At 41.1% G+C, this 104,246-nt stretch overlaps 2 protein-coding genes and 1 long non-coding RNA gene across 7 annotated transcripts in view; 1 reads left to right on the top strand and 2 right to left on the bottom strand.

Moving 5' to 3' along the window:
* Window positions 1-3,718: 3,718 nt before the first annotated feature.
* On the bottom strand, window positions 3,719-63,290 carry TNIP3 (TNFAIP3 interacting protein 3). The gene is made up of 14 exons (XM_050710366.1): window positions 63,125-63,290; window positions 54,806-54,891; window positions 45,182-45,314; window positions 34,250-34,336; window positions 32,625-32,714; window positions 31,448-31,513; window positions 29,956-30,087; window positions 26,377-26,505; window positions 22,362-22,478; window positions 19,561-19,686; window positions 18,062-18,115; window positions 16,615-16,773; window positions 13,195-13,255; window positions 3,719-4,583 (listed from the first exon to the last, which is right to left on the bottom strand). Exons 1-14 carry the CDS (start codon window positions 63,125-63,127, stop codon window positions 4,552-4,554), a joined length of 1,275 nt encoding a protein of 424 aa, XP_050566323.1. The 5' UTR covers window positions 63,128-63,290; the 3' UTR covers window positions 3,719-4,551.
* An 8,265-nt stretch (window positions 63,291-71,555) lies between these two features.
* LOC118249683 (uncharacterized) lies at window positions 71,556-75,833 on the top strand. The gene is made up of 5 exons (XR_004779182.1): window positions 71,556-71,961; window positions 72,449-72,577; window positions 74,071-74,142; window positions 75,457-75,582; window positions 75,699-75,833. It is a non-coding gene; the product is annotated as an uncharacterized LOC118249683 (long non-coding RNA).
* Window positions 75,834-97,093: 21,260 nt separating this feature from the next.
* The window catches only part of QRFPR (pyroglutamylated RFamide peptide receptor), a 19,304-nt gene continuing 12,151 nt past the window's right edge, over window positions 97,094-104,246 (bottom strand). Inside the window, exons 4-7 of one of the 5 annotated variants that reach the window (XR_007708192.1) lie at window positions 103,504-103,739; window positions 101,830-101,927; window positions 97,937-99,741; window positions 97,094-97,179 (exon numbers count right to left, since the gene is read on the bottom strand). Coding sequence is in view for 3 of the 5 variants with exons in the window: in XM_035553465.2 (XP_035409358.1) it covers window positions 99,338-99,741; window positions 101,830-101,927; window positions 103,504-103,739 (738 nt within the window). In the remaining 2 variants the exon portion in view is untranslated. Of the gene's footprint in view, window positions 97,180-97,229; window positions 99,742-101,577; window positions 101,650-101,829; window positions 101,928-103,503; window positions 103,740-104,246 lie in introns of those variants that run through there. The other 4 variants (XR_004779801.2, XM_035553465.2, XM_035553477.2 and 1 more) reach the window with 4 other exon arrangements.

Genomic DNA, 104,246 nt, shown 5'->3' with positions numbered 1-104,246 from the left:
CTGTTGGCCTTCTTGGCCACCTGAGCACACTGCTGGCTCATATTCAGCCAACTATCAACCAGTACTCCCAGGTCCTTCTCGGCCAGGCAGCTTTCCAGCCACTCATCTCCCAGCCTGTAGCTCTGCTTGGGGTTGTTGTGGCCCAGGTGCAGGACCCAGCACTTGGCCTTGTTGAACTTCATGCAGTTGACCTCAGCCCACCAGTCCAGCCTATCCAGATCGATAGGATAGGATAGGATAGGATAGGATAGGATAGGATAGGATAGGATAGGAAAGGATAGGAAAGGAAAGGAAAGGAAAGGAAAGGAAAGGAAAGGAAAGGAAAGGAAAGGAAAGGAAAGGAAAGGAAAGGAAAGGAAAGGAAAGGAAAGGAAAGGAAAGGAAAGGAAAGGAAAGGAAAGGAAAGGAAAGGAAAGGAAAGGAAAGGAAATGTGTGTATTTGGGGAACCCTGGCTGCTTTGCCCACAGCATAATCATGAATCCACTTCCTCTTGTATCCAGAACTTCAGAGGCAATTAAAACAATTTCCAACTTTTACTAGCAATTTTTCCTCCCTGAAACAGATGACAGCCTGAGAGTAAGGAGGGGTGCTACTTACTGACATATAAACACAGATAACTTAATAATGAAATCTTCATATTATGGCACAGAGTATTTACGCATAAAAAGAGCATGAAATATCTATAGAAATAGAATGGAATAAGCATTGGCATGACGGTCTCCAATAGCACCTCACCTCTTCAGAAGAAAAAGGCAATTTTCAAACTACATACATTTTGACAAGCACAGCTTTTTAAATACCTGGGAAGTAAAGGAGTGGTAAATCAAAACAAAAAGCTTCACGTCCGCAAAACAGTAGTGTCACATCTGCTAGCTGCACACACACACACACACAAAAAAAAAAAGGTGGAAAGATGGGACAAAAATTCCCCCAAGACCCCAAGCTTTTAAGTACCTCATTTGCATTAATGACTTCATGAGTTCAAACATGTGCTCCTTTTTTAATGTTGGATAATTACTGTTATGGTAATCAAAACATCATTTAGTGAACCCAGCATATCATGTTGAAAATAAAGATAATATTAGAAGCAGATAATTTAACCTGACATATGAAGATTTGCTCTCATTCATAGAAATGAAAATTTCTCCACAGCATGTTTAGTACATAACACTGCAACCATGTGGAAAAAGTTCAGTTTAGAAGAAACATCTATAGGAACCCATGCCAAAACGTACCTAAAGTGTTCTCGCAGATCTATTATTTAGTAAAATTATTGCTACTAGATTTCATATCTTGCTGTTCAGAATTCACACCAACTTGTGTCAACACGCGTGCTCCCACCAGAAGCAACAAGGCTTTCTGAGGACTGATTTCAACCAGCAAGGAGACTCCTGGAAGCCCCCATCACCTTAACACACTGCACAAGCAGCTTCATTACGGGTCGCTTCCTTATCATATACTTCAAAGTTTACATCAATGTCACCTTTTAGACACCTTTAACGTGGCAGTTGAGTCCTGGTAACACAGTAGCCCTGAGATAGGAGTCACGCTCCAGTTACACCAGGCCTGTCCAGCACCAATGTAGAATAAACGTGGGTGGGTCACACCAGCAGCGCTGCCGGACGAACAAAAAGCAGCAGGTGACAAGGCAATCTCCATTCATCAGCTGCCTTGTGGGCTACAGTGGGCCATAAGTCAGAGCCCTACAGTGAAACAGGAATTCTTAGGGCTAGTAAACATCCCTTTGAACTGCTGGCAGGTTTTGACAAAAGATCACTCTGTGCTTGCCTTGTTTCCCCAAGCCACCATGAGAGAGAGGAAATCAGGGGGTACAACCCTGGGGTGTAGCTCATTAAAGATTCAGGTATTCAAATAAGTTTCTGGTCCGTTATTAAAAGAGAGTTACTCTGTGTGAATTGCTCCTTTAGCAATTTGCATAGTAATTCCAGCATTCCCAAACCCTCAGTAGTTCCTACAGAAAAAGGAAGGAAAAAGAAAAGGCTTTTCACAAACATAAGACGTGTGCCTTTACTGTAAAATTGCTCCACTCATCACTGGTAGGTAAAAACAGTGGAGAAAGCTAAACTGAAAGACTAAAATGGAAAATTTGGCAGGTGTTTGGAAAATAAAATATGGAAGAAAGATTGGGGAATGCCAGAAGATCTTTTGAAAGGTGCTGATGCCCGGTTTTGGCAAAGACATCAGCACCTAGATGCAAGCATGAGAGGAAGGAAGAATGCTTGTTATGAGTACTTGGGTTGATTTCTAACTAGAATAACTCACCCCCTCAAATTTGTCTGGGTCACCGAAGAAAGCATATCCTTCGGGGTTGCTTGCGTCTGACATTGCTAATTCAAATAGATGACAGCACCTGCATTTGGGAAACATACATCACTGCAAGAAAATTAAGAGGAAAGAAGTGTACAGGCATTTAACGTGCATTTAAAACCATGTGAAAGTTCTATCAAATAATACAAGGGATACCTCACACTTAGCATGATTAGGATCTGTGTGAGTCAAGGTTTACAGTCTTGTGCCCAAGCCAGCCAGACATCAAAAGCCTGTGACTAGAACAGGGGGAGAAAAGAAAAAAGAAAAAAAAAAAGGTAGCCCTGCTGCAAGCTCTATTTTCTTCCTATGAATAGCTCACGTTGAATCATCTGCTTGGGCCAGATAATGCTTGCACAAGTTGTAAGATAATGAGCTAAGCTCCCCAAATGGAAGGCGCAAACCTTTGCAGTGCTTTGGGAAAACAGTAGAAATGAATGAAATGGGGGTTTGTTGCCTCCCACACCAGCCACACAGAAGCTGGTCTGTTTTGAGAAGGCACGGCGCCTTTGAGCGTGGGGTGCCCTGCCCACAACACTGGTCACCTGCTGGGAGCTGGCATTGAATTGGGTTACATTATAATTGGATTTTCCGAAGGCACTGCATTAGCATTTTCCATGATCTCACCCTTATTAGCCAAATCACTAATCAGGAGTAGCGCAGTTACCCTGTTTGCTAGTTAAGCAATCTGCTGCTGTAGTGTCTGTAAGCCAACTTGAAATTCTCACAGCGATAAAAACTCCTCTCTGTCTCTCTAACAGACTTGGGAGTGTGTTCTGTGGCTAATGTTGCAGTCAAACTCTAATTTTCAATAGTTCAAGAAAAAGCAATGTCTCTCCAGATTAGTTCACTTGGTGCTTTGCTTCCTGATTCCTTATTATAAGATAGGAAAACTTTTCTTTGATCAACACAGGCAAAAGTAGCATTGCTGTAAAAATTAACTGCACAAAAATCCTTTCCCATGGACTCTTCCTCACTGTGTCCAAATTCAAATGCTGAACATGTTTAATCCTGTAAGGTTATTATTACAATGCCTTTGCAAGTTGATGGGAATGGAAATACCTGTTCTAAACACAGAAATGACACGCAATCTAACTGATATCTCTGTCTTTGTATAGCTCAAAAGGCTGTTTGCATGGGAACTTAAAATCAGATGGACTACTTCTGAGTTATCAGGAATGCGCACAGGACACCTCATGGGGCTTACGGCACAAAAGTTTCAGTTCCTTCCTTCAGGTGGGTCCCAGCAGGTTCTGGTACCTGCCTAACCAAAAACCTGAAGGAAAGACACAACCTCACAACTAGGTTATCAGGCAGCATTTGCTGAACAGCCATTCACCATGATTTTCAGAAATGTTCTCATAGTCAATAGACGTTTAGATTTTGTTTAGAGACCCAGGTTTTATTCTTAGATTGGAGGTTACACAACAGTGCTTGAATGCATTACAGTGGGATTCTTCATCGGAATTGTTTGGAAATAAAAAGCTGTTTTTACTGAGAAGTTAAACCCAAGAAATATTTATACTAAAACTATATTGACACAAATAAGTACACTGCAGAAAAAAAAAATGAAAACAAAAACAAACCAAACCAAAACAAAAAACAATGTGATTATGTTTTCCATACAGTTTTTGAGCCAAATCAACAGGAGAGCTGGCCTGGAGTCAGAGTAGAAATAGGTACCTTGTACCTGGCCTAGCATCAGTGGTACCCTGATCACAATTACACAAATGTGCTAAAACAGTGAAACTCATTTCCTTTTTACCTCACAGCCAGGGAAAATACTACATAATTCAGGATGGTACATCAAGAAATCATTCCCAAGAATCAAATAAAAACAACTATAATTCTCAAACAGAAAATATCACAACACTATTGGGCTGGAAACTCTTGAATTCAAACCAGATGCGACTGCCTTCCAAATCCCCAGCAATAGCTGCATCTCTTAACATAAGGCTTTTTAACAGATTCTCATAGCCAGCACAAACAGCATCTTCAGAACAAAGGGCAGTAACGCTTCCCAGCAGAGTTTAACTGGATCCTGAGGATCACTAGCCTGAATGATCTGCTTTCCTATTGTCCACGCAGGCATTTCACCAGGCATAAATAACATACACCAAAGAGATAAGGAGCTAGGGGCAAAAACACAGGACAATACAGAATAATGAAGTTGCATGATGGGCTTGCAGACTTTGGTATATGCTTCTCCAGGTCAGAGGCTGTCAGTGACGGGCTCCTTTCTCTGAGGATGAATCTGCAAAAGTAAATGAATACAAAAGGTTTTGACATTGAGAAATACAACCCATTTATGATTAATTTCCCTGTATTCTCTCTCCCTTCCCCCTCTCTTGAAGTCAATACTGCACATCCTTAAAGCCTGTCATCAGCCCAACAGAAATGACAGTAAGTATGAAGCAGCAAAAGAGTGCAAGGACATCCTACAATGCACTGGTAGTCTCTACCTCTTAACTTCAATCTAGTCCTGAAGATTCTTGATACAGAGCAAACAGTAGGGTCTAATCATAACCTACAGCCCCCATGTAAAACATTTCTAGACCTCCAGAAAGAACAGCTGACATTCAGCAGTGCTCATTAGGTATGCATTAGCAGCAGGTGTACCCAGGAGAGTACGTAAGTATGACAGAGGGAAGAACTAAGCAGTACTACAACTGTTAAGTAGGTGTCTGTGGTTCAGATACGTGTTTGATGATAGTAACTCACTCAAGCTAGGAAAACAAAACATGATTGAAGAAAGGAAATATACTATGGCCAATGTAACACATACTTCCTTCCTGATGTTTCAAAAGATTCCTGAAATGCTGTGACATGTTGCTGGTAGCACACACACCGGCACTCACAGTACTTCGCTTACAAGAGAAACATTAGGCGTGAAATGCTTCCAGCAGGGACCTGGATTTGCCTGGGAGAATTGCTCTGCAGCTACTACGCAGTAACCCCATCCTTCACTTCTGAACACACAGGGCTAACAATACCCAGATGTATAGGAAGGAAAACTTGATCCGAAAGGTCCACATTTGTAACAAGCCACAGTACTATGTGAATTGGTGATTTTTGTTACATTTTTCCTTACAGGTAGTTTCAGAGCTAAAATTCATGTTATCTGTTCACAAAAGCCAGGAAGAGCAACAATTAGCAGACTGGTTGTTTGTGCATCATTAAGGTATACGTGGATAAAAGCTTCACACCAAATGTCAGAATTCATGTAACAATATAATGTTTTGAACAAAAACAAGAGGACTGGGATATTCATACACCGAAGGCAGCAATACAGTGGGGATGTCCTTCAATTATTATTATGATCCAACACTGAGTTCCCATGAGCAAAAAGTCTCTCTCCCCTGAGACAACATTTTGTGGTACCCAGCAGGGTACCACAGAGCCCAGAACGCTTCACACTTAAAACACAGTTCTGTGTGTTTTAAACAAAGTAAGATCTAGATAAATCTTGGTAAGTTGTTTGACAGAAATAAAATGATTAAATCATGCTGCTGCTAAGATTTTATATCCTGTTCCTCCTCACATGAGATGCTTCTGCCTGAAAACTAAAAAGTCTCTGATCTCTATCTCAAGTTGACTTTTTTAAAGCAATACATTTTTTTCTTAAGTTTTTCTTTTTTTTTTTAAAGGAACTTCTCATGTTACTGGGGTTAAAAATTATATGCATACAAAGCGGTATTTCTTTAAATTGCACTAGCAAAAATCAAGTTGTATCCGTAGAAATCCTGGAAATAATCACATATGCATTCCCAGTGGGATGGCAAGCTACTAATTAAATATCTGTCCTGACTAGTTGGGAGCAGATATTTCCTAATGTAATGTGTGCACTGAAGATGGGCTAAATACCAAAAATGTTTAGGGTTTGGGTTTTTTTCTTTCAGGAAAATTAAGATGTCAGTTAATTTTTTTTTCCTGTTTGGTTTTCATTGAAGATCTCCACAAATTATTTTCCAGTTTTACATTTTTCCCTCCCTACAGATGTCATTATTTTCAGTGGAAAACCCCACACTTCCCCCTCTTCTTCCAATTAGCTGTAATTATAACAACATTAGCCGCAAAGTAGGTACCTTGAGGGCAAAAATCTGGAAAGCAGCAGAGCGTGGAAGGGAACAAGAGATGATATTATAATGAAAGTGGACACATCACGCTGCTTCATATGCTCATCTGGGCATCCCCAGGGCTTTACAGGTTGATTTCTGCTTTTCCTAGGCACGCCAAGATGAGGCGGTGACCAGCTGCTCTTGCCTGTCTCACCGCCTCCAGAGCTACCCCTTGAACCGAGAGGCAGGAGAAGCACCCGATTTTGGCTTCTCCCTGTGCCTGGCATAACTGGATCCAAAACTAAAATGTACAGTTCAGGAGAAAGAAATCCAGTAGTTGTATCAAATGTTCGGAAAGGAGTAACTGGGGTTCTTAAACACGTGTACTGAGACTCTTTCTGCCAAGAAAACAAATACGGTAAGATTAATTTTGGAAGTGAAAAAGACAAGACATGCCAGTAGTTGCAGCATGTAAAAGGGTTCTTGCACTGAGTAGGCTTTCTGCAATAAACCTCTTTTCCAGAGAATTTTCATTTAAAAAAAAATGGGTTCAGGGAAAATCTCCAAAATCAATTTTTTTTTCCAACTGTCTTTTCAATTTTGTGCAGTTGGATAAGGAAGTCAACACTGCTTGCCAAATAAAGTGACATTAAGTACACTTGCTGGAATTCTTTCTGCCTTGCTCCTTAAAAAGGAAAAGGGAAAAAAAAAAAAAAAAAGAGGAAACTAGCTCCAGCAATGCTGAGTGACAGAGCACAGAGAGATTTAGGAGCTAATGTCCCTCCAAAGGCAGTGCAGCTGGCAGAACAAGGCTAAGCTGGAAGGATTTGAGCACATTTTAGGAGCAGGCTTTCCACAGAGGAAAATACCTGGGGAAGGACCGGCCCAGAGCAGGCAGGAGGAGTTAACCTCTCGGAAATACACCTCTGGTGCAATGAGATGCCTCCCCTCTTCCTTAACCTCTACCCACCTCCCACTGCTTCCCGTTACACACTGCCCCTCTCTTTGTTGTGGCCTTCAAGCAAACACCTTTGTGGTATTGGAGTCAGGCGATTTCTCCTCACCTGGCCCCACAGACCAGCAGTGGCCCCCCAAGGACTCCCCAGCCTCGCCTGCAGAGCATGGCTGGACACAACGTGGTCCTGCCCATCTCTTCTCCTCACCTACTTCAGCTGGAGTATTTCATGTTTGTGAAGATATGAAGAAACATTTATGCCCACAGACAGACAAGCTGAGCTCTGGTACGAGTTATCAGAGTTTTCCAGTGGTTTAACAAGAGTTGCAACATGAAACTTGCTGATGCAAACAGGAAGAACAAGCTAGTAAAATCAGATCAATAAACTTGAATACAGCCCACGCTCTCCTCTTTGCAACCGCCTGTTGGATATTTCTGGATTCAATCTGAACCCCAGTGGTGGAGAACTGACCTCTTGACAAGACAGCCCCACGGAAGAGCGGGAGCAGAGGAACCAGGTCAAGCCCTCACCTCCCTGTGGCCACACAGAGGGCACACGGCTGCATCCCGTAGCGCAGCCTGGCATGAAAACCACTCCAGCCCATGGGCATACCTTTAGTACCTACTGCGTGGAACACATCCCCTCACTGAACACATAATCAAAACTAAAAACCTTTTCTCAACCTTTTGGAAATTATATATTATGCGGTTAGTAAATCTTCGCTGTCCCATGCAACCTCTGGCAGGTCAAAGCGTCTCCAAGCTCCCATGCTTACCGGTGCACTGTTTAACTTATGAAGCCCATCAAAACTGTTTCTAAGGTCCCAAAGCCACTATGGTCTGAATGGTTCTTTGTTAATATTTAAGTAAACTCCCTACAGCCAGAGATGTGTTTTTATAAAACAAGTTGAGCGGTCAATACAAAGTAACCCAAAGATTATTCAAAAAAAAAAACATTAAATAAATGGTTTACAACAGCACAGATCTCTGTACCTTTGCTACAAGTATTTGTGAGAGAGTCATTTTGTGGCAGCTTTGTGCCACAATACAAGTATTTCTGATCCACTAGACAGGCAGCTTTTAAAGAGACCAAAGCCAAACTCAACCACCTTTTTGTTTGTTTGTTTGTTTTTGTAGAGAACTACAATTATTATCAGTCAGGATAGTTATTAAACTATCCTTACAAGACAGGACCACTTTCTTCTTATCTTACATACATAGTTGATAACCCTCATTGATGCTCAAAAATGCTTTCCTTTTTCTGGAATACTCTCTTGCAAGCCAATTTATCCCAAGAAGCTCTTCCTCCTGTTTCTGGTTTTCCTACAAGAATTCGCATTTCTTTCAGGTCAGCAAAGCAAGAACAGTTCAATTACAGTTTACCTCATTTGGGCTTCCTCCTCCTATCCCATATCAGCATTTCCCCTTAAATTCTGAGGTCTTGAGTCTTCTATTCTACTCTCCCTTTCTCAGCTGGGAGTCCAAATTTTAGTTGTCTCTAAAGATTTCAGTTTCCCCTGATTCATTTCTTCATCCAGGAGATGCACATATGTTGTATCTTGCTACTTTAAGAGCTCTTTAGAGCCACAGTTAGCATAGTTGGAAATGTTCATTGCTTTGTCCTTTGAGACTGACTATAATTTTCTTTGGGGGAGCATTAACTTCTATTAAAGAAGGTATTTCAAAAATAACTGTGGGGAACCATGGACAAATTAAAAAAAGGATTAAGTAATTTAAATTGTGACTACTGAATCAAAAATATAAACAAAGGCCAAATATTATCCACAGTAGCTATTTCTGGACCACAATGTCTACAACCATTAGGGTATTTTATTTATTTATTTTTACTTATTTAGGTGTATAGAGAAGTAAAAAATTTAAGTAAATACAATCATAAACGCATACCAAGATTACTAGTTGTGTTTGGTCACCTCCACACACATGCACACACTCTGACCATCACACTGTCGTGTGCTATGTGAACAAAGACAGGGGTAAGATGCTTGAGCATGTTGTTATATGATGCTCTGAACTGAATTCAAGGGCATGCTAACGCCATTTCAAGGCTGAGGACTGGTCTGCCAAGCCATGGCACCTGCTTCTGGGAATAACCGTCTCTCTCTATAGGGTAACTTCATGGTACTACAAGGGCTATGGACCCTTCTTTTCATCCAGACTAAATCCTTAAATGGCCCATACACACTTAGCTGCAAAATGCAGAGACGTGACTTCAATTGCAGGAAGCAGGTGAAGGTGCTTGGAGCAGCTCCGAGGTGCATTCACCAAAGAAGCAAAGCATGTCACTGAACCTCACTTAGCTCCCACACTTCTGAAAGAGGGAGCTGATGCAGCCCTGCTTAGATAACAAGTAATATTCACTGCTTCAAACTCTGAACAAACAGGTTGTTGTTTTTTTTTGCAAAAAAATGTGTTTCATAGATTAGCAGTGGAACATTAAAATTATAACTAAAAATCATTAAAATACATTCATCAACATTTATCACACAATCTTCACAAACTTCACTTACACCTGTAAAAATTCCCCACACCAATGTTAGCATAACATCATCACACCACCACAGATGGACAACTTACACACGCTCCACCCCTCATCCCTTCACCACATTAAAACAACACAAATTTGCCACAATTATTACACTCTTTGACAACGCTTCGCTTTGGTTCCACTTTGACCATAAAGCTAAACCACAAGGATTTCATTTAGATAATTACAATATCTTACTACAGTGGAACGAACGCCTCTTGTTCATTCTCGTTTCGGAAAGGCTTAGTGGGAAAAGGGTAGAACATTGAGGCGTGCGGTTTTCGGCTGGTTGGTGGTGGTTGTTGTTTTGCCCTTTTCCTCTCATCCTTCCTGTATTTTGATGAAATCATTTCCAGGCTAATTAGAAAGGCTTCATACTGAAAGTGCCAGAACCAAACTACCACACCACTGTGAACGTTCAATGCCGGAGACAACACTGCTTCTCAAGCCTGTCTGTAAGTGATTCTCTGTCAACTAAAAAAACTTAGATGTGTGAGGAAAATAACAGACAGGTGTAGAAATCTTGGAAAACAGAGGATTGGATGGAGAGAAAATAGTAGGAAAGCTCTGTAGCGTTTTTATTATTATTATTATTATTATTTTAAACATATTTCAGTAATTATTCTTTCCCTATATCTATGGAAATAGATGTGATCTTTACAATTAGAAACACAAACTAGGCAGGAGAGATGCAACAGCCCTTTAAGAAAGCCTTCTCTGAACAGTGCAGCAGCTAAGAAAAGTGCTGTCAGTCAGAAGTACAGAAACGGCTACATGAGAACCAGAAGACAGGCCATTACAGCTTCTTCCTTCCCATGGTGGTTACAGAAGAATCTGGAGAACCCAGAGAACCCAAATCAGGTGCCTAAAGCTAATGTATTCCTCCCCACAAGGGAAGGAAGAGAGAAGAAAACACAATCTAGGTACAGCTATACAAAACCAAACACACACAAAAAATACCCTATGAATTCCTCCTTGGTGTCATATGCCTTTGCAGACCCAATGACTTTATAGAAAACTAGATATCGAGTCTTTTGTCATAATGCTGGTTAGAGTCAGTGTAGAGACTCTCAGATTTGAGATTTTTTTTTGACAGCATGTCATAGAAAACAACAGTTTTCTGATTCATTTTGTTTGTGTTCAGCTCTAATGCTACAACCTGTAATCCATATCTTGTACTTATTCCTGTATGAAAAAATACTCAATATCAGAGGGAAATTTCTTCAGGTAGGGAAAGCTAAAGGGTTTGCCCTAGAAACATCAATCTACCGAAACAGCATTTCTAAAGGAAACTGCCTCATACCATAAGTGGCTGCATGGGTGTTCAGAGTTTTTCTATAAAGAAACGCTAGCTCAGAAGAGATAAGATTTATTGGTCAGTTTATCACCTAATGAGGAAATGAAAGCTGAGAAATGAGACTTGGGAATGCTGACACACATACTAACTCATTTAAACTCACCCTTGCAATTTGCATTAGTCCAAAACAGAACAAAGAAATTGGAACAACATTAAGAATACATTCTTCATGTATTCCTGGAGTTTCTGTCTTTAAAACCTTTCTTAAAATAAATGACTTGAAAATAGATTTAATATAGGTGACTACAATACATAAATCCTGGCTAGTGCATTTTAAATGATTGTAGAAGGTGGACTTCTCTGTGATCAATAGCTAATAAAAAAAATCTCTATTTTATTATCAAAGATGAAAAGAGTAAGAGCCTGGAAGACATACAGACATATACTATGCTCTACACAACATGATGATGGTACTTGCTGAGAATTCCTGTTGATGGTCACTAAAAGAGAAAGGGAAGAAAAAAGTCTGAGTTTCCTAAACACTGTTCCACTGTGGAGGAGGTATTTGGATGTTCTGGACAAGGAACAGTAATAGACAAAGTATGGATTTAAAAACTTTTTTTTTTTTTTTCAGGGAGACAGAAGTCAAGTTACTATAATCAAGCAGTGCGAAAGAATTCTCTTTTCTTCATATTCCATAAGTGTACTGCCCTGGACCACAGCTGCAGTTGGTGGCTGGACTTGTTTCATACACTGGTATAAACATCCTCTCAGTATTCTCTGGTGCAATAAATCACTCCGAGTTTAAGTGGGAGGAACTACAAAATTAATCTCCTGGCCTCTCTTGCAGTCACAGCTCTACTTTCCCTACAACCACATCAGAACCCTCCAAGCAGTTGCCATGTATCTATGGGAAGCTCATCCTCCATTTTGGCAAGCTACGTTCCCACCCTACCCTCTCTTTTCTGCAAATGTGGAGGACAACAAACAACGGAAGAGTTCCTCTGTAGCCATCTTCTTCTAGTTACAAAACAGCTTTTGGTGAGGACTCCCTCCCACCCCATGTGGTGTCCACTTGCACCGTGACATGGCACCCAGATGGAACACACGTGCTCCCGCAGCACACACGAGTGAACCTTGCTGGTCCCTTTGCGCTGCACAGGATGATGTATTATCCCTCTGAGATGGTATCACTACAAATGAACCACGAGACATAAGAACAGAGCAAAACACAAAACTTTATGTGCCATCATCCCTGACTACTTTTGAGAAAAAAGGTGTGGCTTTGGGAAATTTCTGAAGATGACATGAAGGGACAGATTCCCACCCAGAATAACATCCCTTATTCTTTGTGCTCTCTGGCATCTGTCTTTTGAGCAGTCTGAACCTAGTACTTTAAACCACCAAGGAATTTTGCATGATTTCAAATCCGGGTACAAATACTAAATGCTTTTTCTGGTTTCCAGCAGATTGCTTGCACCGACACTTCAGCAAGTAATTAATTTTGTCCATTTAAACGGTCTTATTTTCAGACCTGGCACTGTGAACTACCAAGGCAGATCAAGAACAGCAACAGGCATTTTGCCTTTAAAGTGAAATGACATCCTAAAACCTGCACTTTGTTACCAAGGGCTTCTAAAACCTGCTCCACCCCGGCCCCCAGGTTCAGCCCATCATTAAATTTAGTCTTAGAGCAACAGAAGCTCTAAGGACAACTCTAAGGATATCTATTCTTTAGGACTCTTACTAGGCAGTTAATGAGGTAAATGTACGATCCCTTAATGTGCAATAGAGATATTTTACAAATTGCAATGAAGCTGAAAGCTCTAACGCAGATTGTATTACATTAGAAACCTCACCTGTGTTGCACATACACCAGCCTCAGCTCTCTGAGGCAAAGCTGTCACATAAACCCTCAACAGATAAATAGGCGAGTTTACTATATAACCCTCAAAGGCCCTTATTTTAAAAAGTACATTTAAAATATGCTCTGTACAGCTGTTGTCTTACCATTTGCCTTGTGCTGCACATCTGGCGGAAACTGGTCAGGAACATACCACTGATAGTCTGGCTGCACAGAACAATAAAACATTATTACAGCAATATAGACTTCATAGACACTTCAAACAAAGGAACAGTGGCATGTTAAAAACATAATCGTGCTGTGAAGCTTTTTCTTAGTCATACAAAAGTAGTTTACAAAAATTTTATATTTAGCTTTATGTTTCCACTGATCGAGTCTTTCAGCTTGCTTCCTTTTTTGCAACACGGTTTAAATGCTGAACTGATTTAAAATATTGGTGTAAGCCTTTCTAGATCCCCCAAATCAAAACAAACATTAACAAAAACAAATCAGGTTTTAAAAGGACTTTGTAGTACGCTACTGCTAAAATGGACCAGAAAATAATAGCAGAGATCACATTTTTAACTGGTTCTATCTTCTGTACTTAGGAAGCCCAGGGAAACCTGGCACACATGCCGACCTAACAGGTAAAGCTGTTCCAGTTTCGGTATGAGTAAACACAGTTTTTTGCATGATAGGAATATCCTTTGAGTCAAGTTCTCTCCCTTCTCCCTTTCCACAGATTAGCATTTGTGTTGCAATTACATTAGCTGTTATCAAATAACTTATTGAAAATATTGTGGGATGGAAAGGTTCCCCATCTTCCTTCTAAGAGGATGTATTGGGAAGGTTATGTCCATGCAGGCATAGTTTTGTCCAGGGAAATCCTTTACGGCAAACAACAGCAAGGAAGAAAGAAAAACTGCAGCATAGTTTATACCATACACTGTGGTAAATAAGTAGCACATTGCCACTAAAGAAACAATTTTGGGACCAGACATTTCAGTTGAAGCTATATTAAACCAGCAATTTGGTTTGAATACTACATGCAAGCTCATCAAATTCCAGGTAATTACTGCCTCAAATTAGTTAAACTGGTAAAATGATTCTTGTTTTGCAGAAATTGCTCTTGACAAAACCCTGAATAGTCCCAAGGAGACTCTTACACACTTCAACTTGTAGAAAAGAAATTTCATTGACTTCTGAAGAAGTTCTGCCTAAATTAAGGCAGCAGGATGAAGCTGTAGATACAGAAAACAGATTTAACTTTTATGTATGCTGTCATTTGCAGTTACATAGCAGTAATTGCTATCCTACACTGTTAGGAAAAAGGAACTATCCTATCTTCACTTAAATAATAATGTCCACATGAATTACTAACTAATTCTGTGTTTGTGGGCAAACAAAACACACTTTGATACAAAGCAAGACTGTGCTTTGCTTTATGCAGTTTTTCCACTGATGGCTTAAAATACACTTATTTGCATTGCTCTTCTGAGTTTCTACTGAATTTTCTGTTCTCTGATCCACTCTTCTTTTTCATACATACACAATGCAAAGCTGAATGAATTTCAGAGACTAGAAATATATTTCACGTCAGACTAAACAAAAACATTTCTACTGACAATGTAAAAGGAACGAAAAGGTGCAAGATATAAAAAGATTGAAAAAGCAAAAGCACAGACTAAACACACAGGATTACATATGTTAACTCAGGACACTCATTAAATTCTAACACCTTTCTTCATTGCTAACAAATTGCTCAGGGAGTTATCAAAAGCTCAGAGCAGCAACACTGCGCTCTCACAGGCGAAGAATTTCAAAGAAAACTCAGAATGAAACTGGGAGTTACAAAGCAACCAGTCAAACTGACCCCAGTGCTCCAGCAGGAATGGCAAAGTTGTAAACCCAGTGATCCCTTGCTGAATTAGAAACCCAGATGATGAAAGTTCAGGGAGAAGAGCCAAAATAATCTGGGACAGAGTCCAAATTGCAGTGAAAAACATTCTGCGATACTTCCAACTCTGATAAACAAGCAGATAAGCACACTCACGGACTATAGAAATGACTCGTTTGACCACAGCTTTTCAAATGGATTTCTGCAGTCGAAAAGCCTTATACGTGTCTTGCAGAAACTAAACTGTAATTTCACAAATAATGAACATCTTTTGATAGGCAACAGCTTTATAGGCAGAAATGGCATTCACCATGTTTAAATTTATTCTCACTGGTTTTGAACAAGCACAGCCTACTTGTTAGATAACCCACAGCATTTCAAAAATGTCATTCTTTGAAGCAGTATTTTTCTTGAAATAGACAACTCATCCTGACTTAACCTGCCCCAAGGCAAAGGATTCCTCTGCATGCGAAGGAAGACAGGACCTTGTCGTGTGCCAGGAAAAAATTAAAATTTCCCACTGTGTTATCCACGCTCAGATATAACTTCCACTTATGCTCTTTTTTTTTTTTCCTTCTTCCAACACACAGGCTTGCTTGGGAAAATTGCATTCCTAAAGCATTCTGTCTGAGTGCCTCACCCATAGTAAACCTCACTCCTCACATAATCCCATTTCACATAGAGTACCAGAAGGAAGATACTACTCAGCACAAGCAACACAATCTGGGGCTTCGCCCTTAGAGTTGAACAGCAGTGCTGTACACCCTGCCACTAGCTTGTCAGCGTGTGGGAACGTGTACGGGGAACGTGTGATTGTGCAGCCTGCTTACAGGGGTACTGCCTGGCGGGAGGACGGTTGTATTATCTGTGAATACAGAAACCGTAAGTGAAGCACGAAAGTAATTTTCCAGTAATAGAGCCAGAGACAGAAATACTCAGGGTAGGACATGGAAATAAGACATCAGTCAACAAGCTTTCTTCAGCTGAATAGAGGGAAGAGAACAGAATAATGCCAACTGCAACTAAATACCCAATTGTGTCACTGTCATTTACTTTGTATGCCCAGAACTGGGCTCCAGCTAGAAAAGGCTCTGCATTTACATGTATGTAAATTAATCTAAGAAACCAACAAGAATCCAATTGAACAACTTTATTTTTTTAATTATAGAATGACCAGAAGCATCATGGAAAACAAATGTATAATCTCTTTTTCTTCTTGTGGTTTTATAGATGAACAGTGTTTGCCAAAATAAATTTAAAATATATAAGAGTATATACTTAAAGTATAACTTATCAACCATACATTTAAATTGCTGCATTTTTTCCTCTGTGCACAGATTTCAGTGGGTTATGCTTCGATTGAGACATGGCAGCACTCTGTGTGCAGTTCAGTACCAAAGACACAGGAACAGCAAAGAAGAAAAGAACAAGCTTATAAAAGAAAATCAGCATCTGGGGGAAGACAAACGTGGAAGAGAGACTGTACAGAGATCAGAAAGGCTCTTCCAGATCTAGGGATAATTCTAAAACCAGTAAAAAATCTTGACTTGGCACCAAAACAAGGCAAAAAACAACAGATTTAGTTACTGATGAGGACAGCAGTGTGATAGCACCACGTTAATTCTTCTGTGGTCACCACGCTGTGAGAAAATCAGTGCCCCTGTGAAACGGGAGAAGGTGGGAACCTTACTGAGTGCTGCTGCTGTTCTTGTGCCCTGCGAGACATTGGATGTACTCGAGGATCTTGATAGTGAAGAACCAACCCACAGTTCCCATAATTAACGCATGGGGAGAGAAAGAGTGGAGGTGGGTAGCTGGGCCTCTCAGACTGTACCGGGAGGTCTTTTGTCTGTCAAAAATTAAGAAAAGCAAGAACAAAAAAATGCATTACTAGCAGGATATGACAACCAACAGAATATCCACATACAAATTCATTGGTGAAAAGCAACAGGGAAGAAAATTCCCTCTGTCAGCATGGGTTACAATGAAGTTTAGCTTCTTCAGACTGTTCATGATTAAAAAAGTATTTAAGAAATTTGACTTTTGCCATGCCAGAGTCTTGACACCTTTTATGTTAGAAAATATATTTTTTCAATATATGGCAAGCATATTTCTGCGTGCTTTCCATATTCAAGAGATTTTCATTACACATTAGTAACATTCAATACTTCGAAGCAGAACTACACGTGGACAGGCATTTGCATAACAAGAAAAATAAATAATATTGGTAAAGGACCAAAGTCTATGGTCTTGAGATTTGGTTGTGCCTTTTCTTAGGCTTTCTGCGTCCCAGTAGAATTAATGGGAATTTGCCTAAGGACAGAACAAGGAGGAATGAAAGATGAGTCAGAACTAAATAATTTGACTTAAGAAAATAAACTAATAAATATGCTGCATGGCTCCTCTCATATTTAAAGTACTTCATAAGCTTGTTTAATCACATCCCAAAGCAGGAAGAGACAAACAAGACGCTCCCAAGCGTAAGCTCCGAGTGTCCCAACCACTCAGCAGTGGCTGCCTGTGCGTGTACCAGTGCCTCAGAAATTCCCTGTGATAAAGGCTACATGAAAAAGGAGGAATTGCAGAGGAAAATACTGTGGAACATCTGATGCGCTGCAAATTCACACCCTACTGGTCTCTCTCATCCATCCATAGCCACAGATAACTCGTGGAATGGATTTGGGCCAGCAGCTGAAGCTGAACACACAGGATAGCTTAAAGCCTGGTACTGAGCCTCCGTATATAGGTGAGCCTCAGGTACAACTCCACTAGCCTCCATCTCCTGTCTCAACTAGAATACACCAGCACGTCCCAGCATCTGTCCTGCAGATGATAGCCAGTTATGTATGGCATCAATCCTCTGTCAAGGGTTCAAGATCTCTATGTTGCGAGAGTAAGTGCCCTTCTTCCTCCCTCCCAAGAGGGTAGGAGGAGGAAGAACGGACATGCTCGTTCTCCCAACATAAAGAACTTGAACCCTTCAGCCCCTCCTGTCACATCTAATGCCACTGGTTTTGGTGGCTGACAAGCAGAGGCAGAGAGCGGGAGCATAAGAAATGGAGATAGTTCCTCACTGCTCCCGAGGGCCAGCATTTCATTTACATCTAACAACAAGGCACAGGTAAATAGAAACATACCTGCTGCTGTAACTGCTTTTCTAGTTTTTCCTTTCCCTTCACACAGGTCTTAATCTGAAAATAAATGAAATATTCACCCTGATAAATCAAATCCTGAAAAATCGCATCCAAAGCTGTTCCTGTCACTGCAATGCAGGGGCATATCACACAGAGCTTGTACCACCTGTAGGCCGCACAGTATGCATGCACTGCAGATAAATTGTTGCTCCTGGTCCAGGGAGGCTGGGGAGGAGTGGGAGAGGCCTGTTAGCCCCATTTATAGTCCCTCTGCTCACTGTCACTGCTTTGAGAGGTTCTCACAGCATCCACTGACTGACCAGTCAGGGCCATACAAGAAGTTTGGGGTTTTATGCTCTCTAGATGGAGCAAAAATATATAGGAAGATGTCTTTGATAACAAACACATCTACAAATGTGTCCTACACACACACCTTATTGAACCACCCAGGAGTGGGCTACTGGGTAGGGGAAATATAACTAAAAGTTATTTCATGCAAAGTAACAGATTGTCCCAGGTATTTCTGTATGCCTGGGATGGCCTGAATGGCATTCACTCTGGCACCGCTAGGTTTTGGTTGGTTTTTACACCTGCATGAAATGCTTCCAAGCACCTACAAAAGTACAGGTTAGCCTCAGGCCCAACCCCAGCAGTGCCCTAGCATCAGTCAAGATGCCCAACCTGTGCTCCTCTACAACTGAAACTGGTGGCAGTGAGGAACACTGGACAGCACCTTGCCTCTGACGTTATTGCAAGATCTTGCTAGTAATGATGAATGGCTTGGCTGAAAATAAGGCAATACCGCAGTTTCTGTTTCAAAACAAAGTCGGGGAGAACAATAAATCATCACAGAACATTTTGGTAATCAGCCATTCTTTTAAGACATTGCACAACTTTGTCAAGACAGGAAACCTCAAAATTTCATAATTTTTAAAGGGAGTTGAGAAAGCTCAAAATTTTGCATGCCATGACTTTGCTTTGGCTTCCTGAATGTCTGTGAACAGAATACTGACACTACTCTGAAGAGATAAAAAGGATGTTGCAACAAGAAATTATTCCAGAGGCTGCTCAGCTAATTTGGATGGAGACTTTTTTTTCTTCAGTGATATTAATATTGCTCTGTAATTCCATAGCAGAGGTCAGCATTCATTACAGACGCTTTTTATTTCAAAAGCTGGTTTGATGTTACAACTCTCATATCAAGTGCCAGTGAAACAATCAAGAGTCCTCTGGATTTGTTTTTGATTCCCCCCCTCCATTTTAAGATATGTTTGAAGAGATCTTGCAATAAACACTCCCTTCATCTACTTAATTTGGAAGTTGTCTCTAATCATTTCTCATCTTACTACATTACTTCAGAATGATTTCATCCCAGGTGGTGACCTCACATAAAATCCAATGTCAATTAATGGAAGCCAGAAAGCCTTGGATTGTGTGGAGAGTGAGAAAATAAAAATAAAATACACATGTGCTGGCGATAGTGGCTTTCTTTTGACTCATACCTGAGAGTTTAGTTTATTCAGTTGAGACTGTAATCTTTCATTAATCTTCTGCAATGCTTCTTTCTCCTCATTAAGTCTTTCTCTGTCAGATCGCTCCTTTCTGAAGTCCTCTTCATATATTTGTACCTGCAATCATTATGACTATGTGAATTTCAGCAGAGCTACAACAGAAATTTTAATTCACTTTGTTGTATAGTTGCTTTTTAAACAATGGCCAAGCAGTGGGATGCATTCCAAAAGGATCCCTCTTTACAGCCCTGCAACCAAAAGATTTTCCCTCGCCTTTTTTTTTTTTTTTTAAATGAACAATACAAAATGACAATTCCACAGTGGCACATCAATTGAAACAGTCCACAGCTTCACTGTTTGTAGATAGTCATAATTAAAAGGCTTACTGTGGAATATCCATTTTAACAATTATAAATAAGATACAAAATACTGAAGACATGGATCTTTTTAAGGGATAAACGGTAGTAGAGCAGACATTTTATGATTTTTTTTCCAGTTTTCTTTTCAATTACAAACATCTTTTACTCCGTCCGGTATCTCAGATGCAACCAGTTAGCATTCTGGTGGAGACCGGAGGTGCTCACACAGCACAAAAAAAATGGCTTCTATCACACTGTCTGACAGAAGATTATCATTTTATCCAACCTAACGAAGAGCAACTGTGATCAAAGAACATCCTGCCTTTTTCATAGCCCACTGAATACCACATGACAAGCTTAGCCTTGAGCCTACCTTGTTTTATGCCTTTGCAGTTGCCTGCAGATTTACCTTTTCTGCTGCTCTAACTCTCTAACAAGAGTGTGGCCCAAAGGATTAAGCTCTGCAGAGTGATAGTATTTAGAGCTACGGCCATATATTTATGACCATAAGACTTGAACTATTCAGGACAGTCAAGGAGTTTACACCTTGGCTGAAACACTGTGGAAAGAAACCCATAGTTCTTCAGCTAATGGGCAGGCACCCACCTTGTATGAAGCTGAAGGTTGGTGGCACTTTCACTGACAGATAAGGTTGGATTAGATGATCTTAGAGGTCTTTTCCAACCTGAATGGTTCTATTATTCTATAACAACAAAAGCACACTGGAGAGGGAACTATCATCAGAGCTTTCAGGAGTCCTTTCAGTTGGTCACTAAAGCCAGCTGATTTCTACTTTCACAGAATTTGGTTGCTGTGCCTCATGCTCTGCCCCTAGTATAGACCCAGTTTTCTTTTTTGCTGGCAGCAGTATTATGACTATACAGGAGAAGTAAAGAAATGTTAATAACTCAGGGAAAGAAAAAAAAAAAAGTCAACGCAGGGCTCTATAAATTTGCATGACCTGCCTATTGCAGCTAATTTTTGCAAGGGTTTTTTGGATGTGATGGTCCCCCACTAGATATAACCCCCTTCCTGAATAACAGCGTATAAAATGAACAAAGGCTTTCTGTGTGGCAGCGTGGAGTCTCAGCTCACAGCCTGTGCCTGAAGGAGGCACGAGCACTACTGACCCTCCAAAACAGAGGCAAAGCAGTCATTTGCAGACATGTAGCTCTCTTTGACCCCTGTCCATCTACATGCACTTCTTCTTAGTGTTCCCTCATTTCTTCTCTCCTACTTCGCTCGCTGCTGTCTCACTTCCCTTCCGCTCCCCAGCTGTACCATTTGTTGAAGCTGCAAGGGAGCAAACTTTGTCACAGTTTTGTCAGTATATTCTCTTGTCTTGAGAAATAGGGGGACATCTCCCAAGGAATGAATGCCTTTAACTCTTCTGTAGTAGCCAGGGATGGCCTGGTGACAGCCAAGCTCTGGTGAGGCTCTGTCACATTGTGTGTCCCAGGGGTCCCTCCTCCAAACAGAGCCTTCTGCTCCATTTCGTGCAGAAGGAAGTTTGGACTCACTGCACTGATTTATACAACTAGAAAAATACAATCATAAAACGGTTGCCCCATGAGAATTCTGAAGGAAAGAAAAAAAAAAGAAAAAAGGTTTACTCTATTTTATTGTGTAGAATGAAATAACTCATTACTGTACAATCAAGTGCAGGATTTTATTCTCCAGCATGTGGCAAGCATTACATTAGAGAGCAAAATCTGGCTCTGCTGTCAAACGTGACAGAAACAAGTATTTTATTCCCATTGAATAAAATTCCCATTCTGATCACATCCATTTGTGTGTCAATAATGTTAGCCCTAACACTGTCCAGGATGACAGACCAAAATTGTTAGATTATCTGAGAAGTATCATGCTTTTAAACAGATTCTTTCATATGTAGAGTGCACAAAGCACTTGAATTGCTCAAAATGAAGATAAAAAAAATACGACTCTCTGTAGTGATTGGTATGCAGGTTATAGATTCAAATGTCTCGCACCACACTTTGAACAACTACAATACCAACACTAATTTTCCAAGACCAGCATTCTCTAGACAATTCATTAAACTTTCAACTTCTACGATATAAGGAGCAGAAGACACAAGCAACAAATTCATCAGTAACTCATGAAGTTTGGCATTCTCTCTGGAGGAAATTCAGTCCCTAGCAGGGAGCTGGCAGGACGCCTCCAAAAATCACAAGAGCCATTCTGCAGCTTGAAATCCTACACAAGAGCTTGCTCCAGTCTTTCGCAAGGAGTGAATTTCACTTTATGGACACTGCTGTGATGACAGCATCTTAGGAAACACCAATTTGAATGGACTACAACTCTTCCGTTCAAAAGTATTATATAGCAAGTCAGCCAGGCACTGTTCTTGGGAGAGAAGGCAAAATCGTGTGGCATGAAATTCAAGGCAGGCTTGCTTCCACCCATTCTCACCTGCTGCTGGAGAACTTCAAGTTGGGTTCTCATGTCCTCAAGGCTGTTCTTGTCAACCCCCTCTGAAGGAGTCCCAGGAACAGATTGGTGCTTCTTTTGCAATACATCTTTAAGGGCCTGCAACGTAAAACATCATAGTTACTGTTCCGAGACCCACCACATCAGAAGGATTTACTTCACATCATTATGAAGTGTTCTCTTTAAGTAGAGTCACAGACTTTTTTCATTCATTTGCAGTTGCTTCAATTATATACAGTGAATATTATGAATAACATGTATGTATGCCTAAGTCCAAATTTCCAAAGTGCCCACACTAGATCCATGAATTTGAGATGGCGTAGTTTAGAAGACTGTGCTTTTACTTAAACTATAACCGACAACTAGCTGTGGAAATCACAGCTGCAAATCTCATTCAGAAATGCCATTTTCCCTGTGCAAATCAGAATTTGAGAACACCGAGACCGGTGTCGAAAGACCAAACAACCCAAGAATGTTAAAGTAGCATTCGACTATGCCTATAAATGTTCCTATAGTAAAGTTGGACTGAAACACTTTTTGCACCAGGAGTACAAGTTTCTTCAGCTGGAACCAAAGTGAATACTCACATCGAGACGAAGTTATGTAGTCTCTATAACTTGTCACTAGAGGGAGTTATGTATACACACTACACTGAGAATGCTCTTATACTATTTTTCAGTCAAATTCTGCTACACTTCTTTGCAGATTTTATTTATTTAATAGTGTTCCACAGCTGTCCCTTGGACTGGAATAGTTCTTAAATCATTCTTACCACTTTCTGTCTATAACCACACTTACACATTTCTTATTTACTCTACCACAAACACTCACATTTCAATTTCAGTGCTTTTCTGCATCTCTCACAGAACATATGGACTCAGCTAATTTCCTCCACTTTAGAAGGTTCCCTTCTTGCTAGTGGTCCCCAGCTCCCCCTGACTGGCCACGCACCACTTGTGTTGTAAGAGAAGGGAGGAAATAACTTGGAGAGGGAAAAGGGAGAAGGGGAAGAAGACAAGCAGGAAAAAAGAGCACCTAAGAAACCCAAGGATTAGTATTATGGACCTCATCTTCCATGAAGTATCAAAAAGGGGAGAAAAATAGCACTTCCAACAAGGAACGCAGAAGAGAAAAGCGAGGCCTTTTATCTGGTGAGCTACTGTCCCTAAGAACAGTGCAGAAGAGAAAGAGGTATACTATTGACAAAGTTCGTATTCCATGTCATACATGAATAAGGCCATACCTAAATATGGGAGAATGTAGATACAAATAGCTCTCTGACTCATCTTCCTTTTGTCCCTTCCAGCCACTGCTGATCTCTTTTACAATATGACACTTCAGTGCTCTACACAAATAGCAAAACAAATAATAAAAACAAGTTTCACATCAGCTTTCAGATTGGGAGTGGAAGGTCAGCAGCCACAAGTGTCAGTGAAGTTTTTGTATCATAATTCTAGGTAGTGAGCTGCAAGGTATCATGAGCTGTATGTTACAAAAAAGTTGTAAGAGCTTCTTTCATTATAAAAATGGGCACAAGCAGAAAGGTAATACACAGTGATGCTGTGAGCAAGACTAAAAACTGTATTACCCAGGAAGGAGGATAATATAGCTCTGTGGCAATGGCAGGATGGCTACCAGCAAGGAACAAGTGAAAATGAGAAGGACCTCGCAGTTCACTGAGTTAAACTCAGCTTAACTTCACACAGTGTTAAATAATGTTCATTTAGAAATACTGAAAACTGAAACCTGAAATTGCAAGACAAGTAACACAGAGTTTTTCTTACAGATATATATATATTTATGTATTTTTTTAATTGAAAAGGAAACTATATAAACTATATTACTGAAAGACAACTGACTTGGTTTTCAAAGTTATGAGCAGGATGTGGTCCATGCAACTAGCGATCCCTTAATCTAACCACATGAGTGTGCCAGGTTTGGGAAGAAATTTTGAAGAGAAAAGCCTTACAGACATGAGAAATTGGATGAAGTAAAGCAGAGTTTAACCTGATAATCTTTCATTAAAAAAAAATAAATTTTAAACAGATTTTCTTAATGGGGAAATTACAGCCTATCGGTCCATGTTTGAATGACACAACTGAGATGGTGCTGAAGCAAAGTTATCAATTAAGTCAGAGAGAAATTTGTCTAGTACTTGAACTATAAGGGAAACAAGGAAACAGCAACAGGAAAGCCAACAGTCTTGGGATATGGCATTCCAAACTATTGCAACAACACTTTCATATGGCAAACATCAAAGTAGGATCAGAACAAGATCTACATTTTGGGTACTCTGGATGACCAGATCAATGCTGGATGAAGCTGGAAGTAAACAAGTTAATGTACTTAAAAACAAGTAGTAATATCTTCCATAATCTGGGAATTAAGCATCTTAAAATGACTGATATGCAAAACCATGCATATTAGCAAGCAGTTATATATTTAAGGGAACAAAAAACTTGGGTCAGTTTAGCTACTGTCCTGTAGTGAAAATATGCTTGCTCCACATTGATATAGGTAAAGAGCAAGGGTAACAGCAGGAGTGAAGCAGATTTGTTTGATACTACTATCAAAAAAAAAAGTATATCATCTGGCCAAAATAAATTAAATAAATAATTGAATAAAATTAAATTGATTAGATGAAATAAATAAAACAAATTAAATATTAAATAAATTAAATAAAAAAATTAAGCCCAACTGAAATGGATGAAAGTGTCTAATAACAGAAGGGTTACAGCTCCAGAACAGCCTTCCAACAGAAGTAACGCAGAAGGAGTTTAAAGTATTTTTGAGGTTAAAGTATTTTTAAGGTAGAAGTTTGATTTAGGAAAATTTGTAAGAACTTGAAGTCACTGAAACTGCAATAGCAGGGCTACTAGACTTAAAAGGGCACAGTCTTACATGCATTCATGAGATCTGAAGGATGCGATTACACAGGAAATCAGTAAAGCAACACTCATGTGAGAAGCTATGTTGCATAAAACTGATGTTTCATTTAAAAGTATGGTTTATTCACCTACATCTTAGTCCCAACAACACTGTAAGACAACACTGTAAGATTCTAAAAATAAAATAAAATACAAACAAGATCTGTAATGAAAGTTACAGAAGTTTTTGAGCAAGTCTTGCCAATGCATTTCAGAATGAGCTAGAGATCATAAATTGCCAGATATTTTAATATGGCAACATTACATTTTTGCCCTGACTTTCACACATTCTGGTCCTCCAATTTATGCTTCACTTAAAGATACACAGCAATGGTTACTGCAGTGCATTTCCTCAGGAAGCGTTTGTGGTTCACCATGAAATACAGAATTGTTAGAAAACACCCACTGCTTTATGTGATCTTTTGATTAAACAAAGTTACATTTATTACTTTCCCTCAGTTAAAAAAAAAAAAAATCCCGAGCTATTTTATGGCAATTTCCTCAATGAGATATACACACACACACACGCATACCTACAAATATATATACACACTCATGTATGTATGCATGCATGCATATAAGAAGACTGAAGCATATGTGTTGTGAAGAGAAGCCATTCTCAGACAGAACATATGTAAAACAACAGTTTTTAAACTGTCCGAATTTTTTTTATCACAGTGTTCCACTGGATGTGCATGAAAACAGTTTTGTGCCATTTCCCCTTTCCCTTTTGTTTTAAGGAGGGGAAACCTAGAAAGAACATAATTATGATAGAGAGAAGTTTCACAGAAGAAGCCAAAGATTTTCTTAACTTTCTTCTTTACAGTGCAAATCCTACAACCTGCCAAGAGCAGCATGAACAGGTATTAGCTAAATTCAGTTCTTGCTTCTTCCCCCAGCTCTCTGAATCTATGATCTATAGATTAACAGTGATCATTAGTTTGCTACCATGGACAGATTGCTCACCCAAGGAGTGAAAATAAAGTCATCAGGTAGTGTTAGTGCTTAACATCAGAGACCCTAGAATTAAAGGGAGAAGTCCTAGTCACTGGCTCAACTCTTGCTCATACCTTATTAAGACGACTTATTTCACACTCATAGTGTTCTTGTTTTCTTATCATTGAGGCATTCTTCTGCTTCAGGAGCTTGTTCTCTTCCTTCATGTCATGCAGGACTTCACTGAGAACCTTTGTTTCCTTCTGGGATGCAAAATACAGAGAAATGCAGATGGAACCATTTTTCAAAAACAATTTTCAAATAATCTGCTGCCTGGCAGATGTGCTGAATTTTTGGTGTCCCAAACACAGCTGGGAAGGAAAGCAACAGGAAGACGGATGGTTAGGAAAACCCAGATATGATAAAGTCTGTTGAAATTGTTTTGACCATTCACCATATGATGAGAGAGAGGCAACAAACCAGAATAAATTCCTGCTCTCTTTAATCTGCAGTTGCATAAAGGCATGAAAAAGCTGGCAGGCCAAGGCAAATGGAAGTGTACAAATGACCATCCCAACCCTGCATTAGTCTCATCTACTCAATGCAATGCCAGGGCTAGAAGCAGCTGGAGTCCCAGCCACCCCCAATATCATACAACATTGGAGACAAAACCACATCTCTGAATCATACAGTGTGAGGGCTTTTCCCACTACTCAAGAGACTGAGGCAGGCCTCAGCCTGCTCAAGAATTACCAAGCTACCAACTGAGGCTTGAAACCCAGTTTTTTTTATTTTAAACCCATCACATTTGTTGTCTTGAGCTCAACCCTTCTTAGTGTGTGCCTACACTGCTTCCATCCCAGCAACCACCACGAAGATGTCCCTATTTGCAACAGGACTTATACTAGTCTTTCAAGATGTTATTATACAAATTAGTAGGACAGATTTGCCAAATTAAGTTTGATTGACTTCTATTGCTTTCAGCACAGCTATTTTCAATTTACAATGAGGGGAGCTAAGATTCAGATCAGAGCCTGAAGTAACTGGCATTGTGTAAGCTTCCCTCCTTTCTCTCCAGGGTAATGCATTCCTGACTAGCTTGCTTTTGTCGAATTGTCTTAGAGAAAGCTGTTTAGACATTTGAAACAGAGTGACTGTTCTACAACAACAACAACAAAAAACTTCAAATATTCCTCTGCAGCTGCTTTATGTGATAAAGAAATGAGATCCAACAATCACACACACATGACACCGTACGCACGCTTTCTTTCTGTGCAACAGCCCTATCTCTGTGCAGTCAGCTACTAGGTATTTTCTCTCTGGGCTCACAAGAAGTGAATCACTGTGCACACATCAAGCCACTGAAAAACACCCCTGAGAAACTGTCCCATATGCAGGAGGTAGCCTTATTTTCCTTTGTTCTAGACTACTTGGAACATTTCTGTAAGGAACTCACTCAGGAGTTAACTCAAGTTGGCATGTCTCTGTATGCCTCAAGATATTAAAAAACAAACACACACTAAAATCCTTGTAGGTTTTTAGCTATATTCTACTCTTTGCCATCCCCTTTTCCGCTCTCCTAGCACACGTTCTCCTTCTCCGAAGCGGACAGCTTGGGGAATACAGACATTTATAATGAACCCAAACACAGTCTGTTTGGGTTTTTGAACCATCTGAATTCTTAGTGTTATTGCTTCTTATTCAACACTTAATCTTAGGTTTTATGGCTCCTTTACCATAAGTCTTTGATTACCGTCTACGGGCACACAGTTGAGCCCAGAGAGAACAAAATAATTTAAATATCCAAAACAGCCAGTTTTCATCTGTGGGCCATGGAGGACAAGCGAACAGATAACTTTTAATTCACAGCATTGTCAGTGTGACAGTCATACCTTCAGATGCACCAAAAAAGAAAAATAGCCCCATCAGACAGAGATTGTTTGCTGTTGCTGGTTTTCCCATATGGCTCAGGGAAGCTACTCTGAATAAATAAATTTAAAAGGTCCTGTCAGGCTGCTGGATTAGATAAGCAATTAGAAAACAAACACCTTATTACTCTGCTCTGGCAATAATCTTCTGCAGCCTATGCCAGCTCCATGGCTATAGGGAGTGAAGAAGAACATTTAAAAAAAAAACAAAACTGTTGCTATCTTCTAAGAAAATAAAATATATAGAGAGATACATATATAATACTATATATATTTATATATATATATATAAAATATGAAATAAATGCAAGTATGAAGAAAGTTAGATGCTGTAGAAAAAAATACAAAGCCCTACAAAATTAATCGTGATAGATCTGTCAGCCTAGGTCCCTTCGGCATGCTGAACTTTAAAGCAACGCACTTACTTGTGTGTTTTCAAGCTGAACAATTTTAAGCATTTCTCTGATTTGTCCCTTGGAACTGCTTTTTCTTCACCTAGCCCCGTGGGCAGCACAGCATAACTTGACGTGGATATCACAATTTATGATACTCATTCAAAATTCTCTACTTTTAGCAGCTACATCTGCAAAGGTGTAGATCTGCATCCCTGCAGGGCATCCAACAAGTAAAGAAGTTCAAAAGAAATAGAAGCACTTAGTGGCTGCCATATCATTTGTAGAGAAAGTGCTGTTCTAAAGCTGGTATGCCAGGCAGGTTGACCTGTCCCCGTAAGAGATTTTTAGAGTATATAGTTACCTTGTTCATTATTCTCGTATGTAGAAAAACAATTTGAGAGTGTACTGCTCATCGTTACCTTTCCAAAGAGTTACCTATTTTTCACAGCTATCATTTATTAAAAAGTTGACAGTAAACATCTTAGTAATATGAACAGGAAGATGGATTGTCTAGTATTGACTGTATATTGAGGGCAAATACAGGCAGTGATTAAACAAGTTCATGACATGGTTTGCTTTGAAGCATGTAAATAGGCCTATTGGTTGGAAACCAAGCACATGTTTACCCATGTTGTAATAGTTAAGCAAGTAAGACAAATGTTCTGCCTATGAAAATAAAAGTTAAGGGCTTTACACTTTTTTTTTCCTACAGCAGCTATCGTATATTTTATCTGAGAATGGAAGTGATGTGATTGCCACTTGTCTTCAGGTTTGTTTCACATTATCAAGTTTCCCATGAGAAAGGAGAACCTTGCCTTCAGCTGTCAGAGCAGCAGTCAGAAGCTCTTACAAGAGGTTATGAAGTGTGTGTTACCATGAAACAGAACGAGAATAGTTACTGTTCACTCTCTGGTGCTTGCCAGATGGGGCAAAGACAACCTTTTCTGTATATTTGGTATAACTTTGCTGATCACTTTGGTTGGTGGGTTTACTTTGGTGGGAATTTAGCTTCAGGGATCTGACTTCTTATTGTCGAGCATTTTATACGATATCTGCAGCTTTTCCGTTTAAAATTGCGGTAGCATTTTCTTTCTCTGACAGAAAGAAATTCACCCTAAAAAGAATATTCAGGAAGAAAATATCTGAACTATGCACATCAATCTGCTCTTTATTCCTTCTCACACACACTACTGCTGTGTGGTCTGACAATTTCTACAGAAATGACTGCCTCACAATGCATAGTTCTCTGATCAAAGAGAAGATCAGCCACTGCCTTGGGCACAATATTGATGAGAACCCAGCACCACCATCTACTGGGTCTGCAACAGCCCTTGCTGTGCACTTAGTAGAAGAGAGAGGAAAGACACTGGGTGACAGTGCACCCTCCTACCATTTCCTGTGACGGCTTGTCTCTGCCCAGGACTTGCAGCCTCTCCTTTTCTGCAGGATGCTGATGTCTCTCTTCCTCCAGCTCACTGACTCTCCTCTCTGACATGTCCAGTTTTGTCTTCATTTCTGCCAGCTGAAAAGCAAATAATGTACCATGGTGGGCTGACTGTGCATCCTGAAAGGCACAGCACCCCAAAGGTGCTTCCAAATCCTTTCAACTCTCAGCAAATTAGTGTAATGGCATGGATCTGGTTGGGTGTAAAGTGCCCAACCACTTACTCCTCCCCCCAAACCCTGCTGCTCTGTTTGGAGGGGAGACTCTTAATGATTTAGGGCAATTTCTCTCATGGTGTTAACTCAGTTGGCTCTAGCACTGATTTTGGTGCCAAAGCACAGCTACCATGGGGCTGTTCCTGCATATGAATTCTCCATTTTTAATGTTCTTTTTCTTTCCCTTTGCAACATGGACTGCCTCGGCACTAGTACGCTTCCAAAGCAATCTGGCCAGAGGCATAAGACTGTCCCATATTAAATGAGGAAGAGACATTTGAATTCTCTTTGCAAAAAAAAAGTCAAGGAAGAAATGATCCAGATCTCAGTAAAACTTACTGGAAAATATTAGAGAGAAAATTTTCCTGATAAGCACATGAGGTCACTTGGCAAACTTCCTTTTCACAGAAGGAAATAAGAGAAGTGTCGGTTTATGAACCAACTTAGTTTTTAGAATACCAAGAAATATTTTAAGCAGCTAGCTTTGCTAGGCAGTTGATCATAATGTCTGCAGCTAATATGCCACAGAGCTGCAAACAATGAATGAAAGCTATGACAATGGCATCTTGTCAAAAAAAAAAAAAAGGTAAATAAGTATTTATTTACCATTTACTTTTTATATTATGAGTATTTTAATATATAATTAATATTTTTGTACAGAGCAGTTTCTCAAAGGCAAAAAGTGTCTCTTCTTATAGAAGGTGGCATTCATGGAAGACTTACCTGAGAGCTCCCCCATTACAGAGAGCCCTGGTGACTTTCTAGGCTTCCTAAGCCAGAATGAAAATTACCACAACAGATGGGACAAGAACTAACAGACGCGTGACAAAGTGTATCAGTGGCTGGACACACCAGACACTGCAGGCTAATTTTCAGGTCATTCTGCTCTGAAGTCTGACCTTGTGGAAGGCATGAATACCTCTGCTGTCATGTCCACCCATGGTTCCCTACTAATTTAGACACAGCTTGCTTGTCTATTCTCTGCTTATTTGTCCCACTGAAGACTGCAAATACATAAAATTCACTTTTATGTAATGTGATTTTATTTTATTTAGGTATTTTACCTCTGTAAACGAAAGACAAAAGACAAAGTAAATATGATGATTGTGCCCACATGCCCACTCAAAGATACTACTACTACAGCTATGGCTGGTTGGTTTTTAAGCACAGACTTAATCATCAGATAGCATTCATATTCCAATAGAAGCAGTTAACATTGTTACCTGTTCTTCATAAAGCTGTTTCATAGTTCTAAATTGATGATCCCATTGTTTGTTCACCTCCAGAAGCTGTAATTATCAGGAAGAAACAGTAAATAACCCTCATTTCAACACTGTCAATATATAAGAGACTGATTCTCTAGCTATGAGTGTTCACAACCTCTTTGTTATCTGAACAGTCCATTTCAAGAAAAAGTAAACATAAAATCCGGTGAGCTTTATGGCTCATGTGCCATTTCTATGTTATTTCAGCTAAGGCAGATGAATGTTCAGGAAGTAACATTCAAGAAAGATGCAAATATAAAATAAACTATAGGTGAATCATTTGCAACACTGTACAAATCCCAAACTGCAATTCCTAAATGGCTAAGGACGTTTTTGTTAGTTTGCTTTAAGTTACATAAGCATATTTGCAATTAGAAGGTCACCAGCTTCAAAACAGTGAATTGAAGACACGTATCAACTGCAATTACAGGTGGGTGCAAACCCTGCCTGCCTTTTTCAGTACCACTAAACTGAACAAACATATGCATGGAAAACAGGGAAGACTGGCAAACACCATGCATAAAATTGGTATGAGTGAAGTCAATGTGTGTGCATTTTTATTGGAGAAGGCCAAATAGGTTTCCCAGAAGTGTTTTGATTTGTAGGATGCATGGTGACTCTTTAGGATGCTCAGAAATAGAACAGCTTCCAGTTTGCTGATACCTGTGGTAAAACTCCAGTTGCTACTACTCACAGTTATTCCTTGGCCTTTACCACAGTGATCATTATGAAAGTTTGCCCTTTGTGACGTATAAATCTCCACTCTTATGGATTTATAAGTGTGTTACAATATTTCGTCAACATTTGTTTTTAGGAACAGTTCTCCAAATGTAACTGCCTAGATATAGGAACTATAGGAACTAATTTAAACACAAGTTTAAGTGCTTGCATGCTTCAGGCTGTGAAGAAATGAGAAGTGGAAATTCTCCAGATAGAAATTTCCTCAAAAGAATGGGGGATAAGATTTCCAGAGAAGAAACAGAGCTCTTGCTGCACTGCCTGATGAAACCAACTGCTGCTTAAATACAGCGTAAGTAACACTCAATGATTTCCTGCCATGGAAATGTTACTGAACTTGTTATGTCTATCTTAGGTTACAGCTGTAAAGGTTAAGGGTAGGTAAACTTAAGATTACCTCTCGTCTCTGTCTTTCCAGTGAGAGAATCTGTTGTTCCAGAGAATTGGCTAATAGAGTCTTCTTTTTGGTCAGTAGTATGTGCTTCGACTAGACGAAAAAAAAAGTTCAAAAATGAATACTTCTAGCATCCCCTCTTCAAGTCATGATTATCATATAAAACTCCCATCCACCCTGACACCTGCAATGTAAAGAAAGTGACACAGCAACATTTTCTTACAGTGTATTTGCTATCAGTATCTTAACACCTGCCGACAGCAGATTCTGAAGCTTACATCTGCTTTAACCCTGCTTAGCCTGTGTTTCAGAGCCATTATGCAAACGGGTGGTGAAATAGACAAAATTAGGTCTCATTGCACCATCTGAGGTATAGAACACAAAATAGGCTTTTAATTATCTTACAGATGGTAATACAACTAAATAGTAAAAGCACAAAAGTTGAGCATAAGTTAAAGTGGGTATAAGTAATTCCCTTCGTTTACAAGAACTAGAATAATTAGTAGTTTTACGCCCAGTAAGTGTTTGCAGGCCTGCAGCAATAATCTTTAGCACAATGGGTTCAAAACATGCAATACAGAAAACGAATAGGCTATTTGGAGCAATTAGGAAAATCGGTCCAATCTGCAATTGTTTGATTTAACTTGGAGTTTTGTCCATGAAGGACAACAGCAGCTAAGCAGCTAAGCCCTCATTTTTGTAATGGCAATGACAAATATCATAATTTCCAAGAAGTTTCCATGAATTCTCATGAAGACAAACATGTGATATACATATATATATAAAAAGAGAACCGGCTTGGATAAAAAGCACACATTCATAAAAATACATTTGGTCAGATACGTGGTCAGGGATATTTTTTTTCTCCCTAGTCTGAATTCTAACAAATACATGGGAAAATGGGGAATAAAAGTGTGAGCACTTCTAACGTCTTATGTCTCCTGAAATTAATTTATTTTCTTCAACTAGAGAATTTAATTACAACAATAATGAAGAAGATCACAGAATATTTCTACTGTGTCTTTTCATATGCATAAATCCTGGCCACGTATTCACCCCCAACCAGTCCTGCAAAGCTCTAATGTTGGAGCACTCAATTTCCATGTCAGAAAATAGTCCCTCTTCCTGTAGAAGTTCATCAACACGTTTAAATTAAAGTATCTGAAAAAATTACATGGTAGTCGGTGGAATTACTCATGTGTTCAGGATCTGGGCCTTAGGCATATATTTAGGTGCACAGTCTATTAAAATCAATATGACAACTCACAAATCTAAAAGTTACAAATACATTCAGCAAATTGGTTTGAATGCTGCTCAGAGTTGCTGGGTCACTAAAATGAACCACTTTCTACCTTTTGTGTAATAACAAATCAAAGTGACCAGATTACTTCTGGGTGGTAGGAAAAATGGGGGGGGTGGAGAAAGGAAGACTTCCTAAGAATTGCGTATCTAAAAATATGTAATATTTCCTTCTACTTTAAAGCAGCATAAATCATTCAGATGATTCTACTGGAACACACAAATGAGCCTATAACTGTCCATCTATAAAGTGACATGTACCTGCACCAGGTGAAGCCATGCCTGCTACACAAACAGCACATCAGAGGAGAGCCAAAACATTCACTTACTTCAAGCAGGTCTGCTGGAGCTTCCATTTCACTCACATCTGCCCACGTGCATCCAAGACGGCCTTGAGCGTTTGTTTCACTGCGGGTCTTTGAAAGAGAGAGCAATGAAACAGGTATTTTACATCCCTTAAAGGAGTGGAGGGAAATGCACAAAGACGCAGAAGATACACAAGCGCTGCCCGTGGAAGCAGCAGAGACTAAAACCTAGGTGGTGGAATTCTGATTTTAACCTTTTCCTCATCCCTCGCTGGGGCTTCCCAGAATGGTTCAAGCACACTGCCTATGACTAATACACCAGGCAAGGCAGCACTCTGTGTACTCTAGATGCAAATTGCAGTCGACTGGCCAGTTTGCCCCCGAGAGAGGAAGTTGCATGTGTAAGGGAAGGAAGGGTACATTTTTCAGTAAATAAGACAACAGGGTTTTCTATCCCTGCTTCCAGTTGTAGCAAAGCACTTATGTAAGTATGACAAGTATTAACTGACAGTAAGACAGCATGAACTGCCATGACAGAAAAAGTTAGTGTAGTGAGTCATGCTTCGAAAAGAGCAATAGATAAGCTATGATGAAGAGGACACCCCTACAAAAGCCAGGATGTCTAGGGGAACACTGTAACTGGAAAACCGATTTACTTTCCTTGAAGAAGAGCTGCACAAAAATGCAGAATGCCAGATTTTGTTCTTCTCTTAAGGACCTAGTACTTGCCATTCTAGTCACTTACCCTACCTGAGCATGGACCTAGCTTTAAGGTGCTCAAGTCTTAATGCTTCAAACTCATGTCTTCGTTCCCCATTTGGAAAAAGAGGCTAAAGTTGCCAAGTTAAACTCACGGGAAAGATTAACAATTAAAAGGCGTCCACAGACTTTTCACATCCAAAGTGAAGAGAAAAAAAGAAAAGCATGAAGTATTTCTGTCTTCAGCCGTGAAATTCTGAATAGCGATGGGTTTGAGAAGGAAACTTGAAAGAAAAATAATTTTCCTTATTGTGGAAAGATCCCTGGGTCTGAGGTCTTTTTTCAGTGAGGGCAGAAGTTGTTTACTTGCTCTTCAAGAAACAGAATTAAAGCTAGCTTGTGAAGTTTGACATACATAAATCTTCAGAAAATAACATAACCCTTCAGGAGATCTTTAGACAAACTAAAGTAATCCTGTGAAATGGTGGCATTTAATAGCCACATTCCAGATTTCTGGTTCACAATGTGTGACTAAGCAAATCCTGTTTTGCAAAAATAAAAAGCCCAGTTTGGAAGAAACCTACTGTTTTAAAATAATTGCACATGAAATATATCCTCCCCACTCTGTTGTTCTTCTTAATTGTTCTCTTTTATGGAGAGGCTGCAAAACTTGTGGGTTATAAAGAAAGAAGTTTAAAGACAGATTTTATTTTAGTAGAGGCATTTTAGATTCTACATGGGAGGCATTCTACCCATCAAAAAATAAAACGATTTCATCTGTACCTATACCAAAACCAGCCTTTGAATACATATCCCTTCCAGATGCAGCATTGGTTTAAAGAAGGGAAAAAAAACCTATCTAGGTATGGCAGATAATGCAGCAGCAATTCTGCATTTCTCTACATTTCTCCTGTGATTAATGTATGGTGAGAAACACATTCAGTTAAGTGTCATGCTGCCAAACAAACCTCTCCATCACCTAGGCAAAATTAAGTGAAACAGGGAAGACATCTTCTGGAAAACAGGCAGGCGATAAGGCCAACTTCTAACGAATAAATACATCACACTACGTCACAGAAAGTAGTGATATTTAAACTGTACAATCCCTATAGTGGGGAAGAAAGAGGAAACAATGCATTTTAAAAATGAGACTGAGTATTGTAATGGAGTTATCTAAAGTTTATGTCAAATCAAAGCTTATCCCTAAGGATTTTGAAGCCATGGGCAAAAGTAGGTAACAGCCCTATCATACATATGAGAAAACGGACCAACCGAGTGCTAAAGGTCATCCAGATGTTAGTGTCAGATCACAGAACAAATGACGTCTCACCCACAACCTGTGGCTGTCACATCCTTTTCTGCAGCATCCATCAGCAGGGTGTCTGCATAATTTGGTGTTCTCACACACTAGAGAGTGGAAAACTACTTTCAGGACTGAAGTTACTGCATATGAAGAGTCAAGAGTCAGCTGCTGAAGGAGAAGCACTAGACACGAGTGACACGAACACTACCTTTCACCTTCTCACAATATCCCACTGCCTCCTGCTATGCCTGCCACAGCCCTGTAGATGATAAACTCATGGAAATAGAGTCTGACTTGGTCTGCATAGCACTAACACTGAGCAACTAACTGATTCATTAAAACACAACCAGGAAACATCTGCATTTCATGTCTGCTCTCACGGGCAATGATCCTTAAGCCCGGACAACTTCCCTTACTACAGTTCCTATGGTGAGCACAGTCCCATCCCCATTCCAGCAGCAGCCTAGCTTTTGGGAGAAACAAAGTCCGAACTGCTGCATTTACGGTCTGGCCTGTATGGTAAAACCAGCCCTGGTTACTGAGTTCTTTGACACACCACACTGTGGGGTGCTATGTGAGGTGCAGTCCCCCACAGTGGGGACAGAAGAGCAAACTGAAGACACAGCCCTGCTCATGAGTCACGACTCCCACCTGAGAGATGTTGGTGCTCAAATCACTCTGCAGAGAGGTTGAGGATAAGTCCCTGAGATCACACAGTTGTTATCACTGATTAGTTCAAAACCTGGAAAGCTGGGTGGGCACTAGGACCCTAAGTCCTTAATTGTTAATACCTTAATGACCCTATTAACAACTACTGAGAGTAAAGGATTATCTCTTGGACTGGAGGATTTGAAGCTTTCAGAGGCTATCATGGGATATAGTACAGGGCTGTGACCTCAGAGGCTGCAGTAAATCTCAACTAATTCTCATTCTTTTCAAGTCCTCTTCAGCCACAATTAATGAAAATATGGCAAATGTTAATATTTTAATATTATTTTGTGAAAGGTATGGATTTCAGCTGAAGAAGCATCTTGATGAGTGCTGAAATCTGTACGGATTTTTGACTAGTTACACCCTGCATATCCACATTAAAAACAGTGACAAATTTTCTTGTACCATCTTGCTCTTAGCTATTGCTTTCCACTACAGGGATTTTATTCAATATGACAAAATAGAACTGACATCAATTACTCTTCAGTATGTAGCTAGGCAAACAGCGTTCATATGAATAATGCTAGTGCTCCTTCAGACAGTGCGTAAAGTCAACTGCCTTTTAAGAGATTTATAGGAAATCCATCCAGCTCAAGGGCTAGAACGTGCTGCTAAAGAGCAATGGCACTATTCAGTTGTGTGAGCAGCTTGGTGGGAGATAGGTATCTTGTTCCCTCCCTTGCAAGTGTTTTTCTGTTTCAATTAGCACATAAGAACAGTACTATGCCATGGAAAGAGAAGAGTGTATCTGGAACCTGTAAGAACAGAAGAAAAGCCAATGAGTAGGGAACAAAAGTTCAAGCTCTTCAGAAGTGCTGGTCTTCTTCCAATGAAACTTGGGAGAGGTTGAAGTAAAGATGTTGTCTCTCTCTAGAGGGAGGTGATTCTCACCCTCTACTCTGCATTCATGAGACCCCACCTGAAGTACTGTGTTCAGCTTTGGGGTCCCCAGCACAAAAAGGACATGGACCTGTCAGAGAGAGACCAGAAGATGGTCACAAGGATGACTGAAGGGCTGGAGCACCTCTCCTTGTGAAGACAGGTTGAGAAAGCTGGCGTTGTTCAGCTTGGAGAAGAGAAGGCTCCTGGAATACCTTATAGCAGCCTTCCAGCACCTAAACAGGGCCTACAAGAAATATGCAAAGGGATTCTCTCAGGGACTGTAGTGATAGGACAAGGGGGAATGGCTTTAAACTAAAAGATGGTGTATTTAGATTAGATCTAAGGAGGAAATTCCTCACTCAGAGGGCGGTGAGGCCCTGGCACAGGCTGCCCAGAGAAGCTGTGGATGCCCCATCCCTGGAGGTGTTCAAGACCAGGCTGGATGGGGCTTTGAGCAACTTGTTCTGGTGGGAGGTGTCCCTGCCCATGGCAGCAGGGCTGGAATTAGATGATCTTTAAAGTTCCTTCCAACCCAAACCATTCTATGATTCTATGGCACTCATTTACTTTTGCTGAACGAAAGCCACTAAATTTGTTTAACAGTCTACTGCTACACTATTAAGAACTTATTTACATGATAACACTGCAGAAATCTGACACATGTATAACACCAGTCCTTGAAAGAAGGACTCTTCTGACAGCTATCAGACTTTGGAAGTAGAAAAAAGAATATTTTTAATGCATTTATAACAGGTTTGAAGTTGTTGAATCAAATATGCAATTGTAAATCGTTTGGAAAAGTCTAGTTCAAGACCAGACCGTACATGCAGTCACAAAACTAAACATAAGGAGACTGTTTACAAATCCAAGCAATCTTTTAGAACGCTCTTAAAATTTGCCAGCCTGTAAAATATAACCAGACCATTTAAAGACTTAGCAGTAAAATCTGACCTAGTGCTACACAGCCACAGGAAGCTCAGAGATGGCAAAAAGACAGCTGAAGAGGGTGTCTGCAAAGTGTAGACAGGTCTGCGCAAAACACCGTGAAAGTAAATTTTGGAGGAAAACACAGTCTTAGTACCATCGTCCAAAAGCTTCCTAGGAGCTCTGCTGTTTGGTTAACACTGACACAAAAGCAGAGAAGATGCCCAGGGAGGATGGAAGCTGCCTGCTGTGCACAGAGGGAACGATGCTGGTGGGAGGATGTCCATCGGTGTGGATGAGGGAGCATGCTCCCCTGGAGAGACCTGGGCAGCTCCCGCAGCGGTGGACTCAAATGGGACTTCAGAGGTGGGCAGGACACCCGACCACATACGTGCTGGGCACTGGCATGCAAACAAGCACTCTAACACTGCAGTAAAGGGTTTACAGGGGGAAATCTAGTCACTTGAAGTCCATGCAACTAAAAAACAGATTTTACTGTGGTGAAATCATTCCTACTTCAGCTATATGCAAAATCAAAATTCACTAAGTGTGATGTTACAGCAGTGACAAACAGATCAGCAAATGTTATAAATCCCAATCTAATGCTTACATGAATCTTAATTTCCCAGATTATTTCATCTCTTCCTCTGAAGTAAGTCTGTCATGCCATTTACTGGCCACACTCAAAAATCACCAGCAAACAGGCTGCAGGGAAGAGTCTCTGAGTGGAGAAATATAAACTTTGTAAACTCTTACAATATTTCTGCCTCCAACTTCTCCACAAATACATGTAAAACCAAATCAGCACCAGCAGTGGATGGCGTCAAGTAACTTTTTACAATCTCCCTAAGATACAATTGTACAGACCTTTATCTAGCCAGGGTTCTTCATACATTTTAGAGCACGTTTATAGGTAACTTGCACTCTTGTCATCTGTTTCTCACCCTTTACTTCTACTTCCACTCTCTCCCCAGAAAGTCACCTCGTTTGCACATTTCTTTTATCTATCCCAAACAAGAAAACAAAATGTTACGGCTCCTGCTGCTGGGCTGTGACACATAGCTGTAGCATCAGTCACCACTGAATACAAATCAACTTTTCCTCACCTTTGAGCACAGTTCAAGAAAACAAAGAAAACAACAGAGAGAACGAGCAGGTTTTGCTTTCCAGAAGAGCAAGTGGAGTGCTGTAGCTTGAGAATTGATACAAGAATGATCATTTTCTTTCTTTGGACAGCTGATCAGGTCTGGCTCCTCCTAGAATGACTGACAGTTTCTCTTCTGCCTATGTGTACTGTAAAAATCCTTTCTTAATGTCCACACAAGCCATTCTTGTCCCTGGCTCACCCTGCTCTATCTGCATTATGATGACAGATCAGAACATTATGAAATATACTAAGAAAACACTATATCGAGCAAACCTCCACCTGCAGGGAGCTTGAGTAAGCCTGAAACCTTCTGTAATGTCAGTGAATCATGATTTAAAACCTTTACATTCTCTGAAATAGCACGAGTTCTTAGGAGGACCTTTACCCTTCTTTTTCCCACCCCTCACACTCCAACACTCAATTTTCTCTTCCATCCTTCACAACCCTTTTTCTTTTCCTCCCTGTCCATACCCACATGCGAGCACATGAAGCTCATTATCCTAGGCATTTATGATTTTTGTCCATGCCACAGACAATGGTGACAAAAGTAAACTACTCTTTCAAAATCATCGGGCAGCTATCATCTTTGCGACAGACAGTGCTCATCTTATCTTCCACTTCTGTTCACAGCTGTCTTATTTTACAGACTGCAGTGAAGGGGAAAACACTTTTATGGCAAGCAGTTGGAGCACACTCAGGGAAGAAAGCTTCAGAAACTTCAGAGCATGGCTGCCAGGGATGGCTGGCAGCAAGCTGGGAGCCAGGAGCTCCTGCAGACTGCTGTGAGTAGCAGGAGTAAGCCCACCAGATATCCGGCACAGAAAAAAAGTCTTCCCAGGAAGCAAAAGGGACCAGGCAGGATTTGCTGCCCCTTGAACTCACCTTGGTGACTCTCACAAGCGGCAGCACACAACCCCACCTACAAAGGCGGAGTGAGCTGAACTGCCGAGAAGTCCTTTATTAATTTCTACTTGGTTTCTATGAAATTATGTCATTTCTACTAGCAGTGGCTTTGAAGTTCCGTCCCCCTCTTCCTCCTCTCCCTGTTTAAAAATAAGAATTATTTGTATTCTAAGAAGATCTGACATTTCTGAGTGTAAAAGGCTTGTAGTCATTTTGGGGATGCTTGCAATGAGATTGAAATCAGAGCCTTGGAACTCTGGCCAACACTGAATCCTCTCAAAAGCATCAGCACCACCAGAAGTTAGAAGTTCTCATTTTTCAGAGAGTGCTGGATCTTTATTCTGGGAAAGGCTTTTGCTACAGTATTACAAAATAGGCACACATAAGATAACCAAAGCCACTTGTCACTTCTGAAAACTGGCTGTTCGGACACTGCAGTGAAACCAAGAACCACTAAGTTGCTTGCGCTAAGTAAAAGCAAATTTTTCCCTGATGATGAGAAAATTGTAAAATCTCTTTTTTTTCTTCCTACCCTCTCAGGTATCTGCCTGAAGATTTTTCAAATTATGCTGTTCAGTTTCAGATTTGCAGAAGTCAGATTTACTCTGAGATGAACCTCAGTAAAAATTTGGTGGCTTTTGGAAAATCTGTTTGCTTACATTTTGGTCAAGCTTTCCTTCCGGCTTTGAAACATTTTCAGAAGTGCTCTGAAATCTGTTACTCTGCATTAAGCAAAATCGTATAAAATAAATGTTTTATTCCAGAAGCTGTTATTATACCAGCAGTGCTTCCTATATTATCCATTGCTAACCCTTTTCCCATTGTGGTTCACATGGTCAAATGGTAAAAATTGAGAAATCTTAGTCAAAGAATAACATCAGCTTCTAAACCAGAAGAAGAAACTAGAACTCTTCCTGTCTCTTGCCAGTCCACGTGCTTCACCCAGACAAATGTGTTAAAAAGGGATTTTCCCTTGAATAAGCACGTCAGCCTCAACATTTTGCCTTGTTCAGTTAGGTACAAACTCTAACAGGAAAACACGTGCAAATTTGAATGTGTTCCTTAATATGTGGGAACCAGATAAAATTAGAGCAAGATGTGGCTTCAGAGTAAGTACAACATCACACAGCTTTCTGTTTCCGGATTTCCTTTATCCATTGTTTTCCATCATCACTAATGAGACTAACCACAAGGACATGGCTACTTAAGCATTTGCAAACTCAGGCCTGAAGATGAAAATCCAATTTCACGATACTATAATTGGATAACAATTTATACCAGTAGCAAACAGGCTATTTTGAGTTTTACAACATAGTTGGTGCAAGAACAGATAGTCCTTAATTTTTTTTTCCTTTCTCTCTTTGCACCCAAAACAGTTCAAATACTTGGAAGTCTGGTATTCTTGAGCTACCAACTGATCACATAAAATATATAACCTCTGCCAATAATCCTTATTTTTCTTTATGTTGACACACTGCTGAATTTAATTGCTGTTCTTCCTTTCCCATCTGATATTTTTTATCATCCCTCACTTCCCCCAGAAAACATCCTTCTTGTGTATAAAATCTTGATTAAGTCGTACATATACTGAAAACACTATGCATGAGTACTTTTTAGTAACATCTGTATTTTGATGCATAATGTTCAGTATAACTTATTTCAGTTGAATATAATCAGCTTTATATTTAAATTTGAAAATGAGATGCTGTTTTTATGTCATGAAACACATTTCTTTGATTTCTAATATTAAAACAGCAGGTTGCTTGATCCCTTTGGCCTTGAATTTCCCACTCTAAAAGGGAGAATAAGGAACCCTTTCCCTCCTGAGTCAGATAGGCAGTTTCACAGACTAAGCTTTGCAATCCTAGTTCACGTACACTCCTGCTATACATTGCAGCAGTAAGTGAATGATGTTGTAGAAGAAAAGGGGAATAAGCAAGTAGATATGAATTAGAAATTGGTAATTGGTTTCGTCAGTAAAGATTTCATCATGTTTCTTTTTTTCTTTTTTGTCGGTAACTCTAACAAAAGCAAATACATTTCGTTATAGTGAGGAGAGCTTAAATTAGTGTAAAATACTGACACCATGCTAATGCCTCACCTCTTTTTTCAGCTTAAAGAGAAAACAGTTTCTTCACCTAAGGAAAGTACATACAAGGACACAGGCACTCAGTCCCTTATATGAGAGCAACAGACCTTATGTGGGTGTCAGGGACCCCAGTACACCAAAAGGCTCTTGCAGCCTGCATGGACTTCATTGTCTCCTCACGCTTTTTCCTCTCCAGGAGCAGGAAAACACAGCATCATGATAAGCCAGAATTAAACTACTACAGATGAAGGAACCATACAGGGAAGGAAGTGCTGAGAATTAATTCTGTCCATTCTGCAGAGCCAGGTTTTCTCTCTCTGAGATATTTGCCTTTAAAACCACAATAAATATTTTTATGGAAAAAAAAATATTGGGGGAAAAAAAAAAAAGGAAAGAAAGTCAAAGGAATTTGTTTACAGACACTTCCAGATAACACTTTCAAAACTGCTGTGAGCTCAGAAGGAAATGTCATTCTGCAGCATGCAATTCATACTCTTTACTCCAGGATAAATTACAGAATGAAAATAAAAATGGCTTGCTTGCTCTGCCAAATAACTTTCTGATAGAATTCCCAACACTATAGTGAGGGATACACTCTCGTTTCATTATCATCTTTTTCCCAATTCCTACATAAAGAGTTTAGCACCCATTTTAAGTCTAGATCACCATCTCATTTCACAAACTGACATCTTCTTTTTCCTTTTTTAATACTATTTTAGAGTGTTCATAATTGAAAGGATAATAAATTTGTGTTTTGGAAAATAACATATTTAAAAAAAAAACGATCTGGCACGTGTACGCCTAATTTCTTATACTGAAGTTGCTGGAGCTTATCACAGTTGTCAAGCTGTAACTTGAAGTCCAAGTCAATAAGCACACAAGTGAAAACCTCTTTGACTTAGAAATACAGATAATAAATAGCCAACATATTCCTAGGGTGGAAATATCTTAAACTTTCTTCTTTAATCTATGTAAGCAACACACACACACATCTTCCAATGGGAAGTGCTTTAAATGCAAAAAGTACTAAATAAATAATACGGATGGAATACCACCATGATATTCTGAGGGAAACACTGAAACACCCTACAGAAGTGGCTGGGACAAGTACGTCCTTTCTTTTTCTCCCTCACACCCCCAAATCCGTTCCTGCATCTCCTGTCAGAGAGGCTAACATGGGAACTGTGTGTTTCCACAGACCATTTGTAGCTTGCTCTTCTGGCCAATGATTTCATAGCTTAATGCTAGCCGATTCTGCTGTCAGATCTGTCTTCTGCTTCACCTTCTTATTCCATCGCTGGGGCTGGGAATCCCCATTCCTCCTCCTGGCTTCTCTTTCCCTGTCTCTAAACCCACTAGCCTGACCCTGTGGCATCTCCTTAGCTCCTAGCCCTGTGGCTTAGCTCCGTTTCTTGCCCTGAGGTCATGAGTCATTTTGGAAATGGCGGTTTGCATGTGAAAAGAGCTATGTGTAATTCTGTATTTCATAGAAGAGAGTCATCTCTCCTTTACCGCCTCATCAATTTCCTGTATCACACGGAGGAGCACTGCCTTCAGAGATTTCCTTTTCCTCCTGGTGCAGTAACACAGGCAGGTAAGCGTGTTGTCCCTTCTCACAGGGTGCTGCCATTCACAGCCTCATCACTTCTCTCTTCCCACACCTCTATCTCCTTCCTTTCCCAGATCGCAGAAAAGAGGAATTTCCTTTTCACCTCCTATTGCATGATAAAAAGTAGCTTGCTGTTTCAGGGTAGAGGACCGAAACCTAGAACAAGTTTCTGTCATGCTTATTAAGTGCTGCTACACTGCAAGCAACAAAGACCACCTTGGCAGGTGGCTTACAATTCTCCATTTATAATGCCACAGAAACACAGGTTTAAGCTTACATTTTTCTCCTTCAGTGCTTCCGTCTTATTTATCTAAATGCCTTTCTGGCCCTCCCAAAGATCTATCTTCCTCACATCTCTTCACGTCCTCCATTAAATCAGAGCAATCAAACAGAGCAACCATAAGAAACATTAGTGCTCTTGGTGTGCAGTTTTGCACAGCTGGCTACACAGGATGGTACTTTGGATAATCAGCGGTTTTAGTTGACCTTTTAAAACACTATAAAAAGCATCTTCTCACTGTGTCTTCTTCATAGCAGAAAGTACTAGTATCAGAAAAATACATTGCAAATTCAGTTTATCATTTCAGAAATTAAAAGAAAAAAATCCTGCATAACCAAGTCACACAGGGAATGTTGCCTGGATGTTCTCCCCTCACAAATAAACAATTGCAAAAGGAGTCTGTGTTTACCTTAAGGGAACATGAAGCTCTCTGATGGTTCGGACTTTCTTGGGCAATAGGTTCAGGGTCCTCATGTGATGTGAAAGTGCTACTCTTCTCTATCAGGTTTCTTATTTCAGCATCAAGCTCTTTACTTTCACACCTGGTTAGAAAGAAATAGCAATGTGATGCTTTGCAGAGGAATTTGAAGCACAGAGAAAGTAAATTTGTCAGCTGTCATCTTAATGTGACAACAGACACGGCAGAGCTAGTCCTACACTGAGCTCCTGCTACCTTCCTTCCTGGTGCATAGCGAGCACTCGAGCAGTCTCACACATGCAATCTGTAAGAGCTTGGTGGCAGAAATCCATTTAAAATATTTAAGCAAGCAGACCTTATCAATTTTACTACCTTGTGTGTAGAAATCCTAGTCAACCCTTCCAGGGACTTTCTGAAGACTTCAATGCACCCTCATCCCCAACCACCCCCAGTTTCTACAATGTTAAAATTCATTGATATCAAAAATGCTATCAAAATAGTTAGCTTGGTTTTAAACTCCAAAACTAGATGCTCAGTTAATGATTTATTTTTCATTGTATGCTTCATTTTCTATAATATTTCATAATAGACACCTGACATGCATTTTCATTTTTTTTCCCCTGAAAGTTCCTGTTAAAAACATTCATACCTTATAAAAATAGGTCTGTCCTGGATACTAAGGTGATACTTGTTGTGTGGGAATACTGTTATCTTTCAGTCTCTGTTAAGGACACTCAGGACTTAAGTCCACTTAATGGCATGCTCCAAATTTGCAGAAGTAGCTAGCAATTAGGGCTGACTCATTCAACACACCGTAGTGGTGGAATGTGACTTTCAGGGCATAATCAAAACCAAACCGCCAAAACCCTAGACCGAACCTAAGTTTTCAAGAAACACTCATCTCTTTTGGTAATTTAGACTTTTATTTCCAAATCAGCTTAAAACAACTCTAAATGCATATAGTCCATGACCAGAAAGCCAACAGCAAGGCTCAGAAGTATTAGCAATCAGGATGTAGCAATATTATATCTCAATTTAGGCAGAAAACACTAAGTTCTTCATTTGAACTACCAGCAAATTGAAAGCAGTTAGAATTTACTGGTTAAATTTATCACAGTTCAGACAGACAATCCACAGGGATCGCACTGCAGGTTCTGAGGAAACTGCTGAGAGGCTAATAATAACATTACCCAATAAACAAACTCATCTATCCTAATCATAAGACTAAATAAGTGAAGTGAATTTTGTGCTGAGAGGATAAAACGACACATTTTATTACACTCGCTATTTACTCACAGAGCCTTTAACAGAAATGTATTGCATTAAGCATGGATGCAAAGTCATCTGCAGAGGAACTACAGCAACATTCCAGCAACAGGAAACAAGGACAAGGAAAACTCAAAAGGCTGGATTTGATTTGCTGCCCAGGAGCTGGACAAGCTGGAATTGCATTTGCAGAGTTGCCATGAACCCTGCCTGCACCATCAAGCACAGAAACTGAGACAGGATTATGCCGGGCGAGCCGGCAGCAAGTCGCTCTCAGTTTTAGTGCCCGTCAAGCATCCTGCCTCTTCAAACTACCTTGTCTATGTGGAGCCACAGCATGGAAGGAAGAAAAGTTTTCATGGCAGGATATTTGGGTGTGTTTTGAGGGCTAGACTTACAGGACAGGAAATAGGACTTTTAGCCCTGTGAAAGGCCCTCGTTCACCAGAGCACATCACGTGAGTTTTCTTCTAGAGAGAAAGATGCTTCCTCGTCCTAAGCTTTTTGTTGTTGTTTGTATTAAACCAACACGTTTGCCAGAGTGAGTTCAAAGAAACAAAGCACCCAATTAAAAAGAGTACTGTATTTTGTCAGACCCCTTTGAAAGGGAATTACGGCCAGCTACAGGCACGCTGAGCAAGAGAAAGACTTCCTTGGTGCACGTTTTCATAAGCCTCATGGGCGTGCAGCAGGCTGCAGCTGCTCTGAAAGCCTGCGGTGGTTTCAAAGCCTCCGTGCTGTGGGGGCGGCGGACGAGCCCGGGTGGCACAGGCTCTGCGTGGCAGCTTGTGGGGCTGGGCATGCAAGCAAGGTCTGAGGCTGCTCAGCTTCCCTTTCACTTCTGGTTTGAGGGGATACGCAGGGCTTCAGGCACTCGCAGGACCAAGGAGCCACAAGTCTTGTCAACACAAATACTCATGAAACAAGAAGAAAACTACGGAAGGAAAACAATGAAGCTTGAGAAAGAAATCCAGCCACCTTCTGTCTTGCTGAAAAACTGCAAAATCCTGGATAGTTCCACTTGCACTGGTCTTTTTTAACCAAATGTGTGCTGACCTTCTTGGACAGTAAGTTCTCAGGCATTGGCAAGACCAACAGCTTGGCTTTGAGGCTTCACTTTTAAGGAGCTGCATAATGCCAACTCAGCAACATCAGTAACAGTCACCCTTTTCTCTCAGGCCTACTTCCCTGAAAAACAGCAGCTTCAGCTCATTCGGACTCCTGTGGCTGACCTAGTGTGAGACCTGCTTTGCCCAACAGATTTGGATATACTCTACACAGAGAACTGGGGGCTTCAAAGGCTTGGAAAGTTTCAGCACAGAAGCAGGCACCTGCGGTGCAGTTTTAGGAAAAGTGTATTAAATTATATTTGCATAGTAAGGGAGAAATTGCTGCAACTGCCCCCTTAGAAGCCCTAAAAATGTGGCAAGAGTAGGGTTGAGGTTAAGTAAAACAAGGTTACTGTGCAGCATTGAGGGATTTAGGACATAGCTGTTAAAACCACAGGCTGATATTTTCAGAGTGAGCTGTCAGAACTTGAGTTTTTTATCTGCTTGGACAGCCAACCATCGGTGAGAGATAGCTGCTCTTCTCTTCTCTTGCTCCACACACCTCCTTTGTGAGATCAACAGAGGAGCCAACTTACTTAGCTGAGAGAAAAAACTCTCACCTACGAGTGGCTTCTCATAAAGAATATTTTTTGCACATTGCCCAAGGTTGCAGTCACATGTCCTGCTCCAAAGAGCTTAAATGTACAACACCATCCACTTTCCACCTTTCACTACCTCACCACTGCAAATCACCATCCTTAACTGCTGGCACAACCCACACACCTGGCTGGGTCAAAGTAGTCAGCTTAAATCCTTTAAAGTGAAATAAAGCAGTTAGAATAAAACAACTGCTCAAGAGAAAGGAGCAGTTCCTAGGTGCAGCTCTGAAGAAAGTAAAAAACGAGCAGCAATCTCTGGCAGGAGTGCAGGACTGAGCACCAAGGCAGGCTGCACTCATCTCTGCTGCTGGTTCAGCCACATCGAGAGGAGATGTCTGACCACAGCCTCCTGAGATCAGAGCATGAATCAAGCTGGGAAATCCCCCGTAAAGTTGGTGGGATGGCTTTAAATATTTCTTTGCAGCCAGGAAGTGCTCATTGCTCTGCTCCCTGCAGTTGGTCTTACTTCAGGCTGTACCTGGTATTCACCTCGGGCTCTTCCCTTTCTGTCTCTGTGTTCTTCCCATGCTTAGCAGCATCTGGGCAAGAGAAGGAGCAAGAACCAGTAGTGCCAGTAAAAAAAAAAAAGAAAGGGAACCACAAAAGACTCCAACCCCTACAAATGGATTGCTGCTCTGTAATATCCACGTGCTTCAACGTTGTCATGAACATTGGAAAATTATTTTGTTGGCTAGGTTCCTCAGGGCTTTGGTTTTGACCCCTCAGCTTTTAGACTGAGGTGTTTTGATCATATTTTAAAAGAATATTAGCCACTTTGATATTTAGAAGGGTACATTTATTGTGAGGTATGTAAAATGTTAATCATATCTGTAGTACAGTTCCATTTTACAGACCATACGTTCAGAGCACACAGATGATCTGAGTACTTGAATACCTCTTTGTGATAACAGTGATTAGGAGCTACCACAGAAGACAATTCTTGATGATTACCTGAGCTTCTCTTGGTGAGCTCTAGAGGGCACACAGCATTTAACTTCCACAGAAAGCAACTCTTCCAGAACTACTTTTGGTTTTGTGAAGTTCACAGACATGTTTCTGCACCATTACCATCCTTATTATGTTACATCATTGCCAACATTTTCTAAAATTGGGTATTTTGATTTTCACTAATTATGCTTTTTTAAGGAAAGAAAAAAATAACCTTTTGGAAAAGTCATTAAAATGAAACCCAGTCAAATTTTAGAGATGCATGCTTTGTAAAATCAATCATTAGAGAATATTAAAAATTTCATGCACTGATATGGGGCAAAGTATATCCCTTCTATGTGTAAAAACTTTACTTAAGTATAAAAATAGGAAGAAATAAAAAATACACAATATCCTATTTACACATTGTACTACAATTAAAGCAGAAGCCAATTAAAAATTTAGAATATTAACTCTTTGCAAATTTTGACTGACTTCCTCAGTTTCCTCTGCTGGGATAATTAAAACATTTGACGTGGAAGCAGCACCTACAGATGTAACAAAGGCAGCTGGTTGCTCAATGTAAATTTTAGCAGCTTGCAGGAAAAGGAGAGAGCACATCCGTGCTCATAATTTCCATATAATATATGAAAAGTAGTAGTCAACATCATTCTAGCTGTGTCCTCCAAGAATAAGAAAATCCTTAGGCCTGTTCTCTTCCTTTTGAAAATTGCCATACCCATTCAGAATTTCACTCGTTGAGATTAGCTGTGCATCAGATTAAAGATATTTTCATTTCCCTTTTGTATTCACCTTGCTGTCTTTAAAACTGCCTTTACTCTTTTTGCTCTGATACATCTCTGTGCTATTTTAATTCCTAGGCTTTTGCTCTATGATACATCTTTATGCTATTTTAATTCCTAGGCTTTAACAGCTTTTTGTGGTTAATTATTTATAAATGGTTGCATACTTTTTATAGCAACTCAGTGTCTCAGCTGGGAGCCAGAATAAAAGTGTGACCAGCATATGCTTTGTACATGACTGGAACTAAAATTCCCATGTAGATCAATGTCACGCAGTTAAAAAAATAAACATGCTATTCTGTCCTCAAAGGGTTATGCTATGAAGCCGTGGTTATACGTGCACAGCGAGTTTTATTAAATTATGCGTTTAACAGCCAAAGCAAAAACCTATCTTTGGCCCAAAACTATCACTAAAGCCAGAGCACGTTATGGAACCAGAGAAGAAATGTGAGATGTGGAAACCAACAGCTCCCAGCAGAGCCAAGGGCACTTTGCAGTTAGGCTTCTCCAGGTCAAGAGAAGAAGCACAAGGCAGAACAACTCCACATTAACACACATTTCCATTACAGAGCAGCAGCCATTTCCAGCTCCTGAAGGCCTGCTCCACGGTCTTTTGATCAGCCACACACTTTGGGCTTGCCGCAGCATAGATTCATGGCCAAGAAATAGCTGCCTATCCAACAGCTGGGTAGGAGCCCTGTGCAGAGTCCCAGCGCTGCTGTCGATACCATTTGTGAGCTCTTGGCTCTCCCTGCATTTCTTTGGGAACCAGCAACAGCGGGCACACCTACAGCATGTCTCAGTGCATTTACTGCCAAATGCTAATTTAGTACTGAATGCATATAACTACTTCAAATAATAATTTCAAGGCTGGTTGCTGGAGTCATTCACCTGTGATTGGTGAAAGCACAAATATACACCATAAACAATCGTGGAAAAAGGTTTTAAGCCAGGATTTACAGCCAGATGCCAACACCACGGAGTCATATTTTGACGGGAAATGAATTCCAGAGTCTAGGGGTTAAACACATGCTTCATCCCCTTGGGTGGGCATTTTGGACCTCAGATTCTTGCTTCGCTAAGCCTAAAGAGCAGATCCATAGAAAGAAGTCAGTTTCTGACTTTGAATTAAGGAGGACAAACTGGTTCAGATAAATTTAAAAATCATTCCCTCCAGCAAAGGAAAGCCATTTCAGCTAATATTTCCCCAATTTATGATAAAGCACTTAATTCGTTTCAGAAAAAGGCCTTTACAATTTGAGAAAGAAGAGACCTGAGTTACAGAATTTGTAATCTAACCCATGCTAGGAATATATTTGAAATGGGAATAGAAATCAGGCATATAATTTTTAAAGACTGTTTACTGCAGAACTAGGTTATTCTGTTATGTTGCATATGATTTTAAAGGGTTTTTGCTCTCTTAATTTGGTTTTGTATAATTCTTAGTTTTTTTCCCTCTAAATACCTTAGGATTTTTATATTAAAATCTTACCCACCTAAGACTAACTGACAAAGAATTTCTGGTCTAACAAGCAATGGGATGAACAAAGTTTTGCCATGAAAACAACAAGTCTTTTGTTACAGATTTTTTTTTCAGCCTCTTGAACTCTTGCAGCTTTTGTAAGCCGTTAACAAACCACCAGTTCCTGAGCTGACAAACAACACTTACAATCGTGCAGCTCCCTAAGAATCGGTGGTGCCTTTCCACTACTCAACACCCCGCGAGCCGATCTCCCGAGCCTAAACTCTGAGTGGAATTTGAGCCAGATCTCTTAAAACTGAACTGCATTAATTCTGCGTTCTGCCTCACACCCCCCATGGTAAGAGGTGGTTTATTAGTCACAAAGCATACTGCGCCAGTGCAAACACAAAAAGAACACCTGCCTTTGTCAACTGCGAGGATATAATTTAAAAATAAAGAGGGAAAAAACCAACAAAAATAGCTTCTAGCAATAGTTTTTTTCAAACTATTTCCAACTTCCTTTTTTTAACTCAAATTTTACCCCCCAAAAATCACCCAGTATTTCAAAAGCATAGCTGGAAACCCAGCCACCAGCAGCAGCTGAGACCCACCTAGCAGAACTGCACTGTCTCTAGAATGAGAGGTCCCAGATGCCGTGGAAAAAAAGTGCTGGCACTGTTACTCAGGAATTAAGTTTGAGATTAGAGATAATCTTGCCCCAGTCCCAAGAAGAGAGCTCCATAAGGCAAGGTGTATGATAGGGGGTTAAAACATGTACGTACTGAGACTACAGCAGAGAAATGCTTAAACTTTCGCTCAAATCTGATGCAGCCAAAACATCTGCCTGTCACCCCATAAACGTCCCTACACTTCTGTTCCCTTTACGACAAAGGAATGGAGCTTTTAAGGAACATTTAATAGCCAGCAGCTGTTTGGCTGTCAAATGCCACATCTGGAGAAGCTGTGCTGTTATTGTGAACAGAAACAATTATTCTTTAATAGTTTTGCTTAATTTTAAGAATTACACAAATCACAACAACAAAAGAGGTGCAGTGGAAACACATCTGGTTTCTCAGAAAAGAAGCCAAAAAAGGGTGCAGTGATTAATTGAAGCTGCATCTCTAGTTTGTTCTGTCTCACTGAAGGAAGAAGTAAGGCTACTGATATCCAGGTACTTAGTGCTTTTCCAGCCTTTGGCTATTCCCCTCAACAAATATGGGACGTGCAAAAAGATGTCAACTAGCTGGTTCACATTAAATGCCATTAGATGTCAGTTATCACACAGCTCTGTGCCCCTCTGTGTGTGAAGGTTCCTGCTCTTTGGGACTGCCTCCTCACTTCTGTACACCATAGCCTGCACATCAAGAAAAGAACATCATTCCCCTTTCACTTGGATCTTCTGCTTAATTACACTACCAAAACCATAACGAAATTTCTTCCTGATGGACAGAATCTGGGATGAGTTCAAACCCCTGGAAAGTCAATGAAATGATTTTCACTAATTTTGCTGGGCTTTAAACGAGCTGTGAGTGAGTTACTGCTTCTCCAAAGAGACAGTCATCTGTAACTGGAGCACCCAGACTCATCACCCAGGGGTTTTGCCATGAAAATCAACAAAATGGAAAGCTCAGCCAAGCAGAGCCACCGACTAGCACGTGCTTCCTGGAGCAGATGAATTCCTCCACTGACATGCACGCATGCAGAAAGATGGTGGGAGATGGCAGGAAAGCACTGAAAGAACCAAAAACTAAGAGCTGACAACAAGAAGGAAGACAAATCTAAAGCAGAGCAAAAATAAAGAATGTTTTCAAGTGCCTGCAGTTTTCTTATGAAGACCAATAGCCAGAAAAGCTTGAACTCCTTTTAGGACACTCTCCTAGCCCCAGCAGGCACCTTTTTGAAACAGTCATCCTCCCACAGCTCTTTCTAAACTGGCTGCGCACTCCAGCGTGAGCACCTGGTGCCTATTCAGACCCTGCATGCACTCATTTCTGTGGAAAGCTGCAATCCTGATGCAGTTGTATGTTTGAGGTTTTTTACTGGTGCTTTACACCACTGATCTTTCTCTTCCTGAATCAGGCATCACCACAAACCAAACAAGACCTATGCACTGCCCCTTTTGCCTCTGAGCTCACCCTTGGGCAGGATGTGGATGCGTCACCAAGCCTCACAGATCTGGGTTCACAGCTGGGCTGCACCCTTGGAGGAAAACAAGTTCGTGATTCATTTGGGTCAGTTTCACCCCTGCGGACCTTCGCTATTGTCAGTTACCTACTAAGAGCGCAAGCAGAACAAACAGGAGAACACCATTAGGAAATTCAGCCAGGAAATTTAACTTACAGTAGCTGATGGAGGACAACCAGCCCTGTTAAGTCAAGCCAACTTCTTGCCTGTGGTAGCTGTTAGGCAGCCAAAATGAAACAGAGGAAGCTTGCTGCACAGCTGTCTGCGTCGCAGATCCAGGGCTTGAACTGCCAGCAACTGGCACCTGGTCTCACCAGGGATGCCAGCACCAGGAGGGAGTCTTGACACCTCCCTCCCCTCGCAGAGACATGCTAGAGTCAAACTACACTAGCACCACAATGTCTTGAGTAAATGGGAAGTCCCAAGGGATTTCAATATCCAGTTATTTCTCAATAAACTAACTGGAACAAAAAATGCTTCTTTCAGGAAGAAAGAAGGGTAGAGTACTATTCTGTAAACTTCACAAAACAATCTACACTTTCCTTAATTTTTTTTTTCCTCTCTCACATACACACATTATGCTTAATTCTAAAGCTATCTTTCAACCATTCTCAGCTACCTGGACTTTTTATGTATTTATTTATTATTTGGTCAGAGTTTGTCTTACTGAATACAGCTGTTCATCGAAACATTCAGCATCATTTGTTGTCTTAAATCTCCTCATGACTCACTGACAGTCTTAGAAACGGGTCGTCACAGTCACAGACTCATTGAAAGCTGTTAGCAATATTGTGACCTCTCTATCTGTATAAAGTATCTCTCCTTCCTACAGTACAACCTCTTTTCCTGCCATTATCAGTAGAACTAGTATTACTCCACAAAGAAGCAACCAGCCCAAGGAGGCTGTGAAATCTCCATACTCAGAAATATTAAAAACTTGCCTAAGCAGGCTGAGCAACCTGACCTCAGCCCTGCTGGTCCAGGCGACCTCCATGTCCCTTCCAACCTACACTATTCTGTGATCCTGCTCTTCTCAGTACAAAAAAATGCCTATGTTTCACTTGTTTTACCAGAACTGATACAGACCTCCACAGGACAGATTAAAGTAGGGGAAAAAATGTATTAGTCTGGGTCTCTGAAAGAGAAATTGACTGACAAATGCAGAAAATACTTGATTGTATAGTTCCAAAGCATAATGTAAATTAATTTAAAAATAAATAAATAAAGGGAGAGGCTTCTCCACATAGAGTTAAGATATTTTAATACCTTTCCATCTCACCACACTGATGGAGACACAATTCAAGGAGATCCTCTGCCTCTTTATTCTTCCTTTTGAGCTGCTCAGAGTGAATCTGTTAGAAACAAAGAGGGGAAAAAAAGTAGACTTAGAGGGAAACAAAAAGGTTAATAATCTAGGAAGAACAATTTAATTGCATGATCACAACAAGAAGAGATCATAAGATCTTGCCTGCATTCCTGTTTTATTCTTTACATACAATAAATGGCTTACATGTAGGCCAGGAATCTACTTTCTCCTTCCCACCATCATCTCCTCGTAAATCCACCACTCTAGCAGGAACAGTTTTGCAGGGGCAGAAGGACTATCACTCTCCAGCTGTGGTAGCAGGAATCTCCCCAAGGAGCAAAGTTGTCAGTAGCCACAAAAATACTGGAAGTGTTGTGAAAGGCTTTTATTATTATTATTATTCATCCTAAAAGAACCAACTATTTTAAATACTCTAGAGTTCACATATGTCCTCAGATTGACCTGAAAATTCATATGCTTCGTGGAAGTGTACAGTAAGACTATTACTCCAAATTTAAGAGAATGAGTAGTGAGCCTGATACAGATCACTTGAAGAGAAAAGAAAAGGAAGCTCGTGTAAGTTATTGTGCACAAGCGCATTGTTCAAGAACTATACAAGCTCCTAACAAGCTTCCCTCTCTTCAGGGCTAGTTACTGTCTAGCACTGCATTTCCAAAGAGAAGAAGGGAAAAAAAAAAAAAACATCCTTCCCAGAGAAAAGGACACACATTGGGGTAACACTAAGTAGTTCATGTATAAATAATTCCTTCAGATGAGAACGTGAAATAAGCAAACTGTGTATGTTGTGAAGTACCATAACCTCTACATCACAAGCTGAAGAACAGATCGTACAGGGACTGAGCCAATGGCACAGGCACTGAGCCACTGCCACCTCACCCCCAGGAGCCATTCTGCTGCCTGTGCTGCAGGCCAGGGACAGCACTGGGTGAGTTTCTTCAGGATACATGGGACACCCCATCAGGAAAGGAGTCCAGAAGTGTTATTACACACTTTAGATCAAAGTGTCAAAGCAATTGCATTATCATAGTTGTTGGAGTTAGAAAACTGGGAGATTAGAGCTTCATCTTGACCTAAGAGATTTCATAACGCCTGGTGGAAGGATAACAACGTGACCACTGGAATAAAGCGGGAAGCGATCAAGAGTGGAACCTGCCATTTATAACCAAATAAGTTTTCAATTACAAGCCATTCTCTTTATTGGTAACATCAACTTAATGTGAAACCACAGCTGAACATTTTATAGAAACCATGCTGCTTCATCTACATGCAGAGCAGAAATGTAAAATAAAAGTTTGCCAGAAGATCTGAGGTGTTTGGCATTCTACCCCTGCTTAATTCTCCTTTCCAGCAGACATTTCACACATTTTAAATGCATCTGGTAATCACTAATTACAAGGATCCTGTTAAGAAAAAATGTAAATTCAGTTTCATATGCAACTTGATTGTCTGAGTTTTATGAGTGTCTGTTTAATCATAACAAAAACATGTTGAAGTATGGAAAGCTGTATTCATTTGATTTTAATGGGAGCTGCAGACATTTGGTACTAATAAGAATTAAGCCTTATTTCAGGATGCCTACACTTGGCGTTTAGGTGTCTAGCAAAATACCAATTTTGAAAAATGTTGACCTAGAATGAACACTCCCAACCTCCATCTAAACAAAAAATAACATGAACACACTAAACCAAATCTGGTCTGAAAAGGAAAAAATGAAAAATAAAATAAATAAAAACACACAGAAAAACCCACCACCACCACCAGAATTCAGACCACTATTTCATCCCTATTGCATCCCACTGGGCTTAGACACTTCAGCATCCTCAGACCCATATGCCAAGTTACGCACAATATGACATCCCCCATGCTGAAAAAATAAGCCGTGTTAAAGTGATGCAGGTTAGAACTGACAATAAAGAGGATTCCTATGCTGGTAACGTTTATGCAACAACAAGTAAAGAAAGCTTTGGGGAGGAAAAAAGTGGAGGACATGGAAAGATTCCTTGTGTGACTTGCTAGTTCTGCAGCAACAGATCGGTTCAGGGGGATGTGCTCTGGGCTCTGTGCTGTCTGCTCTGGGTTCTCCGTGGCCCTGCCCTGCAAAATAGCTGCTACAGCTGACAATTCCCAAATCAGTGCTTGGCCCAGCTGAAGACCCAGCTGTCACAGAGCAGCAATTCTCCAGAAGTCCTGCTGCCACCACCTGCTGGGGGTGGGGGGATCCCTCCTGCATGGCTTTGCAAAGTCCGTGGTACGCATCTCCTGACTCTTAGTCATATGCAGATTTTGCTGCATGCCCCACAGCGCCAGGCACCCTGATTTAATGCATGTTTTCACAAGCTGGTCCAGCTACCAGAAGTCACTTCATTGCCATAGCACAGGAGTCCATCCTCCCTCTTCTGAACAGTCCAAGCTGTGGGGAAAAGCAGAGCTCACTGCAGTGAGAGCTGGCGCGATGCACACAGCAGAGCATGGCCAACCAAGCAGCACTGCAGCACGGCCACCTGCTTTGATTTGCCTTTGCTATTCTCCAAACGAGTTTTGGAGACTGTGTTGATGCCACGTAATGGCCTTGCCTTTCATTTCTTACGGCTTTGTGCTGAAGTGTGTCAGTTCTGAAAGGCCTTTAATTCTTTTTTTCTTTTTTTTTTTTTCTTCAAATCATTTTTGATTCTTCACAACAAAAAAAAAATCACAGCAATGAATCCAACCTGTGTTGGCAGTGCAAACTGTGCTACATCTAAATCTACAGTTACAAACCGAACAAGAGGCATCCAGGTTATTGTACAAAACATGCACGTTTTTATAAAAACAAGTAGAAGCTTTTACAACTACAGTATGCAATTTAATGCTGTAGGGTTTTTATTAGATCAGACAAATTGAAGCCAAACTGGATAAAAATTCAGCTACTTCAAAGAATTAAGGCTACGTAGAAAATAGGGGGGGTTATAATGGTCATGTAAAGGATTGCTCGGAATTACATAAATTTTCTGCTTTCTGTCAAGGCTTTTAAGAACAGGAATGCTCTGAAGTTAAACAGGATTTGTTTTGCTCACAGATTTATGTGTTTTAGCAACAATTGAAGATGTATAGTAAAAAGCATACAAAATTCTTTGGTGCTCTCCTACCAGACTTATCAGTGCTCCAGTGATAATCCAAGCCTTAAGTGCTTCCTAAATATATGTGAACAGGACAAAAAAAACTCTTTTTGGTTGGAGTACTAATTTGTATTAAAAACAAGGAAGTTTTCCACATGCAGAAAACATACTTGGAAAGAAAAAAAAACCTCCCCACAGAGCAACAAGAACATTAATTCTTATAAAATACTAATTATATTAAAATAAAAAAAAAAGCCACGTAGGCACTCAAACTGAAGCTTCAAAATGTTATCCAAAGCCCATTTCAAAAACATCTGTACTGTGAATTTTAAACCTGCACTGCTCTCACTTTGCCTCCTGCCACATTCTTTTTCTTTCTCCAAATCCAGTGCTAGCTTAAGAGCATCCTATCTTCCTCAACCTTCACTCAGTTTTCCCCAAACGCGTTTTGTAATTCACTTGTTCCTCTGTTGTGCCAAAGCAATATTTTGTGGGGATGCAGTATAAGATGAATCTCAGAACTGAGCCAGCCTAAACAAGGCAAAAAAGGGAAAGAAGATTTTGTCAGGTTTCCCCACACACACACCCTATCCAATGATTCAATTTAACTAAACACCACCACAAACTGACATACTGTCACAATGGAGGGAGCAGAAAACAGCTAGTATGCCAGAAAAAAATGAAGTAAATACTAGCAAACTAGGCATAAGGAACAAACCCAAGAATAAGTTACCTTTCCACTGAAACCCATTTTTTGTAAAGCAAAAGATCCAAGACTAACCGTCACAGACAGGCCAAGTAAAATTACCTCATTTAAGTAATACCCAGATTGCAAAATAGCTCCAAAACAAAGTGGAACATATATAATCATAAATGCTGTTGATAAACAAGCCAGCAGGTTACACACTGTGTGTGGCTGTTGCGTAGGAGGAGTGGGGGGAAGAAATGGATTATTACTGTAAATGTGATCAAAATGGAAGAGCAACCGAAGAAACAAATAAGCATTTGATGAAAAAGATCCTAAGCAACATATACTGAAACTAAATCGATACAGGAATAGAGCCTTCAGGATTTTTCTCCTGACCCATAACTCTGAAAAAGTCAAAAATACAACATAATATTTCTGTGACGTCTTCCTCTCTAGATAGTCCCAGGTTTAATACTCGTAAATAGCACTAGTGTTCAGTGCAGCCAGCCTTCAACCAGCTATTACATGTCTTCCTGCTTTTGCATCCACGCTCTTTGCTGAAAATGCAGCTTCAGTCATGTAAATGCAGCACAAGAAAACCCACAAAGACAGCAAGATCTGCCAGTCCTCTCCTCCCACCGTTATTTCCTGATAGTGCTGAAACTTCAATATTAGACAGTTTCTAATCAAATATTTAAAATCTGACATTTTAGTTGTGCGAAAAATAGAAAGTTGTTAGGTTCTTTAGCTGTCTTGCCCAATTAGATTCAGATAAAATGAAACCAGTACCTGCACTGTGTGATGCAGGGAGATTTAACACTGAATACTTAAAACTGATCTCCCCATTAAGTACAGTTTTCCTTGGTTATGGTAGCAGTACAGTCAGAAGAGCAAACATCCCCAAAAACCTAATTCACAGATGCCACAAATCTGTGATATCCAGAACTTGACAAACACTCTATTTAATTTCTTGAAGTAATCTCAAACTGTGCAACAACCGAAATAAATTAAGACCCAAAACAACCGAAGGCTGTTGCAGTGGACCAGACTGAGGAATGAGGCAATTAAAGGCTGAACGCACTATTTCTACCCAGAACTAAAAGCCTGGTTTTCAGCACGACGTAGATGGGACTCTGGAGAGGCTCTGCACTGCAAGCTGTTTGGCTGCAGTCCAGGAAAGGCAAACGCACAGCGCAATCTCTGCATTCGCTGTCTCGTACGGGAGGTAGCAGGCTGGCTTTGCACAGATAGGCAGTATCTGCCGTGCAGCTCTTTGGTGTTACAAGTGCTGGTCCTCCACAACAGGGTGTCTGAAAACGTTTCTATTGACACACACAAACTAGTTGAAGTGGTGGGTATAAATCCTGTTTTTAAGTACATGACCTGGTTAGAAAAATCAATACATCACTTTTTTTCTTACATTAAACCAGAAAGGAAAACATTTTACAGACAAGTTATTTCTTTGGAAATTTGTCCATTTAACAATTTCTAAACATCTTCAGATTTAAATGTAGTTCACAAGATCTTCAAAGTGAGAAAAATATTCCCAGGCGAGTATAAACCCCTTCAAGTAGAAATCAATGGTACAAATATTACCGAAAGCAGCCAGGGTCATGCCCAGAGCACTTTAGCAAAGCTCAACGTCAGTCATTCCACATAGACATCTGCACAGATGAATCTACAGCACAGAAGACAATTTGAAAGGCTTCAAAACATACATTCCTTGCCAAAAATATTATGACTACAATTATAATGTGCAACAGTCACATAAGAAGTGACCAAGAGAAGTCAAATATCATCAAGTTGTCAAAGCCATGCACGATATACCTGAATGTTCTCAGTGCTTTCCTGGATTCCTACAAAGTCACCTTCTTCCCTCCCCTTCCATCACTGGAAACCATAGAAAGAAGAAAATACTGCTAACCTCTAATTATTACAAGGTTATGAGTTGGGGTGTGTGTGTGAGTGTGTTAAGCTTTTCTGTTTTGGAGTGATTTACAACATACTGAGAAGTTGCTAGCAGATATATGATGACGTCTGCAACGAAAAACATTGCCTAAAAATCAAAATCTCAGCATTTTTCTTCCTTTATTTGAAAACGAATTTTAACTTTCTGTTATTTGAGCCTCTCTGATATTTATATGCAGCCTATCACCGATTTTCAGATACTGCACATATTTCTCCTGAAAGTAAGAAAAATTAGGAGCCTCATTTCTTTACTGGAAAATGTTAGGTTTGACCAACTCCCATCATTGCACAAAGACCTGGGGGCAAAGGCAATGATACTTTGAATGTATTTATTGCCCAAAGTCTACGATGGGGAATCATTGTTAATAGAATATGAATTATTTTATTAAAGATGTACAAAATGCACTGAAGAAATAAAATAAAGCCTTCAGCAATAAATGTATTTGATTTGTTTAAAGGTAATTTACCAAGAAATCACAGATCTGTCAAACAGGGAACTCTGCCAAATATGAAGTTCTTCAGAAGAACACGTATAAACCAGGCATATTTCATGCAAGAGCACTGCAGGAAGCCTTCCCAATGGCACTTTACTCCTGTTCTGTATCTAGCTTCAATTAGCATGACAAATTATTTGAGGGTGGGCAAGATGGGAAGGAAATACTTAGCTGTTTGTTAAATGTCAGCTCTAAATTATGCAGTGAAAGAAATCTTTTTTGTTATTATTCACTGTCAAAGTATGGACAGAAATAATTCCAAGAGATAATATGCAGAAGTAGAAAGGAAAAATGCTGCAAGATAAAAGCAAACATTAATAAATATTATATCCATCGATAGTGCCAGAGATGATTTTCTGAATAATTTTCAATGGATGTCTCCCAACAGTACAACTGTGATGTGAAGGGAAAGAGAAACAATGGAACTTCCTTGTGCAATCCAAGCCAAGAGAGAAAAGATTTAGGATCTATTAAGTCCAGTGACTTTGGAAACAGATCTGTGGAGTACAAATAGGTAACTTGCCACGTTAATAGAAAGATCGCTCCAAGGACAGGGTCCACGTGGCTGGGAAGGAAACGAGTTTCTGAGAAAAGTATTGAAGATACAGGCAGACCTACCACAGAAAGTTGTACAGCTGCAAGAGCAAAAGCTTAACACTGAGAAGGTAAGAATCTGATTCAGATGAGGAGCTCAGCTCAGATTTATATAAATTTCACACTCTCCACCTAAGCTTCAAAATCTCAGAACAAAATAAGAAAGAAGAAATGAGCCTATAGAAAACTAGGAACGATCTGACAAGCCCATTCCATTGCAAAAAAGCTTCTTTGTATACACTCTAGTGTGCCCACACTTCTGAAAACGTGGTACTCTCACTGCTGGAAATTAGGACTCTGCCAGCAGTATGTCTTGGTGCACTAAGGATCCAGCAGCATGTGAAGGGATGATGACCCTTTATGAAACTCTTTCCCTGGTCTTCTGAGTGGGTTGCTGTGAGCATTTTTTAGTTCCCATAGGTGTACTGACAACTTTTACTTTGGTTTGAGAGAGGGGAACTGGAGCAGAGAGTCCTACAGCTATCCTAGTGTAATGGTTGTGCAGGCCCTCTGGCAGCAAACACTGGCTCTGAAGACAGAAGGGTTAATTCTCACTGCAACGGCTACAAGTACTGCAGCTTTATATTTTATCAGACAAGGAATTAAAACACAGAGAGAAAAAGCACGCACGTAAGTTTGCTTTCTATTCCTTCTACACAAGCCTCAATAGTCCTCACGGCTCACTCTGTTTATGCCTATTAACCGAAAATGTACCACTTGAAACTTCTAATGCTGTGACTCCAAGTATTCCTTATTCGGGGTTGAAATGCTTCAAAACTTTTTCTGGGATAGAGCATTAATGGCAATTTACAGCAACATAGCAAGCAAAAACCACCCAGCCCAGAGCCCTGGACCACCCTCAAATGCTACATGGACTACAGAAAACAATTTGTAGCAGCTGTGGATAAAGGGCCCTTCTGTTTCCTAATCACAGACCCAGCCAAGGGAATCCTGTGGCCCCTCATCAGGGTCGGTACCACAGGGCACATCCCAAACTCTATAGAACAGGTAAAATTTCCTAAAGTTTCAGCAGAAATGTTACCCAAGGAAGAAGTGTGGGTCAAACCCAATAGATATGCACCAAATCTTTTTTTAACATTAGATTTACCCTAAAGTAATGGTTTGGCACAGCCCAAATGCTCTACATGGCAATAATGCTTTACTGTTTCTGTACCATTCACCGTCCAGCCTTGTACGAGAAAAGAGAGTACAAGAACTCTGCTATAGCAGAGTATAAATGTGCATAAAATCACATGATTTATACACAATTATGAAGAAAATAAAAAGTAAAAAAACCTCATAGAATACCAGGTTTGGGATTTGAAATCTTTTTTGGTAGATGAAAAAGAGGCACATGATTTCATCCTGAGGCTAGGCAGGGACACAGCGGTGCCAGCTCCGAATGCAGCAATTACTCACCATTGTCAGGCAAGGTGCTCATCTCCGTGTCTGCTAGCTTAGAAGGCACTAGTCTCAATAAAGGCTCTCTGAATCAAATGACAACTAAGCGGTTTGGAGGCAAATATATATCTATCTCAAGGTTTAACCTACACCCCAGGCTTAGGGAAACCCCTTTCTTAAAGTCATTCTAACGGTGGGGACGCATTCATATCTCACAAATAAACACAGCCCACGCAGCTCTACTTGAAAGCAGTGCTTGCAAGAGACCACAGAGGATTCCCTCTCGCTCTTCAGATTACCATGGAACAGTGACACAATGGTACGCCCACTCGCCAGCGAGAGGCATGCAGTGGGAAAAGCGGCAGTCTAGCACGGTGGAAAAGTTGTATCAGCTCAAAAGGTATATAGCACCAGTATTAATCTAGAAGTAGAATAATTTACTGTAAGGAGGAGATAGGTCAGGGACCCATTTCTAGGAATGCATTTTAATTAGAATTTATTCTAAAGGTTTCCCTGCAGAAATAGCGCTCGGTGCAGCCAGCCGCAGGCTCCTCATCAGCAGTGACATTCAGCTCTCTAGCCAGCCAACAAGCACCACGTTCATTATCGTATCTGATTTTCTTGCTGAGGAAGAGGGCGTAGAGAGGTGGAGACTGCACAAACGTCTTCCCCTCCGCCCAGACAAGAAGTGATGTAGCATTTTCAGGAGCATACTATTCATTTCAGGCTGTAGCCCACTGCACCTAGGAGCTCATTAATCAAGTTTCGCAGATGATAAAAATTAACACTGTCATTCTGTTACCTAGAAATGAAAGATTCATTATAAGTATGTTCAGAAAAGGTTCATCTTTCAGCATGACTTGTATTGGTTTCAGTTTTTATGACAACAAAACCTGCGCAGCCATGCACCAAGGAGGGGATACCTTTCCAGCATTTTTAGGAGGCTGCTGTTGTCTTCTGCACTGGAGATACCAGTGATTTAACTGCCCTGGAAGCATTTTCGTCCTCCTAGCAGAAATATCACAGTTGCTCAGCAGAGTAGGGTATATCTTTCTCTGTCAAACCATTTACCCTCTGCCTCTCACATGCACACACACAATAATCATTTGCAAATTCGTGTCCAATTCCCTGTTGAAACAAAACTATTTGCAGCAGGCATTTGCAACTATAGCAGAGGAGAACAACAGGCTAGGGTCAGGATGTGGGAGACCAAGGCTCAACTCTTTCTCCTGCCTGAAGGGAGTTTAACTGTGTTTGCACCTCCTGGACAAGTGTTTTAACTGCTGGAGTTAGAGCAATTTCTCTATTCTTTTGCAGTAACAGTCTTCACTGTGTGTGAAGTATTTGCTGTTGGTTTGTTGGGGAAAATGTTAATGACTTTAGCTTGATGGTTCAGACTTTCAGACTTTTGCCAGAGTTCAGATTTACCGTCTATCTGGTCAAAAAAAAAATTTTTTTTAAAACTCAAATATCTTCCTCCTCTCAGAACAGCAGCCTACTCACTCAGCTTTACATCAGCCCACTTTTTCTTGCTCTGATCACTAGTTTAGTTATATATAAGTGCTTATAAAAAGCAGAACAGCCTCCTCAGGGGAGGTTGAAAGCAACCCACCAGCAGAAGCTCAGTAGCAAGCCGTTAGAGCACTATCTTTGAGACAAATGACATGTACCCAGATCCTTCCAAGCAGCAAAAGAAATTGAAGCCAGGAGATACGCATCTGAGGGGAAATGCTTCTTCCACCAGCTAATGAAGTAACAAGGGAATAACATCTCTTCTTCCTCAGTAATGCCTTCACAAAAAATACAGCAAATCTAGCCTCCTATGTTTTTTGGCTTTCTCTGCACTAAAACACAGCTTTTGACTTTGGACTGACCAACATGCTTAATTGCCATGGGACTGGACACAGTTCAGCGTGTTGTTGTCGTCATTTTGTTGACATCTGTCAGCTAAGCAACAATGATAGAGCTAAATTAAATCTTTCCATGTGTACTGTTCCTGCATTTAATATCCATCACCTGTTCAACTGCACTGCTGTGGTTTCTTCCAGAGAGACCAGGAGTAATCAGATCTCTTCTAGTCCAAGACCAGGTAAAGCTGGGACAGTTAAGCCTTAAAGATCAGGTGCCTTCTTATCTGGAAGGCTGAAAAAAAAAATAGAAGTAGCCAAATATGCCATTCCTCAAAGAAAATGTAAAATGTTTACAAACATTTCTAAGTCATTCCAAAGAATCCAAGATGAAAATGTGGGCTCTTCCTGTCCTGTTAATGCCAGTTTAGCAGCCACCTTGGCTCAAACAGTCTGTTTCATTCTGAACTCTGAATAAACACTAGTGGCATGAACATAATGCTATTTTCACCACCACAAGGTAGGCACAACAAAATGTTTTGTGGAGGCAGAGAAAAGTAGTCAATGGAAAAATTGAAGGGGGAACCCTTTCTCTTAACCTCCAGTGGAAAATCATGGGGGTAAAGCAGAAATCACACATGCATCTTTTTACCTGACCTCCCCACTCCCCCATTCAGAAGAGGAAAGCCCCTTTGGCTACACCATAATGTGCCTGAATAATAAAAAATTCATTGCTTCTCATGCATACCCAAGCCACTTATCTATAGAAAGCCCAGATTGGATGGCTGCCATTCAAATTATTTTATCATCCACTAAAGAACTGTTCGTGTAAGGGCTTTCCATATGGGAAAAATAAGGAAATGAGTTAGAGAAAATTTAATATAATGTAAAGACGGCAGCTTAAAGTACCGGATCCTAGGTGACTTGTAAAGGGCTTAATTGCCATGTAAGTATTATTGAGAAGAGAAGAGATCGCTACAAGGAAGAACAGAGATTGGAAAAAGAAAAAAAAATCAAAATGCTCAAAACAGTTTAGAACTCTGCTATTCTGGAAAAGAAGCTGAAGACAGATCTGCCGTACAGGAAGTTTCTGAGACTTAGTTTTTAAGTTTATACTTTGATACCACACTTAGGGCATTAAGAACTCATCCTGCTGAACAAAGGCAGCCTGCTGTTGTCGACATCAATGTTACTCACTGGCTGTCTACAGCTGTCCTCCTCTTTTTGGTGCATGAATGAGAACCACTCCCACGCACTTACATTTTTGTCAAGCTAAAACACTCTTCTGCTTCACTCACAGAAATAGATTGGTTGTTATCATCATTTTTATTTGTATATTTTTTAAACAGACTCAGATGCCCCAAATCAAGAAGCAGCAACACAAGGCAGTCAGTCCTAGCTGTCATGTTTTTGATGAAAACTCAGTTAATGGTGTGGGTGCATCTTGTCCACACTTGATACAGAGTTGAAATACATTTTTGTGCTCACAGAAGTGACCTTTCTGGAGAGGAATATACTGCTACCCAGTTCTAACCTAAATGTTAATGAACAGCTTTGATTTAGGTTTGGACTCCGTCGGGTTTTGCCTGAGATGTACAAGAAGTCAGAGCACTTCCCACCCACTCTATTCCTGCTCCCTGTGTGGCTTACTGCTTAGCCACAAAAGAAAGACCACCCACAACAAATTCTCCCTTCCTTATGGAAAAACTGGAAAGGCCACAGCTACTTTATGAGGTCTTGGATGGTGATTCAATCAATTCTTTATTATTACTCAAATATATTTTTATGGATTTTCACTATTTCACTGGATTTTCATGAAGAAGTTCAGGAAGTTGATACGTTAGCAAGGTAAGGAGAGACGACAGCAATGGTCTCACTTCCATCCAACCACACAGCTCTTTATTTGTAAGTCAATTGCCACCTCAGATTTTGATCAAGAGGGATGCCAGTGCTCCTCATCCCCAAGTTCAACATCTTCCCTGTAAACTTCTACTGCAAGTGTACAGCCTGGTCCTTTTTGAAATCAGTTGGTATGCTTCCATGTTTTTCCAATGGACCTGGTCTTTCACCTCCACCTCTACAACACTGAGAACAGTAGCCAGAAATTGAAAACAGGCTTTAAAGCAGGCCAGGAGAGCATTACTTCCCTGACATTCGTCAGTTCCATGACCTTTAAGTACACAGTTTAGCATCAGGGAAGTTTGAATACAAATCCCTTTTTCTGGCCAAAATGTCCGCCTTTTTCCCCAGCTGGTTGTCCACCCATTGGCTTCAGCCACTGCAGTTTTTCTTACTGAAATATTGCAGTGTTTAAATTTTGTCCTGAAGTGGAATTAAACCTGATTTTAGGCAATGTCTGAATCCTCCATGAAAGGAATTTCTCTGTCTACATAAGCTTCAGAAAGCTTTCTTTCCTATCTACGCAGAGTTTAACCTGCTTCCCAATTAACAAGAGAGAAAAGTCAACTCTGAAGCCGTAATAAGTTTCCCACACTATACATCACTGAAGTTTTAAAGCAACATCTACTGGTTTGTTGGAAACATGACTTTACCCCCCAGGGACCGTTAGGTGTCTTTTGGATGAGACAAAGCATTTGCTTCCAGATTCAGGGGCTGCCAAAAACTGCAAGTTCACCTGAAACATTGGACGCCTCCAAAGTAAAGTCCAAGGATAGACTGCAAGACATTCAAGGCTGAGCTGAAGATAGTGGAAAAAATGAAGGATTGTCACAAACACTATTGCTGCCCACCCTAAGGGTAAGGCACACACTCATTATGCTATGCCGTGTTTCTAAAATAGATCATACAGAAGTGTTTTAAAATGACTAAAAAATACTTAAATACTTAAAAAAAAAAAAAAACTAGCCACTCTTCACTGCGTTTGCTTGTTGCTCTGTACACAGGGATCATCCTGAAATTCAATCACAGCAGAGGTTTTGGTCACATTAATTAAAGAATTATTGGAACCTGATGATCATGGTTAGGAAACTCTAGAAAGATACTGAACAGGGCAATACGGAATAATATCAAACAGTACTGTACAAAAAAAGCCCCTCCATTGAACAGCTGATAATGACAGGCTAAGCTTACTAACACCACTCTTATAGGCTGTAAATTGTCAACTGAGCAGATGACATAAGAGAGCCTGGGTTAAAAAAAAAAAAAAAAAAAAAAAAAGGAAAAGGAAGTAAGGTCTGATGTACCCGGTAAGAGCTAGCTGTTTGCTATTGGCCCAGATAGCTCAATAAAGGAAGATACCTTCTCCTGGGCCATGCTTGCAGCTGACCAAGGGCAAACAGTGGAAATGAAGGCATCTCATAGGAGGTATCCTGGTTGTTGGTGGACAGGAAGAAAGGCACTTTGCAGCAGAGGAGGATGGTGAATGGTGACATGTCCACTACATTTCAGATGAGAATTGTACTCTTTCTAGGCTCTCTGAAAGACCTGATGACCTTTTTTCACAACCACTAATACTCATCATAACAGACAGAGGAAGTCCCCTGTCCCCCCCAAAAAGCATATGAATCTAATTTTCCCTTTTTGTAAAATCAAGAATAATATCTGCTTACAACTTCACTATATGGTTTTGCAAGACATACAAGTGTGTGTGGCCAAGCTAATACCCACATTAGAGGGAGAGTTCTCTCACTGTTAGAAGCCAGATCCAAACATTTCTAATACAGCTCCCCATAACATATGCACACAGACAACAACAAAAAAATCTATCAAGGCAAGCATTCCCATACATCACCCTACAAGAAAATTGCCTTAGAGCTGTTTCCTGTTACTAAAAGAAAGAACTATAAAAATGAAGGAACTCCTGAACTTAGGTTGCTATTTCCACCTCATATGACCTGAATTTTATGGAAGCAGTACCCCTGTGTTATTCAGATTTACTCATAAAACATAGACAGAGGCAGTGTATAAGCATTGGGGAACAATCAAGAGCAAAGTAAAAAACTCTTTGAACACTAAAGAAAAAGGTTGTTAAAATGATTAATTTTTTAAATGTTGTAAGGAAAAGCCATTTGCTGTAGTGGAGATAAGGTTGCTTTTTTTTTTTTCTCCTCTAAGAAAAAAAAAAAAAGCCAAGTGCTTGGAGCACTAGGAGGCTATAGCAAGCAGTTTTACTTCCTCTATGTACTTCCCCTGCAATCATGACCTAAAAAAGTCAAGTACAGATTACTTTACAAAGTAGGGATAAATATATTACCTATTAATTATAACCTCACTCTAAACCTTTGCAATACCTCTCTAAGCATCCTATTTTTCAAGAAGCCTTAAATCACAGTAGAGAGCAAGTTAGTCCAATAAATGTTCCATTACTGTCTTACAAATGCTAACAAACATTCAGCTTTAGTTCACTATAATTTCTCTAAAAGGCTTATTCAACTTCTACAAATCAGACAGATTTAATCTATATGAGAGTTTTATTCAAACAAGACAAATGGAGTACTAGTTTCAAAATTTGAACCCCAGATCCATGTGGGTGTTGCACTGTGGTGGAACTTAGCAGCAGCTTCTGCTCAGCATCATGTGAGACAGTCTAGGTTGCTGGACCGACCCTAAGACAACCTCAGCTGCACTGGGTAAATGGGAAACCCGGTGTTACTCACTTAGGACCTTCCCTGGAGCAGCCTGACCTGTACTGGCCAAGCTGGTCAGCTCCCAGACCCAGAGTGACTCCAGACTGACCCACCTGAGTGTATCTGCACCATGCTGCTCTGGTTTGCAATGCAGGGTTTGAGTTTTTCTATCCTGTGGAGCAGCCCAGCTCTTTTGGTCCTGTTGCCCTAAAAGGACCATAGCTAAGCAAATGAGACATTTTAGAGCATTGCTATAAAACTCAGTCTTTAGCACCTAAATACCTTTGAAAAAAGGTAAAGCCCAAAAATAGTTTGGGGATTGAGCTGTCTCTAGTCTCCCATTCATCTGGGCAGATGTTCCTCACTGTTAGAAAATGACTCCTGAGGTTATGGTTTCAGAGTAATGCCCCTTAAAAGCATTCTTCCTAAGGAAATCCCCTCACCTTCAGCTAAGACTATTTTTTTAATGTTCTTTCTCTAAAAGCATTAGTCAAAGGCTATGGGAAATTGTACAACTTTGTGGCTTTTATTAACTTATTTCCTTTACAGCAATAAGCTGTAAAACCAGTAGTGGGACTCTTTTTAAATTCAAGAGTGTTACTGTGGGGCCTTCAGCAACATCATGGTTCCTTTTCAATGCTTAATAACCACCGTATCTCTACAAGTAACCACCCCCTTCCATATGATAATGAAGATATTGATACGACTTGCTTTTAAATGGTGCACTGGGGGGTGGGGAGGGAGAGGTAGTTTAGATAACTTAGAAATTGGAATTGCTGAGTTCTGCTTAAATGACAGATAAAACTAGAAAGGGTCAAGAATATTATATATGTGTGTGTGTGTATTTTTATATATATGTGTGTGTGTATATATATATATATATATGTATATATATATCATAGAGTGGCTCGGTTTGGAAGGGACCTTAAAGACCATCTAGTTCCAACCCCCCTGCCATAGGCAGGGATGCCACAATATAAATATATATTTATATATTATCTATAAATATTTATATATATATAAATAAAAGGAGGTATTTCCAAGTCTGGAAGCAGCAGAAAGCAAGCCATCTCATGTAGCACAAAGGTAGATGTCACCAGCAGGACAGAAGAGTCTGTATTACAGAGCCTGTAGAAGCTCTCAGGTAAATACTGAAAATAAGGAAGGAAATCTGGAGCTGAAAGGGGAAGCAAATCAATTGTCCTGTGAATACACCTGAAATGCCTGCATATCTGTATGTGCATGACAAGGCTGGACCAAAGGCTATTGCAATTTGATATTTCCATCTCCTGTATGCACACACAGTCTTGAAAGGTGATTAATCGAGTCGCAGCATCACTCCAGATCACAGAATGTGGTAGATGAGGGTTTCAGAAGATGGCAACTTAAAGCAACGTGGGCTAAAACAGCAGTAATACAGACAGAGATACTCAGATCTGTAGTGAAAGAAATTCAAAGCGTTTTTCCATGCCAGAGTAAAAAAGAAATCAGAGCAATTAAATTTTGAATCCAAACAAACATACACAAAACCCCAAACCAGATCATGCTTCTTGCTGAACAAATCCTAATATTCATTACTGGGAACTCACAAGCTTTTATGCACTGGTTTTGTTTTTTTTTTGTTGTTTCTCCCCACAGCACAGCCCTATAGATCTTCAGAGATTCATAACTGCTGAGTAATTTTTTCAATTTAAAATGTGTGTTGATCTATTAAACTTCTAATCTGCTTACTTCTTACTGGAATTGCCATTAATCTCCAGTTTAATAAACAAAACTGACAACAACGTTGCTTGTTTAACCTACTACTTCCGCAAACCTTTCTCTGTTTCAAACTACAACCTACACAATGGAACAGGATTATATTTAGCAATAATACAATTTAATAGTTGGAATCCCCTTCAGCTTGAAGCAAACAGAGGTAGTGACTCATTACATAGCATTTTAAAAAGGGGATTTCCTGCTGAAGTAAAACACCGATGAACATGACAAAGAAAAACAAAAATCAGCTAAGAAAACAGTAAAGAGGAAGACCAAGGATCCACTAGGGAGGCAAAATGATTAGAGAATAAAAGCAATGGCTTTTATTTCAACTGGATGTGCATGAACTGAACTGGATTTGTTATTCTAAAACTGAAACCAGAAGACACGCCGAAATTTGAGCCTTCGCTCTGAAACCCAGCTGAGCCAACGCAAGGCTGCTTTCATCAGTCAGCAGCGGTTTTGTAGTTTTTCACTTCATCCTAGATTCTGGCAAAGACAGACCGGCTCTATGCGTCACCTACAACACCGAATCCGACACAGAACTAGCCTTCGTTTCAACTATTGCACAAGACGACAGAGAAATGGATTATCAAGAAGCAAGCCGTTACCCAATATCTGGGCTCCCTTCCATGAGTCAGAGTGGAGCAGTCTAGCGCTTTCAGTAAGTATGAAGGTCATTTTTGCAATTACTGTTTCTAGTAAAGATAAACTCCCCCACACACAGTGAAAGCAGGAGGGTGGTTACGAACTGCGTGGGATGTTTCATATGTAGGCTGTGAGAGCATGGGACACCTTCTGCCTTGACTACGAAACTCCAGGAATTAGGATTTTGAATAACTGTGTGATGGCCCAGCAAGTGAGGCTCCCACAGAGCACTGGCACACCAGTACGTTTGCACTGGTGCCGTGTTACGGGGAGGAAGATCACCAGCAGGCCAAGGATGAAACACAGGGTTGTTCTGCCACTAAATCACGCTGCTACCTCACCGAGTCACACTGCCTGTCTACTTCCGTGCAGGACGCCTAAGAAAGTCGCATAGCTTCACATTCGTACTATACAGAGTCCTCTGATTGCTGCCGAGTATGGTTGTATTTAGCTACCATCTTTGTACTGAGATTAACTGCATAAATTCTACTTCATCACTACAGAGGTGGCAACAGGAGGCAATACCAGAAAGTCACACCATCCTCTGCTTCTATCAGCGCTGAAAAACTACGTAATTGATGATTCAAAGGACTCACTTTCAAACGGTAGAGGGAACAAAAAATTAAAAAAAGGTAAGCAAGTAGTGTAAGTACATGTTAATTAAAATGGAAGCAGTATGAAGCACATCAACAGCTTCATTTCTCAAGCAGCTGCTGTAGAACTGGGCCAACACTTCCACCAAATTGTTTGTGAAATCTTAACAACTACTAAATTAGAAAAGGTCAGACACCTCTCTTTGTAAAATTGTTTTTCATTCACAGGATGGTTTTGAGAATGGCTTTTTATTTTAACAGGCCTTATTGGACTGACTTCTAGATCCAGCTATTAAAAACCTCTTTTTTACTTCTTCTCAGAAGGCTCAATGCCTGCATATAGAGGAAGACATGGAAACAAAGAAAACTAGCAATGGAATCAAGGACATCAGTTAAAGGACTAGTTACACAACCCCACAGAAGCAAAATGGCCTGGGGTGGCTAAGGAAAGGACAGGGAAAATTAAAAATGGAATGCAAGGAAAGGAAAAGCTGTGTGTTTAGACAAAACAAAAATCAATACAGCTATGCTTGGCTGAAGGAGAATCCATAGCATTTTCTCAAAGACAAGTTTCTGGTTCCTTCTTCTCAGTCAGCAAAGGACCAAGCTAAATACACATTCATGGTTTTATAAAAACACAGATAAAATATTCTGCTGGGCATGAAAGGAACAGTCAGTCTTGTACATTATTTTTTTCCAGCATTGCTCTCCAACCGCTCTTCAGGAGATTTATCTTACTATATTTCCCACATTAAAGTTTCCTCACCTGTAAGCCTAGGTAAATTGGTTATAAATTTTCTTTAAAAAAAGTTGTTTTTATTGAATTACTGTTTTCAAAAACTCTTCTGCAGATACATACTATTTACAACACTTCCACTGGGTGCAGAATTAAGTTTCTAGTAAAAATGAGAAGAGGACAAATACTGGGGCCAAAGGGAAGGAGGAGGACACACAGCTACTGGCCTTAGATCAGCCAGTATCCAGATGCCTCAGGCACTCTAGCTTAAGCAACAGCTAGCCTTTCCTTTGCCCCTCTTCACACGCACAGGACAAGTATTTCAGCCCCCACTTGCAGAGGAGTACACTGAGAACAGAGGAGTACACTTCCAGGCAAAATGAGGCACAGGGGAATACTGGAACCTGCTGCCCATTTGCTCCCCCCTCTACCCTGTACACAGCTGGGCACCCCAGCCTCCTCACCCCCAAGCAAAAGGAGAGGCAGGTGTCAGGGAGGAACAGCCTCAAACTCATCCTTTGGTGCCCTTGCTGCATATTCCTCTCAGCCAGTTGCTGAACTGCTACAGAGCAGCACCCGGGGTCAGCATCCTCCTCACCTCCACCCCTTGTGCAACCCCTTGCAGGAGCAGCTCAGTCCTCCCTCATTCTTAGTTAGACCTGCGAAGAGCTTCAATCAGTAAGCCAGCATTCTTCTGAAAAAATATCCTGTTAAGAAGGCCCCAACCATTACTACAATTTTGTTAAATCATGTAATCCAGATGGGAGATAACTGTTCTCTCCCCTCTCCACCCCAGCCAAGTGAAACAGACTTGATGTTGGACAAAGATGACATCCGTGGATTGAACACCCACGTGCCTGCCCTCCAGGTAGCATCTCACTTTGCAATCCCAGTTGTCTACCTGCTTCAGAGTGCTTTCGTAGCATAGCCTCTACTTGCTTGTTCTTCTCCAGGCTAATATTACTACTTCACTTCTGGAAAACTATTGCAACTAGTTTCAAAATTCATCTATAACTAAGCATACATGTAAAAAAAGGAGAAAAAAAATAGAGAAACCACCCACACTCATTGGCAATCTGCTCTGGGATCAGAGCTCCCAGTAGTTCCTTCTCTCCCGGGGTGCCTAACCAAATGACAGAGCTCATGGGGAAAACTCACAATCACACCAGCAAACTGAATTGACCAAATACCAGATATACATCCACTAGAAGGAGCCTGAGTATATTTGTTTAACATCTAAATATAAAATACGCCATTCATGACAGAAACCAATATAATTTTGCAACTTGCAGTTTTTAGTTCAGTTGGGTTAGTTAACTCAGTAATGTCATATATTGATTCAAGTGAAGGGAATTCTGTTGTTCTTCAATCCTCCTATTTTGGTATTTTCCCATGCCTTTATTTAGCATCACCAACAGGCATTTAAAATATTTTTGGTATACTTAGCATGTAAGACAAATAGCTAGAGGGATCAGGTTGAGGTTTGTATCTCCAGAGTTTGCAGCAGTTTTCAGAATTGTACTGAAGAAAACATCTAAGTTAACCTTAAAGCACTGCAGGAAAGGGAAATTCATTATGAAATACATTTCCTTCACAGCAGTTATTAGCATTTATTAAGAAAATAATGGATAAAAATAATTCCATTGAGACCATTTTATATAGGCCAGGTATGTTTTTCAGGGTATTAACTAGGAGCCAGATACTCATCTTTCTGTCAGCCCAGTCAATTGCATTTTATATAACAAAGCTACGTCTTGTAATCACAGAGGTCAACACATTGACTGTGAAGATTAGAAAAATAACTTGGCACCAAATTGTCCAGCAATAACAGCAAAGAACAAACAAAATGCTGCCTATGCAAGAGAGAAGCAAGAGAAGCAGAAATTCCAAAGGCATATTCAGTGAAACCACTGAATAAAAACAATGAATCTGCTATTTCTCTTATTATTTTATGATCATAATTAAATCTTATTCTTTACTAAAAGTTATTTTTATTTTAAAGAAGGGCCTATAATAGATTTTTTTGTTTGTTTTAAGCAGGTATGTCACATGCACACAGGACTGCTATTTCTGGCATGCAACAGTGACTTCACTCAGCAAAACGCTCATTTTCTCAAACGTTTGCATGCAAAAGAACTGACAGCTAGTTTTACCACTTACCTTGTTCTCTCCACTGCCCCAGTTCACCTCCTCACCTATGCACACCTGGGTTTTCAGCACCGTTGGGAATGGCCTTCTCCAGCCCTCTCCTCTAATCCCGCAGCTGTCCTGCATCTACAGGATGGTCCTGAAGCCACTGAACTGAAAGGTAAAGGTCACTGTTGAATTCACTGGAGCAGAAACAAGCATCCAACTCTTATTTTTCATGACACTCATGTCTTTCTGAGGAAAAAATGCAACATTCAGCTCATCTCTCTCTTACAGATTAAAGTTCACTGGAAGTTCTCAGGTTCTAGGAACAGCTTTAGTGGCACATAGCCATGGAAGGTGAAACTGTAAGAGACTTTCAAGTCTGCCGTGTTTCTAGATTTCAAAGCTAAACAAGTGAAAGGCAGTTACCATCTTACCTGGCTCAGTGTAAAACATGAATAAAATAAAATAAAAAATAAAGAAATAGTTGAGAAAGCATGCCAAAGTGCTTTGAACAGTGAAATATGCCTTTTGTGTGTGTTTGTGCTGGTCTGTAATGGGTTTGATGTTTCAAGGAAAAATGAAGCTAGAATGTCAGTGATAGTTCACAGGACCTACTTATTTCAAGTGCATTATTTCTACCTCTTTTTGCTGAGAATACTTCATCAGAGGAACAGTCTAATTTGAAGTCCTGTTGAATTAATTACTAGCTGAGTCTACAAGTGGGTGTTGTTTCAATTGACTTCATCCTTTCACCCTAGGAAGAAAAAAATAAATAAAAATGGTCTGACAAAAATCAAGAGCCAAAGTGCTGTTTACAGAGATTCCACTTTAACTGCTGTTTGCAAAAGATCAGCTAACTGTTTTGGTACTTTTTGTTCCAGAGTGCAGCACTGGGGGGTCTGATTATGTAAACAGAGAATTCAGTAAGAACAGTAATTGTTTTCAGGTGTTTTGTAAAGAGTACTGTATATAACATCAATTTAAAAAACAGAGAAACAAATGTACTATTCCGAGGAAAGATTAATTCAATTAATTTGCTGCATCAGTTCTTAAACCTCAGTTTTAAACCTGAACATCTGGCTTATAATGTAGCAATTCCAGAAAATGTACTGAATGAAAATCCAGCAGTGACCATGAAAATCCGACAAACCAAGTATCATCTTTCAGTTCTCTGCTGTCCTTAATTGCCAAATAGCATCTTGGTTGTGTATTTATTTTATCCTACTAACTAAAAGTTACAATGCCAGTCCTGGAGGAGAAAAACAAACAAGCAAAACCAAAACAAACAAACAAGGCAAAACCTCTAAACTGGTGCAGAAATGTAAATATATCTCATGTGGAGTATGTGGACAACTTTTTGTCAAATAAGCCTTTCAGTTTATTTATGCCTCAAAAAAGAGGTAAAAAGGAGAGTTATAGAAGATTCTGTAAAACATCCCACAAGGTGTCACTAGAGATGCATCAGCCAAAATCTCCTCAAACACCCTCCCCTACCTTTGCTAGCTAAGATAGCCTTCCCCATTCCCATGGAGAATGTTATGGACAGCTTTGAAAACAAAAAATAAAAGACAACATGTGGACAGAAGCATATTTACTTGTGCAATTCTGTGCTTTAAGTTGTGGCCTATTAAGCATCTAGGCAATAATTTGAACAGTGAATGAACCAAGCAAACACTGATCAATAGGAAATGTAACTCGACTTAGGTATCAGCTTTCAATGAACTGTCTCAAAAAAGTGCAACAAGATAGGTTTTACATAGGAGTCAGCAGAAGATGCATTGCTCCTGTTTCCCGACTCCTAAGAGCTCAAGTAGAAGTTACATTTCAGTATCTAATTGTTTCTATGCTATTAAAATTGAAGCAGATGACATGTTTACTCACAGCAGAGCAGCATAGAGGTATATTCATGGACCTAGTCAGTCTCCTGCCCCAAAAAGGGGCAAGTATACCAGGTATAATGACTTACATTGATTATTGCCTGGCAGCCAGTGCACTGTACTTAGTTAATTGCTGCAGAAAGTGGTCAGTTCACATCATCCCTGGGCTAAATGTCAGGTTCCAAAGGATGTCCCAAGCAATGCAAGCAGTCAAGTCTTATGTGCTCAAGCTGTGATCCATAGGACTCATCTCAGTTGATTCATTTTTATTTTTTAAGGGACCATCCCTTATTTCTTTGAGAGAATCCCTCAGATGACTACTTGTCCCTTATTTCATTCTTCACAAGAACCAGGAAGATTGAGACAATCTATCAAATCTTTGCAGAGTGATAGCAGGCAACGTAGCTGCTAATGAACCTTGTCCTCACTACAGAAACCAATCTGGACAGAGAGACTCTTAAGCAAAAATGAAACCACAAAGGGTGCAGTTTTTTGTTTTTTGTTTGGTTTTTTTTTTTTTACCCTTTTTTAATTAATTTGAAATCATCAAAAATTAGGAATATAACTGTAATTAGTTTAGATACGAGAAATCCTTCATGAAGGACAAATACCGGCTTTATGGAGCAAAAAAATTTTAGTATATATACATATTAGTATAACAGTATTTGATAAAAACTACAGCAAGTACAGCACATATATCGATATTGTTTCTATTACACAGTATACAGTTAATACAAGAACACAAAATGTGACTGGTGACAGGTGCACTCAGTGCATTTGGGTGTTTTATCTGGTTGATTTGTACATTATAACCATGATAACACTAGTAACAGCCTATAATACGTCCAAATACAACCTGTAAGTAGTAGTCATCTTACACTTCCTAGAATAAGTAAAGAAATTATTTTGCATGGATGAGCATAAATAAGAATATTTAGCATAAGGCCTCACGAATTTTATGCTGAAGTTGTTTCTCAGTATCTCAGTCATCTGTGAGACAAATGAAGCAGAAACCAATAATTGCAGCACAGTTTCTAGGAAAAAATCAAAGGAGCATTTGTGATTGCTAAAATATATTAAAAAAAGGGAAGCAATAAGATGACTACTGCAAAAGTAGTGAATGCAATTTTGTAGAAGCAAAATTGCCTATAACCATTCACCCGGAACAAACAACTATGTTTTGTAACCTATTTATAGCTGATGAATTAACTAAAGGCTTGCTTTCTTGATATTTTCTTCTTCAAACTCAACATTGCGTAAGTTTACTTTGGAAGTTTTACTTCGGAAGTGGAAATGCCACATACTAAGAAAAATAGCATTTCTGTAATATGTCTATTAAAATACGATGTTTTGCCTTATTTTTCATGTGGCTATCACAGATTTCCTTTAAAAATAGTTGTTTACTGTAAACTCAGCAAGTTCATCTGCCTTTTTTTTTTTTTTACTTAATCATGAAAGGTTTTGTTTGTTTTTGTTTTTAAATGCACTTCTTACATGTGCAAGTTTTTAAACAGGTATGCACTCCCAGGAGCAGAACTTCTAATTTTATTTTTGTGTGTGTGTGTGTGTGTCCCTCAAGCACATTCTTGGTTATTCTTTCAACTTAGTGGTCCTTGAGCCCTCTTTTTCCTTCTGATGTATTTTACTTCCACAGAATCTCAGTCACTTTTTATTATTTTCCTCTAAAACTCTCTATAGATCTAGCCAATTCTTAGCACTCTAACTGCTTCTACCTTGAAAACAGCGAGTTTATCTGGGTCAGTTTTGCTCTGGACCATCTCCAGAAACTGGAGCAAAAGCTCACTGAGAATTGGCTACCCCACTAAATACCTGCTTAAAAAACAAGACATCACACAGCCAAATAAAAGTAGTTTCTTACTTTTTTCAACCTTTTTTTTTTTTTTTTAATCCCCCCCCCCCCCCCGATGGGGCTCAAAGATGCAGTTACTTTTGCAGGGACCACCTCACATACAACTTGCCCTGAAGGCACCATGATCCTCACCTTTCCTGTGACTTGGATGCAGAGGGAGGCCGCCAGCCTCACACCGAGGGGGACACAGAACATGAGTAAGCAGCCAGCCTGGGGAGAGGACTCCAGAACAACATGCTAAAGTAGCAGCTACCTGCAAGAGCTGAAACAGAGGTACAAGCAAAAGAGTCTTGTCCATTTTATGCTTCCTAAAGGACCATGGTTTGACTTGTGTCTTGGGCAGGCATGCTGAGCAAGGCAGTTACCTGACCAACATACAAAGACAACATTGGCAAAAAAGATGGAGACCTGCTAGTAGGGCTATGCCCAGCCAAGGAACAGTATAAACGTTCCTTGCCATCTGCAGACTTGGCCAGAGGCCCAAATACAGCTAGCAGGACTGAGGAAAGACTACTACGGAGTCTCTGGCCTATAATCCCTGTAAAAACATTTTTAAAGATCCCCCAGCATATTCACTGGATTATTTTTATTTTAATTTTACTTATTGTACTTGACTTTGGACTTAGAGGACAACTAAGACAGGCAGGACAGCAAAAGTAACGATGTACAGCTTGGCTTGACTTATACTAGTGTTTCTATCACTATCTGCAATGTTGCTACCTCATCAAGCTCAACCCAACCTCTTTACACCTCACACCTAGCCCTGAAAGCATTCAAGGTGTAAATTGGCCAGAAGTAGCCAAACAATTAAGTAGAGAACATATTTTACAAAGATGTCTGCTTTTACTTATACTTGTATGTTTTTAGTTGGTAAGAGTACCATAATGATAACAAATGTGCCCACAGCAAAAACAAAGTCAAACCACTGGACAGCATCCCCTCTAGGGGTACCTTCCACATGAGGCCAGGGGACCTTCTGGGGACTCCAGAACTTATCGTACTGAATTCTGTACTCTTTTTGCTTCCCACCTGTAAAGTATCTTTAATCCACTTACGACTTTATAAACATATGTCAACAACTCTTTGAAGAACTTTATAATTTTATATGCACAGTACACACTGTAACAAAGACGGTCAACTTCTTCCTCATGGTTTATGTGGTCTAGAATAGCTAGGATCATTATTGTCCATTACCCATAAACATAAACATAAACATATTTTGTCCATAAACAAAAATATGCTATTTATGTCCTGTAATAAACCATATCACTTTCCTATATGTACATATTTTATGACTGAACACAATTTATACAACCTCATGATAGACATAGCTCACTCTAGCTGAGTGCCCACAGTTTAGGAGAACCCTGGGAATACTTTGGGAAATGTCGTCACATGCCCTAGTATTCATGAGGCTTTAATCTATATCACTATGGTAAGACGTCTTACAACTGATCTTGACAAGTTGCCAAGTTTGTTTCTCTACACAAAGGTAATTTTTGCCTAAAAAACAAACAACAAAAAAACACAACACATTGAAAGCAATGATTCCCCACTCCCTTTGAGATTTTAAAGGCTATTTTTGTGTATAACGTTTTAATGAATACCTGTGGAGACTAAAAAAAAAAATAGGTCACTTTGAGACCCTTTACATTTGAAAAGCTTCGTAAAACAGAAGTTTTCCAAAGGCAAGAGGCTGACTTCCAGCTGTTCCTCTCAAAAAGAAAAACTTAAAACCATTTCAGATAAGACTTGACCACAATAAATAAAGCCAATTGCTGTTGGATTGCTTATGCAGCTGATCTTCAGCCACTCAACAGCTCTAACTCCCTTGTTGAGGTTTCTGTCCCCACAAAATTTCAGGCCATGGCTAAGCCCAGAGGAACTCATACCCCACATAAGAGGGTGTCCATTCCATTTCCTGCCAAGAACATCCTCGTTCTGCAGGGCAAATGTCATTTTAATGTTCCAAAATTTGATGTAGATGTTTAAATTGACAAAATCTGTAAAGCGTTGGCTTTCATTTTTGGTATTTTCCAAAACATCACTGCTATAGTAGCCTTTTTAGAATTATCACAAAAACCCCAAAGATGAAAATAAGGAAATTCTTTATTAAATTCCTTGTCACACGCAGCTTTCACAGGGAACTGAAATAACAGACCCAGTCTTTATTACTCCTATGAGAGAGAAAGAGCTATGAAACCAATGCATTTCAAAGCACCATCTCACAAACACACAAACCTAACACCTCTCTCATTGTTCCTTCCTACCATTCAATTCTACAGAGAGGGGAGCTCTATCAGTCCCCTACCACCTCCTATCAGCAAATACATGCTTTCAAAAGCTTGTAACAAATCCCTTTGGAGTAGGGTCACTAGAAGAGCAAGCTCGGGATCACTTTTGGTGTACAGCAATAGTGCCATCTACAGCGTGAGCTATGCCACAACACAACCATATGGACTTAACTGTAGATGAAATGTTTTCAGACATTTTTGTAAAAAATTACTTTTCAAGTCTGAACAAGGATGCAGCTTTAATGCGATATTTAGTAGGATGTATTTTAATACTTTAGCTATGGATAAGCTATGTTTTCTTGCTATTTGTTCTTACGTTGCATGAGCTTTAAAGACTCTTCAGCTATGGACTGAACATAATAATAGCTAAGCCTGGTGCTTAGCAGATGTGTCTATGGAATCCAGATGTTTGAGACAAAAGGTGAGAAGCTGAAGAGCATGAGATTTCTATTGTCACACGCATACAAGACTCCAAGAAGAAAGTTACTGATCTTTTTGTAAATCATAGTTCAGCTGTTTTCTTTACAATCGGCACGTGCCAATGTACATCTTATTTGAAGCAAGAAAATCACCACTCCCAGTGCAACTGGCACATGATTAAGAAGCCTCTAGCTCCTTATAAATATGCAGAGTCAAGTTCAGAGATAACAATCTATAGTACAGGCAAGCTACCACAAAGAGAGCATAAATAAGTACCCGGAAGCCTGTGCTAATTCAAGGCTGGGGGAAAGGGAGAAAACGTTTTGTTTATGCAATGTCAAATGATGCTGATCTATTTCAGTGCTGCCTGGCTTGGCCTCCATCATACATCACTGCACATCCCTCCATGTTATCCCATCTCACCACCTTCCCTGTCATTATGGCTGCACCCAGATCTGATGCCAAGTATGTGCCTGACAGCTGCATACACTCCTCTTAGTGGATCTCCAACTCCCATAATATATGCAAACCTTGTGTTAGAGAAGTGCAGGGGTGTCAGTAATTGCAAGGTCTTTCCATATGCAAGCCAAATGTAACCAGTGCAGTCAGCAAGGTCTTTCCAAGAGCGCAGATGGCCTAAAATAAGGATGGGAAATACGGTTCATACATCTGATAGTCAGACTTATTGAAATGTAAATTCAAAAAATGCAGCACAGTTTCACTTCACAGCCACAATTCATTGCATCATCATCTTAATCTGTACAGAACAGATAAGCAGGTCACTAGGAAAACCAAGGAAATGCTGTAGGGAAAGCAATAGAGCATGTGAAAAAGTAAAACAAAGTTATAAGGAGAGAAAAGGAAAAGAAGTGAGACAAAAGGCAGAAGTCAAGTCTTGGCTTTCCCCTAAATGCATGCATTTATTAGGGGCGATCTCAAGCAACAGGTAACTGCGGAGTTCAGTGTCTCTGAAGGCACAGAATCAGAATAACAGGATCACAGAATGGTTGAGGCTGCAAGGGACCTCTGGAGATCATCTATTCCAAGCCTCCTGCTCAAGCAGGGTCACCTAGAGCATGTTGCCCAGGATCACATCCAGGTGGGTTTTGAGTATCTCCTGAGAAGAAGACTCCACAACTTCTCTGGGCAGCCTGTTCCAGTGCTCTGTCACCCTCACAGCAAAGTTTTTCCTCACGTTCAGAGGAAGCTTCCTGTGTGGCAGTTTGCGCCCGTTACTTCTTGTCCTGTTGCTGGGCACCACCAGAGGAAGTCTGGCCCCGTTGTCTTGGCACCCTCCCTTCAGATATGTGTATGCATTGATAAGATCCCCTCTCAGCCTTCTCTTCTCCAGACTAAACAGGCCCAGCTCTCTCAGCATTTCCTTGTAAGCCAGCACTGCTGGCTTATGGTTAACCTGTGGCCCACCAGGACTACCAGGTCCTTAACAGGGCTGCTTTCCAGCAGGTCAGCCCCCAGGCTGTACTAGTGCAGGGTCTGATTCCTCCCTAGGTGCAGGACCCCACACGTGCCCTTGTTGAAGTTCATCAGGAGTTTCTGCCCAACTCTCCAGCCTGTCCATGTCCCTCTGAATGGCAGCACAGCCTTCTGGTGGATCAGCCACTTCTCCCAGTTTGGCGTCACAAGCAAACTTGCTGCGGGTGCGCTCTGTCCTTCAGCCAGGTCACTGATGAGTAAGTTGAACAGGACTGGACACAGTAGCAACTGCTGGGACCCCACTTGCTGGTGTCACTGGACTATCAAAAAGCAGAGTTTAGAAGGTAGCCCTCACACAAACCAAAAGCTGTAATTCAGCCTTGTCACTGAGTGAATCCAATACAGCCCAGTGAGCAGACTTTTTGTCCTTCACAGCAGAATCTGGACCCAGGGGAGGGGGGCACGACGACAACAACTTAAAATGAAGAGTAGGCAAATAACAGGCTTGTTAAAGCTGATTTCTAGAGCAGAGCATTTCCAGTACAGTTCGATTTTTATTATTATTACTACTCAGCTCTATGTTATCTATTCAGAATTTCATTATAGGTGCACATTTCCATGCAAAGAGGCTGCATCCATCTAGATACCAACTCAGTACATATTCGTTAGGACTCTTGAGTTGACACACGAGAGTTGAACCCCCTTCTCCACATAGTCCGCAAACAAATCTGTTCCACAGGAAAAAAACACGTAAGGTGCAACTAACCAATAACCTCCCCAGTACTCACACTGTTAGCCTTTCATCACACCTCTGTTGAATGCCTTACTTCACACTGTGCTGCAAATAATAGTCATTCAGGTGTGTTTTGTACTGGAGTTTCTGTTGTTCATAAACACTATTTCTTGCTCTGAAAGCAGCAGGATTTGGGTACTGACTTTGTCCACCAGCAGGGGCTCACCTGTCTGGGTATTGGTAAGTAAAGTTTGCAAATACTCTTTTTGTAAAGATTTAAGAACCCTTAAGGCTCCTTTCGCACTCTCCCAGACTTGACCTCTGAAGCAAAGTCTTTATTATTTATGACAATCACTGAAAATAGGATATAAATCAGTAAGTTCTTGGAGGTATGACCAATGTAAAAAAAAACGCCTTTAATATTTATAATGAAGAGCTTCACTGCAGTAGTGACCAAGACGAGTTCTGCTAGATAGACTCACAGCTTCAGGGAGTTCGTTAGGAAGAGTCCCAAATGAGTACATTCCAAAAAGACAATTAAGAAGCAAAGTTATGTTAAAAACTATCAACCTTTCTATTTTACAAGCAGATTCACTGTTCCTAAAATTGGAGGCAACTTTGCTACTGTAATATCATCAGCAAGTATCTGCCTGCAAAACAACTGGCTTTCACAATATTAAAAATAAAGCAATCCAAAGTCCTTTTCCCCTTCCAGGGAGACAGATTTGAAAGTCAATGCACTTCTGCTTTATTTATTCAGTCAAGTACTCATTCTTCATTGCTGGAAAACACACTGTAACCTTGTAGAATTTTTGCTTTAACAAACTGTTGAAGCTGAAATTTAAATTAAAAACATGCATCGATGATTATACTGAAAAAATAGGTCTGATGTTGTAGCAGCTAATGCACATACAGTGGAATATTTTCCAAGCATATTTACTGGCATAAATGCAAGTAACCAGGATACCTATTTCAGATGGAAAAATTAAATGGATTTACACATCAGTTACAAATGCACTGAAAAAGCTGCTAGCCTTCTCACGTTTTGCCAAGACAAAAAGAATTTTTGATATCTTGCCTTCAATTTTAAATGACATAATTAAGACTGTACCAGGGCAGAAACATAGATAGTCTAAAAAACAAAGATCTAGAAATTATCTATTACTATATAATACTATTGCAAATAACAAGTAGCATATATTATACATGATTGGGTTGGTTTGGACAAATATATATAATTTGTTTGGCTTTGATCAAGCTCCTCACAGGCCTGTCTTCTGTTCTGCTGTTAGGAAGTTTGTTTAGAACTGCATAAAAAGAGAATAAAGGGAGGAGATGGTCTAAAGAAGAAAATGCATGTCATTAAATCTGGAAGATGTAGGGAAAAAATCATCTGCAGTCTGAAAACTTAGAACCTCCAGTTTTCAAAGTATGAGAATACACATTTATATTCACACATTTTGAAATCTGTACAAGGAGACAGGTAACCAAAGGCTCTTCGATTCTTGCAAACAGAACAAAAAAAAGATATAGCTGTAAGGAAAAAATAATATTTATTCCATGAGGCACCGTTAAAGCCTCAGCTGAACTATTGCCCACAGTTCAGTCATGCATGGTTGGAAAAGATTAGAGATAGCGAAGAACCCTGAGCAAGGGAATAGTAGACTTACCTGACATGAAGAACCCTTGCCTTGATTATTTTAGAAGAATGAGTGCAGCCATTAGAAAGAGCAAGCAAAAACTAGAAGGCCACAAACAGAGTTAAAAAATAAATAAATAAAAATAAGCTAACTGTGAAAGGAGTGCTGATCAAAAAAGTCTTTTAATATAATCAAAATATGATGTCATCTTAAAATAAAATACAGTCTACGCAAGCATTATGAAATAATAGTACATACAGCAATTGAACCCAGCGACCTGCACTGCTCACATATAGTCCCAGGCAAATGCGTTAGAGGCACCATATAAGATTGTGCCACCACTGTCTCATACAATATTTTAAATACGATTGCTCTTCTCCTTTCCTCCATGCTAACTTTGTATGATGGTAATAGCGACTATTAAAGTTAAACACAAAGAGAAATTTCACAACAGTAAAAATTCCAAGAGATGCCATTTCAAAGTCACATCATAACTTCCTGATAACTTGGGGAAAAACATCACACTCGTAAGATACTAACACTTTAGTATCTTTGTTAGAACAGAGATAGTACAGATGGCTAGATTTTTAACGTAAAAGTTAAAAATGAACAGAACTATAAGTATCAAAGTAAAATTACAAAGGGTTTAACTGTATTATACCAAAAAAAAGATCAATGAAAAATCAATGAAAACTTGATAAGGTCCCTGTGGAATGGGACCAGAAAAGTTGTAGGCAACTGTGATACATAACTGCAGGGATCTATTTTGGATGAAGAGGGAGAAGTTGTGGCTAATGTCTGTGTAAGAAACGGGCTAAGGCTTTCTGAATTTGAGCAAGCTTTTTGAAAGCGAGAAACTTAGTCTTCAGCTATTGATCTTAATTACGTGTTTCTATCCAAGGGTTTAATAAAAGGACAGCTGTAAAAAAATCTGACTACGCTCAGCAAGTCAAGAAGTCCTCAGTTAACAACAGAAGAAATAGGCGGACTGCCACTGTGCTGCACTTGCAGTGGAATTTAAACCGGCAAGGGATAACTCTATAGGTTACCCATTACACAGGATTAAGTACATGAGGACTGAGCAAATGCAGAGGCAGTTGAATGGTTTCCTACTTTTGAAGGTGCAAGAGAACAGAGTGGCACCTGGAGTTTTTACATCCTTGCCTAAACCTTGCTTTCTGGAAGCCTTTGCAAAATGGGACCACACTAGAGAAAAACAAAGATTAAAAAAATTAAAGTTCTGCAGAGTATCTCCAAGCCTTCTCCCCCCTGCACACACCCCCACATACCCTGCATGTGCTCTGCAGAGTATCTGCAAGCCTTCTTCCTCTAAACACACGCACACCTACAAGCCTTCTCCCAATACACACCACATACATCTGCCGTCCAGCTACACAGGGCTGCTTCAGAAACAAATACCTGTAGACATTACTGAAGCTCTAAAGTTGTTTCTTTTGATACAGCCTGAAATACTCTTGAGCTGGTTGGTTTTGTTTGAGTGGGAACATTTCAGGTTGGGGTTTTTCCCTTTCCCACCAGCAAACGACAAATTGACATACGGATGATGTTTCAGGCAAAGGTTTTAACACCTTATTTCTACAAAGAATGAGAAAAACAGGGCTGTCTGTTTTGAAGAAAAAATGAAAAATAAAGGGAAATAAGAGCTCTTCATAGAAAACTTTGTAATCCAGGAGAGGCTGGTAGATCAGTAAGATTCAAGTAATGTTTTTCAGGCAGCAAATGTCTTTCAAGCCTTCATTTGAGCTTCAAGCACCCCACAGTGCACAGACAGTTCCTAGGACTTGACTTGTATCCCTACTAAATTTCTAGAAGCCTTTTATGTATGCATGCGTGTGTTACCTGCAAATATTCTTAGACCTTCTCAAAAACAATTCTGGCTTGTAGAATAGCACTGCAAAATGGAGGATATCTCAGCTTGACTTGAAGGACTGTCTGCCTCTACTTCTAGGAATATAAGAAACCAGGTTTTACTGCTTTGGATTAACCATGTTTTAGTTGTACTCCCTGTTGTAGCTGGAAAGTTGGGGCAAGGGGGAGTGTCTCACAGAATCATCTACGTTGGAAGAGACCTCCAAGATCATCTAGTCCAACCTCTGACCTAACACTAACAAGTCCTCCACTAAACCGTATCACTAAGCTCTACATCTAAACGTCTTTTAAAGACCTCCAGGGATGGCGACTCAACCACTTCCCTGGGCAGCCCATTCCAATGCCTAAGAACCCTTTCGGTAAAGAAGTTCTTCCTAATATCCAACCTAAACCTCCCCTGGCGCAACTTTAGCCCATTCCCCCTCGTCCTGTCACCAGGCACGTGGGAGAATAGACCAACCCCCACCTCACTACAGCCTCCTTTAAGGTACCTGTAGAGAGCGATAAGGTCGCCCCTGAGCCTCCTCTCCTCCAGGCTGAACAACCCCAGCTCCCTCAGCCGCTCCTCGTGAGACTTGATCTCCAGACCCCTCACCAGCTTCGTCGCCCTTCTCTGGACTCGCTCGAGCACCTCCATGTCCTTCTTGTAGCGAGGGGCCCAAAACTGAACACAGCACTCGAGGTGCAGCCTCACCAGAGCCGAGTACAGAGGGACAATCACTTCCCTAGTCCTGCTGGCCACACTGTTTCTTATGCAAGCCAGGATGCCGTTGGCCTTCTTGGCCACCTGAGCACACTGCTGGCTCATATTCAGCTGACTATCAACCAGTACTCCCAGGTCCTTCTCGGCCAGGCAGCTTTCCAGCCACTCATCTCCCAGCCTGTAGCGCTGCTTGGGGTTGTTGCGCCCCAGGTGCAGGACCCGGCACTTGGCCTTGTTGAACCTCAGACAGTTGGCCTCAGCCCATCGCTCCAGCCTATCCAGGTCCTCCTGCAGAGCCTTCCTACCCTCGAGCAGACCGACACACACACCTAACTTGGTGTTGTCTGCAAACTTACTGAGGGTGCACTCGATCCCCTCATCCAGATCATCGATAAAGACATTAAAGAGAACTGGCCCCAGCACTGAGCCCTGGGGGACTCCACTAGTGACCGGCCTCCAACTGGATTGAACTCCAGTTAAATTTAACTGGATTGCAACAGCAGGCGTGCTTCTAGCCACACGTGCCTTTTTCCAGAGAGAAAGCCGAAGAACGTGGCAAACCGCAGCCTGCTGCACCCCGAGGGGCAAGGGCAGAGCAAACCCCGGGCTGGCACAGCCAGGAGCATCCCTGCAGAGAGCTGCAACGTCCCTGACAGCAGTTTTGGTCAGGGGGACCCGGGGCCAGGTGGGACAGCCTCGGGTGTGCCTCCCACTGCGCGCTGCAGCCTCTCTCGCCTCCAGATCGGTCACTGTTCTCTGCAACGTGCCGTGCCCTGCAGCATGCTTTCCCCCTCTTTTTCTGGGGGAAGAAACGTCTGACTTCCTCTTACACGTTTGGTATTTGTGGGTAGGGAAGGGAGGAGAAAATACAGGGCGCTCTGTGTACGAGTGCCTTCTCTTCCTTATGGGGAGGCAGCAGGCCATCCAGGCGGTGTTCCATCATCCCCAGTACAACTGCCTGCTTTATTCTAACCTGGCTCTCCGCAAGAACGCGGGCTGAAGTTCCCAACAGCCTGATGTGCTCATGCAGCAACATGGAACCTGCTCTGCAAGCTCTGTGCATTTACTTATGGTCAAACGAAGCCAAATACCACTTTGTCCTTGTAAGCGACCAACAAAGGTCACTGACGTCCGTCGCTGGGGCTGGGGCCCCACTGCATGGGCAACCCCGCTGGCTTCAGCAGGGACCCCTGCATGACGGCAGGTAGAGTTCTGACCCAAAGCTGGACTGATTTCGGTCACACCGAGACTAAAGGTCAGACTGAGCTTAACGATGTCCTTCAGAGTTTGCTTTAGGGGTATCTTTTCTGTTAAGGGAAGCATCCCTGCAAATGACGTATAAAATTGACACCACTTCGGCTGCTTTCATTTTCAGTAGAGTTTTGGGATTTCTTAGCTTTTCCTTAACTGTACTCTTTAGCTGAAATAAAGTTCATTTCAATGAACTCATTCCACCTTTGGCTGAGCAGCTGCTCTTGCGATTGCTGCTACAGCTACTTCATTCCCCTCCCCAGAATCAGAACCCGGGGCTTTGGGCTTTCCAATGTTTATTGTTCACTTAGTTCTTCCTTCGTGCTTCCACGGTGGGCAGGAACAGACGTGTCCCCCTGCGCAGAGATGGGGGGCAGCCGGGGGGCTCCTCTCTGCTTGCCTCTCCTCTTCCAGCCGCACGCACAGGCAGCGACGGGACCGAACCGGGGCACGCTCCTGGCCTCTCCCCCTCGGCAGGGAGCTCTCAGAGCTCTGCAGGGCAGGCAGCACAGCCCTGCCCGGACCCCAGCACGCTCCCACAGCCTGCTGGCACGGCCCCGCAGCCCTGCGCACACACCTGGGCACCTTTTCGGCCGCCTGGCCCAGGCCTGGGCTCCGCATCCCCTGCTGCCCCCCCCCAGTGATGCACCGCCCATGTCACAGCAGGCAGGGGGTGCCCCATGGCACAAAGGGGCGGGGACGGCCTTGGCCCCGGAACGCTGGCCCCAACGGCAGTCGGGCAGCCCTGCGATGGCTGCCCGTGCTGACGGGGAGGCTGCTCGGCTGCCTGCTTCTGCGGCTCCAGCCTCCGCTCTGGACACAAACTCAACCAGAGGAATTCAGCTCCTCTCTCCTCTCCCCTCAGGCCCTCACCCCAAATGGCTCTCAGCGCCCTACAGGACACTGGCCGAACTAAACCACCGCACGCTCCTGGCCGCTCCTTTCCAGCACTGTGCCGGACAATTGTCCGCACCCTACGGGACAGGTAAGATCGCCCCAACCCACACCCACCGCTGTCTCACAGCGAGCAGGATGGTGACACGATCGGGCCAGGATGGCAGTATTCACTCCATCAGGATGACGGGACACGGACGGATGTGGTGAGACGCTCGAGACCCTCGGGCAGAGAGGCAGGGGCTGTCCATGGTCATAGGGGGATGCTGCTCGGTTTGTTCCTTCTCTTCTTAAAGCCAGACACACACAGCGATGGGACCAGACCACGGCACACTCCTGGCCTCTCTCCCCTTGAGAAGTCAGCTGGAGAAGGTGTCAACACTCTCCAGGAGAGGTAAGATCGCCCCAACCCACACCCACCACACTCTAACAGCAAGCAGGAAGGTGACACGATCAGGCCAGGATGGAAGTGACCGCTCCATCAGGATGACGGGACACGGACAGCCTCGGTGAGACGCTAGAGACTCTTGGGCAGAGAGGCAGGGGCTGCCCGTGGTCACAGGGGGATGCTGCTCCGTTTGGTGCTTCTTCTCTTTCAGCCAGAAACACACAGCGATGGGACCAGACCACGGCACAATCCTGGCTTCTCTCGGCTTGAGAACTCAGCTGGAAAAGGTGTCAATGTTCTCCAGGAGAGGTAAGATCACCCCAACCCACACCCCACCACGTTCTCACAGCAAACAGGACAGTGACACGCTTGGGCCAGGATGGAAGTGACCGCTCCATCAGGACGACGGGACACAGACAGCCTCGGTGAGACGCTACAGACTCTTGGGCAGAGAGGCAGGGGCTGTCCATGGTCACAGGGGGATGCTGCTCCGTTTGGTGCTTCTTCTCTTTCAGCCAGAAACACACAGCGATGGGACCAGACCACGGCACACTCCTGGCCTCTCTCCCCTTGAGAACTCAGCAGGAGAAGATGCCAGCACTCTACAGGACAGATAAGACAGCCCCAACCCATTCCCCACCACGGTCTCACCTCACTAAGTGGGAACATGACACGGCTGAGAAACAACAAACATCTCCTGGACATCAGGAAGATGTGAGTGGATGGCCTTGGTGTGAGGCTGGGAGAGCCTCGTGCAGGGAGGAAGAGATGGCTTCCAGTGCTGGCAGGGGATGGCTGCTCGGTTTGTCGCCTCCTCTATTACAGCTGGACACGCTGACAGTGATGGAATGAAGCCACGGCACACTCCTGGCCTCTCTCCCCTTGACAGGGGACAGGACAGATAAGAGCTACAGGACAGATAAGATCGCCCCAATCTATTCCCCACCATGGTCTCAATGCCTGAGAAGTTGGCCCAACACGGCTCACTCTTGGCCATCAGGGAGACACAGGAAGGACGGCCTTCGAGTGAGGCTGGGAGGCAGTGGCTGCTCCTGGCCACATTTGAAGGCTGCTCCCTTTTGGCTTCCTCTCTTACAGCTAGAAACACACACAGCGATGGGACCAGACCGTGGCACAATCCTGGCCTCGCTGCGCTCGACCACTCAGCTGGAAGGAAGAGCTGCCAACGCTCTCCAGGAGAGGTAAGATCGCCCCAACCCACACCCACCACACTCTAACAGCAAGCAGGACAGTGACACGCTCGGGCCAGGACGGCAGTGACCTCACCATCAGGACGACGGGACACGGACAGCCTCGGTGAGACGCTAGAGACTCTTGGGCAGAGTGGCAGGGGCTGCCCGTGGTCACAGGGGGATGCTGCTCCGTTTGGTGCTTCTTCTCTTTCAGCCAGAAACACACAGCGATGGGACCAGACCACGGCACAATCCTGGCCTCGCTGCGCTCGACCACGCAGCTGGAAGGAAGAGCTGCCAACGCTCTCCAGGAGAGGTAAGATCGCCCCAACCCACACCCACCACACTAACAGCAAGCAGGACAGTGACACGCTCGGGCCAGGACGGCAGTGACCTCACCATCAGGACGACGGGACACGGACAGCCTCGGTGAGACGCTAGAGACTCTTGGGCAGAGTGGCAGGGGCTGTCCATGGTCACAGGGGGATGCTGCTCCGTTTGGTGCTTCTTCTCTTTCAGCCAGAAACACACAGCGATGGGACCAGACCACGGCACAATCCTGGCCTTGCTGCGCTCGACCACGCAGCTGGAAGGAAGAGCTGCCAACGCTCTCCAGGAGAGGTAAGATCGCCCCAACCCACACCCACCACGGTCCACAGCAAGCAGAAAGGTGACACGCTCGGGCCTGGACGGCAGGGACCGCTCCATCGGGATGACGGGACACGGACGGACGTGGTGAGACCTCGAGACCCTTGGGCAGAAAGGCAGGGGCTGTCCGTGGTCACAGGGGGATGCTGCTGTTTGTTCCTTCTCTTATTAAAGCCGGACGCACACAGCGATGGGACCAGACCACAGCACAATCCTGGCTTCTCTCGGCTTGAGAACTCAGGTGGAAAAGGTGTCAACGTTCTCCAGGACAGGTAAGATCGCCCCAACCCACACCCCACCATGTTCTAACAGCAAACAGGACAGTGACACGCTCGGGCCAGGACGGCAGTGACCTCACCATCAGGACGACGGGACACGGACAGCCTCGGTGAGACGCTAGATACTCTTGGGCAGAGTGGCAGGGGCTGCCCATGGTCACAGGGGGATGCTGCTCCGTTTGGTGCTTCTTTCTTTCAGCCAGAAACACACAGCGATGGGACCAGACCACGGCACAATCCTGGCCTCACTGCGCTCGACCACGCAGCTGGAAGGAAGAGCTGCCAACGCTCTCCAGGAGAGGTAAGATCGCCCCAACCCACACCCACCACACTCTAACAGCAAGCAGGACAGTGACACGCTTGGGCCAGGATGGAAGTGACCGCTCCATCAGGACAACAGGACACGGACAACCTCGGTGAGTCGCTAGAGACTCTTGGGCAGAGAGGCAGGGGCTGCCCGTGGTCACGGGGATGCTGCTCGGTTTGTTCCTTCTCTTATTAAAGCCAGACACACACAGCGATGGGGCCAGACCACGGCACACTCCTGGCTTCTCTCCCCTTGAGAACTCAGCTGGAAGGAAGAGCTGCCAACGCTCTACAGGACAGATAAGCGATCCCCAACCCACACCCCACCACGGTCTCACAGCATGCCAGAAGATGACATGGTTGGGCTATGATGGGCATCTCCTGGCTGTCACGGAGATGCGAGATGGACGGCCTTGGAGTGAGGCTGGGAGAGCCGCACCCAGCGATGCAGGGGCTGACCCTGGCAGCGGTCTGGGGCTACTCTTTTTGATCATTTTCCTTTCTCACCCCATCACAAACCCCTCGAGCACACCAAGGTCTGCCACTGTCCTTTCCCTGCTCTGCCCAATCCCCCGTGGCCACTGACCTGAAGGCTGGTGCAGCTTTCTACAACCACAGCCACCGGAGGAGCAGGAAGCACACGAGGACCCCGTCTCTACTCGGCCATGGTCCTACAAGCACACCAACGGGCCCCGTGGCTATGGACAAAGAGAGCTCGGCACACCTCCGCGCCACCCCACCCCACCCCTCTCTCAAATAACATCTTGCTCAAATAAAGGTTCTGATTCACAACCTCATCGGCTGCTTTTTCCTGCCCTTCTTGGGGAAACCTCGGGGGGCTTTGCCTTTTGCAGAAGGAGCAAGTGCACCAGCCTCCGCTTCTTCAGATGCTGCCATCAAGAGAATTTCAAAGCAGATTAAGTGTCCTAATCTAAGACCAGATTCTGCAGGCGTTTCAGAAAAGTGTTTAATGATAAGCACTTATGCAACTCTGGAGGAGAGTAGTCTACTGTGTTCTTAATTTATTCCTGCAGATGGAATACAGCATTACAGTTCAGCTGCTGACTCTAAAACACATTTTGCCATTAGTTCTTCTGATGCACCAGCTTCATCTACAGTTACATGAGGTCAAATACCTTTAACACTAATTTACTCCAGCATGACTTTTGTTGGTGTTATTTATTAAATGCTACTGAAAAGCCAGAAAGGAAAACTCCCACTTCTGGCAAGACAGAGGAAAAAGACCAGAAATCCTAGAACAGGAAATTACTCATGCAAGCAAGAGTAATCAGAAGCTGGTAAAGACAGTATCACATCTTAACAGCAGGACCAGAGATAGCCATTGAAACCAGAATCTATTTGAACATCAGAGAAAGTCTGCATAAACGACTAGAGTCACTTGCAGAGAACTAGTAACGACACAGTAATAGCATATATTCCTTCCTGTCTCAAGTCACCAGGGAGACTTCTAAAACAACATCACGAATGTCAACTCCACTGAGGCTTCAACGGAGTAAACTAACGATTCCTAAAACTTCCAGCACGACTTACGGAATCCAACTTTGAGGCGTTAAAGCAGGGCTTTTGGTACAGACAGAAATAAAAGTTTATGTAAATGTTTCTCAGCTCAACACCAGATCCACTCCTCAGATTCCTTAATTAAGATCACCTGATAAGTGACTGGTGTGTTAGCTTCATCTATCGACAAACTCCCCACCCAGCCACTCCCTCACTCCCCTTGCTCAGCAGGGGGCAATACGAACACACATCCAAACACCACACACATCCAAACACCACGCCAGCAGTGCCACAAGACGGACAGGAATGAGAAGGCTCACGGGTCAAGATAAAAATGGAGGCTGTTTACCAATTACACCAATGTTGTGGGTAAATTACTTGATTGCCAATTAAAATGTATTAGGATAACGAGGTAGGGCATATGGTCAGCACACAGCAGTTCGTCTCTCACTTCCCTCGCACACTCTCCCTGCTTTGGCCATGGCTCTCCAGGGCCTGTGGTGAGCTTCTGCTCCAGCACCTGGAGCACCTCCTCCTGACCTCGGTGCTCCCTCTGCTGCTCCCTGCTTCGTTCCCTCCTCTCTCTGTGGTGTTTCCCACCCTGTCTGAACTTTGAGGCACTTCCCTTCATGCCTGTGACGCAGCGCAGACTCCTGCTGACGTGTTCAGCTGTGCTGGCGGTGGGGCTGCTGGAGCTGGCTGTGGCCAGCACAGGGCAGCCCCCACCCTCTCCTCACACAGGAGCCCAGTAGCCCCCTGCCAGCACCTTGACACATAAACCCAATACAGGTGGCAAAACCAACACTTAACTATCTACTGAACAGCAAACAGTGGACACCAGCCTCCTGGCACCCTGAATAAAGAGAACTCGAGCTGTGTCTTTCCTGTATCGCCAATTAACCACCTCATAAAACAGATCTTGTGCTCTCCTTCGTGTGTTCTGTGCACAGCTCCGTGTGTTCACTGTCCCACACAAACAGAGTACGCACATCCAAACACCACGCCAGCAGTGCCACATGCTCAGGTCCTCTTCCATGAAGCCTTCCGTTACGCCTCAGATGGACGTATCCTGGGCTGCACCTACAGGGCCCCTGCGCTCAGTACCACAGATGTCCTACAACAACCCTGTTAGTGTTGCAGGGAACTGCGAGCACTCTGTTCATTATATTCAGATTTTTAATGTCTACGTCGCATTGTGCTAGCCCATAACAGAACCAAGCACCCTCAATAAAAGCGTAGCTCTCCGTCTACTCAAACTATCACAGTACGTATTTCTACAGTTTAAAAACATACCCATAAAGAAATCCACCTGATGTCCTAAGAAACTAATCCTCCACATAAACATTAAAATTCTGCAAGGAAGTAATTTCACATGATTTTTATCCCTTTTTTCTCCCCATCCCAGAGAAAGAACTCTCTAACAGCTGCACAGTCACTGGAGTGGTTCATTCCCTTCTACTCACTGCTCTTCATGTTTATACCCTCTGAACTCAGCTGAGACAACTGCATCAAGACCACATCTCTGATGCTTTTTTCTGGTCCATTCATGTTTTCAGACTCACGGCTTCACTTCTATGCCAATTGCTGGCATCATTTCATCGTAAACTTAGAGGCATAGATCCTACCTTACAGCTGAGAACAGTAAAAAAAAAAAAGTGTAATTTGAGCAAAGAAATTTTATTTATTTGTTTCAAAATGTAACTGAAATTAAAACAGATTGGACAGGAGCTTTGCAGAAGAAGCACTTTTCCTCAACAAACAACAGCTGATAAATGCTCTCAGTTCAGGGAAATCAGCTCGGTTATCTTTTCTATTCACCAGTAGATGTCTATACAGAAAGCTTTCTGATCAGGCTCACCATGAAATTCTAGTAACATAAAATAGAAATAAGCAGGCAAGCTGGGAGAAGAGTGCGGCTGTTCTTTTCACAGCAGTGTTAGCTTTCCCTTGGATAAAGTACACAGTCACAGCCAAACACTCAAACACATGGTATGAACCATTGCAAGAGAAAGGGACAGGCTACTAGCCTGGACAGAAAAGTGACTCAATTCAACAGAATGATGTGTTAGTTAAATCAAAGCTAAAGCTCCAGCAAATTAAGAAAACATGGACAAAATCTTGGTTCTGCTCAATTCAATAAAGCATCTTCTATTCCTTGCAGCTAGGATTTCTCACAAGATTATCTGGCTCGAGACAACTATTGTGTCAAAAGGCACTAATGATATAGTTTATTAAGATGTACAAGAACTGTCTGTATTAGTTTGGTTTATATTAATCTAACTGTAACCACATATCTGCGCTGAAATACCATTTCTCTCCTACCACAAGATTAGATTTTTTTCCCGTCCTACCTTTTTCAGTAAAAAGCCCGTTAAATCACATCTCTCGGGATGACAGTAGCAGCTGGAACTTGTAATAGAACTGGAAATTAATCCCTGAAAATGTAAATATAAGCTTACATAAATCTCCAAACAAAGACTCAAAGTTCATAGTAGATGCTCCCAGTGCAAACAGCACTAGCAATACCAAAATGGAATTTTAATTAAAAAAATATAATACTATAACAGTCATTTATTGAGATAACATTTTGTGATACAATAGAAGAAACAGTTAAAACAAAAGCACAAAATACTTGGAAGTTTTACAAAGCAGCTATCAACTTTGTTGTTAAATTGTCATTGAAATTAGCGGTACAAATAAAGTGAAAAGCTTAAGATAAAGTGCTTTTCAGTAATATATTCTGTCAAACCACATAGTTCTCATCATCAGCCAGATCAACTTTGCACCGAGGAAAACGGTGTTAAACCTTTGAACCCCTATTTGCAGTGCAGAAAACTTCACTATGAGAGACATTTCTAGAAATTTGAACTAAATGCAAAGAAAACCACAGATGTAATCACAGGCAAAAATTGTTGCTGTTGCTTACCAGCGTTATTCAAAGGTAATGCACAGGGGAATGTTTGCATGACTGACTGAGGCAAAATCTGATTTCACTCATGCTGTTTCACCCAGACCTAGCACTCTGAAGTCAGTATTTTATTTAATATATATACTAATATAAGCAAGAGTGCTCATAATTCCTGGCTGTCAGGGCGAGTTCAGAATCTCTCTCTGTAATTGCATCAAAGTATATCATACACAGTACAATAAATAATAAAGAGTATGTCACAAGCCAGCATCAGAATGCCTTACCCAGTGGGTGTCTGTAAATATTACACAGGACCGGTGTACTTCCAAATTATCCATGAATATCAGTGAATCATTTTCATTGACAATTATGTGTAAACGAAATATTAAATCTGCTAGGGGAAGCAAGGGATGACAGAAGAACATCAACATTTCACAGGCAACTGAGGGGTTCAAACCAAACTTAACTGGAGTTGTAAATTACGCATTTCAAAGCCTTGCTTGTCGGATCAGATCACAGGATACCATTCTAGATCATAGTTTTTTTCCCAGTCCCACACTCATAAGAAACTTTTTATTTTACAGTTTTTCAGTTGGACACGCTGACAGCAATTTTTTTTTTATTTTTTTTTTTTTTATAGAATTTTATGGATTTCAACTTTGTAATACTGGCTTTCCACAGTATTTAATCCACTTCAAGGATGAGGGAGAGAGAAAAAAGTTTGTGCAAATCTTCAGAGAAATGTCTGGTCAAAAGACTACAGTATTCAACTAGAAGTCTTCTGTAGAGTCCAACAGGCTCTGAGCCTGGCCCTCGTATACCTCCAGAAAACAGCAACACAATTTCCAACCATAAACTGCATATGAAAGCATGACTAAGATAAAACCAGTGTTTACAGACCACACTTCGAGGATATGCAGGCCCTTGATTTGTATAGCACTTTTTCAACTTCTACCTTTTTCAGGAGGAATAATGCAGTTTACAGGGAAGGACACTGGCCTTTAAATTTGTACCCAAAAATTAACTTGTAAAAATAGCACATTAGTTATACATGCATTGTTAATTTCTATTAACTTCCTGTTAACAAAATCCAGACATGCATGAAATCTAAATGATAATTTCTTCAGAACCAAATTCTGGCTGGCTTTCACATACTTTGCAAAACAGAATTGCATCTCAGTCTGCATTTTTCCTGAAGTCAGATATGAAGTTTCTCTGTCCTCAGAGCTGCACAGAGCAGATCTTACAAACAGCATTAGACCCATGTGAGATTCCTAAGCTGTCCAAAGGAAGTGTGCACTCTCTCCATAGTTCTTGTCTTCTGGCATTCAGCTGAGTACAGTCCAGCAGAGTGCCAGGAACCAGACAGAATAAACAGACCATATATACCAACAGTTGTTTGGTATACCTAAAATCAGAGGGCAAGCAAGCCCCAAATTAGCTGAGGAGGAAAAATATTTTTCTGGAAATCGCATAGTGAGATTGTTTTCCAAAATTTTATTCCTTTTTTTTTTTTTTTTATAAAATATATTACATTTTCTTGACCATTATTCCAACATTATAATCAAAATATTTTCCCTCTCTCTCATTTCAACACTTAAAGTAGAAAACTACTTTAAATGGCTTGTTCAAAGTTATGATATAAAGAGAACATTTTTTTTCCCATTCTGAAAACCTTTTTAAAGCTACTGTCCACTTCCCAACACAGAATGCCCAGTAATCTCAGAGCTGAATAAGGAAAGGTGCTTTTTCAAATTCCTTTTTGAAGCCGGTTGATCACAGAACTTTACTTCAATGTTGCCATCGCTGAATGCTTCCCCCCTTGCCTCACCCGAGTCAGTAGGATCTCTTTGAGAAACACTTGCCTTTTGCTGCCTCATAGAAATCCCTGAATTTCCAAGTTGCCTGGTTGGTGACACATTTTCTTTGACAATGCAGAAGCAGATGGCAGACAGAAAATTTTTCTTGAAGTTTTCATTCATGAAAGCATACACAATAGGGTTGCAAATAGAATTGAAGAATCCTACAATTTGAACGATTGCAAAGATCATTTTGACTGTTACATCATCATACTCCTTTTCAAAGTTACCTGGAAAGGAAAAGGAAGTACGCTGTAAGCACAGAATGACAAATATCCACTGCTTAGCCTATATATATATCCAGTATGGCATTAGAAGTTTTTGTTTAACATCAGCAAAAAACCTTGCTAGAGGCCTTTATTATCATCAACAGGATTTCATCAGCAAGGAAAGAATACAATCTACCGCACAGCCCTGCTTTGTTATATACATCAGGAAGAACAGAATAGTCCAAAAAAAGCAATTTATTAGCCAAAAAACTTGCTTAGTGGCAAAGCAACAGAAAACTTCTGATTTCCTAAACATAGGCCTTGTTTATTTTTCTTCTGGCTCTGCATTTCACATCCTTCTCCAATGTCTAAGTACTATAACACGACAACACCAATCCCTGTCTTGCCACCAACCATTCATGGCGCAGATCATCTCATGGTATAAAAAATGCATCTTCTTGGTCATATCTCACTCTTAATTACTGAGATCACATTGAATTCCTTGAATTTAAATACTTGGCTACCAAACTTGGAATAAGCAGTATAAAGGTTGGTTTACACAGCAAAATAAAGGCCATGCAGCAGCTGAAATAATCCACCAAATTGGCAGTGCAAAAAGCAAAGCATTATACAGAGCCCCGTTCATGGATCATTACAGGCAACCCTATCACAGGACAACTCAGACAATTCTAATAGCCACAGCTTTGTATTTTTTATTCTTCCCACATATAAACGTGATTTGGTTCTGCTAACTGGCTACAGAACTGCTAACTTACCTACAATCTCATCTGAAATAGAAAGCAAATAAATGGCTGCTGCATTTTCAAAGTAGAGTACAACAGCTACTGCTGCAGTAGGCATTGCCAGCTGCAGAGTCCCACATCCTGTCACAGTACCCATGTAGGAGATAGGAAGTGAACTGTGCAAGACCCAAGCAAATTTAGGCAAATAGTGAAGAGGGCAGATAACAAGAGTGTATTTCAAAACTAGTGTCCAACCCAGAGCACTGAAGAAGTTCAGATGGATTAGAAGATAATAATAAAGGGATATTATCATAGAATCAGAATGGCTTGGGTTGGAAGGGACCTAAAGATCATGTAGTTTCAGCCCCCCAGCCATGGGCAGGGACGCCACCCAGTAGATCAGGTTGCCCAGGGCCTCGTCCAACCTGGCCTTGAACAACTCCAGAGATGGGACATCCACAGTCTCTCTGGGAAACCCGTGCCAGTGCCTCACCATTATCACTGTATTTATATTCCCAATATGCCTACCTCATTAAAACCAGGCCAAGTGAAAAGATAAATATTTCATAGCAGTTTAATTCAAAGCAGTATGATAATTTACGTAGATGCAAATAGAAGTCTTCATGTATCAAATTTACATTTAATTTCAAAAGTTACATGTTCAAGGGGTTTTCTACTTGCAAAGAACTTTTACCTTCCAGCCTGGTACTTTTGACCTTCCAGCAAATTAGGGTAGGATGACAGACATAGAAAGAAAATGAATCTACAGAGATAGGCTCACCATCCTAATATTCAAGTCTTGCTATTTCTGGAGTTTCATTATGAATAGCAAACCTCCTTTTCAGAACTGGATTATGTGCTGTACAAATTCAGAAAACAATGGCAACCTCCTCTTTTAGGATATAAATTCTAAAAGAGCTGGCAGAGAGTTTGGGTTCCCTCCCAACCGTCCTGCAAAGTCCAGTCAGGTTTACAGTAAAACATAAGGATTTTTTTTTTTTTTTTACCTCACACAGCAGGGAAGAGGGGATGTGGCTGACACACAAGTATATCTCAGATACAAGATATTTCCCAAACACTACATCTGATAAGAGGTTTTTTGAAATGTACTTACATTTTGTGTGAGCACGGCAGAACATTCTATCCCTCAGACTTCAGAATAATTCATCTGTTGTTGATTACGCACCTCCATTACAAGACAGTGATTCAGGATTTATAAGCACACCATTAACCTGTGCTAACAGACATATTTTATAGCCGAATGCTGCAGCGGCGCTAGCTTTTCATAATCTGTAGTTCCATTATCAGAAAAGAGAAAAAGCACACTGGGAAAGACTTTATTATATGACACGTTGCAGATACTCACTGTATTCTATCATCATGTGGATCACATGGAAAGGGGCCCAACAGACTGCAAAGAGAAACACCACTGTCACCATCATAACAATTGCTCGCTTCTTCTTCCTGAAATTGCATCAAGACATTCCATACTGAATCACTATGAACTGATTTGTGGTTTACATATGTTTGCATGTTTCACTCAGTGAAACATGTCCGATGATTGCAAATGCAAACAAAACCCTGGAAGAATGCTCAGAAGCGCATCATTCCCTTTGAAACAAGAACCATGGTAGCATATAAAACTAGTAAATAAATAATCCCTGTCAGGAATGCAAGGCATTTCCATAGCAGCAGCAAGCAATGACATGAGCATGTCTTGCAATGCATTTTCATTCTATTCAAGCAGATGTAATTCCAACAGTAACAGATGGGTTAAAAACCATGAAATTCCATTAATAGCTCCAAAAACAAGAGTTCAGTCCTAGAACTGGGAGCACTGCCATACCTGCAGCACCTGATTATACAAAGAATTTGAGAGTAGGTAAAGCTATGCCTGCAACATTTAGCCTTTGTTGGTAAGTAAAATGCTGGAATTGAGAGCAAGAAATATGCTCCCTTGCCTGCACCAGAATGCTTCACAAACTCAAGGTACACATGAATTTATCATTTTTCTCAAAATGATATATTATTCATATAACTACATTTCTAGATCCCGAGATAGATCTCTCACTTGAGCTAAAGAAGTAACACTTGCAGTCACAGAATCTTCTTCCCACTACGTGGGACATTCACTAAGCCATGGAGTAGCCCACAGCTCACATTATCTTAACTCCTGTAAAATTGCATCCTCTTTTAGTTCCGATTGATAAAATCATCTGCTTCCTTGGGTACTCCATTAGACAAATGTCTAAGGAATCATTACTTACAAGCAGCTTGAAGCTATTTCTTACAGTACATATTTAAGGTGATATGCTCCTCAATGAATTGACCTGTTAGAGGTTTCTAGCAAATCATTCAATGGATCAATTTGCCAAATTAAAGGCAAAAGCATGAGGTAATATGAAGGGTAGCCCATATATAGTGCTCAATAGCAAAGATATTATAAATGTAAACAAACTTACAAAAATCAGTAATTATCAGTGAACAAAAAATGTAACTTTTCAGATATAGAGCTACCATCCAGGTAGTCTCACACAAATCTGAGAACATCCAAAAACTCTTCAGAAGTTATAACAAGATAAACTGTGTGAAAGTGGTTTTAAAGTGAATTCTGATCCCCCCCCCCCCCCCCCACACACACACCAGTTTAACTTGTAAGATCATAAAGCAGTATTCAGTCTTCGAATTCTATAAAGAACTTTCCATAGAATATAAGGAAATAACCTACCAACATTTTTCCAAGTTACTTTCCAACTCACGACCTACATCTTTTAAAAAGAAGGATTTCATGATGAAGGATATCAGATTTATTGAGAGAGCTTGACATTCAAGGTATTGCAATTCCACATTTTGATGAAAACTGTTTAAGTTGCATTAATATGGGTATCTTGTTTAAATAACTAGCTAGCTTTAAAAATCCAGGCTATGCCTGCCGAATTCCCCACAGATAAGATGGATCTCTTTGCACTGGTTCTCAAAACTTGTCAATAAAAATAGCTTTCTAAAAGTCAAAATGCCAATTGTATTTTATTTTACAAACCTTGATATTTTAGACATTTCATTCCCATGAATGGTTTGAAGAACAGAAGCATCTCCCACTCGTTTCTTAATCCAGAGTTCGTAACCAATTTTAGTGTACAAAAAAAGCATCAATATCAGTGGAAAAAGAAAGAGTATAACGAGAATAAAGGTGGTATATATCTTCTGATAAATTGGACTAGCCCATTCTTCCAGGCAACAAACATAGACTTTTTCATACAAGAAGTCATATTTAACCTGTAACAAGCATAAAGGAGTTGAGTCACTACAGTAATTATCCCAAGTGTAAAAAAAAAACACGCATTATTGAAATATTCTTGGTTCTTAATACAAGAACTGAAATTCAACAGAGAGACCTTTTAAAGTGAGAAAATTCTTCCAACCACTTCTCCACATTAAGTGTTGTATTGACCCAAGTTGACAAAGAAAGGTCAGGAGATGCTCTAAGTTGCACTCCTCAAAACTTTTTTTACACTAGGATTCTCAAAGAAAGTCTTGGGTATGTATTTTGTGAATAGAGATAGGTGTATAGACACTTCACATATTCAACTTCTTAGAATAAATTTGTAAGTGTTCAGACTCACAAGCAACAGATTCTGACAAGTCTTTTTTTTTTTTCCTAGAAGTGTACACTAACTCCTTAAACTATAATGGGCAGTTAATTACACTTTAAACTAGATACAGTTCTTCAAAATCTTGCAGGAGACATCATCATCCTGAAACATCAATCTAAGTCCTACATTG

The sequence above is a fragment of the Cygnus atratus genome, chromosome 4 (assembly GCF_013377495.2).
Source record: "Cygnus atratus isolate AKBS03 ecotype Queensland, Australia chromosome 4, CAtr_DNAZoo_HiC_assembly, whole genome shotgun sequence".
NCBI lineage: Eukaryota > Metazoa > Chordata > Aves > Anseriformes > Anatidae > Cygnus > Cygnus atratus.
Note: the sequence above shows the minus strand (reverse complement) of the source record. Positions and strands in the feature narration are given on the sequence as shown.

Bases quoted from the DNA above. Each gene is read 5' to 3' on its own strand.
- TNIP3 (XM_050710366.1), bottom strand. The intron at 16,774-18,061 runs GTATGTTTCTAT...AATTTTTGACAG, and splicing joins AAAAGCAGTTACAGCAGCAG to ACAAAAGACCTCCCGGTACA. The intron at 13,256-16,614 runs GTAAGGTTCCCA...TGTTCTGTGCAG, and splicing joins AAGAACAGCAGCAGCACTCA to CCAGACTATCAGTGGTATGT.